The 144,179-nt window shown below is 31.7% G+C and overlaps 1 protein-coding gene across 1 annotated transcript; it reads right to left on the minus strand.

Moving 5' to 3' along the window:
- Positions 1-17,966: 17,966 nt before the first annotated feature.
- Positions 17,967-110,236, minus strand: LOC143913158 (zwei Ig domain protein zig-8-like). Its single transcript, XM_077432795.1, has 8 exons — positions 109,839-110,236; positions 82,283-82,497; positions 60,509-60,720; positions 55,653-55,769; positions 54,873-54,966; positions 42,929-43,056; positions 23,056-23,224; positions 17,967-18,147 (listed from the first exon to the last, which is right to left on the minus strand). The coding sequence occupies exons 2-8, from the start codon at positions 82,371-82,373 to the stop codon at positions 18,047-18,049; spliced, it is 912 nt and encodes a 303-aa protein (XP_077288921.1). The 5' UTR covers positions 82,374-82,497; positions 109,839-110,236; the 3' UTR covers positions 17,967-18,046.
- Positions 110,237-144,179: the final 33,943 nt, after the last annotated feature.

Consider the following 144,179-nt stretch of genomic DNA (forward strand, 5'->3'; position numbering starts at 1 on the left):
GTATGTGTTTATGTACATATTATATATATTTTTTTACTAACGTTTGTGCGTTGTTCGCACGTGATTTTTTTCTATTAAAAAAATAACTGGACTCTCATTCCAAGAGTCAAGTGGTTAACTTGAACTCAAACCGATCCGGATATTAGGTTTCCACGATAGTTTCTCAAACGCTCGTGTACACACAAGGGGCGGATTAGTTGCATTACACGACACGATTCGACGCGTGACTGAGGGTTTTCCTCGTCCGGAAAACTCTCTCGCTGGCGCGATTTCATTTCCTGATTTTTTTTATAAATGACTATACTCTAGTCGCCGTGAAGCACACGCACAATTTCCACCTCATACAACTTTCGTATATTTCGTTAGACCCAACATTGTATATTATGTACGCCGCAAATACTGTGTCGTCTATTATATTATATATACGTACATACGAAATACTCTGTTGATGACTTTTTTGTGAGGGTATGTACATATGTATGCGTTTGTATGTTTCTCGAGCGTTATGTTTTTCCGGCAGACGTCGTGTAATCCCCTGCACCAAAGCCAAGGAAAATGGACGGATGAAGTGCGTGAGCTTTTCATGGCTGTTCAGAGAAGGGGCCGGCAAACAAAAGGTTACCCGGGGAGGTTGGGAGGAGGCTCTAGATTGCCTTCGGAGTACAATACTGTTTTCCCTCGTGATATTTTCCAACGGCAGTTCAAACGGACGCGTTTAAGAGCTTTGCAAATATTTCGTTTTTCCCCTCGTGCCGGTCAATCAAGGATTTGACTCCAATTGGCAACTGAGATATATTTGTATATGAATACGGTAGGATTATCTATTGAAAAGATTTTTCTGAACGAATTTTGATTTATTCTACGTATATAAATACAATCAGAATATGAAACAGGTATATATATGTAATATATGTATGTTATTTAATACCATAATTGTCGTAAGAGTACCTACGTATGTACATGTGTATATACCGGTTACTGAATTATGAATCGTTATAAAATATATATTATTTAATTAAAAACACTTTATGTAGACAAGATACATATAATGAAAACGTAGTTTAAGAGAATTCATATAAAATAATCCTATTCTAGTTCAACTGTCGGTTTTGCCTGTTGAAATGCAGCAAAAGCGTTTCGTATTCGAAGTCGGCAACGCTATGCAAGTTCACAATAGTGGATTTTTTTTTATACACTTAGGAGTTCTTCTTTTTTTCTTCATTCGAATCGCACTTCTACCAAGAAAGTTGGCTATTGGGTCGCTTTAAGGCTTTGACGGGACCAAAGGGAATTTCCACGTCGTCCGTTCTCACAAATGAAAAGCCCACCGTAAATACTTTGAAAGAACCTTTCTTTATTTTTTTTCATTTCAGATTGAAATACATCACGTATGGCCGGAGAATAACTCTTGATTTTCTCCATGCACTGCCAACATTTATAACTATCTAACTTTGGCCCGTCTAAAATATAACAGTAACGGCCTTTTTTATTGTTATTCCAGGAAGAATTTTAGTCTATATACCTACATGTGTACATTAATTTCTTCATTTTGAAACTTTTAGTCACTCACGTTTCCAATATGTATATTTTTGAAGTAATCTTTTCTTCCAATCAATCTATGATATATGTATGTATACTGTAAATATAGATTGAAACAATATAATATTTCAAGGAAATCAAAATTTATTATGAATATACTATTGTCTCCATAAATATTTTATATTTTATTCATTATATAAATTTTATCTTTAGTATAATGAGTATTTAATATATGAAAAAAATAATAGCTCGTAATATATATATATATATATATATATATATATATATATATATATATATATATATATATATATATTAATATTTTATTTTATTTTATTTTACATAGATATGTCATATACCAGGAACGCCTAACAGGTGTTGAGCCCAATGAGCCTTCCTAGACAATTAATTACAAACATTACAGCATTTTTATAACATAAATCACTGTATTTTGAGTGGCTGAAGAAGATGAAATTATCAATTAATTATTTAATAAATTAATTCATAGAGACGGCTATGGATTTAGACTTGTACATAAATGTATACATATGACGGGCTGAAAACCAGACTGGTACAAGTGACATTTTTAAAAAAAAGCTGGTTTAAGTGCTAAAATAATAGCATTTCATATACATATGCTACTATTTTAGCACTTAAACTAGCTTTTTTTAAAAATGTCACTTGTACCAGTCTGGTTTTTAGCCCGTCATATTGTACATAAATCAAATTCAGATAATTGTGACAGCGGGTAGGATGATTTTTGCCAATTTAATGGAGAAACCGTTTCTACAATGAAATCAGATAAATTGGGAGGCTCTGGATAAGAAACGATCGACTTGGAGTCACAAATATCCAAGTCAGACCAGCAGTATTAAAGATTAGCACGGGATCGAACCCGGTAACCTCTCGGTGCTAAACATAAATTAAACATAAATAAACATTAGCTAGCAGCATAGCTTGGTCGTTAAGCTTCTGTCTAACACCGAGAGGCGTCGGGTTCGATCCCACGAGCTGACCTCGATTGAAAATAATTTTTCTTGAATTGAAGAAGTATATCTGTAGTGCTGCTGGTGAGACTTGGATATTTGTGACTCCAGGTCGATCGTTTCCTATCAGAGTTTGGCAATTTTTCTGATTTCATTGTCGAAACGGTTACCGATTCAATTGGCTAAAAACCTTCCTACCTACTATGTCACCACTATTTGAGTATGATTAATGTACAATAAAAATGTATGTACAATTCATAGATGTCTCGTTGATTTGCGAGTTTTCAGTGACTTGTAATTCAGCGACTTGTGTAAGGACTTACTGGTATAAGTACATATGTATATGTAAAAAATTAAAATAAATAAATAAACGCAACCACGAGTCATACTGCTGGCTAATATATATAAAACAAATTTATATTACGAGTATTATATTTGTAATGTACAATAATATTAGGTTGTCCCATAATTGGTGTCAGTGATTTACACTGCTTTGTTGTTTGCTTCACAACTTTTATATTTCAAAAGGAAGAATTCTAAAATGCATTTAGTTGTTCAGCAGATGTCCTGCAGCCAACATCTCAGTGAGATCTCTTTCAAAAAAAAGTTACGTTTAATTTTTTCGCACCCCTCAACATGAGCAACGAACAAGAGCACATTCGCTACATTATGTTGTATTATTTTCGTAAAGAAAAGGACGCAAAAACAATTAGTGAAAAGATTTGTAAATTATACGGGGATGATGCAGTAAACATTCGCACGTGTTTCCGGTGGATTAAAAAATTTCGTATTGGTGATTTTGAATTAAAAGACAAAAAAAGGAGTGGTCGCGGTTGTGTGTTCGATGATGAACAATTAAAAGTGATTATAGAACAGGATCCGCGTTTGAGTGATAATGATAATCTTAGAGACTATATCTGTTTTTTTTTTATTTATTTAATATTCATAAAGTTTTTGTAGGTATACTTGACCTTAATGGAAATAAGTAAAAATTTTGTAATAAGAGAAATAAACGAATAATTTATAGATACATATAGGTACTTTAAACAGATTTTCCGTACTAAATAGTAAGGGCTACCATAATATTTGAAATATTTGCATATATGTATGTATGTTTTATCATTTTTCTCCTTGCTATTTATGTATGTCATCTTCTCAAAAGGATCTATTTTCACCAGTTGGCGTTTTATCAATGAGAGTGCACGCGCTCGTAGTAGGAACAAATCAAACAGCCTATAATAAATAAGGGCCTATTTGTGAGTGGCGACGGATAGACATTGAAGTGTAGAGAGGATAAAGAAGGAGGATGGAAGTCCTATCGAACGATAGATTGTTGTTGTCAACATTAAAGCTTTTTTTTATGGTGAGCTTGAGCGCCTCGCGGCAATTGAGCTTTAGGGTCGAAGCGACGGACCGTTGCCTTCTGGCTCATTAACCCGGCCCTCTGGGTCTTTTCTATACCCCTACCGGAAAGGTGTAGATAGAGGAGTGGGGGGAGGGTCTCGTAAGAGGGACCACGTGACCGGTGCTTAAAAATTAATTGAAAAGTCGTAGCGTGGAAAGCTCGCTCTGTGCCGGAAATAGTGGTAAGTTTGTGCACGTGCGCGATTGATGGCGGTTGTTTTTGGTCCTGAGCAGAAAGCCTCCTCGAGGGCCTGTTAGTCGCGGGTCGTTTAACTTCTCGCGTCTATTAAGTCCCTTTTAATTGAGGTCGAAGTTTGAACGGCTGAGAAAAAAAAAGAAATTGAGGCGTTTTCACTTAATGACTGTTGTATATTGCGGTCGCGTCTGATGGAATAATATTTCTGTATATATGTACATATATAGGATATTTAATGTTACATATTTTAGTTCTAAAGTCTCATCATTTTTGTTGTATGTTTATAACGTGCGTTAGAATAAAATTAACAAGGTATTATAGTATTATATTACTTTAATTTTTAAGTCAGGGGAGCTTTGCATATAAAGTATCAAAAAAAAAAATCACCATCTCCAATCTTATAATAAAATATCTACATATATTACATATGAGATACATATATACATATGTACATATGAGATTCAGATTTTTTTTTCTGTATATTCATTGATGCAATTTCAAAATAATATATTGGATTTTATTATAAATTAAACAACATACATAATATACTATTCCACTTTGCCGACGCTTTTTAAATAACTTCGTGCTTACCATTCTTTTTAAACATATTTTGAGAGAAAAGTGAATTAATGAACCACAAGTTGAAGCGCCTATTGTAATCAGGTGATTCATGTATCGTAGTAATATACATATGTATGTATGTACTAGGGATCCCAAGTCCGAATATTTATTTATTTATTTGGAAAATTTACAGTTTATTAAGTTACATAGATTGATAGTAAAAAAAAATATAATTATGTTAAGTAAACCATTAATAATTTTCACATATAGGTAAAAAAAAGAAAAGCTCAAACATTTAAAATAAGAAACAAAAATGATAATAGAGTAAGATAGTTAAAGAAAACAAAAAAAGAAAAAAAATAGAAATAACAGTATAATAAAAATATCAAAATAATAAGAATAATAATATGAAAAAAATTATGAAATAATAAAAAAAATATAATATATAACAAAAAACAAAAAGACAAAATAAATACATCAAAATAAAAATTTATAATCACAATCGTAAATTTTCATTAAAATTAATCATCGAAAAACAAATTTGCAATAATTACTCTAGCTTGTATAGCATTAATATTAAATAAGTCAAACATAGAAATTGTTAAGATTAGTGTGTTGACGGTGGAGCTTGCACGCCAGATGAATGAGCTTCTTCCATAATTAGAAAAAGTATTAGGTATGTAAAGGAGCTCATTACATCTAGTCATTCTATTTGGTACACGCAATGATAGTCTGCTCAATAATTGAGGACAGTCGATCGAGCCGTTAAGGATGTTCAAAATTGTTGAGATGTCAGCTATCTCCCTTCTTTTGACAAGAGGAAGTATATGCTGACACCTACAAGCATCTTCATAGGAAGTATAGGTTAATCCAAAACGGCTACTGACGTACCTCAAGAATCTCTTCTGAATGCGCTCCAATCTGTCTCTTGCACCAGAGTACTCTGGGTTCCAAACTTGGGATGCAAACTCAACAATACTTCTTACGTATGCACAATATAGTATTTTGTATGATTTTATAGAAGTAAAGCATTTGGAGGACCGGATGACGAACCCGAGGGCCTTCGACGCTCGAGCTACAACATTGTCAATATGTTTACTAAAGGATAGATCAGAGTTTAAAAAGACTCCCAAATCCCTAATTTCCGATACCCTTGTGAGTCTATGTCCGTTGATTGAATGAGGAAAGTCAACTGGACATAGTTTTCTGGTGAAGGTTATGCAGGAGCATTTTGCTACATTAATTTCCAACTTATTTATGCTGCAATAAGCCTCTAGCCTGAACAAATCATCTTGTAGGGCCAAAGCATCATTTCGGTTGTCTATTCTCTTGAAAATCTTCATATCATCAGCAATAATACTTTTTATACGAACTTATCTATTTATTTTAAATCTACAGCACATTTAGTTCTATTTGATGTTCCGGATAATGGGTCTCTTAAAACTTTAATAATATCTTCAACTTCTTAAAACTACAAATAAATAATTTAAAGTTACTGTTACGTACGCCGCGGATTGAGCGAATTGCACTTAGACCAACGGATATCTGTTATCGGATTAACTAAATGCATGCACTTACTTCCAAAGATTATATCTGGACTCTTAGTGCATTTAGGCTAAACAATGACCGTTATTAGTTATTTCTCAGAATCGGTACGGGGAGACCCAATGTCGTGGAAATACAAATCCGAATACGTGACTATACAACAGGTAAACAGATTAGGCGTCCTGAGAGATCTACCCTTTATAAGGCGGTACGTAGGCGATATCATGTCATTCTGGACGGAGCACTGGCAATGCGTGTATCTCCTGAATCATCAATAAATGCTGTGAAACGACTGTTGGCCTTTTACTTGGATCCTCCACCCACCCCTACGCAACACTACTATTCGATATTCGATATTCGAATATATTCCAATATATTTGAATATTTGGGATCCCTAGTAAGTACTAGAATTCAAGTTAAGGTCTGACCGCACTATTGCGTCTGCGACACGAACGGCAGCGTGGGGCCAAATATTGTTTGTATGAAATTGTATGAGATATAACACACTACGCGTGACGCGACATAGTGTGTTATATCTCATACAATTTTAAACAAACAATATTTGGTCGCACGTTGCCGTTCGTGTCACAAACGCATAGTGCGGCCAGAGCTTTAAACTTTTTTCTGTACAAAAAAAGTAAGCTTGAAGTCTAACCTTTAACGTTATATATTTAATCTACCTTATATGCATACATATGTATCTTCTTAATATATAATTTTGAAAGAGACTTTGTAACTACATATGTATGGTTTGTTGGGAACCAAATCGAAGTTTCTTTGATGACGATATCAATATCGTTAAATATATTTTTTTTCGATTCAAATAAATTTAATAAAAAAACAAATTAATGTTTACTATCAGGTTGTTTTGCAATTTTAAAGCTGTTTATATTACAAATACCGAGCGAAGCCGGGTAAAACCACTAGTATATTGTATGTATATGTTACAGTAAGAGTGTAAAGCTCGAATCAGTATACACTGACTAGTAAGTGTATGCATCATCAAAATCACCCAGTATACAAGGGAGAATGGATGAACACGTTTACTAGTAAATTGGGCCTCTCCCCACCTTAAGAGGGCTGTACACCTGAAATCTTAATTTTGTTGCCGTTCCTTTCTTCGATATATATATTGAATGAATGTATATATTGAGTGAATGCGACAGCTGCGCTTCCACCAGATAATACGTATTTAAAATCGACCAAATCGAGGTTTCGTATTCTCCTATTTTCTCCTCCAAAACTGGACTAATTTTTAAAAAAATTTCATCATCGGTATCAGAAAGATATTTTCTGTGCAACTATTGGCATTTTTTTTTTAAAATCGACCGTTAAATAAACATGCTGGACTCTTTTCGTGGGTGTAAAAAAGAGGCGATTTTATTATCAATTATGGCACCAGAAAATAATTTTTCTGGTGCCATAATTGAGGAAGGGAGAAGTATATTACGTTTGTATGGACAAGGCGCTGGTTTCCAGCCCTCTTAATGTGGTATATGCATATGTACATATAAATGGAGGACTGCCGGAGTGTATCACTTATCGCTAATTATAACAGTGTCGATTTAATACTAGTTGGTGATGTGTCTATCACCATACACCAGCCGGCAGTCCCTCTTCCACCTTACTGCAAAATAAAGGAAAGTACAAAAGAAAGAAAGGAATTATCATTTAACATTCATAAATTACACATTTCTTCACATACATTAGCTATCCATGCGCAGTGAATGTTTATGAAAGGAATAACAAATTTAAATTCTTAACAAGTACATATATGTATATTTAGTGTTTGTACAAGTACATATGTATATACAAGTACATATATATATGTAGTGGTTTGCCTATGACGGATTAAACTAAAACCTAAAATAGTGCGACATTATATCGAAGAACATATCTTTAATGAACAAAATAAAATGTAACCTAACCTAAACTAGCCTTAAATTGTAGGTAATACGGATGTACGTAATTTTAATTGATGGATTTTACCTGTTTAATTATTGTGTATTTCATATCAATTCAATAATAAATCAGTTTTTGGAACCCAACCAGTTATGTATATTCTTGAGCATAAAATTCATTGGTGGAGTATCGCCAAACCACTGAAATTTCATTCATTAGCAGATTTACTAGTGCATAGCAGCAATTCCACGAATTTGCGGGTTAGTGTATAGTTTGTTTAGTAAAAGTATCTGCGGAATCTAGCGTCGTAAGTTTTGGCTAAAAACCACAGCTAGTTTACACACTTACTAGTCAGTTTATGCTGATTCGAGATTTGAAGTATGCATAAATATATTTTACGTGATAAATAGATTATAAGTCCACAACAAAAATCTAGTATAATATTGAATCGAAATATATATGTACGTACATATACGCTAATAAAGTAAAGCAATTTTTGATTATTAAAATTTTTCTTGTTTAACCTGTCCATTTATGTACATTTTACACGCGTGGACCAGACCTTTTTTCGGCAAAGTCAGAAGGGTATGTTATTGCCGGTCATTTTTTCGCAGATTTTTTCCTATAGATTTTCATAAAAGTGCGTAATGAAAGCAAAGTGTAAATTTAAAGCTCCCCGAAGGCGACCGTAAAAACAACGGTTCGAAAAATATACGTTTATTTTTTCGCAAAGTCGCATCCTTTGGGGAAAAGTTATCATTAAATTTAAAATTCCACCGGAATACTGGAAAGCTATTTTCATGATATCGTACGGCACGCCTGTACATCCCTTCTGGGAATAATAATGCCGAAATGTGTCTCCTGAATAATATAATGCGAAATATTTTTTCAGTAATAATCTTTGCTGGATTGTGAATGCTATTTAGTAATTCCAAAAATTGACTATGCTTCGACGTCGCTGATTCGACTTTAGATGCTTATATTGTACAATAAAAATTCTATTACACTCTGCATACATATGAATATACAAATAAATTCAAAGAAATACGCATATTCTTTCGCAAACGTATACCAACACACGTGCGCGTGACACTTTTATTACATTTAAATATAATTTTTCTGTTTTTACAAGTCTCGCGAGCTACGTGGAATGAAAGGAAAACACGTCGGGAATTTTTATGTTCGGCTTCGGACAAATGAATGTATTTGTTCAGTTGGAAAATGTGAATAGAAAGGGGGGGAGGAGAGAGAGAATGAGGGGCTTTTTTATTGGCTCTTGACTCTTTCGTCGGTATTATATTTACGACGTTCACTATTGCCAATAAAACTTAAATAACCGCCATAAAAACGCGCTAGTGTATTTCTTTTCGCGCCCTCGTTTTTCAACGGCCGCGTAAAACAAGCGGGGGGTCGGACAGAACATACAATATATATTATTAGACTTGCGTGAGGGTACTTTTATTTATTTCTTGCCATACATGAGGGTATTGTCGCATTTTTCAATGAACATCTTCAGAAAAAAAATGATATAATACCACTTTATAATATTTGATTGTGTATATCTATATAATAAAATATTATCGATCATTTTAGGAGGCTTATTAAACTTTATGAATAGTTTTTAGAGTGGTAGAGAGTTTGAATGCTCTTGATTAGCTGTCTGTAGAATGAAAATCAAAACTTCTAATGTTATGATACAATTAATGAAGTTTTAGATTTTTTTCCAAAGAGATTTCATTATCTAAGTAGATATTTGTGTAAAATTTATGTAAATTATGTATGCAAAATAAGCTCGGCGGTTGCGTTAATGCTAACCACCGAGATATTCCAGGTTCAAGTCTTGGTTTGACCTTGATTGAAAATAATTTATTGCGAGTATTTCTGCAGTGATGATGGCGAGACTTGGATATTTGTGATTCCAATATCAAAGTTTGCAAATTTATCTGATTTCATTGTAGAAACGATTCACCAAATTGGCAATCGACATACCTACCATTTATCACCACTATTTGAATATAGCATCAAATTTATAATCTATATGTATAATTGTAGATGTATACAAATGTATGTATGTAAGAGCTGAGAGCCATAGGTATCGATTTGGAGCAACCTGTAATTGCACTATGGTAAAAACATAAATTAAAAAAAAAAAGATATTTCAAATTGAATATAATAATGATTTGAATTGAATCAAATTTAAATTATTTTAAACTAAATTTTTGAAAAATTCAATACTTTCCTTTAGAATAAATGATTGAAAATACATCATTTATCGATGGAATAAATAATTTCCTTACATAATATTTACTTTTAATATACTACTAATTTATTACCGAAATATACGAAAAAGATTACATATGTACATATATGTTAGAGTTGTCTTCTTAGTTTGTAGACCTTTTTTTAATGGAAGACTTTTTCAATTACATAATGACGACAAAAGTTGTTATCAATGATAGTTACACAATATTTATCTATATTTTTAACAATCAACTTTCATAATAAAAATATTAAATTTACGGTCGTTTTTTGTCGATATTTCAATCAATTAAAATGTGAGCCGTTACAATTATTGAAAGTGGCAAAAGTCCACTTTTTCAATTAGAGAAATATCTCGCAATATATTTAATATAATGTTTTGCGTCTTAAACCATTTTAAAATAATTGTGGCCTGTAATACGTCTACTCTGCTTTTCTGAGATTCTAAATACATATATAGAATTTAAAGAAGTGATAACAATTTTCGATTAAGTCAAATTAATTAAGACAAACAGAAATAGTGTTTTTGGAACTGAAAATTGGACTTCTACCACTTTCAAATATAATGGCTCATATTAAGATCCATATATATAAATGCTTTTCAACAAAGCGAATTATTATTCAACGGGAACTATGTACTATGTATGTATGTATGTATGATATACAGTATCCTATCATTTGTTACATGTGGTATTGTGAAGCCCTATATTGGGTTCGGCCTGTGTGTATGTCGGTGCGAATCTCGCCGACCAGCCACGGCGAAAGGGTTGAGACCTAAGGGTCCAAGTAACGGTTTCGTCACCTGTAATTTCGATTATACACGGGCCAGTGCTGAAACTGCGAAACGCACAGTGGGAGCAATCGTGTCAAAACCGCTCGGCTGGATATTGCGAAGAGTCCTCCGACTATAAATTTCCTCCGTCTGGGGCTCGGAGGCCCCAAGGTAAACTGGGCCAGGACCTAGGTAGGCCTCAGATTTATGCAATATGTTCACCGGCTCACCGCAAGCCGGGGGTAAACAATCGCCCGCGCAAACACCTTCCCAAACGGGATCTACAGGACCCCCTCCCCCCCCCCCCCCGCAGCTCCCGAAACGCCTCCATCCGTAGGGTCCTTTGGGCCCCTAAATAAATATTCGCGGCCAGAACAAAGTTTTGATTCGCAAAGTAAACACGCGCAAACGCGGCCAAAAATTCGCTGCGAAGACAAAAAAAATGTTTAATACTCGAAGGTGCTGCACAAAACGTTCCTTTTTTACTCTCTCTCTCTCTCTCTCGTTTCTCCCTTTTGAGAGAATCGAGGTGAGGCTTGGGGTGGTTGAAGTTGTAAAGGGAAGGAGGGTTGTTTGAATTTTCGTGTCGCTTTAATGGAAAACTCAAAATGAAAAATTCATATGACGCGCGTCGTTATTCGGCGGTCGTATTGTAATTTATTGAAATGAAGAAACTTTTTGGAAGGGTGCCTTGAAAAAATTATTAAATTAAACCTCATAGTTTCATTTTAATAAATTTTCTTTAAGAAAATTTTTTATTTATTATTTGTTATTGAATTTTGATGATAAATGGCCGAAATTTTATTTTATAACTTCAATGATACATATTTATAAGTACATAGTATAAAAATAGGTAGTGATCATCTTAATGCACATGTATGTATATTAATTTTATATATGTATAATTTAAATTTATATTTCACCATTATGCCATTAACCAGCGGTGTGGATTAGTGGTTAGCATATTATGCTTTCGAGCAGAGTGGTCACGGGTTCGAGTCCCACTTGAGTCCCGCTGCTGGCCAGATCTTGGCTTTGTGATTCCGGGTCGATCGTTTCTTATCAGAGTTTGCCAATTGTTCTGATTTTTTTTGAAAGGTTTCCTTTAAAATTGGCATCTCCTTTCTTGTATTTCTTACTAATCTTAAGATATTCAGCGTCTTGAGGTTCGCCAATTTGATTATAAAATGTTACAAAAATTTCTCCACAGATGTCACTGTGGATGTTTGTATGAATTCGCATTGTATAAAATGCTTATGTATGGATATTGATTGTATTGTATCTGTATAAGTGCACTCGCTTTGAAGCGATCTGTAAATGCGTGTGTTCATGTTCTACATATGAAAAAAAAAAATTAAAAAAAAACATACTGCCCCTGAGCGACAACTACATATAATATTAAACTTTTTAATATATAAATTGGATTTTTGCCAATGTTATGGAAAACGTTTTCAACAATTAAATCAGATAAATTGTCAAACTCCGATAGGAAAAAATTGCAGTCACAAATATTCAAGTATACTCAGAATAAATTCTTTTCAACCGGGGTCAACCCAGGGCTAGAACCCGGAAACTTCTCGGTGGTTAGTGTCAACGCAACCTCTGCGCTAAATTGCTGGCTATGTATTTATATACATATACATATGTATGTAGCCAGCATAAATACATACAAGGTAATGTATTTATTATAGTTTACTATAATAAGAAGAAATTGTAATGTCCAAGGGCGAGGCACGTTGTTTGAAGAATCGACGAAAGAAGTGCTTGAACGGTACCCGAAAGAATAAACATAAAAAGGCACAAGGCCACAAAGGATGAAATTAGAAAAATGTGTGAGATGGGATAGATGAGAGTTGTTCAAACAGAGACGTGTGTTGGAAAATCTTTCATTCAGCAGTAGATGGTGAATGGCTGTAAATGATGATGACTTTAATAATAACTCATTTTGTTTTTTTTTTTGCAATTGAGTTTTAATCAATTTATTAATAAAAACAATTTAACCCTCGCAAGTTTTTTTCTGTTTTTAAAATACATGCCATTAAAAATAATGCATTTGTTGTTTAAATATATGTTGAACGTTTGGTGGAATTGAATTATTTTACATAATTTTATTTTTACTTTATTAGTGATGTTAGGGAAAGTACTCAGCTGTGTTTGGGTTCCAATTTATGTACATACGAGTATAATCTCCTCATTTGGAGAGAGATGCTCGTATACATACACATATTAAATAAATTATAATTGTAATAATAGTTCAATTTCACAACTTGTTTCATTTTCGATTCAATTTAGCATAAGTTTCAATAATATTTAGGTATACTATTTCATTAAATCAAAATGTATATGTCCATTTTACTTAAACATACATAATTATTCTGTTAAATTTTACGTGTCCTTGAAATATTAGTGTTTATTGAAAAGCATTTTTATTGGTTGTGGCTATTTGCAGGTACTATATCTGCGAATTATTGGCTATTTGTAGGTACTATATTTTTCAAAAATATATAAAGAACAATGATATTTATAACATGCCTTCTTGAAATGTAATGTAATAAAATATTAATGCAGAATTATGGTAATAATGCGGAATCTTTGTTTAAAAGTTTCAAAAGTTCATCCACTTCTGTTTTCTTCACAAATAAATAATTTTAACTGTATAACATTGAGTAAGGTAGTTTCTTATTCATCGCACAATAACCCTTTAACGAGCACCTAGTGTCTTGTTGTGCCTGCGGTCCAGGCGGGTGGCACTCCACCCTCGATTATGGGAAGGAGAATTGGTTAAATTTTAACCGTCATTTTTGGACCCTGTTGGTGGTCTCGGCACACTCAAAAGCCCAAAAGGGAATGAGGTCAAAGTCCTCAGACCAAGTATAAGCATCGCCGCCTAATCTGCACTGCGGACCCCAAGGTTAAACACAAGCATTCTACATCGGCATCAAAGTCTCGTCTTCTCACAAAGCGGTCAAAACTTGACCTTTTTGGTTGAAACTTTATGTAATTACAGTGGGGTCTATGGTGAGAGGAACCCGTACGAAAAGACCCATGTATTTGCATTTGGTGGACCGTGTCTTTTGTATCAATTGCATACCTCGTAGTCTGGTTGTAAATTTCAATGAATTATTGAACGTATTTTTCACGAGTTGATTATGTGTTGAGGTAGTTTATATGTATATATGTACTAACATGCAACAACTATACATATGTATATAATCTAATATGTAATTTGGAAAGAGACTTTGCATATATGTATGTATGTAACCTTCGTTCTTTGGTTCGTAGTTTTTTTTTCGATTTATAGGCGCCGATTCAATTTTTTTCGATTCAAAGGATTCGAAGTCCCCGGGGGCGACGGCGCTGAGGGCGAAGCCCTATGGGGCGCAGCCGCGGGGGTGCAGGCACCGGATTCTGGTATACATATAATTTCGAAAGAGACTTACTATATATGTTTGTTTGTACGTGTCAGTCAATGAGTATTCAAATAAATTTATATAAAATAAAACTATTCAAATAAATTCAATAAAATGTTTACTATGAAATTAGTCATGTTTAAGCGGTTTATATTACAAATACCGAGCGAAGCCGGGTAATACAGCTAGTATATTATATGTATATGTTACAGTAAGAGTGTAAAACTCGAATCAGAATACACTGACTAGTATGTGTCTACAATATGTAATACTTCATTATTTATTGTTATATATTGCTCCCTCATTTTTAAACCCCCCGTGGTGCCCCCTTATTTCATCCACGTACTAATGAGTGTATTTATGAATTTGCGATGATTGTTATATTTATATTTTATAATCGCAGTACATACCCCCCTTTCGTTTTTATATATACCATAATCTTCCGCTTTGACTTTTTAAAATCCTGATAATAAAATTTCTTTGGCAACAGCTCGTTGAATTTAATAAGCAACTATGTAATTTAATAAACAATATGAGTCTAAATTAATTATCATAGATGGCCAAGCTTTCTTAATGCATTGCTATCAGATGTCATGTCATAAGCCTGCAGTACATACAATGTATATGAGCCGTTATAATTGAAAGTAGCATAAGTCCACTTTTCTGCATTTCAAGAAATATCTCGAAAAACAACAAATATAACGGTTTGCGTTTAACAATATTTAAAAATACTGGTGGGCTGTAATATGTTTCTTCTGCTTTTCCAAAATCTTAGCCATATCAAATTACAAGTTGGAATAATAATATGTGAAGAAAGTTAAACAGAAATAGTGCTTTTGGAACTGAAAATTAGACTAATGCCAGTTTCAAATATAACGGGTCATATCTCGGTGGTTGCGTTAATGCTAACCAATAAGAGGTTACCGGGTTTAAGTCTTGGGTTAACCTCGATTGAAGAGATATTATTTCTGCAGTGCTGCTGGTCAGACTTCGATATTTGTCGAGTCGATTGTTTTCTAATAGAGTTGCCAATTTCCAACGGGTCCTCATCAAATTGACCTCAAGCAAACAAGCATCCTACCTACTTTATGCCACCATTATGGTAAAATATATACTATATAAGTTTAATACTGTTGCGTAGGGGTGGGTGGAGGATCCAAGTAAAAGGCCAACAGTCGTTTCACAGCATTTATTGATGATTAAGGAGATACACGCACTTGCAGTGCTCAGTCCAGAATGACCTGATATCGCCTACGTACCGCCTTATAAAGGGTAGATCTCTCAGGACGTCTAATCTGTTTACCTATTGTATAGTCACGTATTCGGATATGTTTTCCCACGACATTGGGTCTCCCCGTACCGATAATAACGGTCATTGTTTAGCCTAAATGCACTTAGAGTCCAGATATAATCCTGGAAGTAAGTGCAAGCACTTAGTTAATCCGGTAACAGATATCCGTTGGTCCTAAGTGCAAGCACTTAGTTAATCCGTTAACAGATAACCCTTGAAAGGTCACATTGTCTCTGGGATTCTATTCGCTTAATCCGCGGCGTACGTAACAATACTATAATGCTATGACATTATGGTAGTATATATATATTTTTTAAATGAAAACAAAAATGTTAATAAAGACGGTTTAAGTCGTTTATTTTAATTTCTCATTTTTTATTTGACTATGCAAAAAAATACAATTGGAAGTGTTCATTATTCAATTCGTTATCGTTTGTTTGAACTATATGTTTCGTCTTTGAAGTGTCTTTTAAAATTGGGACAAGTAAAATTAACCACTTACTACTGCATCTTGTGCACTGCAAAACGTTTTGTTTAACCGGGTTGTTGAAATGCAAAATTTTCTGGTTTGTAAATCCGTCCCCGTTTAGCTCGTATCCCTCTCTTTTCCGGATTCAGGACAATTTATGTAAAGTAAAGCGGCAACATCTTTATGCGGGCGCTTACTATGGAGTCATGAAATATGCATTGTTGCATGGCCGCAGTCGGCCGGAGATGCACCGGTGCAATGCAACTGACAAAATCCATGACCCAATTTTGCATCTCGGTGTACCACTCGACACATAACTTTGCAACCCTAATTCAATCAAACCACTCACTTCTCTTATCTACACAGTTTATATGTACATATGTACACGGTCAATTAATTTTTATGGGCAATTATTATTTCATAATGTGAGCTCTTGTATGAATATCTATGTATTATATACATATGTATGTATGTGATGTGGCCATCTATGTACTTCGGGTCAGTTTATTCCGTCGTAAATTCCAGCAGCTCATACTCGGAATTCCACACATTAATGATTTCTGAACAGAATTTTCAGATGTGAGTATGGGATGAAGTGGGGAAAATTATTGAAAAAATTTCCGGTTCATGTTTGTGTTTAAGAATATGTATGTACATATTACATATTACTTAAGTATAATTGATAAAATTTTCAGTTTATTTTTAATCAATTTATTAATGGTACATTGTGTGCTTATATACAGTCGATAAAATCATATCGTACGTTATAATAATATTATTCTTAAAAAAATCACAATAATTCACAATTAAAAAAATATTTATTCATAGTGAGTTGATTAATAAATAATGATGATTTTTATTTAATAAATCTAACTACTGAAAAATTGATGATAAGTTGACGAAAGCTTTCTTCTTTATTTTATTTATCATATAATTTATTTCGATAAAAATTTAATTGTACTCCATATAATATCTAATAATTTTCATATTTAAGATTCACAGTGATTTTTTTTTTACTTGACTAATACACAATTTATATACAAATATTTACATTATTTTTTAAATTCAATATACCCCTCATAATCACCTAATTAATATAATGATAATATTTTCTAAACACTTCATCGCTTTTATACAATTTTTAATAATTATAAATATATATATAATAACCATTCATAAATCATAAGTGAATACGATAATTGTTCCTTAAAGCGCGATCGAAATCTTTCCAATGAAAAAAATATTCTTCTTTTTACATTTATTATTCATTTGTAAATCTCATTATGGTAATAATAATTTTAGCTTGTTCTATGTATCCTTAATTGTCAAGGATATACATATGTATGCATGTAAGTTTGTATAAGAAATAAATTAAATCGGTATATGTATTTCGTTGCTTCAATGATTCCCATATTTCGAATATGAACGTTTGAACTTTTCTATTACTTTCACGAAGTAAATTTTTTTTTTTTAATTTTAAAAACACTCTATCGATCACAATATACATATTAAATATAATATAATATATACAAAGGGATGAATGAAGAGGACGTTATCGTGCAACAATTACCTTAACATGCTCATATTTATATATGTATGTATGTATCGTATATCTTTTAAACTTTTTCTTTTGCTTAGTTGCATTCAAAGTTGCAAACAACCTATTAGATATGAAAATTGGGGACGTTTTAAAATATGACCGTTGTTGGATACTAGCATCCCATGAATGCCAAAATCACACTCAACAATACCACAAATAGTGGATATTCGATCCTGAGTTGGCCTCCGTGTTGCATTGCAGCTGGATGTTCACCTGCAAATTAAATGAAAATTGATAATATTAGTATATATAATATGTTTTCTAGTTCTTATTTTCAATATATTAGTTTTTTAAAGTATTTCTGCTGAATACTTATTATGTATATGGTATAAACATAATCATTTATGTTTGTCTGTAATATAAGTCATAAATTTGAAACCACAAATTTTGTTTCAATTTAAACTGTATGTGCATATGTACATATACTATAGGTACAATATAAAAAAAAATGTATCCAACTTTAACGCGCCGAAGTACCGGTCTAAAATTTGACTATAATATAGTATCATAAAAAACAGACATGATAGATTTTTCAATTAATTCCCTTTGAAATTTCAATTGAGATGATTAAAATTATGATAATGATACCGTTGTTAAATAACAGGAGTATAATATTTCATTTTCAATATCGATTAAGTAAAAATGGTATAGAGTAAATTTGGAGTCTTTCTCGTTTAATTTACTGTTCATATCTCGGATATTATTACTCTTAAATTAAGCAAGACAATTTATTTTGAGCTTTTGGCTCAATGTAATAACAATATGGGGGCAAACAGTGAAATCTCTCCCCTTAATAAAAGCTCCCCGCGTTGAAATTGTAACGCTCCCCCGCCCCCTTCTAAGAGTCGATGATTTATGCCTTAATTTCGAGTAATATTATTGCCCTCTAGTCCGCGATTTTCCCTCTCTGTCCTTTTCTATCTCAGCTCTTGGCAAAGGAAGGGCTTCCGACTATCTCTTTGGCCTCGAATCTTAGAAAAACGGGTATTTATTGCTTGATATCGGAGAGCTGAACGCGATCGATAGCAGAGTTTTATTACCAAAACCACCGAAACCCAATCTCTTTTGATAAAAGAGTGAAATTTCTGCCGTTGTTTATATATGACAAAACCTATAGCATAATCTAAATAAACATAACTGAAATCAAAAATGCTACATTTTGAGAAAAATCTCTGCGTAAAATATTTTGTTGTCTTATTACGGCCTAATGGTTAAGTATAGAACTGAATATGCACATACATATTTTGACACACTTTTGTGTAACAAAACATTACTTTTGAGAAATTTATTTGGTTATTTCCATTTTAGAATGTAATATCACAATATTATATGTAGTCATTATTTTTTTTTATTATAAAAATGTACTTCAACGTTATTTTAATGTTGCTTTCACCTACATAAATATGTACATAAATCAATTTTTTTTCGCTAACTTTAATGAGTTTATTCGTACATATTTGTATGAATCATATTTTTCAAACATAAAACATTGAAACTGAATCCAAAACTTAAAAATAGATAACAATTTTATTTTAAAATATTTTATATACCAAAATGATATTATTTTTTTTATTTTATACAATTATTATATAAAACTAGTGTTGTGCCCGATGAAATATCATCGCATGGGTTATGGCACATTAAGTTATTATATAAAAAATAAAATAAAATAAATGTGTCGGTCCTGTGTTCGATCCGCGCGTGGTCGTATTTTTTTCAAAAACCATTAAAATATAATTAATTAATTGATTAATATGAAAAAAATATTGAAACAAACTACCTACCTACCTAAATATGAACATATGTACAATACATAACATACAATATATGTATAACAGCAATAGAAAAATTAATGAATTAATTAATTTAATTTTCAATAGATAGCGCTAAATGCTCTGTGACTATTTTCCTACAGGAAGCATTGGTAGCAAACAGTATACATATATAGAAATTTTTTTTTCTTTCTTTATTATATTCGTACGTTTTTTTGGCAGTTTTTTAACTGTAACGTACATATGTATGTACGTAGCATAGGTATTTATATACATAGGTATAACAAATATATGTATGTAAACACAGCCAGCAGTATGGCTGAATGGTATCGCGTATGTTTAGTACCAAGTGATCAGTGAGTTCAATCTGCCATACTGCTGGTTAGATTTGGGGGTATTTGCGACTCCAAATCGATCGTTTCTTAGCAGAGTTTGCCAATTTTATCTAATCATTGTTGAAACGGTTCCTCAAAATTGGCAAAATATCATCTTTCCTGTTGTCAGAAATCTTCTGTATTTATTTTGTATATAATTTGTAAAAATTATGTACAAAATTTAAATCCATAGATGTCTCAATGGATTAATTCTGTAATTAATTAATTAATTAATTAAATGTAATTTTGTGTTCTTCAACTTCTGGAAATACATTAATAATAAAATGCTGCATTATTTGTAATTAATTGTCCAGGAAGGCGCCTTGGGGTCTTCCTGTCAAGCCTTCCTGGTATATATCTATGTAAAAAATAATAAAATAAATGTATGTTAAATCGAAACGACTTTTATAGTACGGGGAGCGTTATCGCAGACACATTTTCACACAGAATAGCGATATTATATATATGATTATTTTTATATTACCTATGTACATACATATATACTCGCAGGGATGTGTTGTTTTTGCGGCTGGTTCTTATATCTTGGTGCTGGTTTTAGATACAAAACATTCCCTAGTTTGTGATTTATTATTTGATATTTCTACTTTATCTGCTATAATTAAAATGCTATTGTTTTTTTTATGATTATTTAAAAATGTATTTTTGTCTGTGTATATGTATGTATGTGTTATATACATATTTGTATATATATTTATTTTTCTCATCTATCTGTAGGTTTCAACCATTGTGGCGTATTAGGGTGTCCTTTAATGCCACAATGGTCCAAACTTAAGCTTAAATAAATAAATAATATTGTATCGAAACACATTTTAAGTTACATTGTTTTAAATGTTTTATTTGTCTTGTTTCGACTCTTGGAAAACATTATATATTCACATGCTATAATACTAGTACTCAATGTTGATTAATTTATATGCCAATCAACAGATACCATTTTCCACCATAGCCTCTAAATGTGCTCGTGAACAATTCAAAGATTTTTAAAATATTTTTTTAGATGGAAGTCAACTCAAATTTTGCTAGTAAATTGTATTGTTATAATATTTATCTCTGCAAAGTTTGAAATAAATTGACTCGATGTGCATAAGTGGGTCAAAAATTAATTGTTCGAATCCTTGTGTACAAACAACATCGTCAAGTTGAATAAAACCTGTGAATTTTATAGGCATTTATCTGTTATTAAAAGAGAGGCCGTCCAACTTTCGTGTATGTATTTTTTATTACGAATTGTTTTAAAAATGAACTCTATAGCAAATTTCAACATACTTCATTATATAATCAAGAAGAATTTTCAAACAAGCAGCTTCCGACATTTCGAACACGTTTGTTGAATTTGTACATCTGTAGAAACGTCGAAAATCTGAAATTTTATTGTAGGTTTATACATTTTACACGTTTGACGTTAGATATATCACAGTCTGAACGAAATTGATGGCAGGATCAATTTATATTCCATTTGCGTGCGATATGCGAAATTGGAGCTAAGAACGCGTATGTTACGCAGACGTTTTCCCGTCACAACGTATGTACGTATGTATTTATATACACATGAATAATAAATATATGTATACACGCGATACTTTGATCACGGCCTCAAACTACACCCATAACATACTACTATAATATGCAATATTTAATTTCGATTTGCGTGGCACGTACATACATACATTACTCATAAGCCCATCATAAGACGCACATACATATGTATTATACATCGTAGAAATCCTAACTAAGGCGATTAATATGAAAAGTAATTTCATATGAATGTCGCGGTTAGAAAATTTAAACAGAATACTGTAGAATTTATCGTGTTTTAAGTATATTTTAAGAGTGCGTCAGACGTTTTGTAACATTTTGGCGATCAATATCCAAGTTTCACAGCCATAGGTCATCACAAGCAAAACAAATTAATCGAAGATCTTTTTCTTCAGAAAAAGTGGCTTTTTTATTTTAGACTTGCATTACTGTGCTAAAAAAAATCCGCTAGCCACTGTGCTGGACTCGAAGCGTTCTAAAGCGCGCTAAAATGTGTATTTTATGTTAAAATAATGCAAAATCGGTGAGATTCATTATTATAATTAGCTATAAAAATCATTTTAATGTGTATTAAATTGAATTTGTAAAAAATGACATCTGAAGCAGAGCCACCATTCCATGGCGGATATCATTCTCACATTGATCGTTGAGCGCGGTCCGTACTGAATTCCCCCTCTTTTTCGCATCTGTAATGCGCATCAGAATTCCCGTGAAAGTAATTATTAATTTTGATATTGATTATGTTTTTATTTCACAATGAGGTAATTCGAATCATAGATATTTTGATAAGAAATACATAAAATATGAAGACCCTGCATTCAGTATATTTGGAGAAATAAAATAAAATAAAAGTCCTGGTCACTCCCTATCCATCAGCGTGTGACCAGGCAAGTGTTAATATATATATATATATATATATATATATATATATATATATATATATATATATATATATATTTACAAACTACTTCTTTCAATTTTAATATCAAGAAATTACTTAGACCCTGGACAAATTACTATAATGTTAAAATTAAGTGTATTAATTACAATCGAAAACATTTTCTCGATAATTGAGATCACATTTTTTACTGCCAAGTTATACATGAAGCCTTCTGTTTTTTATGTAGCCTGCATTTTCCGTGCGTAAATAATGTTTGCAAAAAATATTTAGATCAAAATTGCTTCATATTGTAATATTTGTTTTATGTATGTTTACTCGTACGTCATATTGTTCCAATAGAACGTATTATAAATCAAGTTGATACACTTAATTGTCGTGCAATAGTTTGACTGCGCCGCAAGTTCGACCCAATTCTGTTAGTAGGTCATCACAAACACGCTTGTCTCAATTCATCTCAACACAATGTTGCCAATTCCAAGAAGTTTTCATTTAGAAAAATAAATAAAAATATTATTACCATTCAGGACGTGTACAACTACAGTGCGTGGGTTTGCGTTCGAAGGGCTGCAAGTGTATTTTCCAGAGTCTGGGGCTCTTGCTCTCTGAATCAGCAGGTACGAGGTCGTTATGTCTCCTTTTTCTGTTATGACGCTCACCCCTCCTCTGGGAGAGTCGTAGTTTATTTCCTGTTGACAAAGAAGCACATATTTCTTTATTTATTATAACAATAGTGGTATCGCTTCGGTCGTCTTGCGAGTAAACAAGTTGTCGGTGGTGAAATTACGACGTAAATATTACAACGTATGTTACGCCATTGACTAATAAATTGGGGATTTGTGTAGATGAAGGACGTTGGGTCGTATAGGGATTATTTTATTATACTAATGATTTACGTTTTTATAACTTGATATTGTATATAATGCTATTTGATGAATTTAGTGGTAGTGGTATATGTATATATGATCCGTTATATTTAAATCGATTAATTCCAATTTTCAATTACAAAATATATTATTTCTGTTTTACTTAATTCACAAATTGCTCACTTAGGTTTATTTAATTCGATATGTCCAGAATTTTGCAAAAGCAGAATAAACGTATTACAGGCCACCAGTATTTTTAAATATCGTTAATCCCAAATCATTATATTTCATGATTTGCGAGATTTTTCTCGAAATGAAGAAAAGTGGACTTATGCCACTTCCAAATACATACATACATATAACGGCTCATACGTATATGTATTTAGTCAGCTTCGAAGTATAGGAGTATACATAATTGATACAAGCATATATCTAACATGAAGTATTAAAGGATGAAGCTATCGTAGTATTTTATTTCATAATTTCAACATTTCAGTTGGATTAATGTAAGTATAATGAATTATATATTATTTTATAGTTTTTTTTAAAAGAAAATACAATTAAATAGAGAGAGAGCTTAAATGTGACTTTATTGAACTGATTATTTAACATAAAATGTAATTGAAAGGACACAAAAATACAGACGAATGTCCAAGAAAGAATTAAAAATATATACATATGTATACATTAAGAAAATTATTAATTAATGACTCTCAAGCGGCCTTAAAAGGTGAGCGCTCTCGGCAAAATCATTAATTAATTAACGAACAACCCGAAAGCAAAATAAACAAAGACGACAGATTTATGCTTTACAAGAAACATTTTATTTTAAAGAATCTGAGGAGTATTTTCGAATAACCCAGATACAGTTGGGCGGGGAAAAATAGGCTTTTAAATTAAATCGATCGGGGGAATACTGCATAAAACATTATATTGTCGACCATTGAAATAAAATGATGACAGGAATTGTAATGAATTGTAATTATTCATACGATTTTAATTGGTCGTCAAAATTATCGCGCGCTCGAGACCGAATCCATCCCGTGAAAACGAAATTAATGATCCGACGGGAAAATTTTGCAAAAGGTGAAGGTTTTCCCCGTTCCCCCGGTATTTGAGATTGGCATTAATTATGCTCAAATGAATATTAATGTACCCGTGCGGTCGTTATAATACTTCGCCAATACGGAAAAGCAAATATGATAAAAATTAACCATTCAAATATTGAAATTTATCTCGGGACACGTCGGATTATAAATACCTCTCTGTGTGAAGATAAGACACGAAAATATTCCGTTCGAATCTCGTACAATGTAATTTAATTTATTCACGATTATCAAAATGTTATTTTACAGCTTTTTAGGGGATTTGAGAAGTGCGCAACACGTACTTATACATGTATATGCATAATATAATATATTAAAATTATTATATCATATTATTTTCTGTGAAATTTGTTTTATTATGTGTATTTTCACACCTGTTCATGTTTATTTCATAAATAAATTAAAACCCAACAAACGCATACACCTAGTATAATCATAAATAATATCTAAAAACAGGCATGTATACGGAGGTGTTAGGTTAAATACATGTTATTAATTTAAATTTTATCTGACTGTCTATTATACTCGACAGAATTTATAGTTTTTTTATTTTTATTTAGCATAAACGTTGACATAATTTATTGTAATTTTTGATGAAGAAAACAGATTTCATTCCTAATTGAATAACAATAATTAATAAGTTCACATATCAAATTAAAATTAGAATCAAACAAATCAAATGAAGCTTGATCTAAAAAATTAGAAAAATTAAGCTCCGTGATGGCTCTCTATGGAAATTAGCTAAAGCGATTCGTAAGACAAAAAACTCGATTCCTCCATTAGATGATGCAGGAATCACAGTGACGCGTGATTGCGACAAAGCAGAACTATTATCCAAATCTTTCCAAAAACATCACACACTCACACAACATTACAATCACATACCAACGCATAATAAAGTCAACCGGTCCATTAAAATCATCACAAAAACTCCCACTAACTGTACTAAAAATATAAAATTGGTGCATCCGTGTGAAATCCAAAATATAATACGTAATTTAAATAATAAAAAGGCAACTGGGCAAGATTCAATAGATAACATCATAATCAAACAACTTCCATTTAAAGCCCTTGTCTCATTATCTAAAAAATTCAACGCATGTTTACTCACCGGGTATTTTCCAGAATACTGGAAAACAGTATAAACACAGATTACCTAAATACAATCTGCTTTAGGTCATCGACTTTATAGAGTCTTTAATTAATATTATGTATTAGATGTATTATGAGCAATTATAAGAATTGTAAGTAGGTTTTTGGGCTATTTTTCCTATTATGCTGTACATTAACATTAGAATAATATAATACTATGATTATTTAAACAAAATTAAATAAAAATTGTAAAATAGAAAATTATCAGTAGAAATATGAGAAAATATTTAAATTTCGTAATAATAAAAAGCATTTAAAAAAAAAATAAATCCTAATTGAATAATAACACACATATGAATATTAATATGTATGTAATATTTTCAAAAACCATTTTGATAACCAATAAAAGATGGCAAAGTATCAAAACGATCGGAAGACTTTAGGACTATCTAGATACTGAATCGATATCGAAGTGAAACGAAAATAGGCTTGTAAACATAAATATTAGTTCAAATACACATTTATTTTATAGTATACTTGCTGTATTACCCGGCTTCGCTCAGTCTTTATAATATAAACCGCTTAAACATGATTAATCTAATAGTCAACATTTAAAATAAAAAAAAAAATTAAAAATTAAAAAAAAAATAAAAAAATTAAAAAAAAATGTTTTTTTATTTTTTTTCCTTCTAGGGCTTCGCCCACGGGCTCCCTGAGCCTTTGCCTTTTAGGGCTTCGCCTTAGTTTTTGATACACAGCAAATATATTTTTTTTTTTTTTTTGATTTTGTAAATAAATAAATTTTTGATACACAGCAAATTTACGAAAAATACATTATGTAGATAGCATAGTTTTTACAAGATTTAACAAATTCGAGATGCTAATAACTTGAATTTCCGAGAAACTGGGGGGGAGGATATCGATTTATTTGATGTTTCACAAAAATTAAGCTAGAATAAAAACGAGTAAATTCATACAGAAGACGGTCGATCTGTATTTTACTAACCACAAGATCTTGTCAGCAACGTATTTGGCTGGGATTTTAACCCACAACCTCTCTACAATATGCAATAGCTCTACCAGTTCATACGTACATACATACATATATCCTATTAACAAAATGGCTATGGAGATTTTTTTAGAACAGCTTTGCGTCATTCTGTGATTTTAAGAAGCATTCATTATTTTAATATGAGCACTGAATAATGTTATCCTGAATTATTAGGCACAATATTATCTTGAAATTCAATATTACCAGATAGAAGGAGTTTCCTCGTAACAAATACAAGACGGTTGAATTTTAAATGTTAAAGTAAGCTGCGAACTTCTAATTTATTCGTATTTGATATTGCAAATTGGTTAAATTCGAATATATCGCAAGAAATAATTTAATAAGGGATATTTACAGCGCACATCCTTTTCGCATATTTGAGAAATGGTCGGATACTTAAGTACATGCATATGTATATAATTTACCTTTGGGAAATGTACGTAGATATTTAAAATATTTTTTTGTTATATAATAGAAATACGCGATAAATTAGATTTGGTGATTTACATTTCTGTAAGAAGTGGAGGAGAGAAGCGGCTGAAACATATTTTGAATTAAAATTGAAATTGTTAAAGCGCTCACTAAGCCGGCTCTAGTTTAAAAACGCATTTGCATAAAATTTACATTGCGTAATCGGTCGCAAGAACCTCGGCCATGGGGTGGATTCGCATCCCTCTGAGACAACAAGGGTCTTCTCCCCAGGGGCTGGAACTTGAACTGTAACACGTAAAGATTTTAAGATTCTCCCCCAATGACGCAAGTCTCCGGCGAAAATTTTTAAATTTCAACTTTTCAACTAAAGCCAGTGTGTGCGGTTGATATTTTTACTTCCGTCACAGTTTCGGGAGAGGGTGGCCATAATAAAACGACACAACAACAATAAAATGTTAAATGGCTCGAGATGAACACGCGCATTATGCCCGCGTTGAGTTAATGAACTGTAAATGCGATACGACAATATAATAACGACGAGCGAGACTCAAAAGATGTAAGCTCACAATAAAAATATATACACACGTACACGTTCGAATACAAACAGGTACATCAGTGTAGAGTGGTGTATGCTTGGTGTATATGTGTATGTGTATGGTGGTTAATTACCCGGTGCGCGTTGGAAAAGCCCGGAAGTTTCCCGGGAAAACTGACGTCAGCGTTATACTCACACACGTACATAGAAGCCAATATTGGGGAGGGTTTCTTTTTCGTATACGCGTAGAAATTTATAATCAAAGTTTTTTTTTGTTTGGTTCAAGTGCGTGATTCAAACCTTCGATATCCTTATTTTCATATATATATGTACATACATACATACATATATAAAAGAGCTTTTCTTATAAATAGGTCAATGTCAAATTTTGTGCGTATAAAATCTGCTTTCAAGAAATGTCACATGATTTGACTTTGGAAATATGTAATTATTATTTATCTAGTATTTGTTTGTTGGAATTTTAATGAATGTTTTGGATAAAAATGTAATTTGGTAAAACAGTTAACACTTTGCCGAAAAAAAATACTAGAATTTAAAAAAAATATGCTTCTAAAAAATGCTAAGTAAAATGTTAAAGATCCGTTTATCAAGTCAATTGCTCGACACAACACTGCACAGACAATGCTTGTTCTATTCATACTATACAGCACCGCTCTTTCTCGGCACATTCATGCTTGTTGTGGCAGAATCGGCTTAAATATACATGAAAAAGCGTGACGATACAGTGTAATATTGCTGTCGTAGTATCGTCGATTAAATTTTATCACACTTTGAAATTTCTGAAAATATTCATAAGCACCCGACGACACTTTCGTTAGTAAGGGTGCACGCGCCACTATGTTTGAATGTCACGTCATGCATAAATATTTCCACAACGGCCAAAGAAAATCTGTTCTGCTTGATACGTGTCGGTGACATGTGCTGTTGTGTAATATGAATAGATCGTGTCAGTTGCTGCTGATTCGGTACCTCACATACATATTACAGAACAAATGAATGTGTCCATATATACATACATATATAGGTATATACGTATATGTATATGCAGTGGCGGACTGGCCATACAAGCGTACATGCCCGATGGCATGTGGGCCCCACTATCCGTTAGAAAATATGGGCCCTCAGTAAAATTAAATAACTTTTTAATTTAACTATTTCACGTGTGTAAAAATTTATAGGATATTGCACTTTGGGACCTAGAGTTTGGGTATTTCAACAAAACAAATTTCTTACGATATACAAAAACAACTAATGCTTGCTTTAACAGCCCAAGGATCGGTTAACTTTTTTTATTAGGCTCGAAATGTAAGTTTCAACATTTGCGTGGGCCCTTTTACCGGGCCCATTTCCAACCTCAATATTATGCATATACCAATACCTATGTAACAACTACCTACTGAAATAAAAATGGGAATAAACAAATTTCCCTGAATAATATAAACTGAATTGCTTAAAACAATTTTGATAGGACGATTCATCATCAACCAGCGATTTAAATTTACTTCATACATACTTTCAAAATAACATTTGATTATACTTCGACGATATAGTAAGATTTAAATACACAATTTTAAACAGTTTCCGAATATTAAATCTATTCCTAATCTAGACAAATCCATGTATATAGAAACATAGGATAGGGGCCCCCTCCCCAAAATCCTGATTTTCGATCAACATTAATTGAAAATATTATGCATTTTTTGTTTTCAGGGACGTAATTTGGGGGGGGGCACTCGCCCCCCTAAATTAAGGAATAGTGTGAATTTCGAAAATATTATGGATTTAATGATTAATGAGATACTATGGATCTATGAATGCTGCGTTTATTTCTTATGTACATATGTTACTTTTGGGTAACTAATAAAATAATCGCTGCTATGTGCTTTGAAAAAAAAAGATTTTATTATTTTGAAGCAAGTATATTTTGGTTTTTAAGTGGTATGCCATTAGTAACATTCTTAGAAATTGTTCATCCCATGGAGCGAATCGTTAGAAAGGTCCCCTTTACTTTATTTTGTCTCAAAAACAGATGTGTATCGTTTATTTTTCCGAATGTTCGTATATTTTTTGATATAGTGATACATTTTGATGGTCGATTTTTGTTAACCATGTGAAGATTTTTGGAAAAAAATTTTCGCCTGCGGCGCTTTTTTGGCTTTTTACATAATATTTTTTTATAATTATTTTTTCAGAAATAAGCTTAATTTTTTCATATTTTATATTTTCCATTTTTATTCCGATATAAAAAAGATTTTTTGAAAAAAAATTCAATTTGACCAATATTTGCCTGCCCCCCCAAGAAAAAGCTGAAATGACGTCCCTGATTGTTTTCTACCGAAAATAAAAGCCGCTTTTATGCCACATTATTTTATGATGCATTATATGACAAGGATTAAAACGAAATATACAATGTAATTTATGGATCTATTTTGCTTTTGCCATTTTTCTTGTACCTAAATTTGTTTATTCCCATTTTTGAAAATTTTATTTATTTTTTGCCCTTGATTTTTAGCGTGATGGAAAGAAGAAAATTTTGTTATATGGGGGGGGGGGGACAAATTTTTTTAACCCTGGGTGGGGGCCCCCTTTGACTCCTGGCATGCACTGATTTCAGTCCCAGTCCGCCACTGTGTATATGTAGAACGTATTAAAAAATATTTTTCGTGTTGTTGTTTAACTGTGCTGGTATAAACGACCGCAAACGCATCAACCATTATAATTGAGTTGTTATATTTTAAAGTGGCAAAGTTCACTTTTCTTCATTTCGAGAAATATTTCGCAAAACATTTAATATAATGTTTTGCGTTTCTCAAAATATAAAAATACTGGTGGCCTGTAATACGTTTATTCTGCTTTTCCAAGATTCTGAACATATTGAAATAAAATAAGTGATCACAATTTGTGAGTTAAGTCAAACAGAAATAGTGTTTTTGGAACTGAAGCTTTACAATGAGCTTATCACATTATATAATAGCGTTTTTATGGTTTATTTTGGTTTGAAAACTAGATTTAGTTATGTATATAAAGTTAGTTACTTCATTTAATAGTTCAATTGCAATTATATGCCGTCTTTACGAAACCATGGATGATTGTCCTGACATTTTCAGTACTTTTAGGGCTAAGGTGAAGAAGCAAATCTGTGGTTGGCTTGCTTCTTCACCTTCATTGTCATTCATTATTTATTAATTTTAGTAGTTTTTTGTAATTTTTATTTTTTGTTTGATTTATGTGGTGCTAACTGTACATGGAATATAATATTTTCATTAATATTTGTATATTTTTTGTCTCACAGTACTGCTTCTTTTTTTATATTTTATTCTGTATGTGTGCCAATTTAAATAAAATAAATAAAATTATATGCATAAATGGTTATAAAATATATATGTATATATACATACATATCTTTTGCATATTCTATATAAAAGAATATGTGTATTTATTTATTTTTTTTTGGAAAAAATGATGAAAGAATTTCACGTACGAGCGAACCCATCACCATTTGAACATTCTTTGATACAAAGGAACAAAACTACTGATAGGGAAAACACTGATTGACAAGAAAATACATATATGGACAGATGAGTAAGTTTCCAGGTCAGTTGTTGGCAACATTTTTATTTTATTTTAATGATTTCCTAAAGAAAAAAAAATGTTTTCTAGAATCGCAGCAGTGACGACATTCTATCGATTTTAAAATAAAATTGTAGAATCCACGTCACGACAAACAAAACAAACATCACATCCAGCTGCAACTTGTGTATTGAACTTTATCGAAATATACGAATAAAAAAAACTTGCAAAAGTCTGAAACTGTGCTGTTTGTTTAAACGCCTCGTAAAATCTCAGTAGCGGGAAATTCCCATCTCGGTGCAATTTATATGCAAACTGTGCATATTGCATCAAATTTTATTCAAAGCTTACCCCCCGGTTTTGTCAGCTATGCAACAATGTCGTATATGCGCTTTTATTGTCGTTTTGAATTGTAAATTAAACGGTTATCGTCGTCGCCTTTGTGAAATTTGGTTGCTTTTTTTAAAGTTACTGAAAAATATATAACTTCTAGTGAATTTCTTTCCATTTTTTAGTTATAACTTTACGAGCTACAATATGAGAAAAATTTTCATTTAGTTTGTAAGTTAATTTCATAGCTATTTTTATACGAGCGCATTGCGTTGAATACAATGGTTTGATATTGCACTGTAAGCGCTATAGACATTCATCGTGGTTCTTTTGTAGAAAGGAATAATAATATTCAGTATTTGAACAGGAGATGGATATTTTTATTACACGCCATTATCTAGCTCGTGTACGCGTAAGAGGATTATTGCAATCAATATTTGATCCGATCGCACTCCGTCAATATTCTTGGAATTTTAAGTTGACCTACCCAAAAAAAAGTTTATTTATGGTCATTGAATTTTTAACGAGAGTTGAAAGAATAAATGATATATATTTACGTGGTTAAATAGACCAACTATCAAAATACAGTGCTTTTGTTTAGCACAGAGTACATTTGTATGCGAAAATATCCAATAATTCATAGATACTGTATCTACAAATATCCAATAATTCGTAGATACTGTATCTACGTAGCTTGACAACTTTATAGATCTATGACAACTTCATAGATTCTTCAAAATCGCTAAAGTGTAATTGTAATTGTTATCAGTGTATGGCTTTAGAACAATTAGAATAATTTAGGACAATTTTGCAATCACCGTCTTACATTTGACATTTTGGTGCCGTTAAAAAGACGTCATTTGAAAATATTTCATTTGTACTTTTCCTACAAAAAGTAAATAATTCATAGATATATGTAGTATCTACAAATAGTCAAAAATTCGTCGATAATGTTTCTACAAATAGTGAATAATTCGTCGATACTGTATCTAAATATAGTCAATTCGTCGATACTGTATCTACAAATAGTCAATAACTCGTAGATACTATATCTACAAATAGCCACAACCTAATATGTATATTTTCCCTTTTGAAATTTTATATAAAGTAACAAACTGGTAACATAACTCTCGAAACGAGTAAGGATTTAAATTATTTATTTATTCGTCGAAAGTTACAACTTGAAGGTCGATAGTATTGAAGCGGATATATGTACATACATAGTTGTTTTTTTACTCGTGTTCTCTTTCGTTTGATATACGAGATATCGTTTATGGTTACTTTGCGATACACAAACGAAAGAAAATACACAATTTCGACAAGTTTGATGTAACATATGAAAAAATGAAAAAATAACAACATACATACATATGTATACTATTACCGGTCTAAATTGTATGTAGATACATATGTACACACTTATGTAGTTTACGAGACGTACATACATATATATTCCGATCGTCGTTAACCGAACAGAATCGTAGGAATCTTAAGAGGGGAGGCACTCGTTTTTACTCTAACGAAATCGGTCCATGTCTCGAGTTACGACGACCTCTAGTCGAATGTTCGTGGCGTAATTTATATGCTAATCGGGGACCGAAGGGCCGAATCGTCGTGTGCAAGACTTTATTGTTTAATCTCGTTTTCTCCCTTTGGTGAAAGGGTTAAGGATGGTGGACGGGTGGGATGCTGGGGAGGAAAGGGGGTTGAGGATAATCGCGTAACGTAACGTAACGCAATTACGACGCGTCGGCTACCGTCGTCGTAGTCGTGTCGCGGTCTCAACCCAATAATAACCCTTTTACCGTGAATTTGGGTTGGCGTAAAAACGGAGACACCGCGTAATTTGTTTGCTCTGCGTGTCGTCCCCGTATAATTTATATGGGCGCTAGCTAGGCTCAGATTTAAGCGAAGAGATTAAAATTTTATTGGAGAAGCGCGCAGCAGCTTCCGAACGTGAAGAAGATTTATTATTGTGTACCGAAATGACGTGAAGTAAAGGCAACGCGAATACGTGAAGGTCATTTTACTTTTTTATTTTTTTGTAATCGGATATGCTGTGGTAAATTTAAACATTATTTTAGTCCTTGAATATTGCCATAAATCAAATTTTCTTAAATTACACATACATATGTATGTATACAAGTACATATGTATGTCACGTTCACGTTTCGGAGGTACTTTATCTTCTTTTTTGTTTAGGATGCTAACGATTCAGTCAACATCCCAATTAATATTTCTTTGTTTTTATTTAATTACAATTCTATTAAGATCTATCATAAGGACGTCAACCAGATTTCTATTAGCTTGGATTTTTTAAATCTAAAATATGCTGATCTAGTTGAGGGATTGAATTTGAGATCTTGTATTTGTTTTTGATTATTTGTTTTATATTTACGCTAGTTGTGTTTTTTTATTATGTTTTATTTTATTTTCATATTATTGTATATATTTTTCTTTTTTGTTTATCCATACTGACATGTCCAACTACTTTTAATATTGGAATGAAGAACTTGGTAGGAACTTAAATGATGAACTGTTTATTAACACTTGCCTTACTGTGCTAAAAAAATCCGTTAGCCACTATGGTGGACTGAAAATAATAGAAAATCTGCGAGGTTTATTGTTGTAATTAGCTATAAAAATCATTTTTTCATGTAATTAACCGTCGAATAATATCAATTTGCAAGAAGTGAAAAAAAAATGTCGGTTGAAGCAGATCTGTAATTCCAAGGCGGATATTATTTTCAAACTCGTCGTTGAGCGCGGTGCATACTCAATTCCCCCTCTCCCTCATATCTATCAGATATACATTTAACCAGCAGCTTAGACTAAACAGGTTAGCACAGTGCCGTAGCGAGGCTATGGCAAATGGGCGAGTGCCAAGGGCGCTCGATGCGAGGGTGGCCAAAGGCGCCTCTCCCCTATTTTTTTTTAATAAAACTTGTAAAATTTAAGAAGTATTCGACGTGTTTTTGAAATATCCATTTGTATATACCAATACATACATCGTACATATTATGTTTCAATTATGTATTTTGTTCAAGGGAGCATTATGCATGTTTTACTTTTAATACTTTTGAGTTCTGAGAAATTGACCGAACGAATGCAATCGAAAATTTTGGAAACTTGCAAACCCAATGTTTTTTCATCGTCTACTGATAGATTGGAAAAAATATCATCGCTCATCATAATAAGCTTGAAAAAAAATTTGGATACGAGATGTTGTTCAAAATCGAAAGCAGTGATTGCAATTGATAAATTGAATAAGGTTAACATTGCAATTCAGAAGAAAGAACAGGATATGAATAGATCATCGTTATTAATCCAGGGGCTCGTTAATGATTTTATGCATTTTCGAGAAAATAGTTATCGAAACTAAATGAGAAAATAGTTAGAAAATCTAAGCATAAAAAGATGTCAGATAAATTAGCTGAAGACGAATCCCAAACTTTGTGAAAAATAACATGTTAAAATATCATTTATAATATTATAATGCAATTAAAAGAAAGATTTCAATGCATTCAAAGAGTGGCAAAAGAATTTTATTATTTAACTGATGAGGGCTTACTGACTTTATCTGAACAAAATTTAGAAAAATAAGGCATAACACTTTCTCAAAAATATTTGGAAATTGTGATCAATTTCTAAATGAACTTACATACGTGTTTAAAACATCAATTATAAACTTTTTGCGAAGCTAAAGATCCCAGAACAATGTATCACATTGATGATTAAATTTATTTATTTATTTTACATACATATATACAAATATACCAGGAAGGCTTAACAGGTAAACCCCAAACGCGCCTTCTTGGTCCACATAATTATTACATAGATACATGTAAATCTAAACAATATCTGACATCTATCGTCAGATATTACAAATATCGTATTAATACGATAAATAACGATGAATAACTTTCATGTAACAAACAATACGAATTATTTATTCGATAAACAACCACAGAGACATCTATGGTGAGCAATATGGCGAAACCTAAGATATAACAATAACTAAAGCTTCGCAACAGAAAATTGGGAAGGAAACGCCAATTTTACAGGAATCGTTTCAATGAAAATCAGAAAAATTGGCAAATTCTGATAAGAAACGATCGACCTTGATAAATCAAGGTCTGGCCAATAGCGGGAATCGAACTCGTAACATCAAGTACGATATAATTCAACATTCACCAATAGACCACGCTACTGGTTATATTCTGGTTAGATGGAATTTAAAAGAATTCATCCACCTAAGCCCCCAGGTTTAAATAATATTTTTTATATTTACTTTTACTTTTTAATAATACTGATTTTAAATAATATTCCATACTTATATTTTAAAGATAATGATATTTGAATATTGCCAAGTAAATTTTTAAATTTAAAATTACTCGTATGTAAAAAAGCTGTCGACATTTATTTTGTAAAGAATTACATACATTTATGTAGGACTTATTTGTGAATATATGACGCGTTATGTGTGTCTCTGAATAGAACAATGCCAAACGTTTGTTTCGCGACGATTCATTTCACTGTCAACGCGACAAAAACGATGAAATATCGCTCTTCCTATCTTAATTCGCTCGATTTCTCCCCAAAGCTATGCACTTACTAACTTACACGTGAAAAATACCCAAATGTGACACGCGGAAAACGTGTACAAGAGTAGGAGTGATGCCTTCGCGATTTAGCTTCGCCGACACGTTTGACACCAACGTATGGCGAAAATGGCGAAGGCGAAACCCTGTGGCCGGAAAAATGGCGCAATTTCTTGCCGGGAAAATACGTTAAAATGAATGGTTAATATTAAATAAGGTTTCAGTGTACAAAACATCGGCGGCTTGTATACATTTCTCTTTCATGAGAAGAGTTAATATTTACGTTCCACTTGTTCGTGTTTATCCGACGTATACAATTTACATTATGTTTGAACAAACGCACGCGTGTTCGCACTCTCGCGCATTCGAACTCGAAACAAAACAATAAGATAAGTCAAATTTACTGGAATGATATACGAAGTGAGATAAGAAAATCTTGTGTACAGATTGGTACAGATTACTGTATACTATTTTCAGAAAGATTGCATAGTTGTTGTCATTTGTTTCGTGCGAAACTGCAATGGTATGTTAATAATGTACATAAATGTCAGTGGCATACTTTATGCAGCACATTTTTCTATGCCAAATTATAAACTGCCATCCTGTTAGATAGGAAATTAATAATTTGGATATGTATATATGTATATTATAAATGTTTTTTTTTATATTTTGACACATTCGAAATTAGAGACCCCCTCAAAAAAAAAAAAATTGGAAGAGTTGATTCAAGCATTTGTGATATTTTTACTGGGTTACTTTTACTTTTATCTTATCAATTTATTTCATTACTTGTTTATTTTAGTTTAAGTTTGGACTAGTGTTGTTTTATCGTATATATAAACATAAAAAAACGATAGCATTATGATGATAGCATATAAAGTAAAAATATCAAATAACAAAATTCATAGTAGGGATTGGTTCAATCTACAACCAGTACAAGTATTAGAATAAGTTGTAAATATAAAACATCCCTGCGAGGTCAAATGGAAGAGAGAACATCAAATATCCACTCATAAATCACAACCAATTATGAAAATAATGATGAGCGCAGGTTACCTCACAAATATGTAAATAGAAAATATGAGATGGAAAATATCATATTCAGGCATGCATTTATATTATATATTTGTATATATATATATATATATATATATATATATATATATATATATATATATATATATATATATATATATATATATATATATATATATATATTTATATTTATATACATATATACACTTATATTGTAGTGTATTAACATGTCGTGTTTTTCCAATAGTCTTAAGAAATGTTTTGTTGCAATATAAATTTCAACGAAACACTCTCTGTAAAATAAAAGTGTGTACATAGTTTATAAAGTTTATGCTCAATTTTAAAATAAAAATATGGGGATCTCTATTGCAAATAGGTGTATAGAATAAGGTGAACTATGAACATGAAATATTCGGTGCGCATATTTTATATAAAGTTTTAAGACTTCTCTTATTTATTGCATCCTTGAAATACGTACAATACATACTAGGAATAAATACTTGAAGGAATAGTTAATCAATATGTGTATTTTGGACGTTTTTATTGTGATTTTGGAGTAAAGATTACACAATTTAAAACTACATAATATGCTTGAGCTGCACCCTTCTAACATCAAAGCGTTTTGTAATGTAAAAGGGGAGGTCGTTCTATCCAGTATTACATTCGAATCATAGAATCGATATGCTCAAAGCTACTACAGTGAAAAAAAAGTAAAAATATATACACAAAGGCGAATTAGTTTAAAGTGGGGAAAACGAGGTCGAATCCCAGTTTAGTCGAGGGTAACAAAAAAAAGTGAGAGGAGAATCTCTCGAATTCGATCGATTCCGTCTTGAGGACCGACCCGACGCCGAGAGCTGCTAATCCGAAAGCCGTTAGTTTTGGCGACATTAAGGGCGTTCTTTCCCGAACCCTAGAAACCCCGGAATAAGGGCAAATTTATATGGAGATTAGAGGCGCCCGATAAGCTGACTCGCGCACTATTCCGGAAAAGTCGTCCCGAAAACGAATGCTGTGTGTGTATCGAGAAAAATACAATCAACGGATGTAGTTAAAAGCACCGCACTTTTCCGGAGATAAAAACTCTCGACTAACCTTTGCGAATTTATATTCGTATATCTGTTTTTTACATTCGCGAAAAATATCCGTAATACGATAAGCTTTATTGAGCTTTATTGAACAAAAAAATCCATCCTTTCTTTCACTTTCTCTTTCGCTCTCTGGATCTGTGTTGAAGTGAGCCGTTGCGCATTCGAATGACGTGAAACGAGAAAACCATCAAAAACCATATCGAAAACCTTTTTTTTAGGTTTCTGATATAGAAGCATGGTGGATTTGGGTTTTGCAGATTTTTTATTCGGATTTGGTGTGGTTTTATAGCGCAATAAGTACGGTAAAAATATGAAAGATTATCTTAATATATCATCGATTGGAGCTCAATGCGTAATGCGTATTTAATAATATATTCACATACATATGTATATGTTACAGTCAAAGTGTATTTTCAGTTGTAATATATTCGAACTAGCTTTTTATATCATATCATATTCGAATATAATGCAACTAGTAAATTATAGGTTATATATAGCTCTCCAAGCGCAAATACTCTTTCAAAAATTTTCGCCAGTTGTAATTGCAACAATTGAGTTTCGACAGTTTTGATGTTTTACGATTGCTAGAATTCAATAATGCGTTAATATTTTCTCGGTATTACGATTATGATAATGAGAACCGTATTACGATAACTCTCAGTATATGTTTAAAACAAAAATATGACTTTCAAACTCAATTTACTAGTCGAGTGACGTTTTCACGAAAACATAACCTTTCCAGTTAATCTGGTACCAACTTAAAGTTGAACTTTATTTTCAGTTGTAATATTATTTTAACCAGTTGGAATATAATTCACCATATGAATCACCTTACGTGGGTTAGACGAAATATATTCAACTAGTCAAAATATATTACAACTGAATATTCACTTCAACTATAACAGTAGTTGGAACTATGTATGTTAGATGGAATATATTCCAACGAGTCAAAATATATTACAACTGGATGATACATTTGAACTGTAACATACATATGTAATATGTATATAAAATATAACAGTGAGTTTAATGGGGACGAACTTGTCATGTATAAAAGTAATATGAACAGGCATATTTATCTTGATGAAAAAATTGAAAGGGCATTACAATTAAATTAGTACTTAGACCGTGATTGAATCTCAAAGTATTGAAATATATTTAATGATTAAGCAAAATCCTTACTAAGCGCTACTAGTGAAGGTTGAAACGACACTAACTAGCAATTAAAGAAAAACTGCTTTTTAGTCTACAATTAGTTTGTAACTTCGTTTGAAAATAAATTTCAATATTAAAAGCTATGATTTTATCAATTGAATGCCTAAATAGACGGGCAACAACCTCAAAAAATGTCAAAATAAATGTCAAACATATACATATGTATGCCTAAATGTACATATGGCTTTTATGTACAAGCTCCGGTGCAAATAAAATAAGTGAAATGTTTATATATAATATAAAAATATAAAAAAGAAACAACACCGCAATAATCCAATAGAATTTTATAGCGTAATTGGACGTTATGTTTACAAAATTCGCGTTAAAGGCAAGGTACAGCGCATTGTTTTGACCCTTTGAGCGCGGACCCCATTGTCCGTGAACAAAGCAATCGGCACGTATCTATTAATTAAAGGTGCCCGGCGTGTAGTGGGTGCACAATGAAAACTAGGAACGATTGTTTCGGCCGTCCCTTCTTAAAAGGGGGAAAACCTTAATATTTATACGGCGAAAAAGCCACCTTTTCAGACGACGCATAATGGGATTTTTTCCCCGGGACTTTTCATTGTTCAGCTCCGGAATCTGCGATTACCACATACATAGCACACACGTAATTGTACCAGGGAAAATGTCGTTGTTGATTTAAAAAGAACAGGAAAAATATATCGAAAGAAATGTATTTGACGTATGTCTCATTACTTGTTCATTTGTTATACATCGAATATACATATGTATATGTAATTTGGAAAGAGACCTTGTATGTAACCTTCGTTTTTTGGGTCGTAAATCCATGACGTCATCGAACAACAAATTCGATTTTTTTTTTCGATTCAAAGGATTTGAAGTCCCCGGGGGCAAAGGCACCGAGAGCGAAGCCACCTTCGCGCCGGGGGCGAAACCCTAGGGGGCGCAGGCACCGGACTCTGGTATACATATATTTTTTATAAGAGACTTACTATATATGTTTGTTTGTTCGTGACAGTCAATTTAATAAAAAAAAAACAATTGAGTATTCAAATAAATTTATATAAAATAAAACTATTCAAATAAATTTAATAAAATGTTTACTATTAGATTAGTCATGTTAAAGCGGTCTATATTAAAAATACCGAGTGAAGCCAGGTAATACAGCTAATATATAATACTATCAATACCGATATCCAATTATGATGTTAATTAAAATTTCAAAGCAATGAATAGCAGTTTTTTGAATAGCTACTACTATATAGGTATATTATATATGTGAAATATGTTTGTACGAATACCTTTATAGAAGTGACTGTGTGAATCCAAGTATCTAATCGAGAAAGTGAATTTGCAAATTTTCGTTTAAACTTGATGTGATGTGCACACATCACATTTCACATGAATTGCTTTGAAAAGTGACCGACGCTAAAGGTTCGCTGAACTATAATTAATATCAGTGAAATCGTTTATGAAAATATGAATGTATATACAAATCACGGTACAATTATGATGATTTATTTAAAAAATAATATGTTATATATTTTTTACGCGACAACGTATTTATGTAACAGTATTTTTTAGTGAATATTCCTCGGGGTACAATTATCTTCGTGTCCTGAGATTGACTGAAATCCGAACGGAAAATAAATAAAAACGTTTTTTCCCCAGATTGTTAATTTATATAAATGCTTGTTTATAAACGAGTAGGAGAATAATACGTTTGACAGATCATTATTTTTGTTGGAGGGTTTCACATTCGAGGATTTGGCCCAAACTTTTTGTTGTGATAATACATTTCATACAATAAGGAAAAAAAATTATTTACCGTCTATTTTAATTTTTTTTTATTGTCAGCTTCAAGCTAAATGGTGATTGATAGTATGCAGAGCATTTTTAAGCAGGTTTCAGCTGAATTTTTTACAGTTTTACGTTTTATTTAACAGTGATTTAAGCCATTTTATATCGACTACATATGTTTAAAATTTAATTTCTTACGTATTTTTATTTGTACTCAATACATTATTGAACATATGTATGTACATATAAGATAAAGGTACTAAATAGTAATAATTGTAAAGTTTTTACAAGGTTTTTATTAGTTTCACTTTGCACAATGTTATGGAAAACTTCCAAAAACTCTTCCGGTTCCTTTGAAACTTTGCCATTTTGCGAGGTTTGGCCCCCGATAGGGATTTCAATTGCTTCCACTTAGTCGATAGTGAAATATATTATTCATGTTTAAATATTTAAAATTTTTGGAGACGGTGACAGCTAAATCTTTGACAATAGCTTTGTTTGTTTGAGCTCCCCCTCCCCTCACTTGTTTTGTCAGATTTTAATTGTTTAAAAGCCTACATATAATTTGATCTTTTTCAAATTATTTCTTATAAAATTTGCATTATACATTCATTATTTCGCAATTGTTACTACGGATATTGACGGACACAGATTGTGTAAAAAGAATTCAAAGATTTTTTTTTTTAATACTTGAATTATGCTTTGATTTACTTTGCCATAATATCTATTAATTTCTTTAGTATTATTGAGTATCAAACGATCCTTCATTATAAAAAGAAATATTAAAATCGACGCTTGAATAATAATTATTTTTGCAATAGCTTCATATTAAATACGAAATAGTATCTAAAACTTTGGAAGATCGTATTTCGGATACGCTGCTCTAATTAAAACTATGTTCCTTAAGTATTATATTATCGCATTAAATCTGAAATGTTTCAAATTATGAAACTTAAGCTGTGCAACCGATCGACACACACAAACACAATAAAAGTTTAAGCTACGGACCAAACTTTCCGACAGATTTAAATTATGTTTACTATGTATTGGAAGGATTTTCTGTAGCACATTTAGCTTCAACGAATTTCACCCGGAATCAAACAATGAACATTTCTAAACAAAACACTCACACACCCCAACACTTCGTATATCTATTTACAGGTGACGCTACCTGCGTCTACCTTGTTCAATGCCTTCAAATAACATTAATAGGTAGATTGTCTTCTGTATACAAGACAGTTTATATCAGTTCTTCTCAGCTTACACAAGCACATAAATATACCCAGCCGATAACATTCCGTTTTGAATGGGAAGAATTTAATCTCGCGTCTTCTATTCAAAAGGAAGTTTCGACGCGTTTGATTTTTCGATTTTTTTTTCTCAACCTCACAAAGAAAAAGGTGAAGAAAAATACACGCAGACTTCTGCTGTGCAGTCTCTAGAATCACCTCATAAATACTTATGTGGAAAGTTTGTCGTCAAATAACCCGAAAAATGGATTAAAGTTTAGCAAACGCCGTTCAATGCTTTTATCTTAACGAATGTGTGTGTATCTTAACTTAACGTGTGTGTGTGTGTGTGTATTTTATCTTAACGTGTGTGTGTTTGCGTGTTGTTGCAAAGTGCACTTTTATCTTGATTAAATTGTGAGGCATTATTATATTAAATTAACAAACAAACAAACCTCATTGTCATGTGTCCAATAAATATGAGGGGGTGGTTCCGGTGAATGTTTGACGACACAAGTCAAATTCAATGTACTGCCGGTGTTGATGTATAAATCTGGTCCTCCCACTATTATAGTTATGGGTTCTGAAACAAAAAAATGTACAGTTTTAGTTTCATTAAAAGAAATGGATGAAAATAATTTTTTTTTTTTTTAATTAAACGAAGCTCGACACAACCGTTAGCATTTTCACAACACATTTTGTAATCTTGTATTCTTGTTCTAAGAAAAAAAAATGTACTGTCTAGACGGGCTTCTTACATTTGTTTTTAGCTCGCTTTAATGAATTTAATCACCTGTTATTATTAGAATTTGATAAATATATAATATCTTGTAATTTATTAAAACAATGAGCTTTTTCATGCTTAAATTACTATTGTTTTACAAAGTATCGGCTAATGCGAAATAATATTACTATTCGACATATGTACATATGTAAGTAAATACTAAGCAATTGTGACTTAAATACAACGTGCAATATTAGTGTATATTGCATGTATACAATTTAAATGCTCATTTTATAGTAAAAGTTGAAATTGTTGGAACGTGGAATTTCATATTACTCAATGCACTCGGTAATATATGTTTGTACATATACATATATGTACATAAATATTTATGTAATATAGTAAAGTTCGTAACAAAGTCGAAATGCCTGCAAAATTGTCTTGTGTGGAGTTATTACAAATGTAAATGGTATATGTACATATATGAAGGCAATTCAAAATGAAACTTTTAAATTCAAAATATCTACATATATACATATGTGTGCTACGTTTGATGATATAATTTAAAGAAAAAAAATGTATACATTTATTTAAAAACACTCGGAAGAAGCGGCATAGCCGATGGGCTCAATTTATAATATTTAATCTTATTAAAGACTTTGAATGTACAAAATGAAAATTATTATAGTTAATATAAATTTAAATCATTGTCATACTTGGACAAAGACATATATAGGTTATACAAGGCCATACAAGGACATACATATTTAAATATATTTACTTCAAAATAATCATAAAATTCTTTTGTTTAAATAGACAGGCTTAAATTTAGCAATTAATTAGTAAAATCTAGTAACTTATTGTCTAGCAACTTAACGTATTATTAAACTTCTTGTGTCCATCGACTATACCGCCTTTCCCAAGTATTCTTAAATAAATAAAATACTATACACATATATTAACAGTTTCATCATACGCAATTTAAAATTATCGTGTATTATTTTAATAAAGATAGACACAACTGCACGAAAAATGAAAATGTTACCTAAAAATGATGAGCATATGTATCAGAACAAAAACCTTGTGAAAAGGAAACATAATAGCTATGATATTTTTCTAGGAATCCTCTCAATTAGGAATCTAAGATCTTACACAGCACTTCGAAGGAATACTATATTTATAGCCGTCATTAAAAATTCATCAGGCCGAATAGACAATGATCACTTATCCACTGCCTTATCGCAAAAGCTTCAACGCAACGTGGTGGCACAATGGCGTGTGTATGTATGTAGAAATGTTGTACAAATGGAAATCAAATTAAAAGCCGGCACAATAACACAAAAGATATGCGATATTCATGGTTTCCTCGTTTGTCGGCGGCACAATAAGGGGCGTTTGAATTAATTACACTCGGTGGCTCCGATATCAAATGAATCATTCATAGCGCGCTCGGCGAGGGACGAACAAACGGGGTACGGGAGAGGCTGGCAATGTAAATCGCACAACGGGGAAAACGTGATCGAGATTAAATCGACGGGACTCGATTGAAGTTCGAATGGACCGCAATTAAAGACATTAGTTTTGCCTTAAACGGTGAGCGTTTGTAACGCGCTTCGGGAACGCCCTTTGTACGACTCGCGGATATGAATTGTAGTAATAGACGTTAAAACTGCAGAATTTATGCTATGTATGTAGATATATGCATAACCAGTGCATGCAATATAAATTCCGAGACTTTTATTATGTTGGATGTGGAAATTCCTAGTCTGTGCGAGAGTGTGTGGGTCGAAAGAAATGTTTGAGAGCATGAGGTATGTATGTATGTAGATGCTATTAGATCGTGTTGAATTTATTGAATTTCCAGGGATTTTATTTTATTTTTTTGTTCTTTACAGTTTTAATCAAGCACATCAATTTTTTCTATTCAAATTCATTTAGCCAAATTCGAATTTTCGTTTCTGTACTGAAATATATCAGTATCACTATGCTGTATATACAAAATGAAGTTTTTTCCGGGTCACATTGAAACTATTCTATCCATCTCTTAGTCATAAAACCATTTTATAATTACGGTTTTAGCTGTAATGCTATTTAAAAAAATAATCATTTATTGCGCGAATTCGTTCGTTTGGATAGAAAAATATTCAGATATAAATCTTTTTAAACGAAAAAATATATAACTTTGATTTTAAAAGTCGCTAGATAATTAAAATTAATTATTTCAAAGCAATAAAAAATCACAATCAATAAAAAAAAGCATCTCTCTATTAATTTAAGTCATTGATACAAGATTTTGAGCTTTAGGTTAACTGTAAAAATTGAGCATGTTTTAAACGCGCATATCTCATAAAAGAGAGAGAGCCCACAAAACCATTATTATATTCAAATTTAGTGGTTAAAACTTACTATAGACTGTTTAAACTCGACTCGGGTGATTTTTTTTTTTTTTGCTTGCTCTGTTATTAATAATAACTAGATTTATCAGATTGACCGATATATATGTACGATTTGGCCTAATTCAGTAATTAATGTTTTGTTCCCGTTTTCTTATTCAATCCAAGCACACTGGTGACTTAAAAATAAAATGAATTCATAGTACTTATATTTTATGTATTGTAGACTTCGATCTAAAAACTTACATGATTATTGAATCAATAGGATGGGTTTCACGTTTAAAACTTCAACCAGCGTTTGAATCTCTCGTAGTAAAAATTTACTATTCTATGAAATTTATATATTTCGTGAAGTGTATTTACGGCGAAATAGCAAATTGTATATATTTGAATATCTCACGTCTCCTCGAACGCCTCTTCGACGTTTTCTTCCCCCTGTTTGCGTCGTTATTAAAAGGGGCACGTGGGGAGCGTTCCGTACCCTGTACTCGGAGCGTATGGCATTTTTTGAAATGTATACGTATAAGTGAAAATTTCCGCAGTGATATATGAAGTGTCACAGTAGCAGAAGCAAAAGCAGCAGCCACCGTTGAAAGCGCTTTTCTATCCGTTGCTTGGAGTGAACATATTGTTGAAAAATTTCCCACGGGCCGAACGGAAAGAGTTGACAGTGCGACCCTGCCTCGACCATATTGTTTTTGAGCGCTTAAAGCCGGCGGCTTGTTGTCAAAAACAAAAAACTGTCACACGGTGACTCTAAATAAATTCAACCGGAAAAACCCAGTAATCCGTCGCACAGATTTGCCACTGTTTATATACGTGAAAATGCGGAGCTTTTCCGCCCGAAACGTTACTTCAGTAACGGGTGACCATGAAAAAGTCGATAATATTGGTTTATCATGCATACATATGAAAAACAGTTAGTATATATATCAGTGGCGTGCGGTAAAAGTCTCTCTCCCCCCGTCGTACATTCTCACTTAATTTGCGCGAGCAGGATACAACAGGAACAAGAGGAACAGGCTTTTCCTCCCGTATCCTGCGCGCGCTCATTAAACAAGGCTGTATGAAAAAAAAAAGAGAGATAATTTCACCACATGCCACTGATATATATGTATATTATATAAACATAATACCGTTTACCATGCACCCTTTTTTTATATTTCGACTTAAGATCTTTCGATTTTCGAATCTTTGCCATCCAATATTTGCTTTTTCGACCTTTTCACTTTCGGTGCCGTGAGTAGACCCTTCAGTAACATATATGAATTTGTATCGAAAGAACCTTTCGTAATCTAGTAAATATACGAATATTAAATTCACTTATAGGATTTTTATTCCCTTAATATATGTATAATATTAAGGGAGTAAAAACATAATATTATATTAAAAATTCCATTTTATGTATCAAATAAACTTTGTAGACGAAAAGATACTCCGTAACTATCGTAACTTTTGCTGCACGATTATATATGTACATAGTCTACCATCTAACAGGATTTCGAATAATTCACTTTAATATGACTTTCTCTGCACATTGAATATATGCTTTGATATAATTATAATTTAATGGTGTCTTTAAATAAATAAAGCAAATATAAATCTTTATATTAGGCCGGAACTAAAAAACAGAATTTTGAATCCAAATTTAATTTATCTAATGGAAAACTTGCGTCGTATCAAAGAAACGAACAAAGGAATAAAAAAATTCAATTTTTTTAAACTTTGTCCTGTGCTTCAAATTAATTGATTTCGATAAAAAATTTAGAAAAAAAGGGATTTTTCCAGGACTGTGAAGTCGGAGTTGGATTAAAAGTTGGAGTCACAGAGTCGGAGTCGTAAAAAAAAATCAAGTGACTCCGAATCCTTTTTATTATTTTCTTTCATTAATAGTATTAAAATATGCGTCAACTAGAGTCTCAATTTTTGTAAATCCACAAATAAATTAAAATTACTAAATCTTACTAAAATCGTCAAAGTTGAAGTTGGTGTTTGGAGTCAGAGATAAATCATAAATAATAAATGATAATTGAAGCGACTCCACAGACCCGGTATTTTTCTTCTTTATCTTCTTTTTTAAAATACTGTTACGTATACCAAAAAGAGCCGCCGAGTAATTGCGCCTACGCAACAATACTTACAAAAAATGTAAATCAATGCTTATACTATTTACAAAAAAACATGATCACAAAACTTCATCTATTGTTACTACGTACTTAGATAAAGTAACAAATCAATGGTTCAATGGTCCTTGCGGCCGTATATAAAATAAAATAAAATAAAAAAATTAAAATAAAATAAAATAGTCACATGATGTAGTTTAATTGGGTCAATTATGATAAGTTTTGAATGATTAACGATAATTCAAAGTCACCGTTTTACTAGAAACTCCCATACAAAGCGTACCACGCTCACAACGACCATTTGTATAGCGGAAGCGTTCTTTCCAGAATATCGTTTCTTTCATGTTTCCATCATCATTTTAAAAAGAAAAGTAATTGAGAGCTTTCTTAGGTACCTACCTTTATTTTAAGCCCAAAATATGCCAGAACAGACCGCTGAATTTTTACAAAGTTTTTATTTATATGTACGTACTAGGGATCCCAATCGAATATTCGAATATTAGAGTATTCGAATTATTCGTCTAATTTTTCAGCCATTCGTTATTCGAATATTTCATCAACTATTCGAATATTATTCGTGTATATATTTTTTTATAAAATAAATTCACAAAACCAATATGAAAAGAGTAATGACGAAGAAGCCGACGATTTTGAAGAAAATTAAATATGTAATGGGGATAATTGTGTTGAAAATGAAGATAATGAGGAAGATGAAATGTCTACATGTGAAGAAATGGATTTTTATTCATTAAATACAGAAATGTTTTATTAAAATTACTTTTCGATTGATAATAATCTGTATGAAATTTTAGAAAACTTCAGAAAAATAATACGAATATTTAAGAAGTCACCGGCGAAATATACATTTTTAGGAGAAATCACAATGAAAAAAGAAAATTAAAAATTTAAATTATTATTGGATGTAAAAATGAGGTGGAATTCAATGGCAACTATTATAAGACAATTTATTCAAGTTTACGAAAGTGTAAACATAGCACTAAAATAATATAATTTCAATAACCGTTTCTAAGAATGAAATTTATATTTTGAAAATTTTAATTGATGTTCTTACTACCGTTGAAACCGCAATCAAAGAATTAAGCAAAAATAGTACAATAATAGTATAATATTAAAAATAGTATAATAACAGCATTATATAAATTATCTTATATTTTATGTATGTATTTTAGTTTTATATGTTTTTTTAATTTTCTTAAAATTATGTTTTATTAATTGTAATATATTACAAATATAAATATAATGTAATTTATGCTTAGTACATATGTAATTACCTTTTTTTTTTAATTTTCGAATATATTCGAATAGCTCTTGATTTACTATTCGATATTCGAATAGTTGAAGTTGACGAATATTTGGGATCCCTAGTACGTACATTCACAGCATTTTTTCTCAGCACAAAAGGGATCATTGGTCGATGAATCGTGAGACCTTATTGGCCGTTGAATACAGCTCGCTAATTCGCCGAGGCTTTTTTGGCGCGAACGCGTGATCAGGTGATCATTACTATACGAGCACTGATCATCTAATCTCTACGTTACAATATCTTTCATCAAAATAATTAATAAAATATTTATTTACGCACACAGCTGTTTCGCACGAAATTGCCAAAAAAATCTTTAGTTCGTGACCTGTGCAATATTTGTATAAAATTTGATCTCTATAGTATGTAGTGAAATTATATTGGGATAAATTTTATGGTCAATTCTACTCTGTATATAATACTAGTGGTTTTATCCGGCTTGAAATCGCTTAAACATGACTAATCTAATAGTAAACATTTTATTAAATTTATTTGAATTGTTTTATTTAATAGAAATTTATTTGAATACTCATTTGTTTTTTTTTATTTAATTTACTGCCACCAACAAACAAACATATATACTGTCTCTTTCGAAATTATATGTATACCAGAATCCGGCGCCTTCGCCCCCGGGGACTTCGAATCCTTTGAATCGAAAAAAATCGAATCGGCGTCTATGAATCGAAAATAAAAATAACTCACAGATTTACGAACCAAAAATACATACATACAAAGTCTCATTCGAAATTATATATTAGATATACAATGTACATATATGTATGTATAGTGTCGTTTGTAAGGAGATGAATTTAATGATTTTACATGTACAAGTGTATGTACATACACTAAAATCTTAAACTATGTAAAATTATGTACGTAAATTAATGTAGCAAATTGAAAACGCTAAAGAATTTTTCCAAGCGGAAAATAAAATTAAACAGATACCGCGGTAAAATAAATTCCAGCTTAAACTAGAATTACCTCGATAGACGATAGAGTTATGGAGTCTTAAAAAAGTTTAGTTATTTTGAACAGAAACTCTTAGTTCTTAAATACCGAAGTTTCTTCCGCGAACTTACGAGGGGATAAGAAGCAGGAGTCCCCCCAGTTTATTATTTCGAATCGCGCGATTGACAACCGTCTAAATTGGACAGTTGGTTCTCTCCAATGAAATTTTCACGCGACGTAAAATTTTTGTAAGAGGGATTTTCTATTTTTCGCATCGGCGAACGTTTCTCGCATTTTCTTTTGCGGATTTTCATCTTCACTTTTGCAACGATCGTCTCTGCTCGGTTTATTAGTACAGTCTCGTGACAGCCGTTACGCAGAGCATTCTTTTGGATAATCTATCTTGAGAGCCTGTCGAAATTCGGTTGACGTCGGAAAAATTCTCAAATTCGCAAAACGCATTTGTCTATATTTTTTGAAAAATGTGTAACTTATACCAACATATATTTTTTATGTTTTGTCTTTAAATACGACCCTTCTGTATTATAATAAAATAAGCCATTAAATTATTCAAAAGAATAAATTAGGTTTGCTTACTTGCTGTGTATAAATAGTTGCACAAAATTATCAACAGATGTCTCATTTTTATAATTATTTAATTGATTTTGTTTATTTTAAATTGTATTTAAATGTTTTGCAGTTCATTTTACTGAGTCAAATTATATATGATTTTTTAAAATATTAATTATTTAAATTTTTAGCTTACATGTAAAATTTTTGCCTTTATATGTAAATTTTTGCCTTTTTGCGAAAATAAAAATACTGAAGTTGCTGTTATTAAAATAGATTAATTATTTTCATCATTGTGACTATTTTTATTATTATTACATTTACATATTACATTTACATATAAGCCAGCAGCATAGCTCGGACGTTAAGCTTCTGCTTACCGTCAAGAAGGTGCCGGGTTCTATCCCTGAATGAAAATGAATTTTTCAGAGTATGCTGTTGGTCAGACCTGGATTTGTGACTCCAGGTTGATCGTTTCCTATCAGAGTTTGCCAATTTTCTCTGATTTCATTGTTGAAACGGTTCCCGGAAAAAAAAAATTGACTAAAAATCCTTCCTACCTACTATGTCACCACTATTTGAAAAATTTGATTGATGTACATTAAAAATTTATGTACAATTCATAGATGTCTCGTTAATTTGCGAGTTTTTTCAGTGTCTCGCAATTCAACGACTTTAATAAAAATGATGTATTTGTATTTGTAATTGGCCAGGAAGGCGCATTGGGATTTACCTGTAAGGCCTTCCTGGTATAAAAAAAAAAAAAAAAAAAAAAAAAAATATATGTACATTCGCTCTGTGAAGAACAAACCTCATACAAAATTTCATACACTTTTCGCATAGCGTTGAGGTATTTATTACGAACTGACGAATTAATATTTTTAAAAAACTGATGCTCTATTAAAATATATAAATAGTATTCCTATGCGACAAATAATATATGATATATAGCAAATTTAATGCTATGCTAATATCTACTCTTACGAATAAAGATCCGTTTATATAATCCAGCACTGCATGTCAACAGCTTGGCACAGCACTGCACGAAAAATACTACTTCTATTCATACTATGCAGCACCACCGCTGTCGACACGTTCATATATATATTGGAGGAGTGCAGGGCATAATCGGCTTACATATTCACTACAAAGCACGTCGATACGGTGCAATATTGCTTGTGGAGTCAATATTGTTACAATATGACGTTTCTGAAAATATTCATATGTTCATGGCAGCATTTTTTGCATCCTACGGGTGCAGTCGCCACTATGACTTCACTTCATGCGAGAATATTTTCACAATGGCCAAAAACAAAAACCGGTTCTACTTGATACGTTTCGGTCACATATACTGCTGTATAATATGAATATATCGTGTCGGTTTCTGCTGTTTCAAATACGCCACATACACGTTACAGAACATGGGAATGTGTCGATATAGAATTTACTAAAGAATATTTTTCGTACTGCCGTATACGTGCAGTTGCTGGCTTGAACTGTACTGCTAAAAATTAATCTTAAAGCATGTAGTACTATGTACATCAAATGGACTGACTGTAAATCATAAAGTAATCTTAGATTTGTAGCGATTTTGAGTACGGCTAATATAATCATAAGCCGCTAACGAATCGACGGATATACGATGTATAATATTATAGTGGTGCTTGATGAATGGCGCCCCAAGGCGCCCTATAAAACCGGCACGAAACCATTCATCGCATTGACGAATTCAATGGATATCTTTACGCCTTTGACCCGTTGATAGACAAAACCTCCTGGGGCGCCCCATGGCGAATTGGCGCCCAGCCCTGCCCCGGTCGTCCCTTCGAGCCGATGTTACATGATATGGAATAAATTGCATTAGAAGCCACAAAGGAAATTTCGCCATCCATTAGGTGCAGATATGAAATTCACCCCTTAGGATTTTGACGCTTTAACGAGCTCCCTTTTTATAACCAGCCCTCGGGGCGCTCGGCGTCAACAACAACAACAACGTCAAAACGACCCTTTTTCATCGGATGTAACAGACGCACGCGTCCTCGCTAATTATCCCCATGAAACCTATGACTGATGTTTCTATAAACAAAACATCTATTTACATTTCAAATATGCCTTTCAAAATTGTAATTGTGCTTATTTGAATTCGAAGGTTTGTTCGTTATATTATACACTAGTGTAGGGCCCGTTGATTTCAATGGGTGGTTTCGAAAAGGAATTGAAACTCGAATAAAAATAAAGTTAAAGATATTGAATCGACTGGTTTCGGAAATAAATTACGAATTACAAGAGCTATCCGACTTCTCAATGCGTAGATTATCGGAGATTAATAATTGTATGGGACTATGAATGGAATTTTAATCTTCGCTCTTCAGGTATGATTTTAATCTTCTTTTACAGGGATGTTATGTATTTACGGCTGGTTCTTTTATATTGGTGCTGGCTGTAGATGCAAAACATATGCATTATATTTATTTGATATTTTAACTTTATCTGCGATTATTATAATTCTATTGTTATTTTAATGATAATTTATAAATGTATTTTTGTGTGATTATATACATATATATTTGATCACTTCTCTCTGTTATGTTTTCGACAATAGTGGCGCAATAGAGATTCATGTAATGCCACAATGGTTCGAACTAAAATAAATTAATAAATAATTTGAAACTATGCATCAGTGAATGAAATGCTAATCGTTACGATCATATGTAAGTGGTACTTGCCTTTTTTCTTTTCTATTGCAATCTTTTAACTAGCTTCACTTTGTAAGTTCCATAATATTTCTATCACTTCTAGTCTTTAGATCACTTTGATATTTTACCGACGTACGAGTATAAGCTAACATAGTAAAGAAATTTCTGCGACATGAAGTTCATATAATTACCAGGATAAAATATCACCAAAAACATTCCAGGGGGTAATCGCGATCTTACAGACTAAGCATGTTAGCATTTATTTTGCATGTGAAAAACTTTCTAAGTTGAAACACGTGTTGTATTGTATGTATGTAAATAGGGTTTCTGGACCAGACCCGGCCGGGCTGTGACTTAAAACCCGGATTCGGGATCCGGGCTTCAAAACCTGCCAGATCCGGGTATTTAAAATTTCGAGTATTAACATAAAAATTCAAAATGATTTGCAGTCGATACATTGAAAATATTCAAATATGTACATATGTGTTATTTATATATTCTCCGTGTACATGATTTATACATATATGACCTTATTTGTTCGAGAGATTGATTTTACGACTTGTGAGTTCTGAGAAAACTACGAACAATGGAACGGATTTCGCAAATACTGAAATTAAATACCGAAAACGATATGGCGTACTGAAATTTGGCCAAATTTAGAATTTCATCCATATACAGTGTACATATTTTTATAATTTTGCCTTACACTACTCTAAGACTTCAAAGTGTAAATATTTTTTCAACACTATCATCATCATACCTGATTTCGCTAACGGTAAGTACTTTATTTTATTTCTTGTAATTCTCTTAAAAAAAATCAGTTTTATTCTTAACCGAATATACGTATAGTTTTCATTGTTTTGTGGAAAACAACAAAATTCTATAATAATAATGATAGTAATAAAGGGACACAAAATCACATATTTCCTAAATGTGCCGATAATATTGGTATACCTCTGCACTAAACTGAGATCGGAATTGAGGGATAAAGGCGCTCTTCCACCGAATACGTTGACGCAGACGTATCCTTTTTGCCAATACGAATGTACATATGTATGTATGTATATACGTCACGTTGACGTACATATGTTCTGCCGCGACGTCAGTTGCGATACGTCTGCGTCATTGTATTCGGTGGAATGGCGGCTTAAATCTCTACTTTAGTGTTTCGAAAGTATTATTATGTTAAAACAAAATAAACTTATTAATTTATTGTAATTTTGCCTATATTTTTGCATTATGATATACTGTATTATATTTGTAGTTGTATTTGTTTATTATATGTTTTAAATCACCTTCTATAGTATTTTTCGAGAATTGTATAATGAAACAAAATAAATAAAATTTGAATTTAAAATCTGGATGTTTTTAATTTTGATTTTTGGACCCGGATTCGTCGGGTTTTCAAAATATTGGATCCGGGTCCGTCGGGTTTTGAAAACCAAGGTTTTCAGAAACCCTAGTTGTGTACCACTCTGTGTGTCTGCACCTTGACACGTCCTATATCTGTCTTCAATATTAGTCTGTCTTTGTTCGACAAATTTTTTTTTAATGTGTCTTACAATACGTTTTTATAATCAATTGTAATATTAATATAACTAATTAAAAAAAACTCGGTACTTACCAACTACAGACAGGTATATAGAGTGACCCATTGGAGGAGTTGTGCTCACTTGACATTCGTAAATACCAGAATCTCGTTTTTGCGGTGATCGAATCTGAAAGTGAAAGTGTCGTTTATAATATTAATTTTAAATGGTAATTGCAAATATGTAATGTACGATTATATTTACCATTAATTGATAATAATTATTAATTGATAATTTTTACTAATAATATGTAATGTACTTTGTATATATGTAAGTTTTGGCTCGTAAAATTCGTGACGTAAATTTTATAAAAAAAAACAAATGAATATTCAAATAAATTTAAATAAAATAAAGCTATTAAAATAAATTTAAATAAAATAAAGCTATTTAAATAAATTTAAAAAAATGTTTACTATTAGATTAGCCATATTTAATAGGTTTATATTACAAATATCGAGCGAAGTCGGGTAAAACCACTAGTATTTAGTAATATTGAATTTCGTTAATTGATTTTTAGAAATAACTAGTTTAATTATAATAATTTTTCCAAGAAATGTAAGGATTGGCAAGGATTACGTTCCAAGAAATTTACTATATAATGGATTTGGGCGAAATTAGAGAAATTTACTATATAATGGATTTGGGCGAAATTAGAGAAATCTACTTGTGTAAGCAATATCGGAAAATACCGCTTAGGATCTCATTAGTACCACGTGTTACCCACCATATGCCGAGCCAGTCGGGTAATCTGAGTTTTATTGACTCTTAATTAAAACCACTGTGTGTTTTAATGATCGTGTGACCTATATATTTACCTGCAAAGTCCAATCTTCGGTTTGTGGGTTATGAACAGTTTGAAATCTCTGGTCTGCGGTGTATGTGGAACGCCCTGCAGTAAGGAGATGCACATCTTTGTGCCTCACCCAAGATACCTGTAATCAATAAAATACTTTTTACGAAGATCTTAAGTCCTTATAAATATAATGAGTTAATATATAGTTACAGTTATTTAGTGTATTTTTCCTTAGAATTATAATTAAAAATACTAAAGTGATATGATACTACAGTCAAATTGATAAAGAAACTTCGACCCAATTAAAAAAACTTTAAAGAGTATTTTTCTGTAAAAAATACGTATATATGTAGTCAAAAATACGTAAATATGCACTCAAGACACGATTAAAACAAATCTGTAATATATTCTAAAGGCGAAGAGTATAATCCTATTCGATATTCAATTCCCGTTTGAAAATTCAATTTACGTTCACATTTCACAATGGTCGACTTAACGAAATAAATAAACTGAAGATGAAGAAGGATGAAAATAAATAATAAGGTGAATAAAAAACGTTTATATTCATTGTCGTTCGAAGTGAGATTAAATCAATTACGATCGCTCCACCAAAATTTAACCGAGTGTCTTTGGATTTTTTTCTATTATATTAAATGCACTGTAATAATTCACTCTTTATGTGCCATAAAGTTTATATTGCGCAGTGAATTTATAACGCGAAATATATTTTAAATTTATTATATAAAGCTGAAGATAATACTGTACTGTTGAACTGCCATAGATGTAGAATTTCATATAAGATATTCAATAGAAATTGGAAAGCACGAGATGAAAGGTTTTAATTAGTTAAAGGTATCTAAAACCAATTTCAGAATCACATTATTCGAATGTTTGATTTATGCATTTCAATTGCAGATGTCCTCATAAATATGATAACATTTTAATCCAGGACTTTCCACTCGCCGTGGAAAATGTAATGTCGTAGGTTTTTTTTACATTTTTCACTGACTTCATTAAATCTATCGATAATGGGTGTTATTGGAAAATGGGGAAAACCTAAGAAGAATGCGCAAAGATTGTGACAATTGAGCGCTTTTAAATTTGATTCATAACTGAAATTATATAATATATACGACATATATTTAAATTATCAATTGGAATTCAATCAACTTGTCGACTATAATATAAAGTAATATAGATACTACATATAATAAAGTCAACACATTTATAATAAAGCTAGTTCTACCTTTGATTGTATGTCTTATTTACATTACATTTAATTTATAGAAAGTGCAGGAAAGTTTTATTTTACGGTTTATTTTGTATCTTATGTATTGAATAACGTCGAGTAAAATTTTTAACCGGTGAAAGTTTTCGTCGGTTTTAGAAAAACGGAGAAGCTATCGGCATTTGCGAATATCACAAAGAAAGTTTGAGTATTTTATTTATTTTCAAAGAAAAACCGCAAAAAAGTTGTAAAGTTGTTTCAACTAAAATAAAACTAAAGAAGACGATGATACTCGTTTGGATAATGAAACTATACATTTACGTCATACGAATGAGGAAAACTCGGTCAATGCTGTTATTTTCTCGAACGGTACTGTTTCTCGCATTCATTTTGAAAGAAGAAAGCCTCGGATAGTAAAGTACACGTCTACAAAGTAGCCTCTTTGTCTTTTCCATTTAACTTTTGTTGGGGATTCATTAAATTTAATTCAATCAAAGTGAATTGGGGAAAGATTTTAAAACTAGGTCGAGTAAACGAACTTGCGCTATGCAGAATATTCACTAAATGCGATTATTTTTAATATTTTTTAGTTACACACAACTCGAAATTTATATAAAATTTTATATGCTATCAGATATAAACAGAAATTTAACAAGTTTTGTAACATTTGGTGTCCCAGATAGATCAATACTGTTTGAAGCAGTTGTCGCAACGTATATGTAAAATAAATAGAGGGGCTATAAATATGCATATATATGAAAAGTGAGTGAGCTTTAATATTAAACGACATATTTCATGCTAAATAGCAATGTCCGAAGTGAGAACTAACCGCAGTAATTAACATATTAATTTTGTGTCAACTTAGTTTCCAAATACACGAGCAGAAGTTTCAGCGTAATTCTGAAACTAGAGAATATCAAATACATATGTATATATGTACATCTGTATGTATGTAGTATTATCATTTCATGTTTCGTACCATCGTTTGTTCAACGGATTGAACACGTCATTTAGACCCAGACTTCGACCTACAATTTGACTTTATCTACATATACACATTTACCATGTCAATTTACGTCAAACAACACGTATTTACTAAGATCTTAACAAAGATTTAACAATTACTAAACTAAGTGCTGACTTCTAAACTACCTATATAGCTAGGTATTGTTTGTGTATTTCATACAATTTAATTTATTTTATATAATATATTCTACTGCTTGTTTACAGTATAAACATAGATATGTACATATGTGTATCCAGTGATAAATTCTGTCATCAATATTCGACTCGTTTCTCGGGCGTTTTTCCGTTCGCCATGTAACACTTCCTCAACATATTTTTGACTCATTAAGTTTCAGACTCGTATATCACTTATGACGTTTTTCCGGAGGCTCGTGTGTCGCTCGCTTTTCCCGGACGTTTGTTTTTCCTCTCGAGCACCCGGACCATCCCCACGATTTTCCTTTGTGCGTCGTTAACGTGCCCGAATATTTTTCGCAGTAATAAAATACACGCGAACCATTAAACACCATATTGTCTTAAATCTTGAAACCGTACCCCCTCCACTTTGAATCCGAAGAACCGTGAAAAAAAGGATTCGAACGTTGTTAACACGCTTTTTACGCGATGATCATTAACCCCTCGACTGCGGCAATAAATCAGCAGAAGCGTTTTTCCGGAATGAGTAATTACGATAAGGCTGCTTTTTTCTGGTATAAGTTCTTACGCAGGGCATAATTTATATTAGAGTAAATTGAAAAATTCCAGGTTGATGACAGTATTATACTGTTTTATTATTGCACATTATTTAGATTGCAGTATGCATATTCGAACTGCCATATAATATTTAGATTGCATTCTGCATGATTACTAAAATGTACAGTAATTAATTAACCACTGATATAATAGTAATTAGGTATTGTTATTAATGATGAACGCATAATGGTGAAACACATAAAGTGGTTCACAACATATGTTTATTTATAGAAAGTTTTGCACATGCAAAAAAAATGTTTACTGCCTAGTCTATACGATGGGATTCTTTCCAAAATTCACCGACTGGAACCATTTCGGTGATATTTTATCGTTGTATTGACAGTGATTGATAACGATGATTCCCAAATTTGTATAAATGTAGAAAAAACTTGTGGAAATAATAAGATCATACGAATAAGCAACAACATGAAGACACGCCTATCACAGTTATACATCACGTGCCTCAAATTTTTGTGTGTTCTTACCATAAAATATTTTCGTAAAAATTTGATTTTAATAAAAATTTATGTATTTGATTGATTTTGTTGAAAAAAAGCTTTAAACGAATTCATTGACATGAAATAAAAATAATAAAGACTTTTATATAGCTAAAAAATAACGGATAATATTATTTTAAATTATCAATATATAATTCTTTTAAGTGGCAGAAAAAATTTTATATATACATATATTTAAATTCGATTTTTTTTCCCCATTACTGATATTTCTTTCTTTATCTCTTCCTTGAATTTTTAAATGATGTTTAATTAAACAACTTTTCCTTTGATTATTTGTGAATTTTTTCAACAGATATATGTAGTTATCATATAGGTAATATAATCCAAAAGAATAAACGCTTAAAATATTTTTTTAATCAATTTATAATTTCTCAACAAGTATTCAATTAGCAACTTGTAATCAATCTCACGTGGCATTAAAAATTAATGATCAATCCCGTCCAAATTTTCGATATTGTCCAATTAGCGAAGTTGAAAAGGGAACGGGACAAATGATATGACGGAAGGGGGTCTAAATCACCCCAAAAGATGGCAGAAGGGATTAAAGGGAAGTAATCTTTTGAAATATTAAGATCTTTCTGAACGGCACCTGGGGAAAAAGGGCTGCAAACTTTAAAGTGAACCGAAGAGAGTGGAAGAGGGACAGGTTTTAATAAGCTTCGTATAATTTCTTTAACGTCGAGACCTTTTTCCCCTGTTAACGCAGAAATAGACGTAATATCCAGCAAACTGCCAAGGTTCTCTCATTTTTAATAATTTTGACGAAAAAAGACTCAAAAGGAACTCTTTTAATATATTTTTTCTAGTAACACAAAGCTATAGACCGGGTTCTATTAATTTATTATTAGTTTATTTCTGTATAAAATGTACACTTGTACATAATACGGACGTAAATTTGTTTTTGTAGGCTTAAGCTCATGTTCAGTAAAATGTCAGACGTTCTTATTTATCTTAAATATATTTCAATTTTTTTCCGTGGTACAAACGAAGCGTGAAATCGTTTTCTTCGTAAATTTTCCGCCAGATTGTTATTTATACACGTGAGGGCCTCTTATTCCGGATCCTCTGTTTTATCTTGTCCCTCTCGTCGAATCACACAGACTCACACCTTTTCGCATTAGCAACGTTTCGACGCACACCCTGATAGCTCTTGTAATACCTCACTTTTTTCAGTACTTGGTTTTAAAGTGTAAATTACATTACAATAAACGAATAGCGTCACACGACTTCTTTGAATAAAATGAATTACTTCATGTGAAAGCGTAATCAAGTTCACTTTTCTTTGGTTAAATTAAGTGACAAGCTATATTTTAAGCATTTCGTTTGATATTAGTCATACAAAAGTATAATATGTAGTGGATTTTAAATACTTACGGTCCGGTTGCCGAGATTTCTGACCCTACAGTTGAGATTAGCCGTCTTGCCCACTAGGGCTGTGACATTCTTCGAGGCAGTGATGTCGAAGAATGGTCCACGATCCAGCGGAATTGAATGCCCTTCGGGTTCTTCCATATCTAGATGGTCGCCAAAGTCAAGCACCTGGTTTCTTGTTGGTGCCGCGCTATATATTTGATTAACGGATGATCCTGCAAAATATAAAATATAGATAAATTTTCTGTTAAAATATAAATAAAATTTTAAATATGTTTTTCAACATTTGTTTTTCTGTGGATTTGTACAACGATTTTGGCATTTGGATAGCTTGTAGTTGGTTTGCGCTCGTCTTGACACATTCATACATTTGGTATGAAATATGATCATGTGATTGTGCGACATTGTACATTTATTTAACATTTTTTATTTATTCACAAATTACACTAAATTTTCTTTTTTCGGTGTATAAAGTATCATTAGATGAAGTTTTGTGATTTTGATTTATGAAATGAAATTCAACTATTTCATAATTATCATCTTGAGTCATATTAATAAAACATACATACATATGTACATATATACATATATCCCTAAACGTCCGCATTTATAATCCAGCACTGCACGTCAACAGCTCGACACAACATTACTTCCATTCATACTATACAGCACCATCCGTTTTCGGCACGTTCATACTATATACATATGTATATGTACATACATACATACATTACAAAGCGCGACAATACGGTGCAATATTGCTTACGCCATATCTTCTAGTCAATATTATTACAATATAACATTTTCGAAAATATTCATTTGCACATAGCAAAACTTTTGTTAGTAAGAGTGCACTCGCCACTGTGACGCGACGTCATATTTGAATATTTTCAGTGACCAAAAAAATCGGTTTTTCTTGATAAGTTCCGATTACATTTTCTGCTGTATAATATGAATATATCTTGTCAGTTACTGCTGTTTTGAATACATCGTAATTTCGTAATTTTGGAACATGAGAGGGAGTATCCAGTGTCTAAGTGCATAAAAATAAAAATAAAAACCCCGAATTAGGCTAACGGGACTCAGTAAGTGCCCGAAAAGGATACGTTACGCTTTCACTGACCTGGGTAAGTAAATACGTATACAAAAGACGCCAGGGTAGACTACGTGCCTAGAAAATAGACACATCAATGTATCGGGGAAGCTATGCTGTGCAACTTGTACTTTATAAGGAGGTACACACGGTAGATCAGATTTTTCCTGTGGACCTCTTAAATCGTTGAATAAATGCTGTGAAGTGACTTTGGCCGTTCATTTGGATCCTAAACCCACCCCTACGCAACAATATGAATGTGTCCATATATAATGTACAAAAGAATATATTTGTACTGCTGTTTATATTCAGTTGCTGACTTGAGGTATGCTGGTAAACCAGCATCATATATCAGTGGTAAGCAGGATACGGGATACGGGTTCAATCCCTGGCTGTGCTGCTGACCAGACCTGGATATGTGACTCCAAGGTCAATCGTTGTCCTATTAGAGTTTGCCAATTTATCTGAATTCATCGAAACGGTTGGCAATTGGCAACCCTGTCCTATTTCTCGCAAAATTCAAAATTCTGACTTATAAAATGCTGCAAATTTGTCCATAGATGTTTCTATGATTGTTAATCATAGAGACAAATTTTGACCATAGATATCGTGTAAATAAAATAAAAATGAGTGTATAACTGAATAAATAAATAAATAAATAAATGAACATTAATTCTTTGTGATGAACTAAAAGTTCAAATATATATAGAATTCAATGAAATTCACTTTCAAAACCACCCGTTGAAATATCATCCGGCACAACACAAATAAATAATAATGTATTCAGAAACAGTTCTTCAATATAATATTGAAATTTTAAAGATAGTACAAGACATTTCAAGTTGGTTTCTGATATAAAAGAAAGGATATGGAGCTGATTAAATTTTCAATACAGAATTTTCAACAAAAAGTGCTTAAATAGTCATTTTTTCCAATAAGAAGTAGTTTTAGCCAAATTTTCTTTATTCATTTAAAAGATTTCGATATGAAGTTTTTCATGGAAAATCTCTGAATTGCATACATACATGTCTTCGAAGTAAAAACTTATATAAGCGTTAGCTCAACCGGGACAGCTTCAAACGTAAGAGCTTTCAGAAACGCGATATGTATACGAGGAGAGCACGAGCGTGTTATCTACCGTAAAAGCGGAAAAACCGGGCAGAGATGGCGGACGTTTCGAAAACCGGCTCAGTCGTGGGAACGAACGGTCACGCCAAGTGTCCGGAATTACCGGAGAGTTATGGGTCCGCACACGCGAGACTCGTTATCCGGATCAATCCACGGACGTGACGCAAATGCCGATCGAAAACGACCCTTGCGTCATCCTTACCTAAGAGTCACACTCGCTCGTCGAATCTTTCCGACGCCACAATGCTAGCCATTCGATGTTGAACGACGCAAATCGAAAGATTTTCCTCGGCGAGATTTGTTGCGAATTATGTACATATGTGCGCTTATTCTTCGCACGTTCGGCGCTTTATTCCAGGGCTGCGGGGTTGGAAGCGCAGTTGTGGATTTTTGATTATTTTTGACAGATTCGAAGGCGTTAAAATCTGGCCATTGTGACTCCGAAATGTTTATTTTTAGCTTTTCAATTTATTCGTCGGTTTCTAATGTAGGTTTACTCCATTGAAAAGGTATATTGGCGAAAGCTGTGACAAACGATATACATAATATGTACGTACATCATACATAATCTATCGCATAGAAATCATATTTATATTTGATATATTATTATAATAAATACATTATAAATGTAAAAAGAATAATAATAATAAAATAATGAAAAATGTGACCTGACATGTGCCCCAATGCGTCACTCTATATATATTTTATAGAGCAACCATTGAACCTTTATAAAAATAAAACATAAAATTTAGATATTGGTGCGTTAAAGTTCTGTGAAAAAGTATGAAATTTTATATTCAATGTTTTAATTGAAGTATTATTTCTTAAATATTGTGTGGAATATTTTGTTATTATTTTTTAAGTACAAAAGTATTTCATTGATTATTCAAATAAATGATTTTTTTTATTACAATTATTTTCACAAAGAATCTTTGAAAATCAACTCCTCCGATGTTGTGTGTCCATTTCGGTCAGTGTAAAAATGCGAATTTTGAATTTTCCACGATGTACGCCGTGGAAAACTTGCGTCGTATCAAGCAAATTTTAAATATTTTTTTTATGTCGATTTTAAACAATGTACTGTGCCTTCAACTAATCGATATATCGAGTCGAAAATAAAATAGCTATTTATTCATATTTCTTTTTTAAAGAATAGTTTTGAAGGTTTCACAAAAAAAATGACCACTTAAAATACACCTATTCAAATTATGATTAGTTTTAACTGGTTAATTTGGATTCAGTCACTGTTTTGCCAAAAACTCCTATACAAAGCGTACCACACCCCCAACGGCCATTTGTATAGCTGTTTTTTCAAAAAAATCATATTTTTCTTGTTCCCGGAATTATTTTAAAAACAAAAGTTGTTGAGAGTTTTGTTAAGTAGATATCTGTCTTTATTTTAAGCAAAAAAAAAATTGTTGTAGTATATGGAGCCCAAGATAAAGGAGTCCCATACAAAAACGCACAGACAATGCCGAACAAGTATATTTTTCCTATTTAATTCTACTGTTTTTAATTGGTGCCACGCAATGAAGGCCACTTTTTAAAATAAATTTTTAGCGTTTCAAATAAAATCGAGTCTTGGTTAGTAACTAATATTACTATATAACAACCTTTTCAGTGAGAAGGTCGCTTTATAATTATTTTCCATCAAAGGAATTCCTAAAGACAAAACCTCTATGAAATTATACTAATGAATTTTAGCAATAGCCAGAATTAGAGTCCAAGTTGAACGTTTATTCGAAATTCTAATAAAAAAATATTCAGGAACAATTTAATTTAAAAATTTTTCACAGCTATGATGTTTTTACGAATGCTTTATAATTTAATAATTCGTTAGTATAATATTTGCCAGGTATTACGAACAAAGGTAAATGAGTTCCCTATTACGATAACTCTAAGAATGTGTTCATAACAAAAATGGGATTTTCCAACTCAATTTACCAGTTGAGTGACATTTTCACGAAAACCTAACCTCTCCAACTAACCTGGCTTATAGTTGAACTGTATTTTTAGTTGAAACATATTTTGACCAGTTGGAATATAATTCGCCATATGAATCAACTTTCAAGGGTTAGACGGAATATTTTCTAACTAGTCAAAATATATTACAACTGAAAATACACTTCAAATACACATAACGGTGATTGGTGAATATATTTCGTTAATTCGTTCGCTTGAGACTAATCACAAAGACGTTCATTATGAGTTTTCTCCGTATTGACAGCAAATGGTAATGAACCTCATATACCTTATAATATATATATAATAACGAATTTGGGTGGGTTCGCATAAAACTTTTGCAAGGACAACGCAGCGATTCTCAAACTTTGCTGCTTGAGGTAATCTCCAATGCGACCTAATTTTACGCTTCTTCGAAAGCACACATCGGCCAAAACATGACAGGATAATAAGGGCGGTTCGGATGAAATGGGGGTGTTCTGAATGCGATACAGGAGGGTGAACTTCCGGTTGACCGAATCGATGAGGACTTTCCGTACCTTAGTAGTGTATTGTGCGCGTTAAAAGATAATGCTATCAAAGATTTGAATATATTATATAATATTATGTACAAATGAAGAAGAGTGCATGTACATATAAATGCTTGAGTTCGTATAATAGTTCAAACGATAGTTTGCTTCGGTGCATCGAGAAATAAACATGGGCTAAGCGACTTCATTGGCAAACCTTACCATGTGTCCCTTCACGAATTGAATCCTGAGCAATTTTATGACAATAAAATGTTCATATTTGACTAAATTTTAATATTTTAAAATCATGCTAATACAATACTAGCAAAGTGCCAAATATGGATCTACTCAGTGAACGCTTTGGTGAAGAAAATAAAATATTCGTACGCCTAATAAAAATGTACTTAAAAACTAGTCAACCGTTTTGTCGCCAGCTGGCACTAGTTTTGTGATGTTTTTTTTTTTAGTTTTGTTTATTTATCTTTCAGCTTATTCTGTAATTATCGTAGATTTTGTTTTGATGGTTATTTAAAAGTAAATATATTTTTTAATCAAAATGGAAGCTTTCTACGACTGATTTTATTACATATGCACTTTGGAATATGCTCGTATTCTGAACAGTTTTATTTTTATACTTAAGCATTAGAGTGAAGTGCGAGACCACTTATCACGATCTTATCAACAAATAAAAAAGGTATTAAGTACTTCTGCGAAGTTGTCTTAAGAGTGAATTAAAACGAAAATGCTTAAGACGAAGACTGACATAGTAATCAATTGCTTAAAGTAAATCGTGTGAGAGACCTTGGCGTTTTATTTAATACTAAATATCTTTCCGTTTTCAAATTAATTTGATAATAAGCAAGATATATAGAAACTAAGGCTTCATTTTTACTTATTAGATTATCCAAGCCCATAAAAACCCATAGTATTGTTGCCTTGCTTTTCAATTAATTTGTAAGAATTTATCTGGAATTTGCTAGCACTGTTTGGAATCCTTATTAATAATTTAAAACAAATAAATAAAATATTCCATCTCTACAGAAATTCCAGATTTCTTCACAATCATTGCTTTGTTTGCTTACAATCTCGGAAGAAAATTTCCGGTTCAAGTTTATTGATTAAGCTTTTGAAATATATAATTGATAGTCTTTATTTATTAAGATCCTAATCCAATGTCTAGTCAGACCCCTCCTTAATCCCTCATTATTTTACATTAAACCAACTATTCCTGTAATTCTTTTTTATATAGATCTTTCTCTTCTCCCAACGTTATTCGCCCTCATTTTGATCCTTTTGTTATATTATTTCTTGCTATACATTTATATTATTTGGTCATTATTCTTAGTAATCACATACACAAGTCTCATACATATCTACTACCACTTTTCAATGATTTTATTCTTTGTTTTTTTTATCTAATTTATTTTTAGAAACTTTTTTGCTAATTTTTCTGTTTTAAAAAAATAAATAAACAAATATACATATCTATAAATTAGCAATATAAGCAGAAGTTAGTGTATATTTAAATATTGCGTGGAATATATGTACATATGTATGCGTAGAGTTTTATCTCATGGAGAAGTATTTTACAAATTTAATTGGACACGATTAAAACTTAATACAAAACATATACAAATATGAGCCGTTATAATCGAAAGTGACAGAAGTCCACTTTTCTTCATTTTGTAACAATATTTAAAAATACTGGTGGCCTGTAATACGTTTACTACTTTCGCAAGTTGCGGGACATATCGAATTAGACTTCCGCCACTTTCAAATATAACGGCTCATATGTATTTGGAAATATGTGAAATAGGTCTCAGGTATAAGTACGATATTTTCAACATGCATTATCTTCGATTTGAAATTTATGATACAATTATCGGCTCCTTTGAATATCAGCTCAAAAAAAAAAGATGTAGAGTTTTGACTCATCCTTCGACTAATCCATACAAAGAAGCCGATGCTGTCCTCCTATAAGTGTCCTTCTAAAATCAAAACAATTTTACTAACATAAAATTGAATTGTTTTGAATTTACATACGGTTTAAATGTATGTACATATATTGAAACTGTATTTATAACCAAAAACTGTAGAAATTTTAATTATTTGGGGACATGCATACCAATATAAGATGAAATGCTACGTTGTGAAATAACAACCTCGTCGTGGTATAATTTTATTTTATTATAACATGTAGACCAGGAAGGTTTGACAGGAAGACCCCAATGCGCCGGACAATTAATTACAAACAATGCAGCATTTTAATATTACATAAATCACTGTATTTCCAGAAGCTGAAGAACACGAAATAAAATTAATAAATTAATTAATTACATTATTAATCCATTGAGACATTTATGGATTTTATATTTGCACATAATTTTTACAAATTATACACACAATAAATACAGAAGATTTGTGACAACAGGAAAGATGATTTTTTTCCAATTTTGAGGAAACCTTTCAACAATGATCAGAAAAAATTGGCAAACTCTGATAAGAAACGATCGATTTGGAAGTCACAAATACCCCCAAATCTAACCAGCAGTATAGCGGATCGAACCCACTGATAACGGACGGCTGCTTTAAATGCAATTCTCATCTTCTCGAATGATAGATTGCACATCAGATGATGGGTAACCTTTCGATGTGCACAGATGCAATTATTAAAATGGTAATTATTAAAATTGAGTTGGATCTTTCAGGCGAGTTTAATAAGGCAAGATTCGATAAGTTCCGAATCTTGCCTTATCAATCTGTGCACATCGAAAGGTTAATCGTCATCTGATGTGCAATCAATCTGATGAGAAAACGAGAATTACGTTTAAAGCTGCCGTTCTGTTAATCTGGCGATTTTAGAGTGGATGCACCAAACCCCTGGCTATTACATATAATATTTATTATATGTCAGAGCAGTGTATTATCAGAGGTATGAACAAGTCGATCTTTGCCTGCATCTGTTTATTGTGATGAGGATTTATTGGGACATGAAATTTCGCGAGTAGGAAAATAAGCTGACATAGATTAGGGACAAATGTTGACAAAACAGTATACAGGATAAGTACAAAGGGGAAATAGACAGAGAGAGAAAGAGTTTTCTGTAATTTTATGCCCGTGGGAAACGTCGCGTGTCCCCGCAGACAACTCCTTTGTTTTCGCGTCTGGCGCGTGACGTGTTATCTCATCTCCTTTCACGTTTTTCGCACAAATACGCACACACACGTATGAGTGTATGTGTGCGCGCGCAGCTGCGAATTGAGACTTTTCGCACGTGACGGGCGAACGAAACGACGATTTCACACAATGGGTAGAAAACCAAGAGAATACGAATAATTCCCGTATTGTTCGAATTACCTAGTTGATGTTTGTATGTGTGGAGTCGTGTGAGTACGTGTATGCACACTTTTATATGCGAGCATAGAAAACGTGTCGCCGCTTGTGGAAAATTAATGAATTTTCCGTCGGAAAAGTCGTCGCGCTTTTTTTCAATTACTACAAGTGTTAGCGCCGCTCGTTATGATATATTCCATTCAATTAAATTTAATGTAAAATATGTTTTGTACGTGTTTCAATTATCTCTATGTGTGCATACATACATATACTATATTTGATTGATTGTGTGCGTAATTTGACAAATTTTCAGTTGCAGAAATTTATGAGGCAGTCAATTTTTTTTTTTTGGTTTGATAAACACGCTTTATTATTCTTGTCGATTGACAATTACATTACCCTTTTAAAAAGGTCGAAAGTTTTCACGTAAATTTTATTTATGCAAACGCCTGACGTTGAGTGATCTGTTTACCCGAAAAATATTTTATATCGAGGAATTTTATAATAAAAAAATTCAGATACTCTGACATCAATTTCTATATTATTTTTTCAAACAATATTTAAATATATTTAATAATAAAAAGCACGCCTACGTAAGGAAATGCTATTAAAAGTACACGTATACGCACTCGATGTATTATGTCAGGATGTTTATGAAATATTCTTACATGCTTCCAATATATATATACATATGTATTACACATATTTCTAAGGAATGATTTTCATACGGTTTTATTTGACTAGAAATTTCTATCTGTCGGGAATAATTCATGTGAGCAAATTTTTACCTAGAAAGATGTACATCTTTCGAGCTGATTTTCTTAAAATTTTGAACCCATGATATATGTACATACAATCAAAATTTGAGTCGTAACACGGGATTCTATGTAATACCGGTACTACTGAAACCGATTTTACCGGATTTTGCACAAATTGTGATTTTCAGCACTTCCTGTAGTACCGAAATATAATAATTTGTTTTGAATGTACATAGAATAGAACGTTTTATCGGATTATATATTTTGTATAGATTAGTCTAAAAATGAGTCAACACTTTTTGACCTGCTATTCAAAAAGAAGCGCTAAGGATATTAGAAATTTAAAATATTTATTTAAGATTGATAACTGAACGTTTTCAATGAAAATCCTCGTTTTTTAAGATGACAAATAATTTATTATACATGTACATATATACAGTCGCGCTCACATAATTCAATCAATTATTTAATTTACGCATGTTAATAAATCAAATGAAAAATATATCACTGATTTTATAACATGGTGAATGCTTTGGAATATCAATTTTCATTTTTTTAAAACACTCAAATTCATAGAGAATGAAAATATTTTGCGTTGTGATATTGATTTTTGTTACCATTCACTGTAGAATTAAATTCGAGAAAAAAACCAATTATCGTACGTGTTCATATTGCACGACTGACGTTATTTAGGGTTGCGTTGCTGGCCCTTTGAAGTAGTCGATTCGTTTTTAATTGAGCATTCACTTCTCTTTGTGATAAAAGGCGAAGTTGATATTTGAAATATAAAAATAAAAACATTTTTACATGTGGTACAAATTAGTTTACGAATAGCTAAAAAAAGAGTAAAAAAAAAACATCAAAGTGATGGTACAAAATTAGTCGTATAGTGAAGTCCGTTAAACGGTTCATTTCGTACGAGACTCGACGGGTGGTCTTTCCCTTTTCAAACTAATTTATTAGTTCCGTACGTTAATTTAGATCGTTTTTTTTTTCAATTAGAATTAATTAAGGCAGAGTTCTTTGTAGAATCGACGATGATTCAATGAAAGAATGTTCTGTTTCCGGTCGTTTCAAAGTGAATTTTTGAGGCCGGGATCGTTCGTGTGAAATATTTCGCAGTGAGCGGCCATTAGCCGATTTATTGCCGCAATATTTCACGATAAAATCGTATGATCATTTATTATAACATACGCACATATACATACATGCACACTCAACTCTACTATAAATAGACAGAAAAATAATTTAAGGGCTATTTTTAAAAATGCTCAAAATAAACGGTTCAACAAAATTATAATCTATTTTTTTACGACTTTCTTGATTCATTTGAAATTATTAATATACATATTACATCTTATACTACTAACCAAGTTAATTACATGTATTTATATTTATATACACCATACATATACATGTGTATGTAAATTTATAAATATGTCAATCTTTTTCTCGAAAATTGAACCAACACTTTATTTTTATGTAAAAATTTCAAATGGAATGATTGGTTTCAATCTTGGAATGACTCATTTAGAGGGTTGTATTTAAATGAAATAAAATATTTAAGTAAATTAGCAAATTGTTATTGCACCATAAATTTCATGTTTTGCACAAAATTGATACAAAATTACAACATTGAATGTTGTAATTTGGAACCCAATCTCAATTATTTGTTTTTTTGTTTGTCGTAAAATTGATATGTGAACAAATATGTGAATCGATATATACATACATATGTATATCGTATTAACATTTTTCATTCGAACAAATAAGGACGTATGTTTTTGTTCTTGAAGCATATTAAATCCGGTTTTATTTGAAAATTCGGTGTTTAGAAAGTCTCTATTCGGTCTAGACTAGAAAAGCCTATTTGTCGTTATTAGACAATTGACCCTTGAAATCCTACCATACCCTTTATTCTCGGTATGCTAAAAATGTATTGCACCCTCGCATCCTAACCCATCCCCTTTCATTTCGCCCCTATCTCCCCTTCGAACTTGGGCAACATTCCGCGTGAAAATTACATCGTTAAGTTGACGAATGTCCGAATTATCCTGGAGACCGGAAAATTGGTTTCAACCGCGAGATATTCGACAACGAGTCTAAAATCCCCGATAATTTTATTATACCCGAAAATTTTCTACCGTGCAGAAACCGAGTTAATTGTCGTATCGAATATCGGATTCCGCGATTGGATAAAAAGCTTGGCGATAACTGCGGAAAATATTTTGCCTAAAAAAATTAAAAAAATTTCGCATTTCAATTATCCTTTATTCGTATCATGGGTACCTGTATTATATTTTTTGCAAGAATCGATAAAGTGTGGGAGGCTTCCTATTTTCCTGCCTTCTCTCTGTTCGCATTTTAAAATTCCGCAATTGTAAGCCTTCCGGGCACCGACTCAGATTACTCTTCCATTCCCATTTGCTATTCAAAGCGATTACTGAAGTGAAATAAATTTACAAATCAATTTGTATTCTATAAATATATTATTTAAATGCTACTCCGTACAATTAATTATTTTGATACAAAAGTGTTTTGACTTTTAAACCCATTTCATTAAAATTAAACTGATATTCAACAAAAAAATTGACATAAATATACAATGTATAATATATATATATATATATATATATATATATATATATATATATATATATATATATATATATATATATATATATATATATATATATATATATATATATATATATATATATATATATATATATATATATATATATCGACTACAAACATTGTTTGCAGAATTGAATTAAATCTTATTCTTCAATGGAATTATATGATTGGAAAATGTTTATACTCATATAATAGAAAGGTTTTTTTATTGAACAAGTTTTTTTTTTTTTTGTATTTCGATCGGTTTCATTGAATTGCTTCTTGTGTGTGGACGTATTAGAATTAAGGTATAATACAGCCATTTCACTCGCGCTTCATTTCCACCTGGAGTCGACAGTTTTCTCCGACGAGAGGAAAATTCTCGTTGTGGAAAATGTTTTCCCGACGTTAGAATCGAATATGTTCCACGGAGGCGTGTAAAAATCTGTCCTTCGTCCGACATAGAGGAGACTGGGGTGAATGGTGACAAACGAGCTAAAAAGATATTATCCGCACCAGTCTCGTTACTAGACAGAGGGGCGGCGAAGAACACACACGCATAAAAAATGCAAAAATATACATACATATATATAAATACACACGCACATGCGAATATTTGTCGGAATCGCATGGCCTTTTGACGACGTCATACATTATTCATGTTCTTCGATACAAAACACGGGCGTAAGCTCACCTCCTAGGTCGTTTGTCGTTCTTTTTCACATTTAACATATTTTGCAGACGCTGTCCGTTGGACACCGCAAAAACGAATTTATGAGCCGTTTCCTGTGCGCCAAAATCCCGTCGATTTTTTTACGGGTCACATGAAATAATACTATACATACAAAGCAGCGCGAATGTCGTATGTGTCGCCCCATAGTACCACCGTTGACGCAGCGTAATTAATGACTAAATGTTTTTATTCTGATTCGGCTGTTTAAAAAGTAATTTATTTCGCATTCGCGAATGATAAATGATTAACGATTTGCTCGTATGAACGAGATGGGGAAAATTTTTACGACGCGTTGACAATTTTTATTTCAATAATTCTGCAATGATAGATTAGCTTCTACATACATATAGACATTATATTACGGTTAAAGATCACATCGTAAAGGTACAGATCACACTGTAGTAATACAGATTAGGGCTTTTCCCCTGGTCCATGCAGGACATAAATTCCCGGAGAATCATGGAAGTTTTTATGTCTCGTGCCCTCAAGAATTCTTAATTCGAATAGATATATCAAATATATTTCAATCAAAACGGTGAATTATGTAAATGGTGAATGAATATCCTAATATGAAACTATTATAAATTGAGTGTATTCTTCTTGTATTGACGATTGCACAATAAAAAAATAATTAAGATTCTAATGAAAATGAAAAACTTATTAAATTGACGATGAATGAAGAAAAAAAGCAAAACTACAAAATTTTGTATGTTATAACATAACATTCATACAAAACTACAAAATTTTGTTTGAATGTTAATAAAAAAAAATCTCAACTTATAATAGATGAAAAATGGACTCAAAAATCATATGTTCCGGGATCCTGGGAATTCCAGAAACGATCCTTAGCTCCATCCTGTGTTCCGGAATTGAAAAAGCCCGGGAAAACAGAAACCCTAGTACATATCATTGTAAAGGTTCAAATCACAACTCAAATAAATATACATAATGTATAAGCGGTAGCTTTTATAAACCCACTATTTTTAATAATTTATAATCCGTTCAAATATTTTTTACAAATTACAATTATTAGCCTATGCTGCTGCACCTGTATGAAATAACGCCTCTAATCCTACCCTTTCCAAGCTCCAAATTATACGAAATAAATTCCTAAAAATAACTTATAACTGTATATTAACGTTTGATTAATATAATACTGTTGCGTAGGGCTGGGTGGAGGATCCAAGTAAAAGGCCAACAGTCGTATCACAGCATTTATTGATTATTAAGGAGATACACGCACTGTCAGTGCTAAGTTTAGAATCACCTGATATCGCATACGTACCGCCTTATAAAGGGGTAGATCTCTCAGGACGTCTAATCTGTTTACCTACTGTATAGTCACGTATTCGGATATGTATTCCCACGGTATGAGAAGTGCAATCATTGTTTAGCTTACATGCACTTAGCTTGTCGCTAATCCTTAAAACCACTTACACCGGTCTCACGGTCTCTCAGGACGCTACCCGGCCTAATCCGATCGCAATTACTCGGCGGCTCTTTTTAGTATACGTAACAATACTATGGTTACTAACAAAAATAAAATAAAATTGTAAAATAGAAAATGATCAGTAGATCAGTAGCTATCAATATACGTATATGTAGATATAAGATGCACTGTTAACATAATTTAGTAATAATAAAAAGCATTTAAAAATAAAAAACTCAAAATCAAATATTTTATACACCATAAAACAAACAAAATTTTATTTGAATAAAATAACTCATTTCGTTTGTTTCATAAAAATTTTCACAGTAAAGTTTTCATGCTCGAATGAATTTAAATATTTAAATTGTTTATTGAGAAAATATTTCAATAGAATAATAGATTGTAAGTAAAAATCGTTTATTGTCAAAAAATTAAATTATTTCCAATTTAAGATGAATGCAACGAAATAATCTAAATGATTTTTTAAGGCCACAATAAATTAACAGTACTACATATATAACATGCATATATGCACTTGAATTCTTACCGTGCACCAATATGATTTGAAATCGACATATTGAACATTAAAGTACAATCATTATAATTAACTTTTCGTTATAAAATTAATCAATTTGGCTGTAAAAAGGCGTTCGAATTTTAATATATTTTTGTAAAATTCATTTCAGGTGTGTGTTTAAAATTTGATCAACCATTAGGTGATAAACTATATACTGACCTTAGAGATACTGTACAACTTTAAAGGTAAATAATAAATGACTTTTGAATCACAAAAAGAAAAATCGCAAATTGTATGCTATACGTTAAATAGATTTAACGAAGAGTTTTGTCTTAATATCATGATTATTTTTTACAATATAAAAGTATAATTTGTTATTATGTTTTATAATAATATAACATTATAAAAATGCGAATTTTGGATTTTCATCAATGGACCTAGTCGAAAATATTTGTCGCATCAAGGCAACATTAGTTAAAAATCCTTTGCCTCCAACCAATCGATTTATCTCGTTAAACATTGCGAAAAAGTAGATTTTTTTCATTTATACCTTTTTCGAGAATAGATTTTTTATTATTTTTGAAAAAATGAGCACTCAATATAAACCTATTGGCGTTTATTTGTGTTGATTATGATAAGTTTTGACTGATTAACCTGATTAACAAGATATTATATATCTTAAAAAATTAGTCTCGGTAACCTTGTTCTTTTGGTAAGTTTTCCAATAAATCTGAATTTAACAATCTTTTAGCACTTTAACCCAAAATTTCTATTTGTATTTTTCTTATTTTGAATTTGTATGTTTGCGGTCAAACGAGATAAAAATAATTGTAATGATTTTTTAATGTCATTATCAAAATTCACATTACAATAATACTCTATAGCTATTATGCATAGCAGTTTTTTCTGGAGTACAGTAATGAAGTATTGTTGAATTGACACATTTTCACGAGTACAATTACGACAAATTTTTCCTGACCTCAATCCCCTCGAAGGAAAAAAATCCAACGGAGGAAAACCACGGAAAAACACAATACGTTCACAATTTGCATATAAATTTCGTAGCGCAATTTGCATAACTGCAAAATTGCCTTGTTAACTTTATTTATTTTTTTGCCGTCGTCCGTTTCGGAAAGAAATATAAATTTTTTCCGGGCCAAATTTGTTTCCGAGTCTTAAGTGGACTTTTTATTTTATTTTTAAAGGGGCGACGAACGGTCACGTCGGAAAACCAGTTTTCCAGTCGCGGTGAGCGAAGGTGTAAACAAAAAGGGAACTTTGCATTTTTTGAGCGGCGTTTTTTTATATTTTTTTCACAGGTTTCTCTTTTCACCATCGTGTGCGCGCACACGACGGACAAAGTTTCAACGAGAGGGAAAACAGGGTCGCATTTTCCCGTTAAAAAGTCACCTAGAGAGTTTTTCTCAAACGTAAATCTCCCCTGCCCACTCCATCGCTTTTGTTGAATGAGCTTTTAAACTCTAGAAACACGTGTTTACACATTAATATAATTATACATAGGTACGTATGTCATGTAGCAACATGCATACGTAGGGTGTATGAGGGGTCATGGGTACAATCTGTGGTCCTGTGCTGTTGGCCAGGTCTTGGATATATGTGACTACAAGTGGATCGTTTTCTATCACAGTCTTCCAATTTATCTGATTTCATTGTTTATACGATTGCTACCAAATTGTCCAGCTTATCTCATTTACCATCATTATTTGAATTTTATTTCAAATTTACAATAATAATGTTATGAATTTATATATGTATATACTTACATATGTAAGTAATATGTAAATTTAGCCACACGTGTTGCCTTGGGGGCAATCCCGTGAATACACCATGGTAAATATAAATTTAAAATAAAAATAAAATGAAATGGGTAGGCTTGCATTAATACAAACACTAATTTGTATATTATATATACGTATACATATATACATATAAATTATATGTAAGCAAGCAATATTGATGTTAAAGTTCATATATTATAGCAGAATTTCATTCAAAATTGTCATAAATATGTACATATGTATATGAAATCCCAATTTTGTTTGAATAGCGTTCGCAGTGAAAATTTTGGAATTGACGTTTCAATTTGTTGCTTTGAAAATAATAGCTTTTGCCGCTGTACAATGTTTTAAAATCGGCTGTTCGTATTTCAAACAATAACATACACATCCAAACGCACACGCCTACGTTCGTAAAAGCTGAAGAAAACGAGAACAAAAGATGAATTGCGGTAGATATTTGCGCGGCAACTCATAAATCAATGTTGCGCGGAAAGGCGCGGACTATTTGTTTTTGTTTTGTGAATTTTTGTATATGAAAACTTGCGTGTTCACTAGACTTATATTCACTGGCATTGTGAAGCCCTTATCACTCTTTGTCTTATTCAACGCCGGCTAATCTTTGTTGTCATTCGTTTGCTTTTTGTGTGTTCTTTTGTAAACTTCCGAGTGGTGGAAAACGACTAGCAGTTTGATATTGCGATAAGTCGCGCAAAAATTAACGGCATTTTTATGCAAAACTTTAGTTAAACTTAAACGCCAATTAATGTAATTGTGCATTTGCATAATAAAGTACTTTATATGGTAGTTTTATTTTTATTTTCGTATATCTCAATTGAAAATTTATCGAGTCATCTTTGTAGAACGATTATTTACATTTGATATACTCGTACGTTATAACTTGTTTAAATGAGATTATATGTATGTACAATCATAATATGATTTTCTTCATACAATACAAGCATTTTGTTGAAATACGAGATAAAACAAATTCTATAAATTGTCTAGTCCCATTTAATATTAATTTTCTGTTACAAAAGTCTTAATGAATCGAAAATAATAATCGAAACCCACCATGATTAAAATTATGGTATATTCTATTTTTCCGTAAATCTCTTTAAATACATAATCTGTAATTGTTCAATTTTCACGGTTTATTAAAATCGAATCCTGTTTTTTTAAATACACGCACGTATTTGGGGATAATTTGATTATAATCAACAAATAAAATAAACTGTAATAACATACAATAAATAATATAATAATAACATGATTGCTTTCCGTGATAACTGAAATGTATCAAAATATATAGTATATTTAATTTTATTATTTTGCAGATACGCATTATGTCAATATTTCAAAGTCCGATAAATTCAATTGATATATTGTCATAATTTAAGTCACTGCTAACAATATTTTTTGACCAACAGCATATATCAATGGTAAGCGTGTAATGATTTCAATTGTGAGATCATGGATTTAATTTCTGGCTGTGCTACTGGCCAGACCTTGAAATGTGACTCCAAGGTCGATCGTTTCCTATTAGAGTTTGCCAATTTATCTGATTTCATTGAAACAGTTCCAAAAAATTGGCAAACCTGTCCTATTTCTAGTAAAATTCGAGCTAACAGCATCTCAAGGTGGCTGATTTATGAAATGCTGCAAATTTGGTCTTAGATATCTCGAAAACTTCAAAAATGCAAATTTATCAAAAAATTATCCAAAGAAGTATGTATATCTCTATGATGATTTGTTAAATAACCAGCAGCGTGGTCTAGTGGTGAGTGTTGTATTCTCTCGTGCTAGGTGTCATGAGTTCGATTCCCACTGAAGTCTCGTTGCTGGCCAGAACTTGGTTTGTTGGGGTCGGTCGTTTATTATCAGAATTTGTCAATTTTTCTGATTTGAAACGATTCCTGTAAAATTGGCTTTTCTTATCCAATTTTCTATTGCGAAAACCTTGAGTTATTCTTATTTCTCAGGTTTTGTCATTTTCTCTCCATAGATGTTACATAATAAATGTTATTATTCGTATTGTTTACGATGTTTGTAATGTCTGACCATAGATGTCAGGTGTTGTTTCGATGTGTATGTTATAATTATGTATTTAATAATATATGTAATACTAGCTTTATTACCCGGCTTCGCTTGGTATTTGTAATATAAACCGCTTAAACATGACTAATCTAATAGTAACCATTTTATTAAAAAAAGTATAATAGTTTTATTTTATATAAATTTATTTGAATAATCAAAAAAAATATATATGTACACCCACGGAGTCTGCGCTCCCTAGGGGGTGGATCCCCAGGGCTTCACCCTCGGCGCCTACGCGCCCGGGAACTTCGAATCCTTTGAATTGGAAAAAAGCGAATTATTTGTTCAATGACGTCAGAACAATAGACTGTCAACTATTAATCGAATTGACGAAAAATACAAACATACATACAAACTTTAGTGTTTTATATGTAAGATATAATTTCTCGAGTCTTAATCTGTTTAGCACACTCGCTGCTTTCGAGTAATCTGTTAGGCCAGTGTGCATGATAAAAAAAATAGTCTATAAATTGTTTATCGATGTTTGTAATTGGCCAGGAAGGCGCATTGGGGTTTAACCTGTTATGCCTCCCTGATTTATACATATACATATATGTACATACTTATCGTTACCTTATTTTTAAACTGTACCTGTTTTAACTGTTAGTTAGAACCTTTTCAACGAAAGTTAACGATATATGTATGTTAATTTAATAAAAGGTAATAAACGAATCTATCCGTTAACATTTTGTAAACTATTACAAATAACAAAGCTTTGGTTTTGGGTTTTGTTTTTAAACTTGTTAAATTTAATGTGATGAGGAGTTGCCTTATTTATGTAGCTATTTATTGTTTAATCTTCACAAATATTGAACATTGGCCGACGCTAAAGTCGTATTCTATTTATTGTTCAAGTTTCAAATTATATATTACGTTATTGGTTCTAGGGATAATTAGGCCTTATAAGTATGCTTGAGCATATAACCACACTATGCTTGAGCATATAACACAAATTGGAATTATTCGAAAACAGATACTATTTAAACAAAGCGATGTGCTATTATAAACTTAGAGGTTGCCGAATATTTTGCCCGTAAGAAATATTTTGATAAGATGAAATAAAGCAGAATTTGGCCTTATAAGTATGCTTGAGCGTATAACCCCGCATGCCTACATTGGAATTATTCGAAAACAGATACTATTTAAGCAAAGCGATGTGCCATTATAAACTTGGAGGGTGCCGAAAATTTTGATAAGATGAAATAAAACAGACGCGGAAATCCATCAGATGAGATACCTTGCGATCGCGTATTTTGATCCCAGCACTCAGACGGGGATGTTTTCGGCTCATACGCGCGCGGCCTCCCAGATATTTTAGTTGTGAAGTTGAATCTCTTAGGTTGAATGGGAATGTGCGGGTGTGTGTGTTTTAAATCTCAAAGGCGGAGTGTTGAATACGCTTTATAGAACGGAGCCCTTTGCGAATTTATATTTCGAGTTGAATAAATCGAAAACAATCGAGGCGGATTTATTTTCTCGCATTTTATTTATTATAGGCGACGACGAAGAGTCTTTGTATTGGCGATAAACGGCTACGCTCTCTCACTCTCTCCCGCCGAAAAGATAAATCGGCTTTCTTCTGGGGCGGCGAACTTTCGCCGAAGAACACAACATCGCTTTGGACGTATCCTGTCTGCCTTTGTTATTATCGTCGAGAGGCTCGAACAAATTTCGTCCTTTTGTTCGCACTCGGGCGGGGCAACCGAAGGACTTGGCGGGGGCCCCTTCAGGCGCGATAAAGAAAATTAGGGCTGGCTGGGAGCGTTTAAAGTTCGAGTGAAAGTTTTCCGGGATAAGCGGCCCGTGAAGGCGAATAAAACACCGTGTTTATGAATAAATAAGTCGCGCTGCGCTCGGAAAAGCAGGAAGCGCGGCGCGAGCTTTCCCGGTCGCCGCAGAAGAAGATTCGGAAAATCGCCGTGTACTACAGGTGGAAATTCGCGCTATTCAAGCCAAAGATGATGCGGGCTACTATTACTAACGGAGAAGATTTGAGATTTTCTGAGATTCGTACATACGTCGATTTTAATAGGTTTACAGTTAATATATAATACACTTGGTGAGTCAATATTTTATTCTAATGTTGTTTTTGTTTTGTTTGCAATACTATCGGCTTTTACAAAGCATTACTCATTTTGCACCTGTATGTCTTATAATTTTTGTCCAATTTTAAAGTTGCTAGATCAATATTGTCTGGAAATGTTAGTAATTACTTACAAACTACATACATACATATGTACAAATTGGATTTGTTCAATCTAAAATATGCTGATCTGGTTGAGGAATTGTCTAATTTGAGATCGTAAATGTGTTCTAACATTTAATTGTTCATATTTCATTTTATTTTTGCTATTTAATCTACATTATTTTCATGCTTTGTTTTTGTTTACATTTTATTACATTTTGATATTTAATTTTTATTTTTGTATTTCATGTACATATACATATGTATGTATGTATGCCTAGCTATAGTGACGCCCTGGAGTATATCTCTTATGTCATTATAATTTAACTGTAATAAATAAATAAGTAAATACATATACTATATATACATATATATATATATATATATATATATATATATATATATATACACATATATATATATATATATATATATATATATATATATATATATATATATATATATACGTATCAACTTTATAACCATTTAATCACTACGTTTATGTGATAGATCGACTTAATTACCGTTATTTAGTACTTTCAGAAATAGATTGGTATTGTTTTTCTACTGAAAAATTTATGTTAGTTAGTAAAATATATTAACATAGTTTTAGTTTCGCTAGTTCGAAAGAAACCTGCAAAATTATATTTTTTTTTATACAATTTCAATTCCAATTCAATACTGATTTCAGCTTGTCATTTCACCTAAGCAAAACAGTTTTTTTAAGAATACATGGTAAAGGCAGCAAAGTCAATTGACCCAAGGGGTTTGTTAATCCATACATATAGTGGTACAGAAATACAAATATCAAATAATATAATAAAAAAAGTAAAAATCAAAAACAAAGAAAACCGAAAAGAACCCACAAACAATTCAAAATAGATGAAAATAAAATAAACAAGAGAAAACGCAAAATATTAAAGACTTTAAATAAATGGAAGAACTATAAAAACCGGTTTATTTTAAGAAATTCACCAAGCTGATTTTTAATAAGGTTTAAGGTACTAGAAGCTACAAATTAATTAGATAGACTTAGAAAATTAAGCCACTCTATTTGAAAAGAAGGATTCTCCAATTATTTTGAAATGAATATATTTATGGAGTCTCTGAGTCTCTCATGAGTGCTATTTTTAAACGTAATGAGGTTTATCACAGGACAATTTTAATGGATATTTATAATTTTATAGACTTCAGTTGGATCATCTCTAATTTTTATCGTCTCCAAATTGGAAATATTCATACTTTCCAATGTCATCATATCATATGAAAGTGATTTAAGTTTGAAAGGCATATTTGTAATTTTTTGTTGGACTTTTTCTAATGATACAACGTCTTTTTTAAAATAAGGGTTGAAATGGAATAAGCAAATTCAAGTGTGCAGTATATGTAGGTATAATATAAAAATATTAATTTCTTTTAAAATGCTTAATTTAATTACATTTCCTTCAATCGCTCGTTAGTTAACCTATGCTGTCCTGTATAGATTTTCTAAGCCACTATTAGATTTATTTTTTCCCTTTATACTTAATATAATATTGAGATTATACTCAATGATTTCGTAATATATGATATTTATTTTTCACATACATAATTAATACTTTTATAATATTTAATAGCTCACCTGTGGTTATGTGAAGCACCAACAGCACCAGAAGCTGCAGGTACAGGGTCCGACTAAACGACAACATTTTCGATGAACACAAACACTTCATAACTGTAATGCACTATTGAGTCGATTCTTTGTCGAACTTGTCGCGTTTATACAGCATGTTCGTTTTAAATTTTGATTTTAAAATTTCACTTCGAATGTCCTGATGCGGTGCGTTGTCTTTTCATCTGAAAGCAATATTAATAATTAAAATCATTTTTGTAGTAATTTACTTCGCTCATAAATATAAATAATCGAGTGATACGGTATCTGCAGTCAAAAAGGGTTAAGATATCGGTCGTGTTCAAATAGGTTGTCAACCTCGGCTTTATATCCTGTACGGCGATAGAAACTTATTTGATTTATAGAGCTATCGTTATTTATGTCAGATGTTATCGTTTCAGCATTTTCCTTTTTTTTCTACTTTCGTTTTTTAGTTTTACGATGAAATGATTTACCCTTCGTGGATTTATTATGCGTTTACGGCAACATAAATTACGCAAAAGTACCGCTATGGAAAAAATTTAAAATTATATTTGAATGTTTATCTGGAGCTTATATTTTATAAATGTGTGTAGAAAAATTAATGGACGTAGTCGTCAAATCGATATAAAAATGAAAGCACAAATGAAATGTAAACAGTGTGGGTGGTGTGAAAACCGGAATAAACAAAAGCTCCTGACAAATAAATCAATGTTTATTTCGACCCGCCCACCCTTCATTCGGAATAATATCAGATTAATATTTAAATTTGAAGCCATTAAGTACACACGAATCCCCCATTGTTACACACAAGCCCTTCGCCGATTCGCGTATGAGCGTTTTGTTTACCAGTAAAGAAATGGCAATGCGAAAGCTCTCCCCATAATCGAATCGTTTTTTGTTTCAACTAATTTTATTTGTGGACTAAATTTTTAACTGAATTTGGTACGGTTAATGGAATATAATTTTATTATTTTCGATATATTTAGGAATTCATTTATTTCACTGAAATAAAATGTGTATGTAAAAGTTATTGCAGAGTTTATTTGGCGTATATGTACTATGCATATTTTTTATGGAAATAACTAGCTGAACCCTGCATGCGTTGCAATGCCACAATAACGCATGCAATTCCCGTTCCCGTTCTCGTTCCCGTTCCCGTTCCCATTTTTCGGAACAACGCAGGCTGCGAACACCCTGGTCGAGACGCGAAAACATTTGAAATTATTGCGTTGCAATGCCACTCATTCCCGTTTTTCCCGTTTCTGTTCCTGTTTTTTCCCGTTTTTTTTTCGCAGTAATCTTTCCGGACATGCATACAATAAATCCTGAAAGTTCCATCGTAATCGCTTCAGTGGCTTAGGAGCCTATTCGAGACACACAGACATTAATTTTTATATATATAGATTCAGTTTTGGTTATATAAACATGTATTTTGCTCAGTCTCAAATAATAAATATAAAATTTTGAATTTTTTCAATAATAAAACAACAGAATAATTTATATAGAACCACTTATGTATTTGCAGTTGCATAAATGGCTATATATACGTAACTTTAATTCGGCTACTATACACATATTAATATTTTTGATCAAACCCCTTGGGTCTATCGGCTTTGCCGCCTCCCCCAAGTGTATTAAATAAATAAATAAACATACAATTTTATACTATACACTTAGTACACCTTAAATTTATTTCGAATACTTTTAACTTTAAAATAAATACTATTCACTTGGTACACCTTCGATTTATTTCCAATACTGGTTTAATACTATACACTTCAATTTAGAAAATGTTGACATAGTATCACGAACTTTTAATAGGATTGTTTTCATTTGGCAATAGGATTTTTCAGATATTTTTGAAGAAACATAATATAATTTTATTGAAAACTGAGTTGGCAAGGGCTGTCGTTTAATTTTTGCCTTACATCTTTGTTAAATATTTCACTTTCCAAATTATAATTATTAATTATAATTATTATCAAGAAGATTGTTCATCTTCTATCTTCCATCTGTGATACAATATGAATTTATTAATTAATCTATACTTAAAAAAAATAAATATATGTATACAATCAAAATTAAAGTTCAATTAATTAGCACGTTTATTATAATAATGACTAAACATTTTCGTTCAAATGAATTTGATTATATTATATAATTTTCATTTATACTTTTTTTTTACAATTTAATCATTTGTTTGATCTCTGTATGTATTTTTCAATTCAAAATGTTCCTTGTTGTTCATTTTTATCTCGGAAATGTATTAATTCAGTTATAAACGGTCTTAAGATTTATCGTACGAAACTAAATTCAATACGTTTGAATGTTAAAATAACAATATTCATTTCAAATTAAATTATTCACAAATCGTAAGTTTCTCCTTTATACATCATATTATAAACAAACATTATTTACATTAGATTGTAAATTTTCGTCTGCCAAATATTCAACTCATTGGATCGGATTTTATTTTAATCAATTATTGAGAGAAATTCCGGATTTCGATCAATTTCAATTCACGCTGTTTTTATCGCAATTACTCGTGATGAAAATATAACATTTACATTTTGGGTTCTTTTTGTGAACTTTTCCGGTTTTCTAGCGAAAATATCTCGTTAAAATTGTGCAGCCTCGTGTGAAGATGAGTTCACTATTCTTCGTCTTTTTATTATTATTTTTTTTTAGACGAAGGGTCAGAGGACTAGCGGTCGCTGGGTGGGGGCGTTAAATTTCCCCTGGGCTCCTTCTTCTGGTCGCTTATTTTTATATCCCTCTGAGGGTGGGACGGTGTCCCCAAGGAGACGCCGAAACCCCATCTTCACTTTTGAACGGTCGATGCGTCCCACTACTGTTTGATACATCGCCCTCTCGAGGTCCAAGGTCTTTTTGTATACATATATTGATTTATATGTTAGTTCATGAATTATTCTGGTCATAAATGAATATTTAAACTCTAACCCATTTATCTATTCGAAAAATATTATACATGTACGTGATTAGATTAATTTACAAGGGTGCTCGGTCATCGCAACACGATCAGGTGAAAATCAGCGTTTGAGGATGATAGTGTGGGGGGAGGGCTGTAAGCGTTGTAACGACGCTATAATTTAATATTTGAGTAAAAATGAAGGATGATGATCGCTTATCTCACGGGCCGGATAACAATTTGGTCCAACTACGCGCGGCTAGCCGGATGATTGATGTTCATTATGTGAAGTGACTAATTTAGCGACACCCGCACGGCCGCCGCACAATGAATCATATTTAAATGAAATTCGCACTTTTCGTCGGAAACTTTATCATGTCTCGTATTTTTGGTATGCTCAGAATTGAATAAAATAATAATCTGACGGGTGTTCTGGTAAAATAATAATCTGTATTGTTGTGATACGCTGTAGCATAATAGGTTAGGTGTATTAACAATTATAGTGTAGTAAAAGCCAACACAAATCGTTTATTCAAATTGGAATCTTTTAAGATTAAAAGTTTATATTGACATTGGCAGTACAAGATTTTGTTCACCCTAACAACCCAGGTGGCGACGCGAAAACATTTGAAATTATTGCGTTGCAATGCCACTCATTCCCGTTTTTCCCGTTTCCGTCCCCGTTTTTGCGCAATTTTTTTTTACAAAAACCATTGCTGACATACACAAAATAACTCCTGTAAGTTTCATCCCTATCGGTTGAATGGTATAGGAACGCATACGTGACAGAAAAACAGACAAACAGACTTGATCTTAACGATCTGAAGCTTGTGGGCTTTGTTAGTAGCCCACAAGCTTTAGATCGTTAAGATCAAGTTTTAGATCGTTAAGATCAAGCTTTAGATCAAGCTTCGTTAGTCGTTAGTAGCTACATTGAAATAAATTTTATAAATAATGATCCGTTAAAATAGATTTTCACAAATTCAAATGTCAACTCTTCCCCCCTACTTATTGCAAGTAAGCTACATGGCTTAGAAAATAATCTCAAAGTCCAAATTTTCAATATTTGTAATAATTGAAACAAAAACTCTTGCAATTTTACTGAAAAGGTTGCCGAGGATTGGGTCTGAAACGGAGGATAATACCGTTGCTGTGGTTACAATTTAAATAGATTTTACGATATAAATATTCAGTTCGGGTTAAGTTACGATAATATTCCACGTTTTCGTGTAAATATACGTAAATATTTCATACGGAAGCATTTTACTCTGTGTATATATTATATGTATACATATATGTATGTATGTATTTTCAGTGAAAATCTCATTGTATGTAGTATGTAAGTATTTCGCAATATTTCCGAGAGCGAGGGTCTCGTGTGTAGGGAATTTCGAGGTCGACACTACCGGCTTTTTATGGGCAGGGCCGAATCCTCGGCCCCGAAATGGACCAACTTTTATGACCGGCCATATAGTTGTCCGTGTCCATTCAGTTAAAACTTCATTATTTGTACAAGAAGGGTTTGCGCGTTCAGAGCCGCCGCAGTACGATCGTACGACCCGCTTTGGATTGCATTCGGGGATGGGTTAAATAGCCCTCAATTACGCGATTCAACGAGATTTGCTACCGCCTTATTTTATCGCCGATACTCTCGGCAAAGATTTGGATGATATTAAATCCAAATCGGTGGTTTAATACCGACTTCATTGACGATGACGTGCCGATGACCAATGACGTGCCGTGCGAAATTTTTTGAAAGGATAAACATTAGCCAGCAGCATAGCTCGGACGTTAAGCTTCTGCTTACCGTCAAGAAGGTGCCGGGTTCTATCCCTGAATGAAAATTAATTTTTCAGAGTATGCTGTTGGTCAGACCTGGATTTGTGACTTCAGGTTGATCGTTTCCTATCAGAGTTTGCCAATTTTCTCTGATTTCATTGTTGAAACGGTTCCCGGAAAAAAAATTGGCTAAAAATCCTTCCTACCTACTATTTGAAATTTGATGGATGTACAATAAAAATTTATGTACAATTCATAGATGTCTCGTCAATTTGCGAGTTTTTTCAGTGTCTCGCAATTCAACGACTTATAATAAAAAAAATGCTGCATTTGTATTTGTAATTGGCCAGGAAGGCGCATTGGGATTTTCCTGTAAGGCCTTCCTGGTATATATGTAAAATAAAAATAAAAATAAAATAAAAATTTGTCTGACCTGTCGAATCGTTTATTTTATTTTTTGGATATTCCAAAATTGCCTCGTGAGATTATAATGATGCAATGTAATGCTCGAATTAAATGTATTTTATGGAGATAGAAAGAATTTTAGGTGGAATCACGTTCAACGGAAGATAGGAGTAGGGTGCGAAAATTCTCTTAATTAAATTCATATTAATCTTTAAAACTTTTGTTAAGTACCTATGTAATTAATTTCTTGATAATTACTTCTCGTCGTATAATATACTTATATACATATATAATTTATGGGTATTTCTTAGTTATTAAGCAATCTGATTGCACATAATGCCATATAATATTTTAATTTATGGCGCTTTTTAAACTACGTACTTTAACGTAACGTTAAATTTATTGATTATTTTAAAAACACATATTTTTCTACTCCTTATGTAAAGTACATTGAAACTTGGACATTGGACGTCAAGTTTCAATGTACTTAAAAAGAAGTACGGAACGTTGTATGCTTGGCATAACGAAGAAAGACAGGAAACGGAATACATGGGTAAGAAGTATGACAAGGGTAGTGGATAGAGTTGAAATGGCAATGGGCGGGCCACGTGGCTAGAAGAATGGACGAAAGGTGGACAAAATAAGTGCTAAAATGGTACCCGAGAGAATGAAAATGGGTAAAAGGAAGACCGCAGGGAAGATGGGTAGACGAAATTACGAAAATGTGTGTGGGGTGAGATGGATGAGAGTTGCACAAAACAGAGACTAGTGGAAGTTTGTTGGAGAGGCTTTCATCCAGGCTTTCATCATGTCAACTGAAACTTCAAGGCACTAAAATTTTTCAGTATTTGTATGAATATTATTTGAATAGCATTGAAACAGTGAAAGAAAATTTCAAAATTAGCTTGTATAATTACTTCTTCCAAGAGTTTTTTTTTATATATAATATTTCAAATTATCTAGTCATTTATCCATTTTGAATTCTATATAAAATTTTATATTTACTTTATAGCATTATTATCCCACAAAAAAAGAGAATGTGCGTCTTGTTCATAAAATAATTGGTAGGATGCTTTTTACGAATTTTCGCAGTTGAATCATGGCGAAATGAAGGCAAAATCGCTCGGAGCGGTTGCGTATGCTGTGTCTACGTCTGCGTCGCCCCCGCGAGAAATTACTCGGTTTGTTTGCGTTCTTCGAGAGTAATTCTCGTTCTTTGATTGTTTTCGAAAGATTGTTGAAGCCGACGACGAGAAGAAAGGGCTACGAGACGAGAGAGAGGATATACGTCAACGACTACGTGGAGGAAGCGGAGGAAAACTCGGGTGGGTGGTGGAAAAACGTCCTGTTTATCTTCCTGACGAATGTTCCGCACAGGTAAACTCGATAGAATTAAATTTTTGGACGGCTGAGAAATTAATTAAAACACGGTCGTTGCCGAAAGGCTCGAGTGGAGCAGTGGCGGCTGAGAACGAGTTAAATTGAAGCCCGGCAGGAAATTCGAAATAAATTAAATTTCATATTGATCTTTCAAACTAGTGGCCTATCGTTGAATTTTCGATATCACACTTTTTACTTGTTGAAAAATAAATATCTGTTCCGAAAACCTCCGCGTACGTATGATTTTTTTCCTGGATGATCGAATGGATGAATTCGGAAAGCAATGAATTCGATCATAGTGTGTGATTTTTTTATTAATTTATGAAGAATGAATGAAAAAAAAATGTAACATAATATTTTGTATTTTTACATACCTCTTCTTAGCTTGTTTAAGATTGCAAAAAAAACATTTATTTTTATATTATATATGTAAATTATGCAAATACTTTTAATACAAACAATAAAAGTAAGACTTTTATAACGTATAAAATATATATGTCATACGTTACCAATTACCAATGTTTAAAAATATTTATTACGATTGATTTAAATGTGTATAGCATATATTTCGGAAGAAATTTAGATATTTCATTAAGGATTATTTAAAATTTCACGCGGGGATTATTTCGCTTTAAATTCGAGATTTAATCCGATCTCTGTTTCGTTATTAAATCCGACTTTAAACCGGCTTACATCTGCCGTAACGTCTGACGTAACGACCGTGCTCTGCATCCAACCTGGATCAGCGTAAATAAATATGATCAAAACTAATTAAAAACAATTCGTAAATACTGATTTTCGACGACGGGATCTCGCATCCGGCGACAAAAAAATTTTGTTGAAGGACTATCGATAGGTCGACAGTAAAATCCGGGCGATTACAATAAGCGAAATGGACCGTGGTATGGTCGAAATTAAGTGACGGGTCGTAAACCGGGCGCGGATCCGGTTTTTACGGTCCGGTTGTTGTCGACCCTAACCGGATTTCTGGACAGTCTGACGACTGATCCGGAATCGGATCGCGGATGCTGATCCGATCGTCGTAAAATATTACTTCATCGTCAACAAAAAAAATATCCATGTATGTACGGTACGCATTATGTTAGGATAGAAAATTCGAAGGGGAAAAAATTAACCCGTAGCTCTCCCGGTTGTAATTCACGTGCGAGTAAACACGAGCGAGGGATTCGGGAATATGTTCATGTAAGGCATATCGGATTTCAATAAAATTGGAAGCTTGTTGAATTGGAAAATTCACGCTTGAATTGGAGCCATTACAGATCTTGGTGTGTGCGAAATGATGCAACTTGCGTATATGATTCTCTGTCAATGTCGCGTTCTGTATATTTATTTATTTGCTATCGTCAAATGTATGTACATATGTATGTATGTAGTTTCTCTGTTAGACGTGTCGGTGAGCTGGTGAATGTTTGTCGGTAAATTCATCAATATATATAATATATAATATGTTTATTACATAGATATTATATTTCCTATCTCTGTACATCCTGTCTGTTGATTTTTCAATTAATAAAATAAAATAAAATAAAAAATAAAAATAGACGATTGATCAACTAACTAAACATATCGAGGAATAAGTTAGAGCCGGGTTTCGAATTGGGTGAGTAAATGTAAATACATATGTACATTTGTACAAGCTACATCCATTGAAAGTAATAATTTAAATTCAAACAATTTGGAAAATCTGTCTAAGCTAACTTTATTTATTTACTAGTGGTTTTAGCTGGCTTTGCTCGGTATTAGCCAACAGCATAGCTCGGTCGTTAAGCTTCTGCCTAGCACTGAGAAGCGCCGGGTTCGATCCCATGAGCTGACCTCGATTGAAAAGAATTGAGTCATTCAACTGAAACGGCCATTCAATTGATCATTTCTAGTTGGATGGGAGTGATAGATGATTCTAATAAAGTGGTTGCAGCTGTATTCTTGGGCTTCAAAAGAGCGTTCGAAACCGTAGATAGGAGAAGATTGATAGAGAAATTAAGTAAGTTAGGATTGGGTGGGAAAGTATTAAGTTGGTTTGAATGTTATCTGAATAATAGAAGACAGAATGTAAAAATTAATGAAAGAGTTTCTAAAAGTTTGATTGTTCCATTTGGACTACCACAGGGTTCTAAATTAGGACCTCTGCTGCTTACTTTATATACTAATGATTTGGTGAAAGTATTTGATATATGTAAAGTTCATATGTTTGCGGATGATTCGTTAGTTTATATTGTAGGTGATGATGTGCAAGTTATGAGTGATATTTTATCTAGGGAATTACAGTATTTAAGTGATTGGTTATTTGAGAATAAACTGAAAGTGAACTTAAGTAAGACTAAGATGATGTGGATGAATAATAAAAGCGTTGTGAGTGATATGATTATGGATGGGAGAGTGGTAGAAGTAGTAGATAATATTTAGGCATTTACTTGGATTGTAAATTAAGTTTTAAGGTGCACGCAGATTACATTATTAAAAAAAATGGCAAAAATAGTTGGTGTACTTTGTAGGTTAAGAAATTTATTAATTATAAAAAGTAAAATACTGATATATAATTGTATTGTACGGCCTCATACTGTATACTGCGCTACAGTGCTCACTCTATTTAGTGGTTTGTGTATTGATAAACTGCAGAAAGTGCAGAATAGAGCAATGCGTGCAATTTTGAATGTGAGGAAACGTAAGAATGTAAGAAGTATGTTAGATGATTTGAAATGGTTGGATATCAGAAATAGTCTTAAATTAAGCACTTTAAAATTTATATATAAGCTAGATAAGAATCTATTACCCAAATATTTTAATACTCATATAGTTAGGAATAGAGATAAACATAATTATAAAACGACAAATAGGAATAAATTAATTATAGGTAGAGTTAAGAAAGCTAAAACTGCAGGAGGTGTTTTTCACAAAGGTGTTTAAATGTACATATAATGCCCTTCCTGAAAGCATTAGAAGTGCTAATAACATTGATGCTTTCTTGAAGGGTGTTAATGGATACCTTTGTGGAAGAAGATTTATGATTTTAGTTGTTATTTTGTGTTATATCATATAACAAACAATGAAATCGGAAAAAATGGCAAACTCTGATAGGAAACGATCGACATCGAGTCACAAATATCTTAGTCTGACCAGCAGCACTACAGATATTTATTTATTAATTTATATAGCAAACTGCTAATGCATTTAAGTTATAAACGGTTTCCGATTAAATTGGCTAAAAACTTTCCTACCTACTATGTCACCACTATTTGAGTATGATTAATGTACAATAAATGTATGTACAATTCATAGATGTCTCCTTAATTACGAGTTGTCAGTGTCTCGTAATTGATTGACTTGTGTAATAGAGTTTGCATTTGACCAGGAAGGCACATTGTGGTTTACCTGTAAGGCCTTACTGGTATATGTATATGTATGTATTATATTATATTATAAATATGTAAAAAAAAAAATTGTAATATAAACCGCTTAAACATGGCTAATCTAATTGTAAACATTTTATTAAATTTATTTGAATATTCATTTGTATTTTTATTAAATTAACGTCATGGATTCTACGAACCAACGATATTAACATACATACAAAGTATCTTTAGAAATTATATATTAGACTAGATTTTTTACCCAACTTCGCTCAGTATTTGTAATATAAACAGCTTAAACAAGGTAATATTCATTTGTTTTTTTTATTAAATTTATTTGAATCGAAGAAAATATATATCAAATCGTCATAGAAAATGATTTGTTTTCGATAACCAACCAACAATAATTACAAACTTACAAAGTCTCTTTCGAAAATACATATTAGATTATTAAATATTATTGAATTATTAGTTCTGAGTTTTATTAAGGATGCAGAATATATTTTACCATATGATATTGTATTTGCTAAGATTTGGATGATATTAAATCCAAATCGGTGGTTTAATACCGACTTCATTGACGATGACGTGCCGATGACCAATGACGTGCCGTGCGAAATTTTTTGAAAGGATAAACATTAGCCAGCAGCATAGCTCGGACGTTAAGCTTCTGCTTACCGTCAAGAAGGTGCCGGGTTCTATCCCTGAATGAAAATTAATTTTTCAGAGTATGCTGTTGGTCAGACCTGGATTTGTGACTTCAGGTTGATCGTTTCCTATCAGAGTTTGCCAATTTTCTCTGATTTCATTGTTGAAACGGTTCCCGGAAAAAAAATTGGCTAAAAATCCTTCCTACCTACTATTTGAAATTTGATGGATGTACAATAAAAATTTATGTACAATTCATAGATGTCTCGTCAATTTGCGAGTTTTTTCAGTGTCTCGCAATTCAACGACTTATAATAAAAAAAATGCTGCATTTGTATTTGTAATTGGCCAGGAAGGCGCATTGGGATTTTCCTGTAAGGCCTTCCTGGTATATATGTAAAATAAAAATAAAAATAAAATAAAAATTTGTCTGACCTGTCGAATCGTTTATTTTATTTTTTGGATATTCCAAAATTGCCTCGTGAGATTATAATGATGCAATGTAATGCTCGAATTAAATGTATTTTATGGAGATAGAAAGAATTTTAGGTGGAATCACGTTCAACGGAAGATAGGAGTAGGGTGCGAAAATTCTCTTAATTAAATTCATATTAATCTTTAAAACTTTTGTTAAGTACCTATGTAATTAATTTCTTGATAATTACTTCTCGTCGTATAATATACTTATATACATATATAATTTATGGGTATTTCTTAGTTATTAAGCAATCTGATTGCACATAATGCCATATAATATTTTAATTTATGGCGCTTTTTAAACTACGTACTTTAACGTAACGTTAAATTTATTGATTATTTTAAAAACACATATTTTTCTACTCCTTATGTAAAGTACATTGAAACTTGGACATTGGACGTCAAGTTTCAATGTACTTAAAAAGAAGTACGGAACGTTGTATGCTTGGCATAACGAAGAAAGACAGGAAACGGAATACATGGGTAAGAAGTATGACAAGGGTAGTGGATAGAGTTGAAATGGCAATGGGCGGGCCACGTGGCTAGAAGAATGGACGAAAGGTGGACAAAATAAGTGCTAAAATGGTACCCGAGAGAATGAAAATGGGTAAAAGGAAGACCGCAGGGAAGATGGGTAGACGAAATTACGAAAATGTGTGTGGGGTGAGATGGATGAGAGTTGCACAAAACAGAGACTAGTGGAAGTTTGTTGGAGAGGCTTTCATCCAGGCTTTCATCATGTCAACTGAAACTTCAAGGCACTAAAATTTTTCAGTATTTGTATGAATATTATTTGAATAGCATTGAAACAGTGAAAGAAAATTTCAAAATTAGCTTGTATAATTACTTCTTCCAAGAGTTTTTTTTTATATATAATATTTCAAATTATCTAGTCATTTATCCATTTTGAATTCTATATAAAATTTTATATTTACTTTATAGCATTATTATCCCACAAAAAAAGAGAATGTGCGTCTTGTTCATAAAATAATTGGTAGGATGCTTTTTACGAATTTTCGCAGTTGAATCATGGCGAAATGAAGGCAAAATCGCTCGGAGCGGTTGCGTATGCTGTGTCTACGTCTGCGTCGCCCCCGCGAGAAATTACTCGGTTTGTTTGCGTTCTTCGAGAGTAATTCTCGTTCTTTGATTGTTTTCGAAAGATTGTTGAAGCCGACGACGAGAAGAAAGGGCTACGAGACGAGAGAGAGGATATACGTCAACGACTACGTGGAGGAAGCGGAGGAAAACTCGGGTGGGTGGTGGAAAAACGTCCTGTTTATCTTCCTGACGAATGTTCCGCACAGGTAAACTCGATAGAATTAAATTTTTGGACGGCTGAGAAATTAATTAAAACACGGTCGTTGCCGAAAGGCTCGAGTGGAGCAGTGGCGGCTGAGAACGAGTTAAATTGAAGCCCGGCAGGAAATTCGAAATAAATTAAATTTCATATTGATCTTTCAAACTAGTGGCCTATCGTTGAATTTTCGATATCACACTTTTTACTTGTTGAAAAATAAATATCTGTTCCGAAAACCTCCGCGTACGTATGATTTTTTTCCTGGATGATCGAATGGATGAATTCGGAAAGCAATGAATTCGATCATAGTGTGTGATTTTTTTATTAATTTATGAAGAATGAATGAAAAAAAAATGTAACATAATATTTTGTATTTTTACATACCTCTTCTTAGCTTGTTTAAGATTGCAAAAAAAACATTTATTTTTATATTATATATGTAAATTATGCAAATACTTTTAATACAAACAATAAAAGTAAGACTTTTATAACGTATAAAATATATATGTCATACGTTACCAATTACCAATGTTTAAAAATATTTATTACGATTGATTTAAATGTGTATAGCATATATTTCGGAAGAAATTTAGATATTTCATTAAGGATTATTTAAAATTTCACGCGGGGATTATTTCGCTTTAAATTCGAGATTTAATCCGATCTCTGTTTCGTTATTAAATCCGACTTTAAACCGGCTTACATCTGCCGTAACGTCTGACGTAACGACCGTGCTCTGCATCCAACCTGGATCAGCGTAAATAAATATGATCAAAACTAATTAAAAACAATTCGTAAATACTGATTTTCGACGACGGGATCTCGCATCCGGCGACAAAAAAATTTTGTTGAAGGACTATCGATAGGTCGACAGTAAAATCCGGGCGATTACAATAAGCGAAATGGACCGTGGTATGGTCGAAATTAAGTGACGGGTCGTAAACCGGGCGCGGATCCGGTTTTTACGGTCCGGTTGTTGTCGACCCTAACCGGATTTCTGGACAGTCTGACGACTGATCCGGAATCGGATCGCGGATGCTGATCCGATCGTCGTAAAATATTACTTCATCGTCAACAAAAAAAATATCCATGTATGTACGGTACGCATTATGTTAGGATAGAAAATTCGAAGGGGAAAAAATTAACCCGTAGCTCTCCCGGTTGTAATTCACGTGCGAGTAAACACGAGCGAGGGATTCGGGAATATGTTCATGTAAGGCATATCGGATTTCAATAAAATTGGAAGCTTGTTGAATTGGAAAATTCACGCTTGAATTGGAGCCATTACAGATCTTGGTGTGTGCGAAATGATGCAACTTGCGTATATGATTCTCTGTCAATGTCGCGTTCTGTATATTTATTTATTTGCTATCGTCAAATGTATGTACATATGTATGTATGTAGTTTCTCTGTTAGACGTGTCGGTGAGCTGGTGAATGTTTGTCGGTAAATTCATCAATATATATAATATATAATATGTTTATTACATAGATATTATATTTCCTATCTCTGTACATCCTGTCTGTTGATTTTTCAATTAATAAAATAAAATAAAATAAAAAATAAAAATAGACGATTGATCAACTAACTAAACATATCGAGGAATAAGTTAGAGCCGGGTTTCGAATTGGGTGAGTAAATGTAAATACATATGTACATTTGTACAAGCTACATCCATTGAAAGTAATAATTTAAATTCAAACAATTTGGAAAATCTGTCTAAGCTAACTTTATTTATTTACTAGTGGTTTTAGCTGGCTTTGCTCGGTATTAGCCAACAGCATAGCTCGGTCGTTAAGCTTCTGCCTAGCACTGAGAAGCGCCGGGTTCGATCCCATGAGCTGACCTCGATTGAAAAGAATTGAGTCATTCAACTGAAACGGCCATTCAATTGATCATTTCTAGTTGGATGGGAGTGATAGATGATTCTAATAAAGTGGTTGCAGCTGTATTCTTGGGCTTCAAAAGAGCGTTCGAAACCGTAGATAGGAGAAGATTGATAGAGAAATTAAGTAAGTTAGGATTGGGTGGGAAAGTATTAAGTTGGTTTGAATGTTATCTGAATAATAGAAGACAGAATGTAAAAATTAATGAAAGAGTTTCTAAAAGTTTGATTGTTCCATTTGGACTACCACAGGGTTCTAAATTAGGACCTCTGCTGCTTACTTTATATACTAATGATTTGGTGAAAGTATTTGATATATGTAAAGTTCATATGTTTGCGGATGATTCGTTAGTTTATATTGTAGGTGATGATGTGCAAGTTATGAGTGATATTTTATCTAGGGAATTACAGTATTTAAGTGATTGGTTATTTGAGAATAAACTGAAAGTGAACTTAAGTAAGACTAAGATGATGTGGATGAATAATAAAAGCGTTGTGAGTGATATGATTATGGATGGGAGAGTGGTAGAAGTAGTAGATAATATTTAGGCATTTACTTGGATTGTAAATTAAGTTTTAAGGTGCACGCAGATTACATTATTAAAAAAAATGGCAAAAATAGTTGGTGTACTTTGTAGGTTAAGAAATTTATTAATTATAAAAAGTAAAATACTGATATATAATTGTATTGTACGGCCTCATACTGTATACTGCGCTACAGTGCTCACTCTATTTAGTGGTTTGTGTATTGATAAACTGCAGAAAGTGCAGAATAGAGCAATGCGTGCAATTTTGAATGTGAGGAAACGTAAGAATGTAAGAAGTATGTTAGATGATTTGAAATGGTTGGATATCAGAAATAGTCTTAAATTAAGCACTTTAAAATTTATATATAAGCTAGATAAGAATCTATTACCCAAATATTTTAATACTCATATAGTTAGGAATAGAGATAAACATAATTATAAAACGACAAATAGGAATAAATTAATTATAGGTAGAGTTAAGAAAGCTAAAACTGCAGGAGGTGTTTTTCACAAAGGTGTTTAAATGTACATATAATGCCCTTCCTGAAAGCATTAGAAGTGCTAATAACATTGATGCTTTCTTGAAGGGTGTTAATGGATACCTTTGTGGAAGAAGATTTATGATTTTAGTTGTTATTTTGTGTTATATCATATAACAAACAATGAAATCGGAAAAAATGGCAAACTCTGATAGGAAACGATCGACATCGAGTCACAAATATCTTAGTCTGACCAGCAGCACTACAGATATTTATTTATTAATTTATATAGCAAACTGCTAATGCATTTAAGTTATAAACGGTTTCCGATTAAATTGGCTAAAAACTTTCCTACCTACTATGTCACCACTATTTGAGTATGATTAATGTACAATAAATGTATGTACAATTCATAGATGTCTCCTTAATTACGAGTTGTCAGTGTCTCGTAATTGATTGACTTGTGTAATAGAGTTTGCATTTGACCAGGAAGGCACATTGTGGTTTACCTGTAAGGCCTTACTGGTATATGTATATGTATGTATTATATTATATTATAAATATGTAAAAAAAAAAATTGTAATATAAACCGCTTAAACATGGCTAATCTAATTGTAAACATTTTATTAAATTTATTTGAATATTCATTTGTATTTTTATTAAATTAACGTCATGGATTCTACGAACCAACGATATTAACATACATACAAAGTATCTTTAGAAATTATATATTAGACTAGATTTTTTACCCAACTTCGCTCAGTATTTGTAATATAAACAGCTTAAACAAGGTAATATTCATTTGTTTTTTTTATTAAATTTATTTGAATCGAAGAAAATATATATCAAATCGTCATAGAAAATGATTTGTTTTCGATAACCAACCAACAATAATTACAAACTTACAAAGTCTCTTTCGAAAATACATATTAGATTATTAAATATTATTGAATTATTAGTTCTGAGTTTTATTAAGGATGCAGAATATATTTTACCATATGATATTGTATTTGCTAAGATTTGGATGATATTAAATCCAAATCGGTGGTTTAATACCGACTTCATTGACGATGACGTGCCGATGACCAATGACGTGCCGTGCGAAATTTTTTGAAAGGATAAACATTAGCCAGCAGCATAGCTCGGACGTTAAGCTTCTGCTTACCGTCAAGAAGGTGCCGGGTTCTATCCCTGAATGAAAATTAATTTTTCAGAGTATGCTGTTGGTCAGACCTGGATTTGTGACTTCAGGTTGATCGTTTCCTATCAGAGTTTGCCAATTTTCTCTGATTTCATTGTTGAAACGGTTCCCGGAAAAAAAATTGGCTAAAAATCCTTCCTACCTACTATTTGAAATTTGATGGATGTACAATAAAAATTTATGTACAATTCATAGATGTCTCGTCAATTTGCGAGTTTTTTCAGTGTCTCGCAATTCAACGACTTATAATAAAAAAAATGCTGCATTTGTATTTGTAATTGGCCAGGAAGGCGCATTGGGATTTTCCTGTAAGGCCTTCCTGGTATATATGTAAAATAAAAATAAAAATAAAATAAAAATTTGTCTGACCTGTCGAATCGTTTATTTTATTTTTTGGATATTCCAAAATTGCCTCGTGAGATTATAATGATGCAATGTAATGCTCGAATTAAATGTATTTTATGGAGATAGAAAGAATTTTAGGTGGAATCACGTTCAACGGAAGATAGGAGTAGGGTGCGAAAATTCTCTTAATTAAATTCATATTAATCTTTAAAACTTTTGTTAAGTACCTATGTAATTAATTTCTTGATAATTACTTCTCGTCGTATAATATACTTATATACATATATAATTTATGGGTATTTCTTAGTTATTAAGCAATCTGATTGCACATAATGCCATATAATATTTTAATTTATGGCGCTTTTTAAACTACGTACTTTAACGTAACGTTAAATTTATTGATTATTTTAAAAACACATATTTTTCTACTCCTTATGTAAAGTACATTGAAACTTGGACATTGGACGTCAAGTTTCAATGTACTTAAAAAGAAGTACGGAACGTTGTATGCTTGGCATAACGAAGAAAGACAGGAAACGGAATACATGGGTAAGAAGTATGACAAGGGTAGTGGATAGAGTTGAAATGGCAATGGGCGGGCCACGTGGCTAGAAGAATGGACGAAAGGTGGACAAAATAAGTGCTAAAATGGTACCCGAGAGAATGAAAATGGGTAAAAGGAAGACCGCAGGGAAGATGGGTAGACGAAATTACGAAAATGTGTGTGGGGTGAGATGGATGAGAGTTGCACAAAACAGAGACTAGTGGAAGTTTGTTGGAGAGGCTTTCATCCAGGCTTTCATCATGTCAACTGAAACTTCAAGGCACTAAAATTTTTCAGTATTTGTATGAATATTATTTGAATAGCATTGAAACAGTGAAAGAAAATTTCAAAATTAGCTTGTATAATTACTTCTTCCAAGAGTTTTTTTTTATATATAATATTTCAAATTATCTAGTCATTTATCCATTTTGAATTCTATATAAAATTTTATATTTACTTTATAGCATTATTATCCCACAAAAAAAGAGAATGTGCGTCTTGTTCATAAAATAATTGGTAGGATGCTTTTTACGAATTTTCGCAGTTGAATCATGGCGAAATGAAGGCAAAATCGCTCGGAGCGGTTGCGTATGCTGTGTCTACGTCTGCGTCGCCCCCGCGAGAAATTACTCGGTTTGTTTGCGTTCTTCGAGAGTAATTCTCGTTCTTTGATTGTTTTCGAAAGATTGTTGAAGCCGACGACGAGAAGAAAGGGCTACGAGACGAGAGAGAGGATATACGTCAACGACTACGTGGAGGAAGCGGAGGAAAACTCGGGTGGGTGGTGGAAAAACGTCCTGTTTATCTTCCTGACGAATGTTCCGCACAGGTAAACTCGATAGAATTAAATTTTTGGACGGCTGAGAAATTAATTAAAACACGGTCGTTGCCGAAAGGCTCGAGTGGAGCAGTGGCGGCTGAGAACGAGTTAAATTGAAGCCCGGCAGGAAATTCGAAATAAATTAAATTTCATATTGATCTTTCAAACTAGTGGCCTATCGTTGAATTTTCGATATCACACTTTTTACTTGTTGAAAAATAAATATCTGTTCCGAAAACCTCCGCGTACGTATGATTTTTTTCCTGGATGATCGAATGGATGAATTCGGAAAGCAATGAATTCGATCATAGTGTGTGATTTTTTTATTAATTTATGAAGAATGAATGAAAAAAAAATGTAACATAATATTTTGTATTTTTACATACCTCTTCTTAGCTTGTTTAAGATTGCAAAAAAAACATTTATTTTTATATTATATATGTAAATTATGCAAATACTTTTAATACAAACAATAAAAGTAAGACTTTTATAACGTATAAAATATATATGTCATACGTTACCAATTACCAATGTTTAAAAATATTTATTACGATTGATTTAAATGTGTATAGCATATATTTCGGAAGAAATTTAGATATTTCATTAAGGATTATTTAAAATTTCACGCGGGGATTATTTCGCTTTAAATTCGAGATTTAATCCGATCTCTGTTTCGTTATTAAATCCGACTTTAAACCGGCTTACATCTGCCGTAACGTCTGACGTAACGACCGTGCTCTGCATCCAACCTGGATCAGCGTAAATAAATATGATCAAAACTAATTAAAAACAATTCGTAAATACTGATTTTCGACGACGGGATCTCGCATCCGGCGACAAAAAAATTTTGTTGAAGGACTATCGATAGGTCGACAGTAAAATCCGGGCGATTACAATAAGCGAAATGGACCGTGGTATGGTCGAAATTAAGTGACGGGTCGTAAACCGGGCGCGGATCCGGTTTTTACGGTCCGGTTGTTGTCGACCCTAACCGGATTTCTGGACAGTCTGACGACTGATCCGGAATCGGATCGCGGATGCTGATCCGATCGTCGTAAAATATTACTTCATCGTCAACAAAAAAAATATCCATGTATGTACGGTACGCATTATGTTAGGATAGAAAATTCGAAGGGGAAAAAATTAACCCGTAGCTCTCCCGGTTGTAATTCACGTGCGAGTAAACACGAGCGAGGGATTCGGGAATATGTTCATGTAAGGCATATCGGATTTCAATAAAATTGGAAGCTTGTTGAATTGGAAAATTCACGCTTGAATTGGAGCCATTACAGATCTTGGTGTGTGCGAAATGATGCAACTTGCGTATATGATTCTCTGTCAATGTCGCGTTCTGTATATTTATTTATTTGCTATCGTCAAATGTATGTACATATGTATGTATGTAGTTTCTCTGTTAGACGTGTCGGTGAGCTGGTGAATGTTTGTCGGTAAATTCATCAATATATATAATATATAATATGTTTATTACATAGATATTATATTTCCTATCTCTGTACATCCTGTCTGTTGATTTTTCAATTAATAAAATAAAATAAAATAAAAAATAAAAATAGACGATTGATCAACTAACTAAACATATCGAGGAATAAGTTAGAGCCGGGTTTCGAATTGGGTGAGTAAATGTAAATACATATGTACATTTGTACAAGCTACATCCATTGAAAGTAATAATTTAAATTCAAACAATTTGGAAAATCTGTCTAAGCTAACTTTATTTATTTACTAGTGGTTTTAGCTGGCTTTGCTCGGTATTAGCCAACAGCATAGCTCGGTCGTTAAGCTTCTGCCTAGCACTGAGAAGCGCCGGGTTCGATCCCATGAGCTGACCTCGATTGAAAAGAATTGAGTCATTCAACTGAAACGGCCATTCAATTGATCATTTCTAGTTGGATGGGAGTGATAGATGATTCTAATAAAGTGGTTGCAGCTGTATTCTTGGGCTTCAAAAGAGCGTTCGAAACCGTAGATAGGAGAAGATTGATAGAGAAATTAAGTAAGTTAGGATTGGGTGGGAAAGTATTAAGTTGGTTTGAATGTTATCTGAATAATAGAAGACAGAATGTAAAAATTAATGAAAGAGTTTCTAAAAGTTTGATTGTTCCATTTGGACTACCACAGGGTTCTAAATTAGGACCTCTGCTGCTTACTTTATATACTAATGATTTGGTGAAAGTATTTGATATATGTAAAGTTCATATGTTTGCGGATGATTCGTTAGTTTATATTGTAGGTGATGATGTGCAAGTTATGAGTGATATTTTATCTAGGGAATTACAGTATTTAAGTGATTGGTTATTTGAGAATAAACTGAAAGTGAACTTAAGTAAGACTAAGATGATGTGGATGAATAATAAAAGCGTTGTGAGTGATATGATTATGGATGGGAGAGTGGTAGAAGTAGTAGATAATATTTAGGCATTTACTTGGATTGTAAATTAAGTTTTAAGGTGCACGCAGATTACATTATTAAAAAAAATGGCAAAAATAGTTGGTGTACTTTGTAGGTTAAGAAATTTATTAATTATAAAAAGTAAAATACTGATATATAATTGTATTGTACGGCCTCATACTGTATACTGCGCTACAGTGCTCACTCTATTTAGTGGTTTGTGTATTGATAAACTGCAGAAAGTGCAGAATAGAGCAATGCGTGCAATTTTGAATGTGAGGAAACGTAAGAATGTAAGAAGTATGTTAGATGATTTGAAATGGTTGGATATCAGAAATAGTCTTAAATTAAGCACTTTAAAATTTATATATAAGCTAGATAAGAATCTATTACCCAAATATTTTAATACTCATATAGTTAGGAATAGAGATAAACATAATTATAAAACGACAAATAGGAATAAATTAATTATAGGTAGAGTTAAGAAAGCTAAAACTGCAGGAGGTGTTTTTCACAAAGGTGTTTAAATGTACATATAATGCCCTTCCTGAAAGCATTAGAAGTGCTAATAACATTGATGCTTTCTTGAAGGGTGTTAATGGATACCTTTGTGGAAGAAGATTTATGATTTTAGTTGTTATTTTGTGTTATATCATATAACAAACAATGAAATCGGAAAAAATGGCAAACTCTGATAGGAAACGATCGACATCGAGTCACAAATATCTTAGTCTGACCAGCAGCACTACAGATATTTATTTATTAATTTATATAGCAAACTGCTAATGCATTTAAGTTATAAACGGTTTCCGATTAAATTGGCTAAAAACTTTCCTACCTACTATGTCACCACTATTTGAGTATGATTAATGTACAATAAATGTATGTACAATTCATAGATGTCTCCTTAATTACGAGTTGTCAGTGTCTCGTAATTGATTGACTTGTGTAATAGAGTTTGCATTTGACCAGGAAGGCACATTGTGGTTTACCTGTAAGGCCTTACTGGTATATGTATATGTATGTATTATATTATATTATAAATATGTAAAAAAAAAAATTGTAATATAAACCGCTTAAACATGGCTAATCTAATTGTAAACATTTTATTAAATTTATTTGAATATTCATTTGTATTTTTATTAAATTAACGTCATGGATTCTACGAACCAACGATATTAACATACATACAAAGTATCTTTAGAAATTATATATTAGACTAGATTTTTTACCCAACTTCGCTCAGTATTTGTAATATAAACAGCTTAAACAAGGTAATATTCATTTGTTTTTTTTATTAAATTTATTTGAATCGAAGAAAATATATATCAAATCGTCATAGAAAATGATTTGTTTTCGATAACCAACCAACAATAATTACAAACTTACAAAGTCTCTTTCGAAAATACATATTAGATTATTAAATATTATTGAATTATTAGTTCTGAGTTTTATTAAGGATGCAGAATATATTTTACCATATGATATTGTATTTGCTAAGTGTCCAGTCTCAACGCTTCTTTCATTAATTTTTGATAGTTTCTTTCGTTTTTTAAATTTAAATAAAAACGCAAAAGACTATTAATAAAGTTTGCAATCTATAAATTAAAATATAATATAAATTAATAATGCAAATAAAATCGACATATCAGAAACTCGTGAAACTCGTAATATATGTATGTATGTATGTGTAATTATTATGGTGTGCGTCAAGTAAGAGTCCACTAATAAATTTAAATTTAATAATTTCTTTACAAAAATCATGAATTTAAATTATGTACATTATAAATATAATCGTTGAGTTGCACGTATGTATTTTAATGTGTTGTGGGCTAAACTGGCTTTTTCCTCCGTCTCATATATTTTTTTTATTAAATTGATTTGTTTGTGTCTTTCAATAAACAATGAAAGTGAAATTCAGACACATACACCTATTTCATTACCAAAAAATCTATCAATTTGAATTTTTTTAAATTCATTTAGTTTTTTTATATTTTGAAAATCGCTCTTATTTTTATATGTTGGAAAGAAAAGTCGATCTTACTAAAATCATTCAAGTTGAAGGTGGAGTTGAGTCGGAGTCTGAGTTGAATCATAAAATAAAGTAGGAGTATTTGAACCTACTCCAAAGCCCTGAATTTTATATAACCTCTTTTTTGATATCAATCTTCAATATCGTTCAGAATAATTTATCGAGATACAATATTAATGCTTCGTTTGAGAAATAAATTTACATTAATTTCACAATGCTTATTCTATCTTCGAATAGGAGAGAGGAAACAATCAAATAATTCTTCACTCTGATTTCAATATTTAAATTCAACTGGTATAGCTCAAAGTGAAAAATCGCGTCTTATGAATTCAAATTCAACAGTAATTGTAAAATTGAAACATTGATATGATATAAATCAACTAGATGTTTTCATATGCAGTTCCGATTAGAATACATAGCCATTATGAAAATATAATAACTGGTAAATTGAATTTTCATTCGTTCGAATTTAATTAACACTCCCGGTTGATTGAATCGAAACGCCGCGCCGGGACGCTTTTATTGTGCGAATTGTGTCAACACGATGATAATAAATACGAAATGATAAACAATTGCGCAGACCCCCCCTACGGTTGTGAAGAATATTGTCCAATTTGTATACATTCTCAAGTGACAATTTATTTTGAAGTACATTCAAAAAGACACAATATTTCAAAGATAACGAGACAAAATAAAAAATGAATAACAAACATAAAATGAAATGTGTGCCGGCGTCTCACATGTATATAGTATAAAAATATTATCATTTCAACGACCTGTCCCCGTTCTTTTATTATCTACGCACGTTATTGTCATTACTGGAAAATATTTACGCGGAAAAATGTCAGCGAAATTTCATTTTTTTATTTCAACGGACGGCCGTTTCTTTTCACGGCGCGAAATAATAAAAATATATATACATATGTATACATAAAATTAATTCAAAAATATAATATTTTCACATTTTAAAATGTAGTGCCTTTGACGCTTGATTATTGACAATTTTATTATACTGTCTATATTATTGTAATTAGAATATTTTAGACAGACGGTTATTTAAGTCAGTCAAAAGCTGATTACTAGAATTCGTCTCCAAATAAAACATTATCAGATTAAATAAAACCGTTTAATCTGATAATGTTTTATTTGGAGACGAATTCTAGTTATCAGTTTTTGACTGACTTAGATTTTTGCAAACATAAATGTTTTCAAAGATAATACAACAATACATCAAAATTTTAAGTCAACTTCACAAAAAAAACTTTTTAATACAATATTTTCATTGATGTTAATGTTAAAACTTATCCGCGCAATTATATTTATGAACAAGAATTCTAGCAATGATTTTTTTCCCATTTATACTGAGAACTTTACTTAAAATTTTGAAATTAGATATTATCGATGACAGTGTTCCGCTAAATTTAGAAAAAAAAAACCTTGTAAATCAGTGGTTCCCAACCTTTTTTTACTGGCGTTCCACTTGGTGGTATGTACATTACGCTAAATTTTACCACCATATAAAAATGATTGATTGTATTTACATGGTAAGAATGTGAAAACAGGGTAGACGCAATGGATGTTATTTGCGGAGTCACAATTATAATATGCTCAAAGTTTGATATATTTATCTACTATTTCGTCATACTTCTGTTACTGATAAATACTTTTAATTAAAACACAAAATTACAAAGTACATTTAGTAAATTTTCTTTTCTTAATTAAACTCCTTACAAAAGAAATTTAATGAGATCCTTGTGTTTGTTTTGAGTAACATATTTTTTTTTAATTCGGTTCAAATGATGCGGAATATACCCTTATGTTTGGAGCTGCATTCAATCTATTTCTATATTTGTCTTTTATAAAAATATATGAAGAGAAAGCTCTCTCAACCAGTTCAGTACTTGAAAGTTCAATCAAGTTCTCCTTTTACTTGATTGATAATGACGTAGCTGTCCGAAAATGTTCATTATCAAAGTGGTTTGAAATCTAATTGTTTGCTTTTTCAGGTTTGGAGAAGTAATATATACTTCGTAAAAGACGATTTCAGCCATATTAAAATGTTCAAACGAATCTTGTTTTAAGATAAGAAATTATGTAAGGTTAGAAATACTTAAAGTTGATCATTTTCGATGCAAATCTTCCCAAAATCTAATTTTCTAATCATACTTTCAATTTTATCCGCAACATTAAAATTCGTTATCGAGCTGTTTTGAAGTGTCAAATTCAAGTTATTTATATATTGAAGGAAATCAATGCCGGATCAGAGGAAAACGATATAGATTGCCGGATTTTCAAACATCGATATTAATGTCGACTATTATAATTAAGATAATGTTTATTAATTATATAAAAAATATTTATATAATTAATAAACTTATAATATATTTATATATTTTTATGGTAAATCATTCATTCCTGGATGTCCGCCATTACTGATTTTTTTCGCGTACCACCAAATGATGCCATAGGTTGGGAACCGCTGCTCTAAATAATGTATATACAAAGTCGTTGAATTGTTTATTAAAGCTATATATTTACTGGTTACCAAATCATAAATTTAATTTCAATTAATTGATGAATTCATTTATTTATTGTTTGATGTGTTTTTGAATATATGAATTTACATACATACATACATATATTGTGTTGTCATTGTTTTTTATATCATTGTATTATGTTTGCTTTTTTCATCCTTCAAAATTTGTATTATCAATATTTCATATATGTATATGGATTATGGGACAGCACTATTCTCCCTATTGTTTATAATAAAAGCTATTATTTTAATTATTATATCGATAAAGAAACATTCAATACCTGAATTTGCCATTTATCCCAACAGTCGAAATTTGAAAAATTGAAATTGAAATGAAAAATTTAAAACTTGTAAGCTTTTTCATGCGTTATTATTTGTAAAATTTTGTGTATTTTGATCGTCAATTTTTTAGTTGTATAGAAGGGTTATTCGTTTGAAAAAATTTGCATGATAACGATTTTTCCATCATAAATGAAAATTAGTATCGGAGGCGTCGTTTTCTTTGAGAGTGTGTGCCAAAGTTTCGCGAAAGCTCTTGTAGTGGTCCACCGGGTATTCCCTTTTTATTTCTGCGGATGTGGTGGCGTAGACCGTTGTCAAAGTTACGAGGTTTTTTTATTGGCCAATCAAACCTATTCCCGGATGAATTATAAGGGATGAAATATAAATCTTTACGGGGACAGAAGGCGACGCGTCAACGCGCCCCGCGCCGGCGCAATGCTAATGTTCGACAAACAAAACCCCCGAAAAATAAAATAAATTGAGAAAATCCAGAGGAGAAGACCGCTTCTCGGATGAACGAGGAGAACGAGAGTTTTCCGAAACGGTGAGGGGGAAAAATAAGAGAAAACAGCCGCAAGATGTACGGAGCGGTGTTGTGCGTGTGGTGCTTTTGGTTTTTTATTATGTAGACACATAGTGTGTGAAAAAATTGAGGTCATCCCGTAAAAGAAAATATTTGCAATCTTTGGCCTTGTCCGATAAAGAGATCGTCAGAGTCGCTTAATAATCGTCTGTGTGTGCTTTGATCCAATTTATATTCTATTTTCTTCTCGTGTACCGGATATTGAAAGATACGCACGTGACTATCGCACAACCTTTCACAAAGAACAAAGAATTTATAAAAAATTGTATATTTATGTTTCCATATAAATTTCATTCAAATTCGACAGTAAATTTTCGAGCCTTTGAAAATATTTCAGAATTTATTTTGCACACAGTTTTATCAGCAGAGGTGGCCGTTCAACGTTAGTTTGCTTAACTGAATAATTGGTGCATTAAATTGTAGCTCATCCAAGGTGATTGTCGTGTCGTATTCAAATGTTTTAAATTGTACAGTGCGAAATTTATTATGACCTTTATTGATGTGAAGTGCGTTCATTTTTGTTTACCTTTTAATGCGGAAATGCAAAACGTTGTACTTATATAAAGAGAGAGCCGGGAAAACGTACTGGATAATCTCCCCAGAGTAAAAATATTTTTGGGGTCTAAAGAAAATAATCCCAAAGGTAATTTCGAGCATTATTCCGTTTCGGTAAAGGTATACAAACCCAAAGGATAAGTCTCTCGTGTGTAGGATTTGAATTAAAAGGTGGCACGCTTCGATAAACATTGAATTTAATTTTAAATTTTAATACAACATTAACTATTTGAATAATGCGTTTTGCATCAATTAATATGGGAGTTTTTGTTTCATTTTCGAATGAATGAATATTAAATCTAAATCTTAAAAATTAAACATGCAAGCTCGGCTTGCATATTTTACCGAAAATCTCATGCTTTTACAGAAACCTTTTAATATTTTAATACATGTATAAATATTCAAAAGCTGTTTCCGTTGTTATCGCGTGTAAACAACCGCTTTTAATTCTTCGCTAATTAATCATGAATTTTTACAAGAGAAGAAATTTCCAGTTTTTTTTTGTTTTAAGAAGACCACATAAAAAACATTTTGTTTTATGTTATAAATAAAAATATGTACATAAGTCATTGCTAAAAATTAAGTTACAAAAAAATAGTTGCAAAATTTCCCGTTCGGTGAGATAAACAAGAAACAAGAAGTAAACAAGAATTTCAACAATAATTTCAAAAGAATTTCTCGATAAGTTCCAGCTAAGAATTTACGTTATTCCGAGCTTATGATTTTACTCCTGAAAAACAAGTTTTATCTCGTCAGCTTGTTAAATTTTGCAACAAAATTGCTTAAGCGAATATAAAAATATTTTTTTGAAAAAAAGACTGATTCATATAATCTTCATGTTAAATTTAAATTTTAGAAATATTTTGACAATAATGTTAAAAATATTTCTTATCATTTGAAAAGTTGCAATATTTAGCTTTATTATAATTTGAAACAAATTAAAATTAAAACATAGTACATAGTATGTATGTAGACGCCTAAAATTTTATTGAGTGGCAGAAAGTTTCATATCTTTCAATTAAATGTCAAAAATATAATGATACGTCAAATTTCATTTACCATTTTCGATGAAACTTCGCAGCCATCGAGTGCGACACGTCGCTCAAAAATCCAATATCCGATTCACGCACAAACAACAATACAAACACAGTGCTACAGTTTTTTATTATCACGCAGCATCCGACTATTTTCGCGACACAAAACCGGCAGTGCGCATCCGCAAAGTGTAATTGTTGTGTAAATTAAACGACAGAGGTGGACCGGACCGGTGGACGTGTCGAGATCGGTGTCGGAATCGATACGGTTTATTTCGTCCGGAAATTGACGGCTCGTTTTTGAGGTTGTGTATCCGGAATGAGATGACACGTCCGGTCGCCCGTGAACGTGGCACTGGCTTGACAGCCAGAGAGGTACTGGCGGGCGGCGGCCGCCCCGGGGCGCCGGCGCCCTAGCCTCTCAACACACACCTAAAGATCGTGCCAATTATACACACGTGCGTATCAGGGACCAATTGGTCCATTACTGTTTGTGTTCTCGCATTTTAAAATTGGTTTTTCCCAAGTGATGGAAACTTTCGGCGTATTCGATCTACATACATATATACTGTCACGTTCCAATGAAAGATTAATAAATTTTAGTTTACTCATTCCACCGCTGCCACCAAAATTATCACTGCAGCGTTCCGATGAAAGATTAAATAATTTTATAAAACAACTTGGATGGGATAGTGGTAGAAGTTGTAGATAATATTAAGTATTTAGGCATTTATTTGGATTGTAAATTAAGTTTTAAGGTGCACACAGATTATATTATTAAAAAAAATGGCAAAAAAGTTGCTTCAAAAGAGCGTTCGAAACCGTAGATAGGAGAAGATTGATAGAGAAATTAAGTAAGTTAGGATTGGGTGGGAAAGTATTAAGTCGGTTTGAATATTATCTGAATAATAGAAGACAGAATGAAAAAATTAATAAAAGAGTTTTTAAAAGTTTGATTATTCCATTTGGAGTACCACAGGGTTCTAAATTAGGACCTCTGTGGTTTATTTTATATATTAATGATTTGGTGAAAGTATTTGATATATGTAAAGTTCATATGTTTGCGGATGATACGTTAGTTTATATTGTAGGTGATGATGTGCAAGTTATGAGTGATATTTTATGTAGGGAATTACAGTATTTAAGTGATTGATTGTTTATGTGAGAATAAACTGAAAGTGAACTTAAGTAAAACTAAGATGATGTGGATGAATAATAAAAGCGCTGTGAGTGATGTGATTATGGATGGGAGAGTGGTAGAAGTAGTAGATAATATTTAGGCATTTATTTGGATTGTAAATTAAGTTTTAAGGTGCCCGCAGATTATATTATTAAAAAAAATGGCAAAAATTTGGTGTACTTTGTAGGTTAAGAAATTTATTAAGTATAAAAAGTAAAATATTGATATAAAATTGTATCGTATGGCCTCATACTGTATATTGCGCTACAGTGCTCAATCTATTTAGTGGATTGTGTATTGATAAACTGCAGAAAGTGCAGAATAGAGCAATGCGTGCAATTTTGAATGTGAGTAAAATTTATATATAAGCTAGATAAGAATCTATTACCCAAATATTTTAATAATCATATAGTTAGGAATCGAGAATACATAATTATAAAACTAGAAATAGGAATAAATTAATTATAGGTAGAGTTAAGGAAGCTAAAACTGCAGGAGGTGTTTTCCACAGAGGTGTTCAAATATATAATGCCCTTCCTGAGAGCATTAGAGGTGCTAGTAATATTGGCGCTTTCTTGAGGGGTGTTAATGGAGACCTATGTGGAAGATGACGTAATTATATATGTAAGTTTGATAAAATGCTATGTTTGATAATTTTGTTAACTATGTTATATTATAGTTGTTAGTTTATGTTTGAAATTGTTAATTGTAAATAATTTATTAGCAATTTGCTATTTAATAATAAATAAATAAAAAAAAACTAACCAAGATTTCTTTATTATTATTATTACGTTACATTTATCTTATTATTAGATATATTCGAAAAACGAATGATTTAATTATGGAACAGAGAATTTAAATGAGGTACGTAGAACTATTTCACTTTAACTTTGCTTCACTTTGTTCTGCTGCTGATGTGGTGACCGTCGCTTGCGGGGTCAATATTAATGACTGACTGTCACTTGCGTAGTCGATGGTAATGACTATCACTACCGGAGTCGATGGTGATGACTGTCTTTACGGAGTCGATGGTAATGACTGTCACTCTCGGAGTCGAGGTTAATGACTGTATATACGGAGTCGATAGTATTGACTGACTATCGGAGTCGATGGTAATGACTAACAAAATTCTAATAGTAATGATTTTATATACTCTTTTATAAAACAATGAAGTGTTGAAGACACGTGTCGTACAATTTCGGTTAGTCAGTAAATTAGGTATGCCACTAATAAATGGTACCACTTAATAATTTAGGTGTGTCACAAACCAATGGTGCGTATTATCCCTACTGGCTAGTCGACTACATTGATATGCGAGGAATGTAAATAACACTGGGTCGGGCAAAATCCAGTACTCCTGTCATTGATAAGGGAGGTACATAACAATACATTTTTATGATATGTTGAGTTTTCATAGTTTTCGGTCTTCATTTGGCTTAGGCAAGTTTTACCCAAAAACATCGTTCTATTCTCAATTAAAACATCTGAAAGATATATCATATTGTTTTAATTAATTTTATCTTAACTCAATTTGTAGTATTTTATTTTGATTTTTTAGACAAAAGGTTCGTATCCCAGTCGCCTAGTGACCAAAGTACATACATTTTGTTGGCCAAAATCGAGGCAAAATGTCGTATTTTGCCCCGTGTATCGTACCAATTCTTCAAAATATATATTATTTTGGCCTGCTTATATAATATTATACTTCATAAGAAAGTTCACAACAACTTATATAACCGAAACAACATTAATAACGATTTTCTGATAAGACTGCTTTCGCCATACAAACAGTCGTTGTGAGCGTGAAGCGCTTTTTATATAAGTTCTCATCCAAAACGGTGACTTTGAATTCTCGTTTATCAGTCAAAACTAATTATTATTTTCTCCGTTACATTTAAAACTAAAATAGATGACAGTTGATTGAATTCATATTGTATCATTGATGAAAGATAGAAAATTAATAATCTGCTTGGATTTACTAATAATTATGATTCGGAAGCTGAAATATTATATTTCACAACAGACGTAACAGTCCTTGACATCTCAGTTTTTAACACAATTATATAATATTTCTTCAAACATTCAATTGCTATGTGAAAACTATTGAATGATACTAGGAATGTCAAAATTTTCCAATTTAAAGTACATGATATTTAACGTATCAAAATAAATTATTCGAAATATAGTTAAGGTGTACCAAGTGAAAAGTATTTATTTTAAAGTTAAAAGTATTTAAAATAAAGTTCCGTGTACTTAGTGAATACTATTAAAAACAAAGTTTAATTATAACTTCTCCCTTTTTTTAATAATTAAGAATTTCGGTAGTTTTAATTGTTTTTAATAAAAGTAATGAAAAACATCTCGTCTGTTTCTCGAGATAAATCAAAAATCCTATCGCATTGTTTAAAATCAACGATTTTTTTAATATTAAGTTTCCTATAGGTCCATTGTAGGAAATTATTTTTAAATTAAATTACATTTCCTTCTGGTTTAATGTGTAGTGAAAATAAAAGAAACGTGTATTATTTATTTGAACACAATTTATGAAAGAATGACTTTTTGATAATTTTTATGCTAGTTATAAATTCATTACATAAAAATTTCTCCGATTCTCTTTCACTCATACTTATTTTGTGCAATCTTATCTTCATGAAATCTCCATTTCTTATTTTTAGTACATCCTCCAAGAGTGTGCAAAGTTGTATAGACTTTCTTCTGCACTTTATTTGGTACCACATTTAATTTACTAGCTATAATTAAATTATTCGCACCGCTTACACTATATATTTCATTAATATTGAGATCAAGTAATTTCATATAATACTGGCCTTGGTTCGCGAAAGCAGTATTTGCTCGTATGTGTATTGTTACATTTTATTCTCTCGGGTTTCAAATGTTTATATATACATACATATGTATGTCTACGCACATATTTATGAAATTTTCAAAACTGTATCTGTTTCGGATCCCGCCATAAAACAAAATTCACTCGTTTTCCCTGGAATCATTAATTTCCATGGACGATATCCGGCTTTTTTTCTCTCACCCGGCCGAAGCAATTGATCCTGATTCCGCAGGACAGAGGCTGGCTATGACGAAAAAGCACTCTTGTCGATTGGTTTCCCGCCGAGGATTCAAAGTATAAAGTTTTCGCATAAATTTCAATTTTCCCGCACTCGCGTGAAAATCTCGTCGTCTGCGTCGAGACGAGGGTTTTTTGTCGCGGCGAGAATTGCCGCTCGTTTAAAACTAAAGTGATTAATATGGAGGCTTTGATGTCTAGATCGGGATAAAAAAAATACCCCCTTGGATCGACTGACGATCACGAAGCCGACGTTTATTAATGTCCGGAAAATTGCGTGTGCAATTTCCTTACGATGAGAAAGTTTCCCGATTTGGTTTCGGTCAACACGCGATAAAATTTTCGATATTGTAATACTCTTTCGGAAAATGATATTATATAAGATACATTCATACATATAATATTATATATGCATCGTTCTTTTGAATGTTGAAATGTCTCCATTGCTTTCGTAATTTGTCGATTGCCTTACGCAGTACATACATATGTACATATCTACATATGTATTTGGCATGTGAATTATGTTATTACATATCGAACTGTATCCGGACCATCAAGTAAACAGTATTTATAACTAATCAAATCGCATTATGAGATTCGTATGGTTGAATCAAATTGATTACGGTTGAAAATATCTAATTGATTTAATTCTCATCTCATTTCAAAATTCGTGTAGACAAGGAGACCGTTAATTAATTGAAATTGTTTTCTCAATAAAATTGGAACTGGTAAATGGAAACTCTATATTTTAATTAGAAAATTAGCTTTATTTCTTAGAAACTCATTCTTTTTAGGATGCATGTTTTATTATTTTGTTTAAGAAAACACAATTTTTCGAAGTTAGTATAGTATGTATTTATTTATGTACATATGTATACATACTATACTAATTCCCCTTATTTATTATTTGGAAACATTCAATGAATATTCCATTAATGGTATTGGTCTAATAGCTCTGGAAAATAAAAAAAATAATGACGCGGAGACTATTCATTTTTTACTAAATTGGACCATTGCAATTCGAATATGACAATGATTTTTCCCGTTTATGAGATATGAGCGTTTAAAAAAATGCGTAAGTTTACAGATTTTTGGCGTTTGCAGTCTTTAACTTAACAACTAGTATTGCTGTGCCAAAAGTGGGTTTGGTGCATCCGCTCTAAAATCGCCAGATTAACAGAACGGCAGCTTTAAACGTAATTCTCGTTTTCTCGAATGATAGATTGTACATCAGATGACGAGTAACTTTTCGATGTGCACAGATGCAATTATTAAAATTGAGTTGGATCTTTCTGGCGAGTTTAATAAGGCAAGATTCGGAACTTATCGAATCTTGCCTTATTAAACTCGTCTGAAAGATCCAACTCAATTTTGATAGTTACCATTTTAATAATTGCATCTGAGCACATCGAAAGGTTACCCGTCATCTGATGTGCAATCTATCATTCAAGAAGATGAGAATTGCATTTAAAGCAGCCGTCCGTTAATCTGTCGTTCAATTTGTCTAGCGATTTTAGAGCGGATGCACCGCATCCGCCAAAAGTGATTATTGAAATCAATAGTCATATTTTATTGCTTAAATATATGTATAAATAATTAAGTATCTAGCGAATTTTCAAATCAAATATCGGATTTTCAAGTCAAATATTGATTAATAGTAAACATTGATTAGTGTCCGCATGTAAAAATACGTGATTTTGTTGCTCTGTGTAAGCTTTTATGTATTTTTAGATTTAAAACATAAAAAACATTTCAAATTTATCGGAAAATATGAGGAAAAATGTTCGAGATGTGATATATATATATATATATATATATATATATATATATATATATATATATATATATATATATATATATATATATATATATATATATATATATATATATATATATATATATATATATATATATATATATATATATACATATATACATATATGTATATATATATATATATATATATATATATATATATATATATATATATATATATACATATATACATATATGTATATATATATATATATATATATATATATATATATATATATATATATATATATATATACATATATGTATATATATATATATATATATATATATATATATATATATATATATATATATATATATATATATATATATATATATATATATATATATATATATATATATATATATATATATATATATATATATATATATATATATATATATATATATATATATATACATATATATATATACATATATGTATTTAAATATATATATATATATATATATATATATATATATATATATATATATATATATATATATATATATATATATATATATATATATATATACATATATGTATATATATATATATATATATATATATATATATATATATATATATATATATATATATATATATATATATATACATATATGTATATATATATATATATATATATATATATATATATATATATATATATATATATATATATATATATATATATACATATATGTATGTATATATATATATATATATATTTTTTTTTTTTTTTTCTAGCAGCCCTTCCAATAACAATATTTATTAATTTATTATCGTAATAAAAAATACAATCAAACAACGAAATGAAATCGTATTTTAATGGTAATATATGCTAAGCATAATTTTCATTAGTTTTACATAACTTATATATTGCATTTATTGCAATATCTGTATGTGTATACTGTGATATAAACAAACTTTATATAAATTTGATTTAGTCCATATAAATTATAATATCCTCTCTGTAATAGAACCACAAGATAGATCTCATAATATTGGCTCGTATCCCACAAAGTTTCAGTGCTCACAATAGAAGCTTAGCTTTTATTGCCTATCTGAACTCTCGAATCGATTCAAATTTCTATTCTTCGTTTAAATCTTCAACGCGAATAAATATTCCGCATGTGAGAGACAGAATAGTTATATTCGAACCCGCATTTAATTATTATGCTTTGAACATACATATATGTATTTATATCAAATATATGTGTGTGTCTACATGAATACGTACTAATGGAATGCAAACATGGCAGTCGAATTTCGAGATTTTCAAAAGGACAGTTTTCACCGAAACTGATCAAATGGCTTTCCTGTCGACACAAACTTCAGGAAAAATATGGGTATCGCTTATTTATACATTTGGGCATCGAACAGATGACCTTCACGTCTTGAGACGTCTTGCTTACGCCAAAGTTCGTGACTGGAATACCAGACTGTAAAGCACCATGAACGTGACTATGGACCGAATCGAATACCTCTATAAGACCGCGGCAATTGGTCCAAATTGGCCATATTTATATATATATATATATATATATATATATATATATATATATATATATATATATATATATATATATATATATATATATATATATCTGATATGAAAATAGTGTGCTTGCGCACTGATTAAAAGTAACCCAATGTAATATTCGTTGCTCCAAGCCCGTAATTAATATATTATTAAATATTTCCTTTTGATGTTTTCAATTATTTTGAATGGAAAATATATTTATTTGAATAACGATATAAGAAAATGTCAATTTATCTTTTTAGAGGTAAGTCAAAGTATATATATATATATAATTTTTTTTAAGCGATCTCTGCTTCGTTTGACACATCAAATGCGTTTGACGTATTTCCTTTTAAGTTGTTTTAATTAAGAAATTTATATAAACGTTGGTACATAAAGTTTTTCCACGGTTTTATGTAAATTTGCGTATGGACAGAATTTTTTATTGATTTTTAAAAATTTCCCGTTCACGTACCCAACCTTTTGAGAAACTGAGTTTTCGGTATAAATATTTATTTTTTAAATATAAACTGACATATGTATATATGGAAGTTCACGTCATCTTAAGAATACTAAAATACATGATTTCATTAAGAGAACACTCGCCATACATATACATATAATGTATACTTAATGTTAGCTTGACGCGTCATTTTATTGAAATGAAACTCAAAAACGAAGACTCATCAAAGGTGACTCATTTCAACTGAAATATTTGTATTGTCATGCGCTGATTCAAATGGAATTTAAATTATACAGCACCAAACATCGCGAGAAAAAAAAGCATCGCATGCATTCTTAACACCTGCACTCGACAAAGTTATTCAATTTGAATAATCTTCATATCTGAACACGGTAGTGTTGCGAAAGTTGCTAGTGAGTTATGCGTTCTGCCGTCTGAGCCGGCTTAGCCCTCTTCCGAGCAAGGACTCTCTCTCACTCCCTGAGGGAAATTTATCTAAAGGTCCTCGTCTCGCAAGGAAAGGGACTTTAGGGTACTGTGGGGGAGGGTGTCGTCTTTGCATTAATATCGCACACCGAATCACCTGTTTTCACCGTAAATTATCGAGGCTTAACTTATCCCGCGCGCACCAGGCCCGTTACTCTCCCACGACGTCGATATTTCATTCTGGACCCCCAAAACTGGGGGAACTAAATCATCAAGACAAATATTTTTTTAGTGTTTCGCATGACCAACCTCTGCAAATTTTGAGTGTGTCATTTTCTTCATACATTCGATAGTGTTTAAAAAAAAAACAATTCCGATTGATCGACTCCTCTTAGTCAGAGCTTACCATTTTATATCATTTAAGTGTTGTAATGATTCCAAACTATGTGTAATTGAATTATCCTACCAATATTCTCACAAATTTCACTTGTCGGTTTTTTTTATTATTGACAGATATTATTTGTTTGTTGTATTACATATGTATATGATTTTAATTTGTATGTATACAAGTTTGACTTGGCCATTGTGGCATAGTGTTTACCTGTTGGTTACTATGGTATAAATATAAAATAAAATAAGACATTTAATGTCAAGAATAGTGGTTGACTGAATTGGATGCAATCATTTTAGGCTTTATTAAAATATTCAGGCATTTCCCATTTAATACTGTTTTTTTTTAATTCTTGATCCAAAAGTTGGATCCAATGCATGTAATGTTCTGCCTCGTGTACTGTTGCGCAGTTTTTCACGCATGAAAGTGTACGTATATTTTATACGAGAAATGAGAAAGGATTAACAGGAAGAGCTGGGACGGACATTTTATTAAATTAAGTCACAGCTGTTCCCCGCTTTTTTTATTTTTTTGTTGTATTAATATTCGGCGCGCAGTGTGCTCTCTTTCGCCAATCGATCAGCTCATTTCTTCTGGGCCAAAGCTTACATAAACTGGCACGGCAAGACGAGAAAAAATAAAGCGAGCCGTGAAAATGGCGGATTGAATTTTATTACGGCGAGAAAAAAGAACGGATAAGAAAGGGAGAATCGAAGGAATATCAAAACTTCATTTCTGAAATGTATCCTACGTTTTCGCGTAAAAACCCTTTCGGCAACCAAACTCTTCCCCGCTTTGAATTAATTGAATTCGAGAGATGAAACGGACCGATATTAATAATTTTATGTCGGATAAATGGCCCTAAAGATATTTTGAGGTGATTTTTTTTAGTTTATTCTTTATTTTAAGACACAATTCGATCAAAAATAAAACCATATCATATGTATGTATATGTAAACAACAATAATATAGTAATAATTTCTATGTATTCAAATTTAAAAGTAAACTTTGAAAACATAAACTTAATTGAAGTAATCGTAAAGCAATGTCCATAATTATCAGTTGATAAGTAATAAATTTATAAATTAAAATATTTATCGCTGTTTCTACACTATTATATTTTAGACATGTGACCATTTATATTTTAAAGTGGTGTAATTCCACTTTTCTTCATTTCGAGAATTTTCTCACAAAATATTAAATATAATGTTTTGCGTTTTACAATATTTAATAATACAAGTGGCCTGTTATATGTAAGTTTCTTCTGCTTTTCCGAGTTTCTGGACATAAAGAATTTAAAGTTTAAAATTTGTGAATTAAGTCAAAATGAAATAGCGGCTCGTATGAACACAATTATGTATATCTTTGAAGTATACATATAGTAAATATTTCTAAGAATATATACACAAACATATCATTTACTTTCTTTCGTATTTATAAAGCAACAAAAAAAGGTTTCGCTTCTTCTACGTGTCCTTTATTACATGAGAATAAACAGTAACGCTATTTTTGGATTGGTTTATATGTATTCCGAAACAAATACATACATATATGGTTTCATTTTATATACATTTTATTTTGTTTACTTACTTCAGGAAGTTCTATTTTACGACTGACTGTTTTAAAATTAAAACTGTAAAAAAAATATATACAATATCCTTCATTTACCAAGTTTAAGTTAACTTGACGTCATAATTAGACGTGAAACTGTAAAAAAGTTTCGCAGTTGAAAAAAATTACGAAATTACAACGGACTTTACAATCGACCGATTTCGGATACTTTTTAGACGAAGAAAAATTATACGCATCCGAAATTCTATTTGTTTTAATTCTTTAATTATAATTTTGGGCAGATATTTGAAGGTCGGCCGGTTTTAATTTAATTTACAGTATCGTCACTCTCGTTTTTTTTATTATTATTATTTATTAACGTTGCTTTAGATATTCTCGTGATGGCAGAATGAGGGGCTATTTTTTGCGGTTACATTTAAAAAAAGCCACCAAATCAGACGTGTCAAGTTGATTTACGGCGAACCGGAAGCGAGTTCATTGTCGCCGGTCATTTGTTACCGCAATATGAATTAAAGGGAATTTGTAACCACCACGAGTGTCCCCGAAGGAACTCTCCTCTACAAAACCTACGTTTTGTTCGACTAATGTCCACTAAAATATTTCATTCAATGAGGGCAATCTTTCCTTACAAATCCACAGATTATTACATTTATTAAAATATATATTTTGTTAGTCTTCGCGTATATTTTCATGTGAATGCAATCCTCGTGTTTGATTTCTGAGTACTTAAAACTTCCCCGCGCTTCTCTAATAACTTGTAGAGTTTCAGTTATTAATAAACTTGTACGGAGAATGAAAAGCTTGGTGTAATTATATTTCTCCATTAACATTTCAATTCATTTCATCGTTACGAGCTACGAATTATCCGGTTGCACACGGTTCAACAACGACATAATTAATATAATTGATTAATAATATGAAATATACAGAATGTTAGGATATTGTAATTAAGACTAAAATCATAATTTATATTATACATATGTATGGTTACAATATCTCTATATTATACATACATATGTATGGTTATGATATTTCCGTCAGTGACTCGGTCTCCAACACATTTACTTTCAAATGCGAATAAGGGTTAATTGTTTTTAGCTACAATTTTAAATGTATTTCAAATCAGTCTGCTCTAGAATAAAGTCTATCGTTTGCTAGCAGGTTTAAAATATGAGATCGATTGCTAGCATTAATTATTTATGTAATTACTAGTTAGGCAGTTCAATCACAAGTAATTATTTCCAACTAGTACAGGTATTCCTCAACTTACGACGGAGATATGTTCTTGCATCTCGGTCAAATTTCTCAGTCGAATTTCATATAAAACGTCAAAATATTAAGAAAATTTGTCAATTTTATTCATTTCAAAATGTGCATATTTGCTAATTTTCTACTCCTAAAGGGCAGTGGATGTGGGTAACGGCATTCCATGATTTAATATTAATTTTTAAAAAACAGTTTTTGATTTATCGGTCGTAATTGTAAATTGTTGTAAATCAAACCGTCGCAAGTCGACTGCCTTTACCACATAAATAATTACTTTCAATTGAACCGATTTTAAATATTGTAGCTTTAACTCATTTTTAAATTGCAATGAATAGTAAGATTGATTGGAATTTTCAGCATTGAAATTTAAAAAAGGATTTTCTGAAAATAGTCTAGACATCAGCTACATATTTCAGTATTTTGGGATCATGTATGTATGTAAGTTCAATGAAATTCCATAGATGGAAATCACTTTCTCCTTTGGTGATGGAGACAGAAAAATCGTAATTAAATGTGTACTTAAAATTTTAATATATATAAATAAATCATAATATAATATGGTAGCTATGTATGTATAATGCATATGTTTTGTATGTTTCCATTAACAAATTATTAGAAAAATTATTATAATTTTCTGAATTTCAAACAGTTCATATTCTCCTTAACCTGAAGCAGACCGTGAGTTTTCTCGGTAGCTTCATTGTAAAAATTAAATCTTGTTAAAATATAAATTATCGTGTGATATGATGCGTTAAGGGGTTTTTGTATGTATGTACATACATATACCAGTTGAACGTTTCACGTGCGCTTTTTGATGTATTCGTTCGTTCCCTTTTTTCAAACTTCATATTTTTTACGTTTCATGTTTGCGTGAGGTTGTCGATTTACATGAAAACCTATTCAAAAGGAAAAAAATCTCAGTAATACACGTTAAAAGAGCCTCCGGAGTACCATTTTGAATATGCAATTATTTCGAGCACACTCTGGCCTCTCGTGCATGGGTACGAATTCACGTTTATTCTTTTCCAAATATTTTCCATTCCGTTTTATAAACTGTATATATACGTAAGCGGTAAAAATTCACCAACTTTTATATTATAAGCGTCTTTATGGGGTTTTATACACTGAAAATATATAAATAAAAATAAACAGAAAGTGGACACGCGATGCTTTGAACTTTTGCATTGGGTAAACGACGAAGTAGCGTTCGCGAGATTGAAAATTTAAAATTTCGCCCTTCTAATCTTATTACGTTGACTTTGAAAATGAGACGAGTTAATTTCACGACGGGGAAAATTTCGATCAAACTCCGGGGAGTCGTTAAAGCCGTAAATATCTGGCGCGAGAGACTAAATCTCGAGCATTCCCTACTATACATTCTTTCCATATGTATATGTATGGATACTTTATATGCTAAAAATATTCAAAATAGCCAAAAAAGGTAAACTTGTTTTTTAAATCGTAATCTTGTATCTTTTTTTACTGCATATGTATATTTATACCGATAGTAAAATAAAAATTTAACTGATTTAAAAATTTTCACTTGTGATGGATACTTTATATGCTAAAAAAATTCAAACTGTATCAAAAAAATAATTGAGATAGATTTTTAATATGTTTTTAATTTATACCAGGAAGGAATAATACAAAGGTAAGCCCAATGCGCCTACCTGGCCAGAAATATTTTACATTTGATACAAGTATTACACAAAGTAAATACAAATCAATTAATATCCACGGAGACATCTATGGTCAAATTTGTAAATTTGCAGCATTTTTTACAATTCAGCGAAATTCGAGATTGCTGAAACCTCGAGATTTTGCGATAAAATGGGGAAGGTTGTCAATTTGTTGGAGTTGTTTCAACGAAAATCAGATAAATTGGCAAATTCTGAAATGAAACGATCGACCTGGAGTCACAAATCCAAGGTCTGGGCAGCAGAAGAAACTAGTGGGATTTGACCCATGACCACTTTGTTCAAAGCATTATATGCTAACCACTAGTATTATGCTGGTTTGTTACAGCGTAGCCAATTAGTTAAAGCACTGCTACTAGTAGAGAAGTTGGCGGGTTCAAATCCCGGATGGAATGGAGTAATCATTTGATTATACGCTGCTGGCGAGGTATGGATAGTAATTAAATAACCCTAATCGACCGTCTCCTGCTAGAGTTCGTCGATTTATCTTTGTAGCTTAGTTGTTGTAACTAATCCAATAAGATCATCATCTTCCCCACTTCAGTTTCTCACAAATTCATGGCATATAGAATTTGCTATGTACATACATATGAGTTCCCATTTGTTGGAAAAACGCAGGCAGAGAACACATTTGAAAAAATTCAATTGTTTGTTTATTTTACCATAACAACCTTAACAATTTTATTTTACCAATCAAGTGAAAATGTCTAGCACCCCCTTAAATTTTCGTTACATGTCAAATTACACTAAATAGATAAATACAATGTAACCTTTAATATTTGCACTCACGGAAATACATGTCTGCCAATAGTCATCCAGCCATCTTCGCCAGCATATGCTGAATTTGCGGTAGCGATAAAATAATTTTCTCTTGAATGACAAAATGTTCGTTTTGATGTCTTGTTAATATAGTTTTAGCTTGTTCTGCTACAGCTTCCCGGACATGCATACAACAAATCCTGAAAATTCCACATTATTCGATAGAATGTTTTTGGAGCCTTTTTTATTTAAATGTATGAAATGTTAGTTTCCTACTTCAATAAAAACACTGGTTATGTGAATGTTTCTTTGTTAATGTTTTCGCTTTCCGTTGCTTTGCCCGCGACTTCACACGAATTTGCTTTCTTCGCTGGAGTTGGCGGACTTGTATATCGCGTTTCAAGTGATGGTTGGAGATCAAACAACGTCTTTTCAAAGCCGTGTCGTCAAAAACCAACTGGTTATTGTGGTTGTCAACAAACAAATTTCCTTGACAACACAATGGCGCTTTATTCTTTCGCGTCGATAATACGAATTACGAATCGTAATTACGAATATTATTATTAAGAGGTTTGTTCCCGTTTTTTGCTTTATCTACATATGTACGTAGTAACAATTGATGAAGTTTTGTGATCATGCGAAAATTCGAACTCGAGATTCAGACTGATTCGAACTGAGAATCAATTACTGATCACGTTTTCATGATCTAGAAAAAATGTATGTATGTGTGTGTGTGTGTGTGTGTCTGTGTATTTTGGGGATTTTTGAACACCGTTAGTCCTATCGAACTGAAACTTATCGGTTACTGAAATTCTTATCGACACGACGTAAATTTTTTTCAAATTTTTAAGTTGACTGGAAATGGTACCTCCCCTTATAGGTGTCTTCTTTTTTATCTCCCAAACCGCTAACTGAATCGGATTACATTTTTTTTTAACTGAAATATTAATCTTTATAACCTTATATTTTTAAATATCTGAAACGGAAGTAGTACTTTTTCTCTAGAGAATCGAGGTTTTTTTTGTTTTTCTCAGAAACCTTTTGGTTTATTGAACTGAAATTTCATATCTAAAAGTTTAAGCGTAATAACAAGTCATGTATAAAATTTGGTAATTATTCCTCATTTTTTTCGACCCCTTAAACATGTGTGGTCATCACAAAAAAATTGAAGTATAATTGGGATTGGGATTGGGAAGGAAGTGGGATTTTTTCCTCTTAGAAAGGTCAAAAATGTAGTGCACACTATTCTGTCCACACCCCTAAACGTATCAAGCTGAAAATTTATATTTGTATATCTTTATGTACTAACTTAGAGCTGATAAGGTTTTTTGTCAGAATTCGTAAAACAAAAGTAGTATTTTTTTTTAAAACAGTATTTCACTATTTTATTTTGACCTTTTAAATTATTTTAATCTTTTTGATATTTATTGTGTATAATACTGATGGTGATTTTAAGTAATAAAATAAAATTGAACAAAATCCTACAACTGGAAGTAGAACTTTTGTCTTGTGCAAGTTGCCATACATTTGCGCTCAATTTGTATCGCTATCATAGTTATTAGTATTTTAAATCTGTCTGTACGGGTCAATATCGCATTTTGTTTTGTAACCTTCTTATATTCCTCAAACACATAGATTATATTATATTTAATGTTTTGCGAAATATTTATTTCTCGAAATGAATAAAAGTGGATTTACGACAATTTCAAATGTAGAATGTGTTTTTCGCTAAGCCATCATATATCAAATTTTTTGATTGTACCAGATTGTCCATAAACGACGCTATTGTATTGTATTGTAATTATTATTACGTTGCTTACAAAAAAAATACCATAAGTGTTGCCTTGGGGCAAACTGTCGTGGCACTTATGGTAGAAATGTACATATGTATGTATGATAAGAATAATGACATGTTCTTCAAGCATAATTCATAGAAATTTATTTTGAAATGAAAAAAGGAATACATAGATAAAGTAAAAATTTTGAATAATAATTGTATTATATAAGATGCGAGGGCTCAAATCAGTGGTTCGCATCTGCGACAGTTTACGCTTTCGTGCTTTATTGATGGGATTTGGAGGTTTGGGGTTTACCGTAATCGGCGGACGCTCGCTCGTCAATAGAGCCTCTGGTACCAATTCGGTAAACCGCACACCGGATGCATCTCAACCGAGGAGCCACCTGGACCGGAACCTAACGTAAGGGCCTACGTTTGAGAAGCTCTGGACACTTGGACAGAAGTCCCATACCGGGTTAACGAGACCGCAATCTCCGCGCGCAGTGAGCACTGAGATTAGCAGTACACGTCATAAATTCTAAATATATACATACATATATAGATGTATTGTATTGTCACTGTGAGGTATTATGTTACGTATCTTCCGGAGATTAGATACAAATATTTTATTTGTTTATTAATTATTTGAAAGAAAAACTTGCTTCTACTCTGAATAATAAAAATGCGTGCTTCAAAGTGGAGTATAAAAATTTAAAGCAAAAAGTCATATGCAGTCTATTTATGTTTAGAAAATATTAACATATATTATATAAAAGAATAATTTCAACTTTGAAAAAAAATTTTAATTTGGAAATGTTACTTTATGAAACTTTAAAAAATATTTTGGTATTTTTATATGTAATATGTAAATATTCAGAGAATTTTCATTGTAATAAATATTTAAAAAAAAATGTACATACATACATATATAAACATGTTTGTGTTTTTCTACAAAGTTTTCAACAATTGCTTTTTATATATGCAAGAACGTGATTCTCGATAAATACAAAAAGATTTTTCCACAGCATTCCTAAATATTTCATTGACATTCATGAAATACCTTTGAGATTTTTCATTCTCCCTCATGCCCGTTATATTATATTTTATAGGGGAAAAAATTAGAAAAAGCTTCAAGCGACCAACGAACAATTTTCATCGACGGTCACGTAAAGATTATAAAAAAAATCGGTAAAAGGAAAAATTAATAGGAGTTGTGGAAGCCAAAGAGAGAAAGGGAGGTGGTGGGTGATATTTTATCGGCAAAGGAAAAATTGTTCAGAGAAAAGTCAATTAAAGTCTAATTGGCCGGACGGTTAATAGGGTGAAAATGTACATTTTCATACGGCCTCATTATTGAAATTGGTTTTCCGACTTTTAAATTTCGTTCTAACGATAAATTATTCATAGCGCCCTTAAGGGACACTTGGGATAAAAAAAAATCATTAATTATTTATATACGAGGAAATGAGCTCGACTTTTAATTTATCTATTCCGAGCAATATGGTATATGGATCGTTCAATGTAAAAGTTAATTGAATTCAACCAAACGAGCTCTTAAATGAAATATTATATAATATTATATATCAAACATTGGATATATTACTGTCCTTAGACTTTGTCTACATTAATATTGAATGTACATATTTTTGTTTGGGCTTATATAAACATACATATATATGTATGTATGTATATATTTACTCACATACTTTTACGAATGTATGTTTGTAAGCGGTTCGGAAAATATTTGGCGAATAGTTTCAATGTGCCCTGGTGGAACAAATGTCCCGAATCTCCCTTTGATATTACATTTTTGTTTTGTATTTCTCAAACAGCGGGTCCTTTGAGTTTGGTTAAAGGGAAAATCGTGAAAAAGCCAAACTGGAAATTAATTTTCTCTCGTTTCCGCCGCAATAGTGATCCACAACTGTCCTCTATCGGAAAACTTTCCTTTCTCATCTCGTTCCTGTTGTATGTCATTAGGATTTCTTTTCTAGCTATTTTCGTATAAACATACTATACAAACATATATGCTGTACACAATTCGTGTATGTATGTGTGCATATACGATAACGATTTTCTCTATAAAAGTATTCTAAAAATAAAATAAATTGAAATTTAATTATTCCCATTGTTTGAATTTTTAAAACTTAACTTTAAATAGTGAACTATTTTAGATTAAAAATCTTTTGACGGCTTATGTACATAGCATCTTATAATAACTCTATTTAATTTCTTTGTAAGTATGTATTCTAATTTATTTTATTGAAAGTATTTAATAAATCGAAACATTTTTTTCCTTTTTTCGAAACTTGCAGTTTAATTTCGTCATTATTATTTTTTCAATTAATTTTTAACGTTCGAACAAAGACGTTTATTTGTGGATACCCAAATTTGATGCATATATTTTCCTCGTAAATTCGAAAAATGTAATTGAATAAAAATGTTATTAACTATAGTTCTGATATTCAAATTAATAATTCTGCTTCAAAATTTTATAAAAATTACTCATTTATTTCATTAAAAATCTATTCCTCTGTTGATACTGAAATACTACAAATGAATTCGTGTAATATGTAATCAGACGCTTGAGTATTTTTGAGCGAATATACATATAAGCGATACAATAATAAAATTCGTTTCGGGTACAAAAGGCCACAAAGGCCATTTGATCAAAAGTTTCCCAACATTTCTTCGTCGAAACTTTCGACAATGCTTTGCCGTCCTGCTGCTTCACTGATTGCGCCTTTCCTACGAAGGACCTTCCGAGTATTTTAATACCCATCCTTTTTTCACAACTCTCTACTTACCAGATTTCGTCTTCCTTCGCCTTAGTACATTTTCTGGAGAACAAAAAAACCCTTCTTGTCCGCCATCATGGTTATGTCATTGCTCTACGCTCTGTATAATTCTTTTGGGAGAACAAAACAAATACCCATATTTCACGGCGTGATGAGCATTAGTATGCTGTGCGCCTCTCGAATTCTCGCCCCATACACGATATATGCGAAAATTCAACAAAAAAATAAAAAAAAACCAAAAGAAATGTTATTCCAATGTGAATTTACCGCATGTGTGACTTTTCGGCCCGTTTTTCATATTTGAAATATTCGATAACATCAGTCAAACAATGAGAGGCGTGTAACACATACATAGTTATGAATCTCGTGAATAGTTTACCTCATAGAGTTCGTCGATGAATTTTAAAATAAATTTAACTTGAAAATAAATTTTATCGAAAATTTGAAAATTTAAAACAACGATTTGTTTCAATATTATTTATTTGATAAAGAATGGTGTATACAATTTTATTTCATATTAGTTCTGCATATAATATAAGAATACGAGTTTTACAAATTGGAACATACACAAATATTAAAAAAAGTAATATAAATCTGTATTTTGCATATACATATGTATGACTGATAAAAATTCGCAATTATACAAATGTCCACAAAAATAACAATACATTGAATTCAAATCACCCATAATATTTAAATTAAAAAAATCATTGATACAAAAGTTAAATGATTATATGTATTTTTACATATTAAAACTTGTTAATGGCATATTTGTTTCACTTTAATTATTTTATACATAATTGAAATAAAATAAATAAATAATAATTTTATTTATTCATTTCACCTGTGTAGGTGAAAGTATTTCGGTTATCCTAATTGAATTTAATTAAAACAATGCAAATCAAAAATGTGCTAGAAATTGACAGTTTTTTTTAATTTTATTTATAATTGCAAAACTTTTAAGGTGTAAATTGTTAAATATTTTTAAGCTGTTGATGTCATAATGATAATACCAAATTTAAATCAAAGATTTAGATCCGTGATTATTATTATGACCTTTGTATCTATGATTTTTCAAACTTATTTATTATGGATAATTTGAATTTGATGTATTCTAATGATAATGTAAATAATTTTTGAAATATTTTAATTATGAGCATGTTGAATTTATATTTATCTAGTTATAATTCATTAGTAATTAACATATTAAAGTGGATGTGATCATTTTCTTAAATTGAAGTTAAATCTCAGCTAGGTTCATCGTGGAGGCAGACACGGAAATGTAAAGTGTACAAACTGAAACAACGTGGGTCAAAAGTTAGCACACTTCAAAGATCAAACGTATACATATTATATCTGCAACGTATATACATATGTATGTACATAGTTGTAAATCAATAGAACCCCATTTGTGTAGGAAGTACGTACATGCAATATCCTAAAGCTGTCCGGGTTCAACACCCCATTGTTTTCCGAGTACTGAGAAGCTAGCCAAAGTCGTCTGATGGTCTCGATGAATAGACTATGTATTGTTTCCAAGTATGTTTAATCATTCTCTTGAAGTGTGATTGGTACACTGAATCCGTTCAATAGTCGCACTGGACAGCTAATCCCAATGACGACACTCATTCATTACAAGTTGGTGGATGACTGAATAATCTTCATTGTCCATTTGCATTTATACTATTTTGTATCAATATACGTAATATTTTTTTATATGCACATTGTTAAAAAGTACAGTCAGCGTTATTCGAGAATATGTACTATGTAGCATATGTGGAGCAAATTCATCCAATCTATTCATTGGGTAAACAATGTATTTGTTTTTTATCAGCGCTATTCAAATGAACAATATACTGGATAATATGCATTGTTTAAATATAGTATGAATCAAGTATGATATTTTATACCGCGTCCGTGATATTTGATTATTCTATTTATATAACTACATATGTATGTATATAGTACTATACACATGTATGTACTATATAAGTATTTTAGAAATGTAATACATATCGTAACATTTTTATTTCCAGGGATTTTATTATTGATATCAACAAATCTGTCTAATTTTCACCATTTGAGACGGAAAGATTTATGCTATGCCTCAAAACGCATCGTTCTCATTTAAGATTAAATTTTTAATTCAAAGATGCGTTTGGACCCCGTCTCCCATCAATCAACAATACATTTTCAGATAATCTACTCACGTTTGTGGAGAAAATATTTTCCATCGGCTGTAAACGTCCCCCCTCCCCTCCCTTAGCATTTTCGGGACGCGCTCGTATTTTTCTACGTAACCCTTTTCACAACCAACATTTGACTAATGCCGTTATTTCGGGTCATGCGAAGAAAAAATGAGAAAAGTGTATAAAAGAATAACCCCTCCTTGTCTCTCTTTGCATATACACGTGCAAAAGAATAAGGCTCTATATCGAACGAGGCTCTTTGATCAGACATATGCCAATACGTCAAGGTTGCCGTATAATTTCCGTTTATATTCGTGTACATATGTACATATTATATGAGTATATTAACGATTCTGTATTTGAAATATTTAATATTAAAAATTGTTACATATCCAACGATGTGTTGTATGAAACTCTATACGTCTGTCAATATTGAAATTTGGTTCTAGGCTTTTATATGTATGCAATCAGACTTCAATTACAGGTTTGAATGTACTATTATTCTATAAAATTTCAAGCTAAATGAAAACTGGCTGTAAATTCGGATCTGATTTGAAGCTTGAAACTCTATCGATTCTGTTCAATGAACATATAATTCATATGTATGTATGTAACCAGCAGCATGCATTAGTAAGCATATAATGCTTTCGAACAAAGTGGTCACGGTTTCGATTCCCACTGGTTGCTGCTGGCCAAACCTTGTATATGTGATTCCAGGTAGATCGTTTCCTATCAAAGTTTACAAATATATCTGATTTTCATTAAAACGGTCCCTAAAAATTAAAATCTCATGTCTTATCGCGCAAAAATTCAAGTTATTCAGCATCTCAGTTTTTTTCTGTTTTCAGCAAATTTCCGCAGAGATGACTTTGTGAATGTTGATTGTATATGCCTTGTATAATATAAACAATGCTTCTGTACAATGTTTGACCATTGATGTCGTATTTAATATACAATTATGTAATTATAATTGATATTTCTTGATTTGTTCAGTTCACTCGTTGCATTGTAGAGATCTGTAATGACGAGTGTGCATGATTGATTAAAAAATAATAATGTGTAAAGTGATGGCTCATCGTCAAATATTTTATGACTTCATCGGAGAAAATCTATGAAAATGCTGAACGATTTGAACCAAATTGAATGTAGATATGTGAACTACATTGTACCAAACTGTAAATTGAACATATTATATTGAAAAATAAGTAAAATTACTTTAAATACAATCACGTCACTTAAATACTTTATTAATAAATAGCTCACACCAATTTTATAAAACACTAGTTTTATTACCCGGCTTCGCTCGGTATTTGTAATATATTTGTATATAAATCTAGTAGTAAACATGTTATTAAATTTATTTGAATAGTTTTATTTTATATAAATTTATTTGAATACTCATTTGTTTTTTTTATTAAATTGACTGTCACCAACAAACAAACATATATAGTAAGTCTCTAAATAAAAATATATATGTACACCCCCGGGGTCTGCGCCCCCTAGGAGGTGAAGCCTAGGGCTTCACCCTCGGTGCCTATGCCCCCGGGAACTTCAAATCCTTTGAATCGGAAAAAAGCAAATTATTTGTTCGATGACGTCAGAACGTAGGTCAGAACGTCAGAACGAAAAATACGTAGGTACATAAATATATAAATACATAAATATACGAACAAACTTCAGTGTTTTATATATGTAGTAGATGGCATATTGAAATTTAATAAAATTTTGTTTTGAAGCCTTACTATGTACAATGAAAACTCCTGTAACTGCGTACTAATCTGCTTTATTTGTTCACAATTTCAACTAGACACCAATCAAAAAGCAGATCGGTAAATTTTATGGAAATTTTGCAAAATTTAACGGTGGCAAAAAGTTTGTTTTTCTCGTCGAAGCTGTATGGTATTTCTTCGTAAGCTGATTAAAAGTATGGCGGCAGACCTGGCGCGAATCGAGAGGAAAGAGAGCAAGTGAAGAAACGCAATAAAAGTCGTGGATGATGGAAGATCGGCAGGGGGTGGGCCAGAATTCATTTATACGTGAGCATCCCCTAACATTAATATAGAGAGCAACCCCCTCAGCTACTCGCCGAAAATATGTGACTTCAACAAACCGACATTGATTTTATTTAATTTTGTAACTGCGTCTTTTGATGGATACGTGCCAGCTTGTATATTATTTTCTACCCGTATATTTTAACGCTTAACTTTACGGCTTTTTCTTGAATGTTTCATAAATATTCTCCACTGCCTAATATTGTAATTTTAATTTTAATATTGTTATTTTAATTTTGTTTCACTTAAATTGTACTTTAGTTATGGAAATGGAATTTATAGGCACATTATGAAAAATTCATCAAAATCAAGAATACTTCACCATTCACTGCTGGATGAGCTTTCCTTGCATCCTGTTCCATCGTCTCGGGTACCATTCAAGCACCCTATTTTGTCCAACTTTCGTCCATTCTACTAGCTACATGACCCGCCCATTGGTAATTTAATCTCTTCACTCGATTCACTATAATCTACTCTTCTCACACGTATCACCTATGTGTTCTGTTTCTTGTCTTTCCTCTTAAAGTTGAGCGTACTGAAATTTCAAATTTATTTGAAAGCGTCTGGTTACTGTTCAAACATGGGTAAACTGTGCATGTATCTTGAAATTAACATATACATATTGTTAAACAGAACTTTCATCTATATATCTATATTTTATTAATTATTTATTTTTTTACATATATACCAGGAAGGCCTTACAGATAACCCCAATGCGCCTTCCTGGCCAATTACAAACATTGCAGCATTTTTTTTTTATTATACAAGTCGCTGAATTACGCCACTGAAAAACTCGCAAATTAACGAGACATCTATGAATTGTAAATAAATTTTATTGTACAACAATCAATCTCAAATAGTGGTGACATATGTAGTAGGTAGGTAGGATACTTAGCCAATTTTACCGGGAACCGTTTCAACAATGAAATCAGAGAAAATTGGCAAACTCTGATAGGAAACGATCAACCTGGAGCACAAATATCCAGGTCTGACCAGCAGCACTACAGATATACTCAGAAAAATTATTTTCAATCGAGGTCAGCTGATGGGATCGAACCCGGCGCCTCTCGACGCTAAGCAGAAGCTTAACGACCGAGCTATGCTGCTGGCTAATATATGTATGTATGTATGTATGTATATAAAAATCAATGTTTGTCTGTCACGTATGCGTTCCTATACCATTCAACCGATTGCAATTAAACTGACAGAAGTTATTGTCTGTAGTATGTCCACGATGATTTCTGTAAAAAAAATCACCCAAAAACGGAAACGAGAACTGAAAAACGGGAATGAGTGGCATTGCAACGCAATAATTTCAAATTTGTTCACAAATAAAATAAACAAACAATTTGATAATTTAAAATGTGTTTTTAAATTATCCGCCTGCATTTTTCCGGCAAATTATCATTACTGTAATTTAATTTGATTATTGAATATTAATTTGAAACTGAAACATTCATTTATCGAAACACATCGAGAAACGGGAACGGGAGACGGGAATTGCATGCGTTATTGTGGCATTGCAACCGGGTTCAGCTAGTTGTCTATTAAAAATTTTAATTTTTAACACATTATTATATTTATTAGTATACATATATGTACATTGTTTGATATTCATTGCTTTTATTATTATTATCTCCAGGCACTATTGACTGAATTATTCATTATATCACTATACATATAAATACGTATTGCAACCGTTATCGATCAACCGTTTCGCGGGCTCTATATTTCTACGTACGATAGTTTTCCGATAGCGGTATAAATTTTCTAGATCTTTTTATTACACTCGATCGTCATTGGTAACATTATTCGCAGTGCGCAGTAGGAAATACTGCTTTCTATGTATACAGTTTATACGATCGCGCGGCTATCTCTCGTGCAATTTACGTATTATGGTAATTACAGCGAAGATATATACGCGACTGGGAAAATCGGAAAGTTTTCCCGGGACCCAGAGCGTTGTTCCGCCTAACTGCTATAGTTTTCCCAGGCTCCCGAAAGACATAAAAAGCCAACACATCTGATTCGTGATTTACGATTAACGCCGGTCCCGGTACAGCCTTTTTGCGCGCCACCAGGTTCCCCGACAATGGAAGCTTATATGATAACGGCCGTTATAACGACGATTTGTCATAACGGAAGCATCCCCCCCACCCCTTCACTTTCCCCTCTTGCAACCTTATTCCTTTAGTTGGTAGGTAGATCTAATTTTTTTTGTAAAAATTTTATATTTGAGTACATTTTTTTCGTTTGATTTCTCTTTGCTATGTTTGGTATCAAAGGATATAAAAATAATTGAAATGGAGCTTCTGACAAAAAACAATCTTACTTACAGTGGTTTGATAAAAACAAGAAAACAGCACTGAGTTAAAATATATTGTATGGCTTTAATGGAAACACTTTTTCGAAATCTTTTCTATATAGAAAAAATGAATTAAAATGCTGGGATCATGGTAAAACCCTTTACTCTTCCAATCATATATAATAGGTATGTATGTAAAGTATTCTTATTTGTTTTATTTACATATTATATTTAGAGATAAAATGAATAGGTATAGTTTACAAAAAAATTGTACTAGATTTATGAGTTTTATTTTCGGGTTCAAAGTTTTTGAAACAAGTACATAATTCGGAGTGATATCCGCCAACTGATTCAATATTGTGGTTACTTATACATATAAACATATGTATGTATGTACATTGGGCCGGAGTGGAAATCGCGAATTTTGTATTTCCATCGATGAACCTAATGGAAAACTTGCGTCATAAAAATCATTGATTTTAAACGTTTTCTTATACCTACAACCAATCGATTTAAAAAATAGTTTTTTTTTAATATACATATCTTTTTTTCTTATAAGTACTCTAAGATAAGATAGCTCTGAACGACTTTTATTTTCAAAACAATTACGAAAATATGAAAAAAAATACTATTTTCTCAATAAAAAAGTTTCTTCAATACAAAAACCCGAGATAAATCGATTGGTTGAAGGCAAAGCTCATCGTTTCAAATCAATGGAATTTTTATTTAACGATTCCTTGATACGGTGTGCAAGTTTTCTACTAGATCCTGAACGATTCAAATCTAAAATTTACTTTTTTAGCTCTGGTCTAATGTATGTATGTACATGTATACCTGTAAATGAATTGAAAAATAAATTTAGTGATCAACATGTTAGTTGAAAACAACGTTTATCTAATCTGAAATAATGTGTGGACATCTAAATATAATATAAAATTTCGAAAGAGACTTTGTGTTTAAGGTTTAATGTGAGGTTTGTTGGGAGCATCGAAAATAAATCAAAATTTCTATGACGACAATATCGACATATGGTTGAATATTATTTTTTTCAATTCAAATAAATTTAATAAAAAAGAAGTAAATTTATAGTACTAGCTGTATTACCCGGCTTCGCTCGGTATTTATAATATAAACCGCTCAAACATGACTAATCTAATAGTAAACATTTTATTAAATTTATTTGAATAGTTTTATTTTATATAAATTTATTTAAATACTATTATGCTTTTTTTTTATTTAATTGACTGTCACGAACAAACAAACATATATACTGTCTTTTTCGAAATTATATGTATACCAGAATCCGGTGCCTGCGCCCATGGAGCCTTCGTTCTCGGCGTTCGCGCCCCCAGCGGCGCCTTCGCCCCCAGAGGCTTTGCCCCCTAGGGCTTCACCCTCGGCGGTTGCGCCCCCTGGTGGTGTCTGAGCCCTCTAGAGCTTTGCCCCCAGGGACTTCAAATCCTTTGAATCGAATAAAATCGATTCGGCGCCTATGAATCGAAAAAAAAATCGAATTTGTCTACGAACTACGAACCAACGAACAACGAATGAAGATTACATAGTCTCTTTCGAAATTATATATTAGATTAGTTTCGCCATGTATAAGCTGTTTATATTACAGATACCGAGTGATGCCGGATAAAAACACTAGTATAATATAATATAGATATACTCTTTTAATATTGAATGCAGGAATATATTTTGTATAACAGGAATGGTTATTCCCGAGTTGCAAAAGTTTGGTCAGTCGAAATGAATGGGACTGGAAAAATAGATTTAGAAAAAAGCATTCAATTCAGTTATATAACTAAATTGAATTTTTGCTTAATAAACTTAATTAAAACTCCAATGTAGTCATTTAAAGTCGGCACAACACACATACACACGTCATAGAGGATTTTTCCGACATCTTCTTGCAGGAAAAGCTCTCCATCTACTATTACTCCGACTGTGAATCATTTATATAATATTCATGTGGCGAGTCGAGAATAGGTCACAGTTGAGTGTAGCTCACTATTAATTGGCTTCCATTGTGTCTAATAGGTTCGCTTTGATTCTGGCATTGCTCGGAGGAAAACTGGAAGCGGGGAAAGAAGGAATGAGACAGCCCTCTCAGAACTAATCCATCAGGGTAGTGGTGCAATTGGCGTCTTTTGTTCGCCAGAGTTTTCCTCCCCCCAGCGCCTGGCTCCTCCTGACAAACAACCGTTGCATAATTGAAAAGTACCGGTGGAAAATTCCTGCTCGTAAAAATATATTAATTATTTATAATGGGCCGTTTTGTTAGCGAGCTTTGCAAAAACAATACAAAAGTTTCGACTTTTATTATATAACTAGTGAATAGCCCGATGAAACATCATCGCATGGGTATAAAATTATTATATACTCGTATAAAACTAAAAAAAAAAATCCGGAACCGGAACCGTTATTTTCGTAGACTCTCATAGATAGTTTTTAATTCTTTATTTGTAATAATTTTCAATTCTTAAAAATACGCAGACTCCCATAGAGAGTTTTCAATTATTTATTTAAAGACTTCCTATTTGTTTCTATTATAGCTATCGCCCCGAGCGATACTGCAAATCGAAATCGATTCACTCGATCCATGACACCCGACCACTCCCGACCTCTCCCGACTACTTCCGACTTCTTCCGACAACTACCGAAGATATGACTCCGTTTTGATTGGTTGTCCATACGTTCTGTACGATTATTGAATATTAACGTTATTTAGAGCAGTCTTTATATCCGTATCATGGTGTACTGGTCAGCGTATATTGATCTGGGCGCGAGGGGGGTAGGTTCGAGTCGGCGTCCTGGAATTGATTTTATTTTTCAAATATCGCTAAAATATAAATTAATTTCAAATTTCAATAATTTCAATTAAAAATATATATTTAATTGTTTTATATGAAAAGAAAAAAAATGGTTCAAAACCTCGCTAAATGAAATTATTAAAATTACGTATTTTTATATGGCGAGAAGGAATATTTCAATTAATGTTTAAAAAAAATGGCGAAATGAAAAATTGGATTTGGCGTGATGTCCGAGACCATTAGCTCATTAGATCCATATTCAGGCTATTTGGGGTGATCGGTTCGAGTTGCGACAAAGTCGTCTCGTCGAAAAATGAATTAATCGATTTTTATCGATTCGTTCATTATGTTCGGCGAGAGTTAGGACACACACACATACACACCCACACACACACACACAGATTACCGTCTTTATATATATGATACATATTCCTTTATATATACATTATTTTGGCATATGAAGTACTACGTATAATTATGAAATTAGCCGAGGTGCGAAAATAAATCATCTTTAAAATTACTAACTAGTGTATATTGTTAAGAATTGTGTTTTTATGTACATACTTATGACTAGTAATTGTGGTAACGCAGCCTTCGAGATACCTAGTCTACGCTTGTAATCTAGGGAAATTTAAATGTTAAGACTCGCACCTACTTTAAAGGTCAAATCATAATTAACGATCAAAATTACAAAGATTAAAAAAAGCGGTGGCTAAAAGTTTATTTATATATAATATGTAATGTAGAGTTAAATTATACATATTTGATCATTTTGAACCATGGTTGTGGACTCGGAGTCGTAAAAAATCAACCGAATCCGACTCCGACTCCTTTTTATTATTTCTTTAATTAATAGTATCACGGTTTGTGTCAACTAGATTAGAGTCTCCAATTTTACTGTAGATATTATAAATTTAAATTTATTAATCTATCTATAAAAATAATGATTTTAAATTACGTTATAAATACGTATTTAAATTACGTATTTTGATGTTTTGTGGTCAAAACCGATTGTTTCCTGCGTCTCATACTTCTTTGTGATTCAGATAAATACTCTCATTGATTGATTTAATTGTGTACAAAATTCATTCATGGACGCACACGAGAGTAATTACATATGTACATACATGAACGTGTATGTACTTACTTTTTTTTATGCCTATTTCATTACTAATAATTCAATAGATTGAGTTACATGTCACATTTTAGTATTTTTTTTAAATTCCTTTATTATCGCTATTATTTTTATTACTAACAATTTTATATAGGTACGCTGGCAAGAACAGTCGATCATACTACCGTTGAAGTTGGAGTCAGAGTCGGAGTCGAATCATAAAATGAAGTTGGATTCGGAGTCAGTACATTTTGATCCGACTCCACAGCCCTGTTTTGAACTTACATAATTCAAGATATGTATATATGGACATCTGAAGACGGATTTCCGAAAACTGGATGAAGCATGAAAACTTTATGCAGTATTATATTTGTACTATATGTATTTTCCGATAAGAAAAATGATGAAATTTCGTTGTGACTATTTGCTATGGTGAATTTTCTTTAACAACTAAGCGTGAAGTTTTATTTGACTTCTACATACATATGTATGTACATATGTATTTTTATTGAATATTCATACGCTGTACAGCATACAAACGTATGTAAATATAACAGAGAATACGAAGAGAGTCTAGACTTTCACGAAATGTAGAATTTTGAATACGAAATCACGAACACAACGCACTTCGAATGTATTCAAATATAATGAATTCTATCTTAAAATACATTTTTCGAGATCTCCGATACGCAATATCTATTATCGCTTAGGATATGTGTATCCATTGATGTAACACGTTCCAATTTTGAAATTCAAAGTCGTAAAATCGTTTATTGCATATAATCCCAAACAGGCATCTCCATGTAAGCGATGTTTATTTTTTTTATTTGAACGCCACTCTCGACGACGGGATCGATTCGCTTTTCGTTGGTCATTACTTGTAGTCATTTTCGCGGATGGTCGTATCGGGGAAAACAGATGAGATTGGTCGTTCGCGATTCGATAAGGGCGTAAAAAGGCTTTTACGGAACGGCATGTGCGAACCGGCCGTAAATTCGTACGCCCTTTGGCCGTTTCACACGACATCAAAACGCGAATAAACGCGAGTTTATCCGTCGGCACTAAAACCCAGGATCTGGATGGTGGGAAGAGAGGGTGAGGAATGTCGGACTTGGAACGTGTTGCAACTGTTGACGCTTGCAGCCGTTATAAACGACTCCGTATGAAGCATTTGATAACGTCGTTAAAGCGCCGTTAAGTTCGCCTAATTGCTTCAGAAGTAAATTTAAGCGCATGTCGGAAGTTGTGGTGCGTGAGATATGGACGAAAACGTTTATATTGGAGTTATTAAGTAATTATGTGGCATAATTAAAAACTAATGTATCATTAAAAATACTTGTATGTGTGTATTTTATTAACTACATACATGCTACATTTTTTTACAGAATTTTCAAAAACTGACAGTGCAAATCATAGACCCATAAAAAAAACCATTATTAAGTCGATTAAAAGTGACATTATTAATATTAAACCTCTTTAGATTAATTAAACGAGTATATTTTCGAAACATTATTATTTACACTGAGCATCAAAAAATTGCATTTTTACTAAGTTAGACCCACTGAATTCGAAAACGAGTGTTTTTTGTTGGTATTTTTTGTTTATGAGATATGAGAATTAAAAAAAATGCGCAATTTTTACAGATTTTTGCAGTCTTTAACTCAAAATCTAGTATTGCTATAGTCGGATGTTTTTTTATTCATTGTTTTTTTTATTCCATTTTCCCAATATAATTATACGTATAATTAATTATCTAGCGAATTTTAAACGTCAAAAAAATATATTTTTAGCGTGCTGTTATTGACCAATAATTGTGTCAGTTTTATATTTCACTATGCTTACGTTTTAAAAAGTACTAATTTGAGTGGTAAATGATTTTAAATTATGCTATAAGATTATTTATAGTATTAGCTTATTTTAATGTTAGTGTAATTTACCGCTCGAATACTTAGTACGTTTATATAATAAAAAATATATAGAGATAGAAAATCAATCCTATAACCTGTTAGAGTAAAAATTTGGCGAAATAAGCTCATTTTATCACGGGAAAAGAAAGTTTTTTTAATTAAAATTCACTAGATAACTAACTATAAGTGTTTTTAAAAAAGTAAAATATCACAATCAATAGAAAAAAATATCAGACTGTTGATTCTGACACTCAGTTTGGCACAACAATATAAGATCTTGAGTTAAAAACGGAAAAAGCCAAAAAACTGTAAATATTGCGCATTTTTTAAACGCTCATATCTCATACAGGAAAGCAAACCAACAAAAATCAATGTCATATTCGAATTCAGTGGATAAACTTTTTATTATTCAAATGTTTTTCAGCTTTCTTCCCTATTATGCTGTTTAATATTATAAATACTAACAAATAAATAAATAATACTATAAATACTAATAAATAAATAAATAGTTTATAAAATAGAATAGCATCACTAGATGAAAAACTATAATAATAGAACTTAAATGTGTTATTAAAGTATTACAAAATTTTGAGGGGGTAATAAATGAATATTAGTAAAACATTTCAACGCCGTTCGAGAAAAAAAAACATGTTAGTATTTTACCTGTATTCTATATATGTTTATTCAAATTAATTCGATTACCAATATTGAAAAAAAATTGCTTAAATTTCTGTTGTGAACAAAGTCTTTCGGGAACCCGAAAACACCCACTTAATGAAAGTACTGCTTATTGAAAAAATAATATTTTATTTTAAACCTACCTATTATATGTATCTACATAAAGAATTCTTAGAAATTTGTTCTTTTAATTACAGATGAAATTTGTATGTACATATTATTCGCCTAAGGAAATTGGATGCTTAAAAATGAATAGTATTTAATTTCCTATAAAAACATTTTATCACCATATTTTGACATTTGAACTGAATTTGTATGTAACTTATGATATAAAGTCTGAACTATAAATATAACAATCATTATTATTAACAGTAATTATTTTCATTACATATGATACAAGTCAAAATATCAAGTAGGCTACCGAGGACGTGGTATCAAAACTACCGTTTGCGAAACGACCATTATAACTCACCATAATCCGTGTTGACACAACTGACACGTCTTATGCGCTTGTTCAGGGGTTGGATTCCGGCAATAACACGATAAACGCCAAACCCCACCACAATTTTAGCTGAGACTTTGGTCTTACCTGGCATATAAGTACATACATATAAGCAGGAACGTACGTACATATGTATTTAGGTCCATGTACCATTCTGAGCAACTATACCCGGATGATATACGTGGGTGTGCGAAGATGAGTCTGATTATTTACGACCGGGGTGGCGATTCAAACCCCGCCATATAAATGCAAAGGTCGTGGGGCCCTTACATAAACTATACACACTTATATGCGATACAACAACACACCCCTGGCATACTAATGTGTACAGGAAACCGTTTCCTGTAAGACTAAATGCAATGGCCGAAAGTTAAAAGAGCCCCCTTGTGTATGTGAATAGATGCATATATAGGTACATACGTACATATCTATGGGGTTCGTAATGCACCTAATGCATTTTCATTGCCTACTTAAGAGTAGGTCTCGCATTTACGTTCTAGGGTTGTGTTTATTCAGTTTGTCTTGTGTAATTGATACAAGTAATCGTTTCAGTGCAACCGTAGCCTGAAAAATGCACGAGTAAAGTCTCAATTGTTGTAAAGTTTCTCAGAGGGAAACCTTTGAAATTCTAGGAGAGCTTTGTGAGAGCTTCACTTTCGCAGTGCAACGCGTAGTAGGGAACAAAGTATGGCAAAATCAGTCTTATATCGGCTTTTTCATTTATGTATGTACGTGTGTTCATTCATGAAAAATACACTAGTGCGTAAAATTGTTGTATCTAATATATAATTTCGAAAGAGACTTTGTATGTATGTATGTAACCTTCTTTCGTAGACGACACATCCGATTATTTTTCGATTCATAGGCACCGATTCGATTTTTCTCGATTCAAAGGATTCGAAATCCCCGGGGGAAAAGGCGCCTAGGGCGAAGCCGCCTTCGCGCCGGGGACGCAGGCACCGGATTCTAGTATACATATAATTTCGTATACATACAATTTTTTTTAAGAGACTAACTATATATGTTTGTTTGTTCGTGACAGTCAATTTAATAAAAAAACAAATGAGTATTCAAATAAACTTAATATAAAATAAAACTATTCAAATAAATTTAATAAAATGCTTTCTATTAGATTAGTCATGTTTAACCGGTTTATGTTACAAATACCGAACGAAGCCTGGTAATACAGCTAGTATTTTAATAAGAGCAAACTTTCATATGATAAATGTGTATTTTTTACTTTTTCTAAACGTTAAAATTTTGACTTTGTATTTAGTATCAATATCTGGTCACGTTAAAGGTTAATGGTTTTCAAAAATTGTGTGTGTGCGTTTTCTTTTTGTGAAACTTATTTCATATGAAACTTAAACAAAATTTTTAAGTACACCAAAATTATTATCATCATTTTTTACCTTTAATTTAGATAATTTGAATCGTATATTAATATTTCGAAAATATTATTTTTTACTTTATCTAAATATGTAAGTAGTAAAAGTATATGAAGTTTTGTGATCATGCAATTCGGCTTCCAAAATTTGACTGATGATCACTGATCACGTTTTCGTGGTTTAGAAAAAAAGTAGTATGTTAGTATGTGTGTCTGTATTTTGAAGATTTCTTAAACACCGTTAGTGTTATCAAACTGAAACTGGGTAGCAGTCACTGAAATTATTCATCTGAAATTAGATCGAAAATGTTCTCATAGCCGAAATGTGTGAATATGTATGAGTGCTTTATTATCGAATTTTGTTTTTTAAACTTCTTAAATTCTTCAAATACATAGATAAAATCATAGGTAGGTCACATCAAAATTTTTTCAATAATTCTATTTAAAAATAAATTGAAAACAGCTTTTCTTTGAAAGGTGAAATTCAATTATAAAAAATGGCGTTAAAAATAACAAAATTGAAATAATGCTTGTTAAGGGCTTATTTTAAATATTCAAATATACATACAATATAGTACAACGTTTCAATTATAAATGTTTCGAAAATATTTAAATAAAAAACATGAAATTTACATTCGACGCTTTCATACATGTAATTAAAAATAATA

This window comes from Arctopsyche grandis, chromosome 6 (assembly GCF_051622035.1).
Source record: "Arctopsyche grandis isolate Sample6627 chromosome 6, ASM5162203v2, whole genome shotgun sequence".
NCBI classification, from domain to species: domain Eukaryota; kingdom Metazoa; phylum Arthropoda; class Insecta; order Trichoptera; family Hydropsychidae; genus Arctopsyche; species Arctopsyche grandis.

Coding starts and splice junctions, on each gene's coding strand:
- LOC143913158 (XM_077432795.1), bottom strand. CDS start 82,373: ATGAAGTGTTTGTGTTCATCGAAAATGTTGTCGTTTAGTCGGACCCTG. Junction 54,967..55,652: donor CCGAAGATTGGACTTTGCAG/GTAAATATATAG, acceptor TTTCACTTTCAG/ATTCGATCACCGCAAAAACG. Junction 23,225..42,928: donor ATTGGACACATGACAATGAG/GTTTGTTTGTTT, acceptor CTTTGTCAACAG/GAAATAAACTACGACTCTCC.